At 50.0% G+C, this 139,766-nt stretch overlaps 5 protein-coding genes and 1 long non-coding RNA gene across 9 annotated transcripts; 2 read left to right on the forward strand and 4 right to left on the reverse strand.

The window, feature by feature from the left end:
* Nucleotides 1-1,341: 1,341 nt before the first annotated feature.
* On the reverse strand, nt 1,342-4,456 carry LOC122480121. The gene is made up of 2 exons (XR_006296514.1): nt 4,309-4,456; nt 1,342-2,090 (listed from the first exon to the last, which is right to left on the reverse strand). It is a non-coding gene; the product is annotated as an uncharacterized LOC122480121 (long non-coding RNA).
* Nucleotides 4,457-4,633: 177 nt separating this feature from the next.
* Nucleotides 4,634-40,009, forward strand: CEP85 (centrosomal protein 85). 3 transcript variants are annotated; one of them, XM_043574135.1, is made up of 14 exons: nt 4,634-4,809; nt 14,941-15,014; nt 18,029-18,181; nt 23,960-24,654; nt 25,485-25,618; nt 26,041-26,158; nt 27,256-27,441; nt 31,156-31,308; nt 31,535-31,686; nt 32,830-32,944; nt 34,058-34,108; nt 36,482-36,589; nt 37,715-37,940; nt 38,311-40,009. In XM_043574135.1, the coding sequence occupies exons 2-14, from the start codon at nt 14,960-14,962 to the stop codon at nt 38,469-38,471; spliced, it is 2,307 nt and encodes a 768-aa protein (XP_043430070.1). In that variant the 5' UTR covers nt 4,634-4,809; nt 14,941-14,959; the 3' UTR covers nt 38,472-40,009. The 3 variants fall into 3 exon arrangements, with proteins under 3 accessions (XP_043430070.1, XP_043430069.1, XP_043430071.1); XM_043574134.1 differs by lacking the exon at nt 4,634-4,809 and adding an exon at nt 10,131-10,262; XM_043574136.1 differs by lacking the exons at nt 4,634-4,809; nt 14,941-15,014; nt 18,029-18,181 and adding an exon at nt 23,416-23,641.
* Nucleotides 40,010-40,292: 283 nt separating this feature from the next.
* Nucleotides 40,293-42,721, forward strand: SH3BGRL3 (SH3 domain binding glutamate rich protein like 3). The gene is made up of 3 exons (XM_043574140.1): nt 40,293-41,385; nt 42,003-42,170; nt 42,291-42,721. Exons 1-3 carry the CDS (start codon nt 41,338-41,340, stop codon nt 42,354-42,356), a joined length of 282 nt encoding a protein of 93 aa, XP_043430075.1. The 5' UTR covers nt 40,293-41,337; the 3' UTR covers nt 42,357-42,721.
* A 695-nt stretch (nt 42,722-43,416) lies between these two features.
* UBXN11 (UBX domain protein 11) lies at nt 43,417-65,657 on the reverse strand. Of its 2 annotated transcripts, none has more exons than XM_043574139.1 (15): nt 65,580-65,657; nt 61,314-61,419; nt 60,502-60,530; nt 59,809-59,907; nt 56,139-56,239; nt 55,587-55,641; nt 55,037-55,113; nt 53,924-54,050; nt 46,866-47,080; nt 46,499-46,576; nt 45,457-45,511; nt 45,159-45,262; nt 43,905-43,978; nt 43,690-43,830; nt 43,417-43,604 (listed from the first exon to the last, which is right to left on the reverse strand). In XM_043574139.1, exons 2-15 carry the CDS (start codon nt 61,382-61,384, stop codon nt 43,445-43,447), a joined length of 1,386 nt encoding a protein of 461 aa, XP_043430074.1. In that variant the 5' UTR covers nt 61,385-61,419; nt 65,580-65,657; the 3' UTR covers nt 43,417-43,444. The 2 variants fall into 2 exon arrangements, with proteins under 2 accessions (XP_043430074.1, XP_043430073.1); XM_043574138.1 differs by having other exon boundaries at nt 45,394-45,511.
* Nucleotides 65,658-77,525: 11,868 nt separating this feature from the next.
* Nucleotides 77,526-105,137, reverse strand: CRYBG2 (crystallin beta-gamma domain containing 2). Its single transcript, XM_043574141.1, has 21 exons — nt 105,044-105,137; nt 102,757-103,481; nt 94,303-96,925; nt 93,821-93,868; nt 93,621-93,733; nt 93,326-93,455; nt 91,066-91,205; nt 89,874-90,000; nt 89,595-89,630; nt 89,108-89,244; nt 88,825-88,951; nt 88,402-88,541; nt 88,178-88,304; nt 87,910-87,942; nt 87,707-87,819; nt 83,769-83,898; nt 82,276-82,415; nt 81,800-81,923; nt 79,304-79,462; nt 77,826-77,985; nt 77,526-77,722 (listed from the first exon to the last, which is right to left on the reverse strand). Exons 3-21 carry the CDS (start codon nt 96,868-96,870, stop codon nt 77,634-77,636), a joined length of 4,641 nt encoding a protein of 1,546 aa, XP_043430076.1. The 5' UTR covers nt 96,871-96,925; nt 102,757-103,481; nt 105,044-105,137; the 3' UTR covers nt 77,526-77,633.
* Nucleotides 105,138-111,780: 6,643 nt separating this feature from the next.
* ZNF683 (zinc finger protein 683) lies at nt 111,781-126,239 on the reverse strand. Its single transcript, XM_043578479.1, has 4 exons — nt 126,161-126,239; nt 115,826-115,950; nt 114,959-115,163; nt 111,781-113,279 (listed from the first exon to the last, which is right to left on the reverse strand). The coding sequence occupies exons 1-4, from the start codon at nt 126,237-126,239 to the stop codon at nt 112,369-112,371; spliced, it is 1,320 nt and encodes a 439-aa protein (XP_043434414.1). The 3' UTR covers nt 111,781-112,368.
* Nucleotides 126,240-139,766: the final 13,527 nt, after the last annotated feature.

Here is a 139,766-nt window from a genome sequence, read left to right on the forward strand (position 1 = left end):
GATAATCCTGTGAAGCTCCCATTTTACGGATGAACAATCTAAGGCTCCGAGAAGTAGAGGGATTTTTCCCAAGTCACACAATTAGTTACTAACAGGGCTGGTTTGTGCTCCTAACTGCTCACTGATGCTGTCACCTCCTTTTTTTGGAAGAGATCTTACATAAAAGCCAAGTATAAAAACAGGAGAGCTCTGATTGAATAGGGGAGGAGGAAGGGTGACCTCTGCTAAACCAGCTCCCCAGTGTGTAGATGGGCTTCCTGTCCCTTCAAGGGAGGTTCTGGGGCTCCTGGGATCAGTTTGAAAACCAGAGTTTGTCCTAAAGGGATCATTTAGTTCTTCTCAGTGTCTACCATTATGTCTAGTTCTGCCACTCAGAGAGTCATGGGGTGTCTTGCTTAAGGTCATGGACAGAATTGGCAGTTTCAGTGTACGATAACGTAAGTCTACTGCTCTGCCCCCAGAACACTCTATCGGTGTTCTTTTTAATAAACTGCCTTGTTCATAGCAACAAAAAACATCATTTTGATTTTCTCAGAGAAAACAATAAAATACCAAAAAGATACCCAAATCTTGGGATAGGGACCAGGAGTTGGCAATTTTAACCACGGACTCCAGTGATTCCTTACCTATTTTCCAAGAGAAAATGCACACTGAAATTTAAGAACCACTGGCACAGAGGTTAAGAACATGGGCTCTGGGATCAGAGAGATGTTACATTCTGGCTCTGTTACTTGCTTTGGGCTAGTCTTTTAACTTTCTAATCCTCGGTTTGCTCTTCTGTAAAATAGGAACTAATAATAACCCTCCTCAGAGAGTTGTGGTCAGGTCCCAGTGCCTGACGTACAGCTCATGCTCAGTAAACTTGGCCCATTACTTTTAGTTCAATAAACAACTTGCAGCCAATGAAGATGGGAGGTGTTTCCCCTGGAGATCTGAAGGTAATGGGCGCCTCCCTGTTTCTTCCTAGACCAACCTTTATTCTCTGGAGATGCCTCTTCTGCAGGTTCACCCTGCCTTCATCAATACTGCCTCCACAATGCTCAGCTTCAGTCCAACCCTGAGGTCTTCCCGTGAGTTCTTTTCTGTCAACTGCCTCTTGGGCTGGGCTCTGCAAAGCTTCCTGAGTTCTCATTGCTACCTCTAATCCAGGCAAAAGGAGTCAATACTCTGAAGATGTTGGCCCCCTGTGCCCAACCACCAATCATAGGCACCTCTTAGATTGAAACTCAAAGCATTTGTGGAAGAAAGAAAATGCTCCAATGATGAGCACTGGGTGTGGTATGCAAGCGATGAACCATGGGAATCTACCCCAAAAACCAAGAGCACACTTCACACACTGTATATTAGCCAATTTGACAATAAATTATATTTTAATTAATTAAATGAAAGTACGTAATATAACAATATAAAGTCTAGGTTGAAATATATGAGATCACAAAACAAAAAAAAAGAAAGAAAATGCTCCCATGAACTAATGCATTATGGGTCCTTTATGTAAATTACCGTGAGGTAGGTTGGCTTGGATGGCTTCAATGGTCCTAGGCGGCCCCTCATTTTTCAGAAAGTCCAGGAGGAACGTTAGCAGATTTGCTCCTCCTGTCCCCTTATTTACTATGGCTACCAGTGTTCAGTGACCTTGGGTGCAAGTCAGAAGGTGAGTGACTGTCCCTCCGTCTGCAGTTTCATGGTGAGAGTCTCACTCTGGTCACTCTCCAGATATGCCACCATCCCTGTTCTGTGCACTGGGGATGTCATCATCATCCTGGGCATCTTCATGGACCCTCAGCTCTCATCGGTACTTGAGAACAGACCATTTCCTCTTGGCAAACGTCTCTATATGGTTTTCGGAGTCATAAGCATTGATCCAGACAGATTTGCCCCGGTGGCCAATGAGGCCTTTGCCAGATGATGATCTTCAGGACTGGTACTGTTAAGTCCATGTACCACTTTGTGAAGGAGCGGTGTCTGTCAGGCCACAGTACCTTCCTACCAATGCCATGCTAGCTCTTGGTCTGTGGCTTGTGCTGAGTGCGTTTGTTCCCATGAGCACAGATCCTGTCTCTTTCGTCTGTATCCTGGGTACGTAAACACTGGGAGAAAGTAAAGTACTGGGTGAATGTTTGTTGAATGAATGCAAGTATTGTCATTCCCATTTTGCAGATGAGTAAACTAGGGCACAAGGAGATTAAAGCCTGTCCAAGATTACAGCCAATAAATAACATTCATTCCTTTTACTTTTTCTTCAAGTATTAAGGGCCTACAATGATAGATGTAAAAAACCAAAACCAAAACTGACATTTCAAAGTGCTACACACTATGCAATATACCTGACATGCATTACATTTAATAGCTAATACTGACACAGCATTTACCCCATGCCAGGCATGTTCAAATTACTTCACATATATTAATTCCTTTAAGCCTCACAACACACTGTATGAGATAGTTGCATTTTTATTCCTATTTTATAGATGGAGAAACCGAGGCTCAGTTCACACAACTGGTAGACCTTTAACAGCTTGTGGTCAGAAGAACAAGCTGGGTCTCCTGACTTCTAGGTTGTATTTCATTAATATTAACAGATCTTCACAGAGCACAGTGAATCATTCATTAACTCACTGATTCCTGAAAATAGACCTAGGAAGTATTATTTCCCCCCGCTTTACAGATGAGGGGATTAGAGTGGGTTCAGAGAGTTGAAATTACCTGACCAAGGGCACACCGTTGGTCTATTCACACTTTAGAGTCCGGGTTCTGAAACACCACCAAATCTGTCCTAGCATGTAATTCTTCCTTTGTCAGGAGGAAATAGAACCTAGTGATTAAAGGGATGGGGGGGGGGGGGGGGGGCACAGCAGCCAGGCTGCTCCCTGAAGAAACTTGAGCAACCTAATTAACCTTTCTGAACCTCAGTTTCCTTATCTCCTTAAAAAGGAAAGGCTCTGTCAAGGTGGTACCTAGAATGGACTTATTGATGGTGAGCTTGAGCCCCAGAATAAAGACCATGGAGTAAAAAGACTAAATGGGCTTTGAGGAGTACAAGAGACAGAGATCAGACAGGTGACTCCCTAATGCCCAAAGGAGGTGGCATCTGTGTGGACAGGTAACTCAGTGGGTAAGTAATCTGCTGTCCCTTAGGCTTTTGCACTGGCTGGTTTCTCTTCCTAGAAACCCTCAACTCAGATACCCATAGGGAAAACTGTCATCTCCTTCAAGTCTTTGATAAAACGTTACCATTTCAAGGAAGCCTACTGGCCCATGTTATTTAAAATTGCAACTACTCTCCCCTCATCCATTCTAGATCAGTTTCTTTCTTCTGTGTATCACCTCCTAACTATATGCCATATTACATGAGATAATTTACTTTTTAAAAAATTAAATTATTTACTGTCTGTCTTCCCTTAACCACAAGAGACTAGGAGGTTTTGGTCTGTTTTTTTCACTCATGTTCCCTAATTCTCCCAAGGACCTAGGACCTAGAACAGAACCTGTATATAGTAAGAATTTCCTTCCACCATGGAGTCTATAGCACAGGCCGATCCAAATATTACTAGTTATAGTGAAGCGTTTACATTTAGGTTATTGTCACCTCAAAAAAGTCACCATGACAATAGCATGGACAGTTCAGACCATTGGCTCCTAATCCCTTAGCTCAGAATTTTCTGTCTATCAGAGGTTGCCACTAATCCCTACATTGCCATCAATAACTGAAGTTTCTTTTTTCAACTTGGAACAATTATTGCTAAATAAGTGATCACTGATAAACTATGCCCAGTCAAGCAAAAAATTATCGAAAGGAGAGAGCCTTAGAAAAACAAAACTAAGACAAAGAAAACTAAAAGATCATCTTTCCATGAATTACCCCTACCACACCATCAAAATAATAATAGTGAAGAGAAGGGAAGGAGAAGAAATAAAAAACATAGTAGGAATGAAAAGATGGAAAGAAAGAAAGAAAGGGAAGAAAGAAATGGAGGGAAGAAAGGAGTCGGAGGAAAGGGGAAGAGGCAAAAGTATATAAAGTATATAGGATTGATGTGAAGATGAAATCAAATAATGCACGTAAAGTTCTCAGTACGACACGCAGCGTTCACAAACAGCACAAGCGAAAAGGGGGAAATCAGTATTTGTCCGTCCACACCGCTGGCCCAAGCCAGGACTCCTAACAGTCAATGACTGCAGCCTCTTTCCACAGCTGCCCAGTCAGCAACCGGCTGCTAGGAGGCCTGCGGGCCAACGGGGCCTCTCTGCAGGTGACGCTGGCCTTCAACCTGTTCCACTTCGTGACCAGCGACACGTTCTACTTACGCAGCCGAGTGACCCTGTGTGACAAGCGGGAGGGACACCCCTGCCAGCCGGTGAGCTGGCAGCCCTGGGGGATCCTGGCAGTTTCCTTAGCCTACGCCTGGCGCCGGTGGAGGCGGCCCACTGGAGCCAGACACGTAGCAATACACCAATGCTGCCATCCTGGGGGCGGGACTAAGGCGGGGCCTGGAGGATGGCGGTGTTGGGGATTGGCCTATCCTGCCGGGGGCAGGAACCGGAGGCGGGGCTTGTGTTGCAAGGGACCAGTGGTTGACCTAAGGGGCGGGATTTGGGGGAACACACCTGGCTCCCCGGAGTCCCGCGCAAATGCCCGCCCTTGCTGGGGCGGGGAGGGACCTCGCTACCCTGAGGCTTGCTTGTCCCCCGCCGACCTGTAGGCAGAAGAGTTCGCCTGGGAGAAATCGAGCCTGGGAGATTCCGATGCAAGGGCGCCTGAAGACCGGCCGCTGGCTGGGTGGTGTTCGGAGCCCATCCGGATTAGCGGTAACTGGGTCATTTAGGGGCCTCTCTGACTCCTCTTGCAAAGCATCCCACTGACCTGCTCTGAGACCCCTCCTACCTTCATGTCCTCACACTCCTCTCTTAATCCAGGTCCATATCCTCCCCAAACCTATATCCTCTTCAGCTTCTCCTCTGCTCAGGAAGGGTCCCCTCTCCTCACGGATCATGTTCTCATTCAGTTTCTACTCCTCTCCTCCCACTCCCACCTTTCCCGCCACACCAGCTCACTCTTCTTGTAGTCTGTTTGTCCCTTGTGCCAGCCTACTTTTGTGTATCTTCCTTGCTGGTCTGGAACAGTCTCTCCTTTCATAACAGTCCTCCAAAACTCCGACCCTCATGGAAAAGCCTATCTTAGTAAGTCCGTTCTTATTAGAGGCAGAAGACTCATCATCACACCATTGTGAGGCCCTGCTTCAACAAAGGGTCAGCCCTCTTGCCCAATCTTGATGCAACAATGGGAATCCTGTCAGAATGTTTCCTGGAGTTCAATCTTTTTTTCTATGTGGTTTGAGTTCAATGCCTCCAGCAGCACGTGTTTGGCAGATTGGTACACAGGGATTGGTGTGAAATTCTGGCGGGTGCACCAGGGTCTGGGGGGGGGGGGGTGCACACTGGGTTCTGACTGGTGCTGGTCTTGGATCCTATCTCTGCTCATCTCTGTGTGACTTGGGAAAAGTCAGTTACCCTCTTAGAGTCTCAGATTCCTCAGCAGGACACAGCAGAGTTGTCGTTGTGGGTTGTTGGTACTTACAGTTAGAGCTTTACACTTCGTCAGAACCTGAGACTAGACAGAAATGACTTAGAGTAGGGGGTTAGGGTCAGGCAGGTAATAAGTGAGAGGAGATGAGTGGGGTCCACATTGAACTAGAGTATGTTACATCCCTGTACTCCATCTCTCACCCCCAAGGGAGGGACTGTCGGGACAGTGGGAAACCTTGGTTGAAAGAATGCATGAGTGGATTACTAAATAATTCCCCAAAGTGGAATATCTAAGCCTAAATCCACTGAACCCTGTTGGTAATCATTTGTTTCTTTCCTGCAGAAGCCTGGATGGCTGTCTTTATTCTGATGGTGATAGGCTTGATGCTGTGATAAAATCCTGCCGAGATATCTTCCCCAACTCTAGCCCTTGGCTTCTAGTTTTGTTGCCTGAAGTAAGGGTGGGGTAGAGGAAGATTTAGGGAGAGACGAGTAGTCTGTCCTCTAGTTAGGGAGACAAGATGAAACCCCAGTGTGTCCCAACTACCATCTGGTAAGGAATGTGGCTGCTGAGCCTCAAGCTGTGCTTCCTCATCCCACCATCCCTTCCCATCTCTGGAACTCTTCCAAGGACAGGATTGGGCTGCTCAATACGGTAGGGGACTGGGCAGGGAGTATAGCCAATAAACAACAAGGAATTTTCCTACTTTGACTCCTTTTCTGTGTAATCTGACTACAAAGCTTCAGCACTTCATGAGTGTGTGTAGTTGTGAGAAGTCACTTTATTCTCTATAGGCATCAGTGTTTGTGCTACTATCATGTATCCATTCAAAAATGGGTTGGAACCTACTATGCCCCAGTTCCTGTGGTAAGCCTACACAAGACACAGTTGTTAACCTTACAGAAAGGACAGCTGAGTGCAGGAAGTAGGTGGTGTGGACCAGGAGACAGGACAGGCTTAACAGGTTGGCAGAGTGGCACTTTTACAAAACCACAAGAAGGCCCTTGTGCCTCTTTTTTGTTTGTTTTGTTTTTGAAATACTTTTGATTGATATCTATGACCATTTTGGAAATCAATTTCTTGGGAAAGTATTTTGGTACAAACAATAAAAGTTAAATTTAACAGTCTTGGGGCTTCTGGGTGGCTCAGTCGATTGAGCATCCAACTCTTGATTTCGGCTCAGGTCATGATCTCATGGTTCATGAGATTGAGCCCTGCATTGGGCTCTGCGTGCTTGGGATTCTCTCTCCTCTCTCTCTGTCCCTCTTCCCCCTCACCTCTCAAAATAAATAAACTTAAAGAAAAAAAAGGATTCTCTCTTTTCCCTTCTGTCCCTCTCCCCCAATTGTGCTCCCTAAAAAAAAAAAAAAAAAAAAAAAGACGTTAAAAAAAGTCAAATTTAACAGTCTTAACATTTCATTTGCAAGAACTTTTCTTCTCATTTAATGCTTTAATAGCTCCTAAAAATTAAATCAGATGATCAGTCCATATTATCATTTTTAAAATTTTAATTAAAAAAAATTTTGAGAGAGGGTGTGTGTGCGAGCGAGGGAGAAGGGCAGAGAGAGAATCTTAAGCAGGCTGCATGGTCTGCATGGAGACCTATGTGGGGGCTTGATCCCATGACCCTGGGATCATTACCTAAGCCGAAATCAAGAGTCGGACACTCAACCAACTAAGCCGCCCAGGAACCCCTATATTATTTTAAGCACACCAAAGTCACACATTTTTTAAAAAATTTTTAATGTTTATTTATTTTTGACAGAGAAAGAGAGAGAGACAAGAGTGTGTGAGGGGAGGGGCAGAGAGAGGGAGACACGGCATCTGAAGAGGCTCTAGACTCTGAGCTGTCAGCACAGAACCAACATGGGGCTCAGACTCACCAACTATGAGAACATGACCTGAGCCAAAGTCAGCCCCTTAACTGACTGAGCTACCCAGGCACCCAAAAAGTCACACATTTATTAAATCAGCATGCAAGTAATTACATTTCATTGGGATTTCATATTCACTTTATAGGCCTGGAGTAGAGTATTTAAATAGACCTTTTGGTGAAGGCATTAACTTTTGCCCTTATTTAAAATATATCCTGAAGGTGGGGTGCCTGGGTGGCTTAGTCCATTGAGTGTCTGACTTGATTTTGGCTCAGGTCATGATCTATTGGTTCAACTCATGGGTTCGAGCCCCATATCGGGCTCTGTGTTGGCAGTGCAGAGCCTGCTTGGGATTCTCTCTCTCTCCCTCTCTCTGCCCCTCTCCTGCTCTCTCTCAAAATAAATAAACATTTTATATCTATATCTATATCTATATCTATATCCTGAAGGAAAAAGGCAAAATATTACTGATTGTGCTATGCTTAAATATCTCAAAAAAATAGAATGAAACAAAATTAAGTAAACAAAGAAGCTACTGAGCTTAAACTATATTTAGTTGACCAATGAAAGAAGCCTCTGTGCTGTGTAACAATAGATGCTTATAAAATAAGCCACTAGACAACACTAATGCATGTGAAAGCAGTATCTCTAATGATAGGATTACAACTAAGATGCAGTTAGTTTATGTTCTTATTTTCTTTGATTAAGCTGGGGTGGGATATATCTGGCCAACTCTTTTTTCACTCGGGTGATAATTCCAAATTTTATTAAATTTGCAGCAAGTCTTTTTTTTTTTTTTAATTTGTTTATTTTGAGAGAGAGAGAGAGAGAGAACAGGTGGGTGAGGGGCAGAGAGAGAGGGAGAGAGAATCCCAAGCAGGCCCCATACTGCCAGCACAGGGCCCCACATGGAGCCTGAACCCACAAACCATGAGATCATGATCCAAGCTGAAATTAAGAGTCAGACGCTCAACTGACTGAGCCACCCAGGAACGCCAGGTCTTTTAAAAATAATAAAGTAACTGAAGATTTAAGACTATCTCATATCTAAAAACTGATTGTGAATATTCTCTGAAATTAACATCTGATCTTTGTTAAGACATGAAGACTCATTCACATTTGAAAATTAGTAGTATGATAATGGAGTTACTTTTAAAATACAGATATCCAGGGTACCTGGCCAGCTTAGTCAAGGTGGAGCATTTGACTCTTGATCTCCAGGTTGTGAGTTTGAGCCCCCACATTGGGTGTAGAGATTCCTTAAAAATAAAATCTTTTTTTAAGTTTATTTTTTTTTATTTGAGAGAGAGAGAGAGCGAGAGCGAGCAAGTGAGGGAGGGGCAGACTGGGAACAGAGAGGAGAGAGAGAATTCAAGCAGGCTCCATACTGTCAGCACAGAGCCTGACCCTGGGCCTGGACCCACCAACCACGAGATCATGACCCAAGCTGAAATCAAGAGTCAGATGCTTACCCAGCTAAGCCACCCAGGCACCCCTAAAAAAAAAAAAAAAAAAAAAAAAAGGACAGATATCCATTGGAGAAAACTGCATAAATGCACTATGTGCCATTTGTAAATTTAAATCTCAGCACTTCCACTATGTTTCCAGTTAGCTTTGTCTTCCGTTCTCTGTATCGGCTCTTCAAATACTCTCCGTTCTTCTCAGTCCCCTATATGCCCGTTCCCTCCCTCTTCACAGATGTTTTCCACAAAAGAAACAAGCAATCAAGTAGAGGTTTCCACCACCCATTAGTCTATCTCCTACCCACCAGTCTACAAATTTATTCAGACACCTATCCTTACTATTTAAGAAAGGTTTCTGGTCCTAATTTAGAGAATATCCCCTAAATGCATCTATCACATCATACCCAGATTCATTATCCATTAAATCTGCTATTTTATGCCTCCTATATTGTTACCTTAAAATGTTATGAGACCAGGGTGGGGATAGAACTTTGGAGCACATCCCCAGAGTCCTAACTCTAGACTGAATTTGATCCAGTAATTAATTCTCTTTAAGTCTGGTTCTTCAAAGTTAAGAAATCCCAACCTTTTAATGCCTCTCCCTCCCAGGTCAGGTTTCCAGAAACCCGGAATTTGTCACTATCCTTTGGCTGATGGCTTTGTCCCTCCTTTTAACAATTCCCCGGTCTGATTCTGAAGTATACATTAACGCAAATGAACTTAGTTCTTTTCCTTGGGACGGAGTTTGGGTAGGGAGGCAAGATCGATCTGTTAGTTACTCTTCAACCTGAGTCCTGGTCACAGTCTTGACCACTGGCGACCCTAACCCAGCCCACGCCCTGCCCCAGCCACAGATGAGCCCTAACCCTGACGAGGCAGTGACCCAGGCCACACCCTAACTCCGGACCACCACCTGACCCTTTGCTTTATCTCAGGTGGGACCACTTATAGGTAGTGGGGAATGGGAAAAGGGTGGGACCGGTGGGGGGGGCAGGGGTTCCTGAAAGATTTTCCCTGGCATCCAGCTTCCTGATCCGCCCAAGCCCAGGAAACCACTTCAGCCCTGAGTCTGGAGGGCTCCGCCCACAGGCGAGACCTGGCTAGGGGCAGGGCAGAAGGTTCCGAAGGGCGGTGAGGTCATGCGCAGAGAGATCCGTCCGCTCCCGGCGCCGAGCGCAGCGTGCAGGGGCGGGACACCGGCGCGGCCCGACTCCTGATTGGCCCCAGGCGGGCAGAAGGGGGCGGGGGCGGGGCGGCGCGCGCTCTGAGGCGCGCGGCCTGGCGGGTGTGTAACGGCCGTTAGGCGAGCCGAGGGAGGGAACTGCTGCCTGCGGCTGACGTGGTGGCCGCAGTCGGCGTCCCAGGGTGAGGGATTTCGCCGCCCGCTTTCGGCCCCACGTAAGTCCTCCTCCCCTCGGGAGCCCTTGATGGGCTGACAGACCCCGCCCCACCTTGGGGAGCCCCGGAGGAGCCCTAGAAACACTCCTGACCTGCCTTCTTCGGGGGCCGCAGGAGAGCGAGGCGCATGCGCAGAGCCGCTAAGCCGTCCTCTATGGGTCTCTCACCCGCTGGGCTTCCTAAAATAATACCCCGCACACGCCCCCTCGCGACTCGCTCGCGTCCCCGCCCTCTTCGCCTGGCTTTCTCCATCCTTCACTCCACAGCAGTTGCTTTACCTTTGTAAAGGGTAGGCCCCGTGCCAGTCGCCGGCGGGACGGCGGGAAGCACGTTGGTTGCCTTCACGCGGCACGCAGTCCCGGGAGAAGAGGCGACATTGCTCGGGTGACGACTCGTTCGTTAGCACTCAGTGGTGTGGGCTGGTCAAGTACTCAGAGCGCTAAGCACCAGGCGCCGGTGTAGTTCGGGAGGGCAGGGAGCCCTCCATGAGGAAGCGAAGTTGGGGCTGAGACTTAAAGGGTGAGTAGAGAGTTATGGTTGGGGGACAGACAGCACTTGTGAAGGCGCCAGGCTAGAGTTTCTGAGCCGACTTTGCTCCCCACGGGATATTTGACGACGTCCGGAGACATTTGCAGCTCTACAGCTCGGGGATTGCTCCTGGCATCTAGAAGTCAAGGATGCCGCTAAACATCCACCTTACACAGGACAGTATCCCCCCCGCCCCCCCCCCCAACACTTATCTGACCGAAAATGTCAGGAGCATCCCGATTTCCTAACCCTGCTCGACGAGGAGGTTACAGCATGTTTGTTCAATAGAAGGTATCCAGCACTTCACGATAAAACAGGAGGATCAGAGCCCTGTTTGTCTTTTACGCCAGTATATTTCCAGCATCTGGCACAGAGCCAGGCGAATAGTAGGCACTCAGTAAATTTTGGTTGATGAATTGAATACTGTGTGCTGGGTCAGGAGGGTCGATAATACCAGGATGATTAAGATAACCATGCCTCATTACTTATCCAAAGTCCTTTTCTCAGGACTTTGTAAAGATAACTTCTTGGCAAGGATTTGGCTTCTATTTCTTTAGGTATGGTTTAATGAATGATCATGGTCATGACAGTGTGATGGTGTGAGATTTTTTTTTTTTTTAATGTATGTTTGTTTATTTTGAAAGACCTCATGCACAAGGGAGAGAGAATCCCAAGTAGGCTCTGCACTAACAGCACAGAGCCTGATGCGGGGCTTGATCCCACAAACCCGAGCCCATGATCTGAGCCCAATCAAGAGTTGGAGGCTCAACTGACTGAGCCACCCAGGCACCCTGATGGTGTGAGATTCTTACTGTGCTTGTGTCAGCTGTGTATCCTTTCAAATCCATTCCTGTCTTGATGTGGTTCTCAGCAGCTGTCAAGTGTGACATTCCACACTAAGATTATAATTCTTTAGGGAGAGAAATATGACAGTCAAAACCTAACTCTTGGGTAGCACCTTGGAAAAGTGAGCCTGTGTGGTGACCAGGGGCAAAGTGAAGAAATTGTATGAGCTGTCCCTGCTCCCAACTTCTTTGGGGCTTGCAGCTCTGGCTGGGTCTGAAGCAGAAACCCCCAACTCGTGGTGCCTTGGTAACTTCCTTTATTTCTTTTTGTCACACACAGAAAAATGCTAACTAGACTCCTTTAGCATTAGAGCACAGTCCTGGCTTTGAAGCCTCTTCTGGCTGTATGACCTTCACCTCTGTAAGCCTTCATTTTTTCATCCATGAAATGAGGGTAATACTAGTAATTGCCTCATAGGTTTGATGTGAGCATTGATAAGACATGATACTTATACAGTGTTTAGCACAGTGCTAGGTGGGTAGAAAGTACTGAATACATATTAAATTTGTTGGATGAATAAATAGTTTAAAGGGCTTTGAAGATAGAAACCATCAATGTTGAGTGCTTTTTTTTTTTTTTGTCTGCTTCCATTCACTCCTACCTTTCTTGGCTGTGTAATTGGTTATTTACATTACTTCTTGTATATTCATTTCTCTCACTTTTATTTCAGGAAATCTTTATCTCCTTCAAATGATCCTAAAAACGTCCACCAATAGCTCATCTACTTCTGAACTTAGTAGGAAAAAGTTAAGAATGATCTCTTCCATATTGTTTTGCTTCTTTTGGGAGTTCTTTTTTTTTATTGTAATTCACATACAATAAAATTCAATTTTACATGTGTACAATTCAGTGGTTTTAGTACATTCACAAGGTTGTGCAGCCATCACCATTATCAAATCTCAGGAGATTTTGATCACCCTGGAAAGAACCCCCATATCCATTAGCAGTCACTCCCTATTGCCCCTCCTCTTAGTCCTTGGCAACCACTAATCTATCTATGTGGATTTGCCAGTTCTGGACATTTCATATAAGTGGAATTTATCCATTCATCAGTTGATAGACATTTGAAGTTTTTTTCTTTTTGGCTGTTATAAATAATGCTGCTCTGAACATTCATATACAAGATTTTGTGTGAGCATGTTTTTTTTTTTCTCCTGAACATATACTTAGTAGTGGAATTGCTGAGTTATAGAGTAACTTTTAAAAAATATATATTTTATTAAAAATTTTAAATGTTTTTATTTATTTTGAGAGAGACAGAAACAGAGCATGAGCAGGGGAGGGTCAGACAGAGGGAGACAGAATCGAAGCAGGCTCCAAGCTCTGAGCTGTCAGCAGAGCCAACCGTGGGGCTCAAACTCGTGAACCATGATATCATGACCTGAGCTGAATTTGACACCTAACTGACTGAGCCACCCAAGTGCCCCTAGAGTAACTCTTTAATTGAGAGTTCTTTTGTCATCCTATCTTCAACTCTTCTGAATTTGCAAAGGTCTCAGAATCCTACTACCATTTTTGTTATACTTTAAAGAAATGAGTGAAGGAAAGGATTTTGATAGTGACCATTTGATATCACTACTAGGCAGATAATCTAATCCTTCTGTGTCACCATTAACACACTGAATGATAATAGCCGTATATGTTGAAGCTTTTACTGAACAATCTCTTACCCACTTTGTCAAGACCTGGGATTGCAGGGGATGGTACCATTAATGTAGATGCAGTGAATAAGTGAGGGTTTGGGTTGTTGTTACTAAGAGAAAACTATAGAGGTCAGTAAAGCATACTAGAGAAATCTGTACCCATATAGCCTTTGTTTTCCCTTCAGAGTTGAATTTCACCTCTTAAGAATTGTGATCTACTGACTGATTTTGTTCCAAACTCTTTGGGAGCTCTTATAAATTCAGTTTCTAAATTCATACTTTATCTTCCAGGGACCACAATGTACCTCTTTTTTATTGACATAAACTGACAAGTAATAATAATAAAAATGTAATTAAGCACTTAATATGTGTCAGGCACTGTTGTGAGTTAATTCTAAATGAATTAGCATGCATTAGGTTTTGTTTTTATCATTTTTATATGAAGGAACTGAAGCACATAGATATTAAGAAATTTCCCCAAGGTTACACAGCTAATTGAGAAGTCAGACTTCACATTCAGGCTGTCTGATCACACGTGCATACTCTGAACCACTTCCCTGTACTGCCATGCCTCTTAAATACTATTCAAAAATAAGATATTTCCTACTTTTAGTTACAGTTAATTAAAGCTTTTGTTTACACAGATAGTAATCAGACTTATGCTGAATTCTCACAGCCTAACATTAGAATAAATGTAAGTGTTTTAAGAAGTGGGGAAATGGGAAGAAAACCTCATGTTCCCAGCTGAGAATTGGAGTTATGCTTATGACCAAGAATTCTGTTTGTGAATCATATGACTAACTTTCATTACTGGAGGAATAGGAGAACTTAAGTTAATTGTAACTGAAGGTATAATACTCCGCTGGTAGTTTGGTTGTTTAGTTCTTTCTCCACTCCACTCCCCCATCCTATTTTCATGGCTAAGAAAATCCATGGCAAAGTTTGTTAATTAAAAGTAATATTAGGGGTGCCTGGGTGGCTCAGTCGGTTGAGCATCTGGCTCTTGACTTCAGCTCAGGTCATGATCTGACAGTTTGTGAGTTTGAGCCCCACATTGGGCTTTGTGCTGACAGTGCAGAGCCTGCTTGGGATTCTCTCTCTCTCCCTCTGTCTCTGCCCCTCCCTCCACTCATGTGTTCTGTTTCTCTCTCTCTCAAATAAATAAACTTAAAACAATAAATAAAAGTAATATTATTTTGGGGGTGCCTGGTGACTCTTGGTTTCAGCTCAGGTCATGATCTCATAGTTAGTGAGTTCAGGCCTCACCTCTGGCTCTGTGCTGGTGATGCAGAGCCTGCTTGGGATTCTTTCTGTCTCTCCCTTTCTCTGTACCCCTCCCCTGCTCATGCTCTCTCTCTCAAAATAAACATTTAAAAAATATATCATTTTTAATTTTTGCAGCAATTGAGGGGTTCTAGGATCATATAGGATCAGTATTGGGAATCTCTATTTGGTTCTAGGTTTTCTCTCCCTTAATTTAGGAAGAGAAGTAGGAAGGAGTATTAGGAGTTGCTTTGCCTTAAAAAATATCTTTAGGAGTAAAACAAGGGGAGGACCAAAGACTATTCTGTGTGGTTTTGGCAGTTTGGGTTGAATGGGAGTGAGTTATAGGGAATTAAAAGTAATAGAGAGATCTGACTGGTTATTCCTTCATTCTGCAGTTGGCTCAAATAACTATTGATGGCCATGCAGGAGAAATACCCAAGTGAGAGGATCTCTCATGTGACTTCACCAGGTGAGTAGTCAAAGTTTTCTGGGTTAAATTCTGACTTTTGCTCTGTTGTTCCATAACAAGTTTCCTTTAAAGGAAATATTCAGCAAACAAGCATTCACTGAAATGCTTGAAAAGAACAAAAATAACAGGAGGCTATATTCAATAGAAAAACAGTCCTCTCCAAGAGAACAACTGTTTATCTCGGGTCCTACATGGCTTCCAACAAGCCCACGTGATTGTTTGGGAGGGGAGGACACATGAAGGAACAGAATGATTTTGGAACATAGTTTCATTTGAAATCAGAAAAACACAGCATAAATTACTGTGTTCTATGTTGTCTTTGTAGTCCTGTGGGTGTGTCAGTCATCTGCTAGCCCACAAAGATTGGAATTCTTCTTGGATGCCTACAGTCTCAGTTATGTTGTCACTAGAGACTCAGGAATTTATCTTTAGAGTGGATTGACAAGATTTTGAAAGCTCAGCAGATATACTAAGTGGATATATTAAGTATATTAAACATATAAATATATGTATACACAATAAACATATTAAGTAGATACAGTATATTCAAGTAGGAAGTAGCATAGAAAAATAACTTTTTGAATCTGGGGTATTTATGAAGAAAAGGGTACATTTTATTCAGCTAAGGATATGCTTTATTTTATTTTTTTTAATCTTCATTCATTTTTGAGAGAGAGAGAGACAGAGGGTGAGCAGGGGAGGGACAGAGAGAAAGAGGAAGACACAGAATCTGAAGCAGGCTCCAGGCTCCGAGCTGTCAGCACAGTACCCGGTGTGGGGCTGGAACTCATGAAATGCAAGATCATGACCCAAGCCAAAGTCAGACACTTAACCGACTGAGCCACCCAGGTGCCCCAGGATATGCTTTATTTAACTTTAAAATCCCACAGTGCCTTACAGCAGACATTTGTTAGATATTTGTTGTATTCTCCTAGGCATGCTGCCTTGCAGAAATTATGCATTTTAAAAAGCATTTGTTGAATCAGTTCAAGATTCATTCAGCAAATATTTATTGATCATCTGCTATATGCCACACATTGTTTCAGGGCTGGATTGTACAATTTCTTATGACAATTATGTGTATAACACACAAGTTTTTGGGATGTAGCAATTTCTAACAAAACTCACTGCTCTTCTGATGGCTTTTGTCTTTAGTAATCTCTCATTCAGTTAATGATGGTCTTAATATTTTGATGAAGATGCTGGTGATAGGACATGTGACATAACACACAAAAAATTTTGCTTTCAAATTTTAATTTGGAAATAAGCATAAGCCTCTTTACCTATATCAAAATAAAATTTTATTTTAACAAATATCTCTTCTGAATTGATGTGTGGAGTGAGCAGATAGAAAAGTGGTACCCATAAAGAATGGAAGGTTAGTAGTAAAACAAGAAGTGATTTCCAGTAAGAGGCCAGGAAGATGGTAATAGAGGCTCTTAATCAGTTTTCCTTATTTCAAAGGGTCTGGCAAATTGTAAGCTAAGTAGAGAGAGAACGCCATATAAACTCATCAAGAAGTCAGATTACTTTCTTTCTAGTACTTAGTACAGATAGTAACACCAGCTAATCTTAGGCTGATCAGAAGCTCTGATTGTTGGGTATATCTTCTATGAAAGATTATTACTGATTACTGCATGTATATAAATTCTTTCAAATCAGGCAGTCCACTGTGACCCAAAGAATAAAAAGGTGTCCTTGGAGAAAGTTAGGGTGCCTTCAGTAGAAAGCAGAAGTGTAGCAAAATTAGAAGAAAGCGGGTGAAAAAGATGGGAGAAGCACTAAAACTGGAACAAGAGAGAGGGTGGTTTGTGTTGAGATATCATTTGCTTCCCACTAAATCAAAAAGTCTGTAGAACTTTATTTTCTGATTTCAACTCAAACTCTGACACTTTAAATGGATAAGTAGACACCATTTCCTCTTTGTCTGTTTACACTGATCATCAGATACGGTTTAGAAAATTAGTGGTTTTTTAACAATAAATACTAGCAAATTATTTATTGAATATTTTCTACTTACTGGCCTTTAAATAGCAAGCTAACAGAATTAAAAATATCTCATCAGTCTTGTTTTGTCTTACCCACTCGGAAATTTTAGTGGTTTCTTTGCATTGCACTCAAAGTCTTAAACTCTTCAGATTGACTTTCAAGACTTACCTTGATCTGGATTCACCCTGCCCACAGGGTATCCTTGTTCAGTCAAGCAATGATTTTCAACAACAGACTGGACTGCCTATTAACCTAGGGAACATTTGGAAGCATATGAGGTATTTTCAGGTTTCACAGTGATGGTGGGATGGGGTTAGGGCTGCTACTGGCTTTTAATAGTGACCAGGGATGCTAAGCCATCCTGCCACATATAGACTACACATTGAAGAATTGTCATGCTCAGAATGCCAAAAGCAACCCTGTAAGGGGAAAGAATGTGGATATTGGAATCTAAACAACCTGGGTTCAAATCTCAGCTCTATCCATTGTAAAATAGGGGTGATGATACTGTTCAGTAAGGAAGATGAGATCATGTTGATAAAGTGTTATGGCTTCTAGGTTTCAAAACATGGTAGTAGCTACTATTAAATAGTATTGTTTTCCATCCCAGTACTTCTGGGTTCTTGGTAAATCTTATTTCTGTCTGTGAACATTCTCAACTCTCATGCTATTTCTATTTAAAATTAACTAACTTAGGGGCACCTGGGTGGCTCATTTGGTTAAGCGTTTGACTGTTGATTTAGGCTCAGGTCATGATCTCAGGGTCATGACATTGAGCCCAGCACTGGGCTTCATGCTCAGCATGGAGATTCTCTCTCCCTCTCTCTCTGCTCCTCCCTTACTTGTACTCTCTCTCAAAAATAAAAAAATAAAATTAACTAACTCAGAGTAACTGAAATAGGTACAGGAGAGAGAAGGGTAGGGTGCTGCTATTTTTTCATAGGTTTAAGTGATTTATTTAAACAGTCTTGTGGGGGTTATATCAGCTGGTTCACACTAAAGGTGGGAAATGACACTTGTTTCAGGTTCCGGTGTAATTCAAAAGGGCAGTTCCCTGGGGACTGAATGGCAGACCCCAGTTATCTCAGAGGCTTTTCGGAGTCGCTTCAGCCGCTGTTCAAGTGTAGCTGACAGTGGGGACACAGCCATTGGCACATCATGCTCAGACATTGCAGAGGGTAAGTGTGAATTAATGTTTTGATTACCAATATGTGTTGTCATTTTCACATTGTGTTCCAGGTATATTGTCATTTCCAGAGTATTCATAACTCAGTCCCTTCAGCCAGGGAGTTTGCTTGATTTTTCTTACTCCCATGTTTCTTACAACTGGTCCTTTCCTCTCAATTTTTACTGTTTGTCCTATCTTAAACAACTTTCTAGTAGGTTTCTTGGCTTCAAGTGTTTCCCTCTACTGCCAGACTAATTTCTAAAAGCCTGATTTCATAGTTTTCCTTTCCTGTAAATTCTCAACTGCTTCTATTACTTGGAGGATAAAGTTCAGGAGCCTTGCTGAGTTCTGTGATCTGGCCTTATTCCACCCATTCAGACATATTTCTTAACTGTCACCAAGTATGGTGTTATTATGTTATGAAAAAGCACAGAACTTTTGTTGTTGTTATTTTTGGCTATCTGAACTCTTTCCTTTTTTTTTTTTTTTTTAAGATTTTATTTTTTACGTTATCTTCACACCCAGCATGGGCCTTGACCTCACAACACCAACTGAGATCAAGAGTTGTACACTCCACCTACTGAGCCAGACACATGTCCCTGAGAGCTTTCCTTCTTTAATCTGGGCCCATTCGTGCTGTTTCCACCTCCTCTTGCCCTTCCCAGCTATGCTGATCTTATATTTCAAAATCTAGTAAAGTGTATGATAAGACTTTTCTCATCCCTTCCACCCATTACTGATCTCCCTCTCTGCAATCTTGTATCTTTATTGTGCCTGCCATTTTGGGGGCACATAAATTAAGTAATAACTGCCAGACAGTACTTTACAAGAGTTTTTTCTTTTTAGTTTGTTTGTTTGTTTATTTAATCTGTATACCCTATGTAGGGCTCAGACTCAAAACCCCTAGCTCAAGAGTCACATGCTCTAGCAACTGAGCCAGCCAGGTGCCCCAAGAGTATTTTATTTTTGCATTTAGATAGTGAGTTCTTAGAGGGCAGAGGACCTCATAATAATAACTAAAAACTATTTATTAAATACTTTGTGATGGATACTATACTAAATTTTTTCTACATTTTTCATTAATGTCTTTAAGAACTCTATGAAATATTTTATTATTTCCATTTTACAGATGAGAAAAGCTGAATTTCAAAGTGTTTAGATGACTTGATTAAAGTCACAAAACTAGTCACTAGTATTTTATCAGATGTCACAGCCACTAGGATGGCTATAATCAAAAACATAATAACAAGTGTTGGTGAGAATCTAAAGAAATTGGAACCTCTATACAGTACTGGTGGGAATGTAAAATGTTATAGCTGCTTTGGAAAGCAGTTTGGCAGATCTTCAAAAAGGTAAACATGGAGTCACCCTATGACTCAACAGTTCCACTCCACCTACCCAAAAGAAATGAAAACACATTTCCACACATAATCTTGTTATAGGAATGTTCATAGCATTATACATAGTAGCCAAAAAAATGGAAACAACCCCAAATGTTTATTAACTGATGAATGGATGAGTAGAATGTAGTATATCCATATAATAGTACATTTTTCTGCAATAAAAAGAAATTAAGTACTAATACATGCTACAAAACGGATGAACTTTTAAAATATTTATGCTAAATAAAGCCAGACACAAAAGGCCACATATTGTATGACTCCATTTATGTGAAATGTCTAGAATAGGCCAATCTATAGAGACAGAAAATAACTTAGTGATTGCCCAAGGCTAGGGAAGTTAGGGGAAATGGAATGTGACTGCTAAAGGATAAGACGTTTCTTTTTGTGGTGATAAAATGTTCAATAATTGATTTTTGTGATGGTTATACACCACTGAATATAGTAAAAACCATTGACTTGTACACTTCAAGTGGATGAATTGAATGGATGTGAGTTATATTTCTGTTTTTTAAAATTTTTAAGTTTATTTATTTTGAGAAAAAGAGCGTGTGTGCCTATATGAGCAGGACAGAGAGAGAGGGAGAGAATCCCAAACAGACTGCACTCTGTCAGCATGGAATCCGATGCGGGCTCGATCCCAGGAACCATGAGATCATGACCTGAGCCAAAATCAAGAGTCGTACACTTAACTGATTTAGCCATCCACGCGCCCCTAGGTTTTGTCTACATGTGCAGTCACGAAACCTTTTTCATTTTGACTAAATAATCTTTTAAAAATCAAACAGTGGTCTAGATACTCTGCCTACTGAATTGACTGACTGTATTTAATTCAGTCACATCATTACACAGATTGTATGCTTTTTATTCCTTTGGGGGAAAAATATATATATTTCCTCTTGTGCATTCTTAAAAAAAATTTTTTTTTAATGTTTTAATTTATTTTTGAGACAGAGAGCGTGAGCAGGGGAGGGGCAGAGAGAGAGCAAGACAGAATCCGAAGCGGGCTCCAGGCTCTGAGCTGTCAGCACAGAGCCCGACACGGGGCTCAAACTCAGGAACCGCGAGATCATGGCCTGAGCCGAAGTCAGACGCTTAACTGACTGAGCCACCCAGGCACCCCAAAATTATAGTAGCCTTGATGTAGTGACCAAAGCCATTGGTCTAGAAGTTTGTTTGTTTTTGTTTTTTTTTTAAAGGATCCAAGGTGTCTTCTCTGCCAAAACAGTTTTGTACAATGGTCTTTATCTTAATTCTTGTTCATTTTGTTTATGAATCTAGCTTGGTTTTGTTTGGAGCCCAGTTGACAAGAACCCTTTTGACTGGTATAAAATATAGTTCATTGTTGCATCTTTTTTTTTCCATTGTTGCATCTTTTTTTTTTAAAATTTTTTTTTTTTCAACATTTATTTATTTTTGGGACAGAGAGATACAGAGCATGAATGGGGGAGGGGCAGAGAGAGAGGGAGACACAGAATCGGAAACAGGCTCCAGGCTCTGAGCCATTAGCCCAGAGCCCGACGCGGGGCTCGAACTCCCGGACCGCGAGATCGTGACCTGGCTGAAGTCGGACGCTTAACCGACTGCGCCACCCAGGCGCCCCTCCATTGTTGCATCTTTAAACTAAACAGGCTTGGTTTTGTTTCCACCCCTCATTAAGATGTTTTACCTTGAAGATTCTCAAGGGACTGGTAGAGATATATACTTGAGAACTCAGAGGCTTTCAGCTCTTTGCTAAAGACTGAAATAGTCTCTGGCTTAGTTCAGACTACCTTACTTCATAAACCAGTATGAGATATAGACAGAAATGATCAAGATTTAGCAATAGCTGAGGCATCTGGGTGGCTCAGTCCATTAAGTGTCTGACTCTTGATCTCAGCTCAGATCTTGATCTCTGGGTGGTGAGTTTAAGCCCCACATTGGGCTCTGCGCTGGGCATGAAGCCTACTTAAAAAAAAAAAAAAAAAAAAAGAGTTATAGGGAAATCTACCCCTTACCAAGAAAGCAGAGTTGTTAGAATTGGGGGAGAGAGGGTGGAGCAGGGCAGTGGGTATTGTTGAGAGATTTAGAAATATGAATACCCTTAAAGTGGCCAAAACCCAATGATTCTGAGAACTGTAGACTTTTCTCTCCAAAAAATCACATATCCTATACTTTAAATTTTGAAAGCCTTTGAAAATTGTAGAAGGTAAGTGGCCCTTTTGAAAATAAGTGTTGCTGTTTGTTTCAAAATACAAACCAGACTTAAGGTGTAACTTGACATTTAATACCAGTTTATCAGAATCACAGCAGATTCCTTACTATAAGTAGATAAACCTAATAGATAAGTGACAAGTGATGAAGATTTTACTTTATTCTTTTTATTTTTTTATTTTTTAAAAGTTTGTGTGTTTGTGTGCATGTGTGAGAGAGAGAGAGCACATATAAGTTGGGGAGGGGCAGAGAGGTTGAGAGAATTCCAAGGAGGCTCCACATCATCGGTGCAGAACCCAGCATGGGGCTTGATCTCACCATCGTGAGATCATGATCTGAGACGAAATCAAGAGTCAAACACTTAACCAACTGAGCGCCCCAAGATTTTCCTTTGTTCTTTTGTCTGTAGATGAAACACACTCCTAGAAAATTAGGAAAACCATATTCTCCTGGGTCATTTGGTACCTTTCTTTTTGGCTTTGGTTTTGGCATTACTACTTTGGGAGTTGTGGGCTCAAAACTGAATTTGGTGAGTCTTAAGAGTGAATGGTGCTGTAGATGAAGAATGGAAGGAGGTGTCGCAAAGTTCAGTGTAATAGCAGCCCCTCATATGCTGCAACCTCACTGTCTTCTGTTCCATAATTATACTTTGAGAGCAGAGACCCTTGGTGAGAGTGGATGTTATGATGTTGTTAACAGAGGATTTCAAGTTGGGAGCTTACTATCCTTGGAAGTTTTCATCACCACCAGTCTACCTTATCCTTGTTGACTATTCCTATGTTTATGTTATGGGACATCAAAAACTGTATCCTTTGCCTCTGAAATGTTCTTCTGTCTTGGTCCTGAGAGGCAGACACATTTATCAGAAATAACTGTTGTTGTTTTGATTTGGTTTTTGTTTTGTTTTAGTATGGCTTTTTATATCCCCAAGATCATCTGAGTATAAGAGATTAGATACTTTGCCTTATCCCATACATGATAAGGGATAATTTGGCATGTCCATGTTTTTAAAGAGCTGCTTACAAATGCATATCAGAAGATGGTAGCCAATCTATAGTAAGGTTATAGTATCTGTCCTCATTAGCTGAGTGTGTTCCGTGTTGGTTGATGGAAAGGAAAAAGAGAAATGAATTAAATTGGTAGTCCATTCTTCTCCATGGTAGATGTGCTTGGTTTGGAAATGAGTACTGGACATAGTTGAAAAACGAAGACATTTCTATTCCTTGTCCCCTTACTCAGTTTTTTCCTCGTGAAAGTAACAGGTATGTTTCCTAATATTACTGTCTTGTTGTTTGCTTGCAGTCCACTTCCTTGGCACATTAGTTCTGTGACCCTGTAATCTTTTTCAGAGTAGTACTTGAAAGTTGGAAATAATGTAGAAATGTGAACCTTTTGCAGCGGAGCTAATCAGAGAGTTGTCTCCCAAGACCAATCAAGAGCTAAAGGAAACATAAATCGAATCTAAAGGAAAAGTGAAAAGTCACAGTTAGATACAAACAAGGGGGAAGTGAAAGGCAAAATATAAAATAGAGGATTTCAGTGTGTACCCACTTGAGAGTGCTTACTGTGCTGGAGTGAAACCTGAGAGTTACTAAGAATAACTTCACATATCCAGGCAGTCAGGTCTGGTGCGTGGGAGAGAGAATAGAATCCTGATTCAGATGCTGTACTCCCTGTCCTGGATACAGAGCAGCACTATCCACTGTACCTTTTTCTTTGGATAGTTTAGATTCATTGCTTACCTTTGCTGGGAAGCTTTTGGAGGCCACAGAGGATTCTGGCAGCCCTCCCTTGGAAAGAATATTTTTATTGGATCGGATTATAGCTTGAGAGTTCCCCAACTCTCAGAAGAGTAAGACCTAATCCATTTCCCTTAAGTAAGTGATTTTTTTTTTTTTTAAGTTCAGTTTTAAGCTTTGTTTGTTGACTGGCAAGATTTTTTATTCATATACAAAGGACAGAGTGTAAGTTAAAAGTAAAGCTAATGTTGCCTTTGGTTGGTTTACCTTGTGAATGGCATTTGAGATCCTAGAATACATACTTCTAAGTTAGGCTGCCTTGTCTTTCTGCCTGATACTTGTGATAATAGTGTCCACTCTGCCTGGTCTCAGGACAGAGAATGTCTGGTGTGGCAGCCATACTCAAAAAAGTATGCTCCTTCAGTTTTGACTTACGGAAAACTATTCTCTTTGCAGATTTTTGTAGCTCAAGTAGCAGCCCTCCTTTCCAGCCCATCAAAAGCCACATAACCATTCCAACAGCCCATGTGATACCTTCTACTTTGGGGACCTCTCCTGCCAAGCCAAATTCTATACCTTCTGGACCCTCTTCCTCCAAACTCCCTTTATCAGGGCTGGCTGAAGGTGTGGGGATGACAAGAAATGGAGACCTTGGTGCAATGAAACGTTCTCCAGGCCTATCTAGAGATTTCATGTATCTCTGTGGTGCTACCGGAGAAAATGGAATTGAGCAGTCCTGGTTTCCAGCAGTGGGCCATGAAAGAGAAGAAGAGGTGAGGAAGTTTGATATTCCCAGTATGGAGTCTACCCTTAATCAGTCGGCGGTGATGGAGACATTTTATTCAGATCCCCACTACCAAGTCCACTTCCACAACCCAAGAGCCGACACAAACAAGGAGTTATACAAAGTGTTGCCTGAGACCAAGAAGGCACCGGGCAGTGGGGTGGTATGTGAGCGGAATGGACCTCACCCTAACAGCAGTGGAGTGCTCCCTTTGGGACTCCAGCCTGCTCCTGGCTTCTCCAAGCCTATACCCTCTCAGGTATGGCAGCCGAACCCTGACCCTTGGCATCCCCGTGAGCGATCTTGTGAGCTCAGCACGTGTCGACAGCAGCTGGAGTTGATCCGTTTACAGATGGAGCAAATGCAGGTAGAGACCCCTTTCCTTGGATTTCACAGGTTCTGTGCAGATCTTAGAACTATATAGGTTTTGTCCTATAAATTTCTATTCTAAAGAAAACATTTGTAAGAAAAAGAGAAGATGTTTGTAGATAGGAAGTGAAGGCTTGTGAATGCCATGTTGGTGGTCTAATTAAACACCATATAGGTCCTCCAGAGTAGAGGGTTACAGCAGAAGACCCCAAAAAGTATAACATTAACAATGATCATGTACTACATACTGTGTACCAGTCACTAGGGCAGGGACTTTCACATACAGAATCTTATTTAAATCTTGTAGCACTTTGATGAGGTAAATGTAAAAATTTTACCAAGTTCTTAGAATAAGTAATCTGTCCAGAGTCACAAAGCTGGTAAGTGGCAGAGCTAGGGTTTAAAACCCATCTCTAAACTCCTGTTTTCCTTCTATTATATCAATTTTGTGTTTAAAAAGATAAAAAAAAAAAAGGCCTTGTACTGCTTAAGAGTGGAAAGGAAAGGAAAGAAGCAGGATACATTCTCCTTTCCTGGTTGGTGAGGACATCTTAGCTCCTGGTTTGCCTCTCTTGCCAGATAATGAAAGATAAGTGACCTTTTCTTAGAACCTAGAGCCTTTCTGAGCAGGGAGTGTCCAGTTGGCAGAAGTCTCCCTGGCAGGTTCTTTCCAGTCATGCATCAGAGCTAAAATTATTTCATAAACACTGGGCCTTCTCAGGCTGAGCCAAAGTGAACCTTGACTAGAGACCCAGCTGGGTACTCCTCAGGTGTTTTCAGGTGCTTGTGGGTCAAGGTCAAGCCTCTCTGGGCCTGCTTGTCTTCCAGCTTCAGAATGGAGCCGTCTGCCACCATCCCGCTGCTTTTGCTCCTCCACTGCCCACATTAGAACCAGCACAATGGATCAGCATCTTGAACAGTAATGAACACCTTCTGAAGGAAAAGGAGCTCCTCATTGACAAGTAAGAGGGCAAGGGGTGCCCTAAGATCAGCCTCTGCTCTCCCAGCCCCCATTGATGGCACCTAATGAGGTCTTCCCAAGGATAGCACATCCCCCTCTGTTTGGGTCTACACCTTGCCTCTTGGTAGAGCTAGGTTGTTAAGCACCGAGTCCTTTATCTGACTAATGTGATAGGCCAATTGTGTGTCCTCGGGGGCTCTGGAAGTGCCTGTAGGGGGCAGCCAGTTTTTTGCAGCTGATCTTTCCTTATTTCCCAAGTTAGTTTTCTTATTTTCTCTTCTTCCTTCAGTAAAACAATACTGCCCGTAATGCAAGGCCTTTGTTTTATATGCTATGAATTGTACTCAACTAAGGAAGGTGGGGGCTCATATTGCAAGTAGGTTAGTGTCAGGACCCTGGACCTCATTCTGCTGGCTTTTGCAGGCAAAGGAAGCACATTTCTCAGCTGGAGCAGAAAGTACGAGAGAGTGAACTACAAGTCCACAGTGCCCTTTTGGGCCGCCCTGCCCCCTTCGGGGATGTCTGCTTGCTGAGGCTGCAGGTAAGCATTGGCAGCCAGAATGGTATTCTGATGGTCATAACTCAGTATCTTCCCTTTGCTTCGTACTGTTAGGTATCCAGGAGATAGAAAAGGGATCAAGTGATGTAAAATGTCCTTGCCCTCAAAGCAAGGACAAAGCAAAGCCCGCAAAGAGTAGACATCCTAATTATAAAGCATCCCCTGTTCTGCCTTTGTGGGGGCAGAAAAGATTTAAGGGTAAAATCAGGTATGCCTTGGTGTCAGGACATACTTGGGAGAAGAGGAAGGCAGAGCAAGGTACATAGTAAGGTTCTAGAGTTGGGTGATGTTCTAAGTCTTAATCTCCCAGCCTTTAGCCAAATGGAGGGGGAGGCAGAGGTAACAGGATTTACAGCCATTCTCATTTTTATTCTTCCATGTCTAGAAGCAGCTAAAGGAAGCCATGTTTTCACTAATGGCAATGGCTCCTAAAAAAAAAAATCTTGCTTTGTTGACTAAGCTTCTTCTGCAATATGAGCTTTTGAGTGATGGGTATTAGGCGGATTATAGTACTGGCTTTGCCACCTAGTGGACCTATTAAGATTGTGTTCTATGTTATGGCATCAGAATGTTAGAGTGAGAAGGGCCCTTATATAAAATCTAGTTCAGTCCTCTAATTTGCTGATGAAAATATTGAGGCTCAAGAAAGAGGAAGAATTTTTGCCTAAGGTCATGTAGAAAATAGAGGAGGACCAGGCCTTGAGCACAGGTCTTCTGAGATCTTATCCTGTGTTCCTTCCATTTTACTACTAGCACCTCAGGCGTTGCTTTAAGGCAGTGATTCTGAAATTTGAGTGTGCATCAGAATCACCTGGAGGGCTTGTTAAGACACAGATTATTGGGCCCTATCCCCAGAGTTTCTGAGTTGGTGGGCTGGGAGTTGGGCTCAAGAATTTGTATCTCTGACAAATTCCCAGGTGATGCTGAAGATGTTAGTCCTAGAACCACACAGTGAGAAGCACTACTTAAAGAAATTCTTAGAGAAAGATGATATTTGACCACAAAGAATACTGAGGATAAGTAAAGTACATGGGGCTGTAAGGGTAAGGAACAGTCACATATCAAGAATCTTTATGCAGGAATTGCAGCGAGAGAACACTTTCTTACGTGCGCAGTTTGCACAGAAGACAGAAGCCCTAAGCAAAGAAAAGATGGAGCTTGAAAAGAAACTCTCTGCTTCAGAAGTTGAAATCCAGCTCATCAGAGAATCACTCAAAGTGGCATTGCAGAAGCACTCAGAGGAGGGGAAGAAACAGGAAGAAAGGGTGAGCTAAGGAGCTGGTAGCTCTCTAATTCACAAAGGAGTTGGCAGTCAGCCCTCTCCTGTCAAACCCTAAGCTGTTTCTGGCCCCCATTCTTGGAACTAGGAGGAGCCAACTGGGTAAGATCTTACACTGACTTTTCATGCAGGACTGGTCTACTGGAAATGGCACCTCTCCTTTTTGCTTATCTCCACAAAAGTACCACAGACAAAGTCCCTCACTACCCCAGGTCGTGATAGGCCCCCAGCTGGCTTGGGTAGAAAACCAGCCTGGGCAGTCATACCAGATGGTACTGTTGCAAGTGTTTAAACACCTGTGGTAAATTTATATCATTCAGCCTGGTTTTTCCTTATTCTGCCTAAAAAGTAGAGAAGAATTCCATGTGTGCAGCCAGTTTGGGAATTTTTACATTTGTGCTAGTGCTCTTAGAATTGCCTTAGAGTGGGGCACCTGGGTGCCTAGCTCAGTTCGTTAAGCATCCATCTCTTGATTTCAGCTCAGGTCATGATCTCATGGTTCATGAGATCAAGCCCTGTGTTGTTGGGCTCTGTGCTGACAGCACAGAGCCAACTTGGGATTCATTCTCCCTCCCCCTCCCCCTCCCCCTTCCCCTCCCCCATCTCCTTCTCCCTCTCCCTCCCTCTCCCTGCCCCTCCCCTGCTTGTGTTCTCTCTGTGTCTCAAAATAAATAAACATTAAAAAACAAAACAAAGAATTGCCTTAGGCCAAGATTGGTCATCATAGAAGGAGCCAATTTAAAATCTTTGCTTCTGTTCACAGTTTGCTCTAATGCAGATGTTCTTGGGGGACCAGTTTAATAATGTTTAGTTCTGGTCCACTTGCATCAAAATCAACTAGATCAGTGCTTCTTAAACTTTAATGTGCCTAAGAATCACTGGGTGATCTTGTTTAAAATACAGATCCAGGGGCGCCTGGGTGGCTCAGTTGGTTGAGCGTCTGACTTCAGCTCAGGTCATGATCTCCCAGTCTGTGGGTTTGAGCCTCACTTCGGGCTCTGTGCTGACCGCTTGCTCAGAGCCTGGAGCCTGCTTCTGATTCTGTGTCTCCCTCTCTCTCTGTCCCTCCCCCGCTCATGCGCGCTCTCTCTCTCTCTCTCTCTCTCTCTCTGCCAAAAATAAATAAACATTAAAATTAAAAAAAATAAAAATAAAAATAAAATAAAATACAGATCCAGATTTAGTAATTCTGGGGTGGGGTGTGCCTAGGATCTTGCATTTTTAACAAGTTCCCAGGTGATGTTGGTGCCACTGGTATAGCAAGGACTTAGAGGCTTGTTAAAAAAAACTTTTAATCAAAATACGTGTATCCAAGTTGAAATAATAAAATACCAATATGTTTATAATAAATATTAGTAGCTCTGTGCCCAGCTCCACTCCACAAAGATTTCTACCCTTAACTCTTCTTTTCTCTATATTTCTGAGTATATTCCTGAGATTTTTGCTCGTTTTGTCTCATGGATGCAATATCTTCTCTCTCTGATAATACTGATTATAATTTTGGCATGTCTACATCTGCTTATAGTATTGTTTCTTGTTTTTTTCAGAACCTTTTATTTTGTTTTGGTGTCTTTCATGTCAGAGGCTTAGTGATCCTTGAATGAATGGGCACTTCTGTTTAAGAATGAAGTATTTAAAAATTGGATGGAAGCTCTAGCTTCGTGATAGTTGACTGGTGGAGTTCACTATAGGATGATCAGACTTGGACTACCTTCTCTCTCGAGGACCCTCAAATATTAGTATCTGAGTATCTTACCTCACTCTCTCCAGAAAAGAATCTTCAGCCTCCTGCCTAGTTGTGAGGCTAGGGACAGGAATGCTTTTGGCTTTTAGGATCTCAATACTGAGAAGGAGATTAGGCTTAGAGTCCCACAGTTCTCTATATAGATTTTTACTTATACTTCCTTACAACCCAGTGCTGCACGCTCTGCTGTGACTGATATCCTTGAGTCTGGAATCTCTCTGATTTCTCTGGAGAATAAATCTGCAGTCTCCTATTGGGGAAACTTAGGGTGAAAATGGTATCCAGCTAACCTGTATATAGACTTCCAATGAGTGCCCTATTTTTCAGATCTATGGCTGATACCTGCCTCAGATGTACCTGGTGCTTTGAGTTGAGAAGTTCTGGGAGGGTGTGAAGGGCACATTGTTCTCCAAATTGTCTGTAATGCCCACTGTGGTTATAACTCTTTGAGTAATTTATCCCCTGTCCACTTTCATCTTCTGTAAACACGTTGAAATCTCTCATACACTTTTATCTCTTCCTCTATTAGCTTTTTAAAATTAGTACTCTAATTTCCTTCCTGTCATTTGAGAGATGTTTTAGAAGAAGAGATAAAGGTCTTTGGGTAATCCACCACTTTTTTAAATTCAGAGTTGGTTATCAGCATTTTCAATAAGTTTCCCAGCTGAGTCTGATGCATATTAAAATGTGAGACTCACTGGTTTAGAGCTTGAAAGGGTAGAGATTATACCTGGGATAAAGCCTTTGGCTGATTTTCAGGGATCCACTCTTAGTACTTTCTTACCTTTGGATTAAATTAGGTCTGTGTCTCCTTTTGACATCAGTAGATATGCCTTACTTTTTCTCTACTTTCTCTAGCATCCTTTTTTCATAAGCCAAAGAAAAAACCATAATAGTGGAGAAAAAGTATACATTCAGCAAATCTTGGTTGAGTGCCCACTTTGTGCCAAGCACTGAGCTATGGCTTTTATGTGTGGGGGCTATAATAATAAGCAAAATGGACACAGCTCCTCCTTTCAAGAAGTTTACAGTCTCATTAGCCCTTCCAGATGATTGCTTAGCTTTAAATCACATGTTCTGTTCAGGGAAGAAAGCATTACCTATTTCACTGGAACAGACCAGACCACTATGAATAACAAAGATGCTCATATTGTTTGGCAAATCCTAAGAGTATAGAAGTTTTTTCCCAGAACCCCAGGACAAAAACCAGATGGATTCTTTATTACAGGCATACCTTGTTTTATTGTGCTTCACTTTATCGTGTGTCTCAAATACTGCATTTTTTACAAATTGAAGATTTGTGGCAACCCTGCCTTGATAAAAATCTTTTGGTGCCATTTTTCCAACAGCATTTGCTTATTTCATGTCTCTGTGTTATATTTTGGTAATTCTTGCAGTATTTCAAACTTTCTCATTATGATTATGTTTGTTTTAGTGACCTGTGATCTGTGATTAAGACTTGCTGAAAGCTCAGATGATGATCAGCATATTTTAGCAATAAAGTATATTTTAATTAAGACATGTACATTGTTTTTTAGACACAATGCTATTGCACACCTCATAGACTACAGTGTAGTGTAAACATAACTTTTATGTGAACTAGGAAACCAAAAAATTCATTTGACGTGTTTTATTGTGATACTCACTTTATTGCAGTGGTCTGGAACCAAACCTGCAGTGTCACCCAGGTATGCCTGTATGTAGAAGTGCTACCAGTTTTTAAAAACTCCCCAAGGAGCCCTTCTTCCCTACCCTTGATTGGAACGTTCAGGTGTGTTAACTCTGCAGTTTATGCCCTAATTTCAAATGGCAAAATTTGAACAGCTCCCTGTCTTCATTGTAGTAGAACGACATTTACAGCTCTAAGGGCAGAGACAATGGTCATTTCAGAAAAAAAGGTGATGTTCAGAGTCCTAGAGGAGTCAGTGGAGACAGATTCTTGACTTCTTTCCTTAGGTCAAGGGTCGTGATAAACATATCAATAATTTGAAAAAGAAATGTCAGAAGGAATCAGAGCAGAACCGGGAGAAGCAGCAGCGTATTGAGACCTTGGAGCGTTACCTGGCTGACCTGCCCACCCTGGAAGATCATCAGAAGCAGAGCCAGCAGGTAGCAGCAATGTCTGGGCATACCTGGGGCTAGCAAGGAGTGGCCAAGCAGGGGGACTTCCTCAGCCTCTGCTGTATGCAGTTACCCTGTGGCTTCCTAAAGGAAAAACCCAAAGGAGTCAAGTCCAGACTCACATCTGTCCAATTTGCAATTGGACTGCACATTTTTTTGAGATACGCAGTATTCCTTGGCTTATTGACCGTAAGTATGGGATCCTGTCTCTCAGCTTAAGGATTCTGAATTGAAGAGTACAGAGCTGCAGGAGAGAGTAACCGAGCTGGAGAGTTTGCTGGAGGAAACCCAGGCAGCCTGCAGAGAGAAGGAGAGTCAACTGGAAAGCCTGAGACAGAGAGGAGCAGAATTCTCCAGTAGACATAGGTAAATAAATACCCTTGTGTATTTGAGGAAAGGAGTGGAGAGTTAGGTCTATCCTACTTACTACCTGTGTGACTTAGAGCAAATCACTTTACTTTTCTCAGCTTTGTTTCTTTGGAATATGAATAATAGGATAGCTGCTTATGGGCAAGGAATAGGTCTTTGAGATGGAGAGTGGAGGGTGTAGTAGTGCAGTGGGGGTTTGTCATTATATCCTTTGGAAGGTCCAACCCAGTGCCTGGCATCATCATCATCATAATAATAATAATAATAATAATGGATAGTAATCCTTGAGTATGTATGTGTTGAGCGAAGGGAACTACTTTATATACTGGGAAATTAGTTAACTGTATATTTGCAAAAGCAGATCCTGATGTTAAGGGTGGAGGGTGGGGGGTGATCTACATTTTGAACCTTGTAAGCTAAAGGCTACTAGGAACATCTGTTTCTCTTCAGCCCTAGGGATTGTTCTCGATTGCCACAACAGGTTCTAAGAACAAAACAAGATGCCATAATGTACTCTCAGGGTATTTTGAGAGCCTCTTCCATATCAGTTGCAGTTTCTGAAAATGTGATGGCTGTGTTTCGACAGCCTCTTGGACCAAATCCAGTTTCTAATGGGATGGATTGGATTTCTCATCCCAAATTCAACCATAGTGACCCTGTTGTTTGTCTCAGCAGATGAGCCATAATGAAAGTGATTGTGGGGATCCATTGGAGGAGACCTTCGGTTGGAGTCAGAAGAGAGGTTGGGGTCAAAGTTGACCCTGCCCCAGACTATGTGTGCCAAGAAAAAAAGATTTTGTTTTCCAAAATTTCTACAGTATACATGTATGACTTTTATCATCTAAATACATGTGATGAGTGTTTATTTTTAAATATCAAAACAAATATAAAAGAGCATTGGGCAGGTAGAGAATTGGTGGAAGAGTGGATAGATGCTGGCCTCTAGGGAAGAGAACTAACATACGCTAGGCAACTTGTGTGTGGTACACCCTATGTTACAACAGACCTAACACGTTATCCCCAGATATGGCTTGGAAAGGCCTGAGTGTCTTACCCCAAACGTACAATAAATAATAGAATCAGGAGTCAAAGCCACATCTGCCTGACTTCAAAATTCTTAAAGAGGCCACTGTCTTTCAGCCTGCAAGATAAGCAGTGTGTGGAGGAGGCCAGTGGAGAAGGTCCAGCCCAACAGGGAGAAGGTCCAAAAGTGGAAATGGAGTCCTGGCAGAAAGAATGTGATTCCCTCCGAAAGGTGACTGAGTGTGTCCAGGCTGTAATAGAGGGCAGGCTGAGAAGGAAGAGAAGATTGTGTACTGAGAAGGAACCATGAATTTCTGGCCCTGGGCCACCTAAGATGCATTACCCAGAACTTCCCTCTCTTTTCTGAGAAGTCACCCCTGCATAATAAGTTTGCATTTTAGATATATATTCTTACAACAGGCAAGCAGAATTAGGAGAGGATATGCTTTTGAACATCCAAACTAGATGCTCCAAAATGGTACATTGATGCTTGGTGCACTTCATTCATGGCTTAGGCCCCACACAGAACCTCTTGCATTGGGGAGAGTTCTAACTGGCAAAGTGGCCCTAATTTAGCAGAGAAGAAAGAGTCCAAACCTATTAGTGAGACTGATAGGTAGGTTAAAAAAAAAAAAAAGACCCAGAGGGGCACCTGGGTGGCTCAGTTGTTTAAGTGTCCGACTCTTGATCTCAGTTCAGGTCATGATCTTTCAGCTCATCAGATTGAGCCCCGCTTGCGCTCTGTGCTGACAGCACAGAGCCTGCTTGGGATTCTCTCTCTATCCCCCCGCTCTCTGCCCCTCCCCTACTTGCTCTCTCAAAATAAATAAATATACCCCAGAAATGGTTCAGAGAATACCTGAGGTCTCAAAGGACAGGAAATGGCCTATTCGTGGTCTCTCCTTGAACAGCCTTGTGACCAAAGCTATAAATAATAGCATTCATCACAGCTCTGGATAGGCCAGACTTCATTAAACTGAATTTTTGGTCCTGTCCTCTACTAAAGAACTAAAATGTACACTGGTTATATATAAAGTTTATTCTACTGGCCCACAGTTATCCGAGTGAATTCCCCACTTCCTCCCAGTAGTGGTCATAGTCCACATTACATTCCTATTTAAACCTCTCTGTGAGTAGAGTGCAGAAGTGTGAAGCTAGCTAGCTAGGATAGGGAATCTGGGTTTTTTTCTGTAAGTAGAGCTAAATTGCTTTCACCCTGGTTTCACTATTGATTGGCTATAGCCACAGTGGCACTAATAGACCATAGATCCTGATGTAGCCTCTTGCCCTCTGACCTTACCATCAGCCTGTGCTTATAGCCTTCCTTGATAACTTTGCCTTTCAGATTGTGGAGAAGCAACAACAGAAGATGGATCAGCTGCGTTCACAAGTACAGGTGAGCTGGTGTCCTTATGACACGGTGAGCAGGACTTGATGGAATCTCTAGAATTCGGCCAACTCTATATTCTGTGTCATACAATTTGCTCAGTGTTAGGAGTATAGCAAGAATGAGACCCAATCAGTGCTTTTAGCCTACAGTCTTGTGGGGAAGAGGTTTTAGCACAGTATTATGAGAACAATGTCCTTGCTGCTTTGGGGGAGCACAGAAGAGTCAGTGAGAGCAGGGCAGGTTAAGGAAGGGTTTCTGGAGATCATGAGCCTGGAACAAGGAGGAAAAGTTAGCTAGGCAAAGAAGAGCTGAATACTTTGGTTTTAGAATTCCAGATAGAAGGAATAGCACACGGAGCGCTTGGGTGGCTCGTTCGGTTAAGAGTCCAACTCAGTTTTGGCTCAGGTCACGATCTCACAGTTCATGGGCTCAATCCCTACATCGGGCTCCATACTGACAGTGCGACTAGAATGTAATTTAGGTGTGAGGTAGTCAGATTTGCAACTCAGGCTTGAGTGTGGAAAGATTGGCACTTGGAGAGAAACAAGGCTGGAGGCTGGTGGATTATTGCAGAAATCCTGGTGAGAGATGATGAAGGAACCTGGCAGCATAGCAAGGAGAAGAAGCTGTGAGGGACAGATTCAAGTGAATTTTAAGAAGTGGAATTAAGAGGAATCAGTGACTGACAAGATGTAGGGGGTTAGAGAATAAGGAAAAACTAAAGACAACTCCTGGTTTCTATTTTGGGCCAGAGTAGGGAGGTGCCCTTAATTGGGTTCTCCAAAAAACCCTAGGTAAAGCAGGTGCACTCAGGTTCTCTTTGGACTCCAAAAGAGGTTTTCTCATCAAAACTGTGAAATGCACTCACTCTGAGAGCAGCTCAAAGCTGCAGTCCTGCCTTTGCCATCATGTAGGTTGGGCTACGTCTGTCTAGTTCCCCTATTTCAAGTCCTATAAGAAGATAGTCAAGCCTAGTGAGTGTTTATATCCGTTTAAAATCCCAGGTTCCTAGTAGAGCTTTTAATGTGTCTCAAATACATACCCTGAAACCCTCAGCTCTCAAAAAGGTTGAAAAAGCCCAACTTTTTTTTAATATATATATATTTTTTAAATATTTTATTTATATTTAAGAGAGAGTGTGTGAGTGGGAGAGGGACAGAGAGATGGAGAGAGAATCTGAAGCAGGTGCCAGGCTCTGAGTTGTCAGCACAGAGCCCAATGCAGGGTTCAAACTCACGAGCTGCAAGATCATGACCTGAGCCAAAGTAAGATGCTCAACCAACTGAGCCACCCAGGCGCCCCAAAAAAGTCCCACCTTTTACATTTACCCATGATGAAACTTCTCAGGCAAATTAAAATATCAGATGAATTTGCTGGAATCAAGTAGATTCAAAACTGTCACCTTGGGTATTTCATGGTGATGAGATGTTCTCCTTTGGCAGTTTTTTTATTAATACAAAATGGGAAAATTCAGAAAATTTTTAAATACTTTATTCAAATAAGTTTCAAAATTGGGGGAGGGGAGTTGGAATGAATAGAATGAGAGGCAAAAAATAACAAACATAAATACCTCCCTCTCCCTGACCCTGACCATCCCTACACACACACTCTCTCTCTCTCTCCCTCCCTCTCCCCCTCTCCCTCCTAACTAGATTAGGTGACTGTGGGAGCACTCCTACCCCTTATCTCTGTCAGAAGCATTTAATACACAGTATTCTCAAGGGCTTTGGCTGTGGGCTCCTCAAAGACTGGTATTGTTTGGTATTCTTTTCAGTATCCTCAGTGCCTGTCACAGTGTTCAGTAAGTACTGAACTCAACTGAATAGACATTTCTTGCCCTCAAGAAAGTTATGGAGAGGGGGGGAACCATGTGCACTGCCAACAAGTGTACTCATGAGCCATGATGGAAGTATGAGTAGCAGGGCAAGAGTAGGATTAATAGAATCTGATTTGCGGATTAAGGAAGGCTCAGGTGGGCCTTGAAGGTTTCCTGGGTTGTAGAGCAGAAGAGTAGCCTAGACAAAGGGGAAGGAGAGTGAGCAAGTTTGGAGCTGGAGCCTTTGGGAATGAAGGCTGTGCAGTCATTTGATGTGGCTGGAGTAGAGGCTGTGTGGAAGGTGAAAAGAGATGTGGCTAGAAAAGTAGGTAAGGGCCAGACTAGTCTGGAGTGCCCTGCTGAGGAGCTGACCTCTAGTTGGTCAGCAACTATAGGAGGGTTTCAAAGGGAAGTAGCAGATCAGGGCTTTTCTAAGATAATCTCTAAGCCATGTATGGGCGGGGTAGGGCTTTACTATATAGTCCAGGCCAGAGGTGACATGGTCTAAACCAGATTTGTTACTCCTCATATGCAATCCTACCACTCCTTGCCCTGGGATTCAGAGCCTAGAGCAGGAGGTGGCTCAGGAAGAAGGAGCAAGCCAGGCCCTGAAAGAGGAGGCCCAGCGGAGGGAGACAGCCCTGCAGCAGCTTCGCACAGCCGTGAAAGAGGTGAGCAGCAGCATCTGGGCCTCGTGGTACTGCCTCTACAAGCCTGATTTCTCAGTGTACCTTCCCCATCTCTACTCCCACAAGAGCCCTCATGTTTGAGAGGTCCCTGCTGAACAACTGTTTTTGACAGAAGAATGGAAAGGGATGCCGCATCATCCTTTCTGTTAAAGGTCGTAATCCCATCTTAGGCCATATTTACCCAGGAATGTGTTTTGGATGCAAGAAGTCAGTCTCTCTCCCTTTGTTTTCCTTTAGCCACAGGTTTGTGGGGTTGGGGAGGAAGGGTTCAAGAAGACTGAGAGCTCAGTGGTCCTCATGGAGTATACAGAGCTGTCAGCAAGGGGTGACCAGGTTCACTGACCTAGGAAGGAGTCTCTCAGAGCTGGGATTGTCACATGGCCCAGTGTACGTGAAAGGCTGGGACTGGAGGAAGAACTCTATTCAGTGTTTTTAAAACAGAATAGAGGGAGGGAGGGGAAAATGGGTTAAGCTGTTCAGGGAGAGAGAGAGAAGGAGACACAGACATACATGAATAGCTGGTCTTTGTAGAAAAGCCTGATTCTACTGAGGTGAAGGTGTAAAAATGCAAGCAGGGCACATTCCAGTGCTGTGTCCTCCAGGTTCCTAGCTCCCTCAGGCCCCCACCCAGTGGCCCCTAGCTGTATTGTTGTCTTTCTTGCCCCCTTTATTCCTCTGACACACTCTGATCAGGCTGGCTGGTGGCCACTTTTGTCAGGGTGGCAGGGAGAGATTGAAACCAGTGTCTCCTCAGATTTCACAGTTCACGTTAAGCCTCCTCTAATAGCCTGGTTAACAGAGTTGGCTGAGGGACTGCCTTCAGATAGAGTTCCGAGGGGCGGGAGTATCTTCTCTGGTTCCTGAACAGAAACCTGGAGGCTGATGACTCAGAGTCTGCTGGGGAAGACTCCAGTACTGGAACCCTATGGGCCTGACCTACCTGCAGGAGAACTTAGGCCCAGTTTTGGGAATAGGGGGAGTGCTAAGCCTGTTGGTAGTGGTGGAGAGGGGGCGATATCCCCTGTGACTCGTGTATTCACGTACATGTATAAATAGTCTGCCCTTCCCTGGGCTTGGGTTAATGTGTTTGCCCATCTGTCGGCTCAGCTTTCAGTACAGAACCAGGACCTGATCGAGAAGAATCTGACACTCCAGGAACACCTGCGTCAAGCCCAACCAGGGTCTCCATCTTCACCAGATACAGCCCAGCTGGCATTTGAACTGCACCAGGAGTTGGCCAGTTGCCTTCAAGATCTGCAGGCTGTCTGTAGCATTGTGACCCAGAGGGCCCAGGGCCATGACCCCAATCTCTCCCTGCTCCTGGGCATTCACTGTGAGTCCTCAGGCCAGTCTGGGACACAGGAGAGAGTGGCTTTCGTTCTTCTGTCACCCCCATCCAATTTTTCCATCCTTTGTGTGATCAAGGCTCTGTAGACCTGGTCACTGCCCCTGGGAGTTTATGTGTTTTGCAAAGTAGATACTCAGTAAATCTGTTTTGGAAACAGTCATCCTTATGGGTACTTGAATGCGGGACAAACAGAAAATGGCCCTTAGCAAGTTTTCAGCCCACTATCCCCATCTGCTTTTTTAAAAACATGTGTTTTAAGACCATGGGTCTCAAAGTACTGCGTATCCATACCACCCCCTCCATTGAAAGCATCTCCTGACTCACTAACATTCTCTTGAAATGCTCTTCTCCCCAGCTGCACAGCACCCAGGGATTCAACTAGATTTGCAGAAGCCAGATGTGATCAGGAGGAAACTAGAAGAGGTTCAACAGCTGCGCCGTGACATCGAGGACTTAAGGACCACCATGTCAGACAGATATGCCCAGGATATGGGAGAAAACTGTGTCACTCAGTGAGGAATGCTGGGGGTGGCATAGACTCCGTTCCCCCAGGGAAGATCTGGTCTGCTGAGAGCCCAGTCTTGCAGGTCCTGCCCTGACAATCTCTTGCCTCCTATTTGCTGCTATTCCCAGAGAGAAGGGATGGAGGGGGGTAAGAACCTGCATCTGGGGCCAAGGGCTGATTAAGGAACTGTGCCTGCCCTGCCCCACACTGGCTTTGCCTTGTTGGAGTGCATTTGTCCTGTCATACTGATTTACCCTTTGAGGGTGAGTTACTAATTAACTTTTGCAGGTTAACTGATAAGTCCTCACAGACTGTTCCCAGCCCCAGGCTGACGTCAAAGGTAAACAGGCTGCTCACTTCCCTTTTCCGTCCTCTGGATGGATCCACGTTCATTCCCACTCCATACTTTGGTCCTGCTGATGTCCACTGGAAAGGCTGAGTACCAGTCACAGTGGCCATGTGAGAATTCTCAGACCAGTCGGCTAGCCTGCCTGGGATCTAAGTTGGCTTTCGGGGTATTCTTTGGCCTGGTCCCACTGCTGCTTCCTCAGGACTCTTGTTCTCACAGATGCCTCAGGGTGATCTGTTTATTAGCAAAGCACCCACTAGAATTGGCCTAGGGATTGTATCCAGGTCTCCTTAATCTGAGCTGTCATGCCATTTTACAGGATACCCCATTCTCCAGCTGCTCTGTCCCATGGGGCCCTGGCCATGTGGTTAGCACAGCTCCCTTCTCCTTTGTTCTCAGGCCATCCAGGTAGCCCCCTTGTAAACTCTTCTCTTTGGTTCTGGGTTTGGGCAGGATTTTCCCTCATATTGCCACAGGGCAACTGTCAAGTTACTCACCTCCTCCTCCTGGGGCTGAGGCCAGAGCCCAGTCCTGATTTGTGCCTCTCTTTTGTTTAAGGGTAGGGTCCTTTCCTTTTATTGCTCTGGGGCCCCTTTGAAAGTTCAGAGTACCCGGTATAGCTTGGCTCTAAGTTCTAGCTTTCCGTATTTGCTGGGTTTTGTTTCTCTGGGGCCTTTGGGGACCCTGTGCTTTTTATTTTCTCTTGCCTCCTCATGTATGGAGCATCTCAGAACACAATTGTTTGTATCCGGTTGTTGGGCTGGCCCCAGGCCTCCTCTAGATCTGGAGCCAGGCCAAGCCAAGGCTTTGTAAGGGTATGGAGGAGCACTGAGCAGTTCAGAAGCCAGCCACTGAGTTTGTTGCTAAGCTTTGAGCTGTCAGAGAAGCATCCTGGACCTCATTCTTGGGTCTGAATGAGACTCGTTAAGTGTTTTTACAATTTTGTGTCTTATTTATGGAGTGATGTATCCCTTCCATTCAGAGCAGCCCCACCCAGCCATCCCCTCAGCCTCTGGGCTCCTTCCTGCCTCCTAAAAGCAGAGCTGCCTGGTTGGTCTCCACCCTGTGTTGGGAGCCCAGCCACCATGCTCACGGGTATTTTTCCTCAAAGTTTATAAGCAGTTATTTATATGAATCCTTGTTATGTCAACTGGTTTGTATTGCCTATTTTGATTACAAAATAAAATATTTAACAAACTCCTCAGTTTTCTATCACCATTATCACCATCCCTTACTCCACCCCTCATTTTGCCTTATTGGAACCAAGGCCCGGGTGTTTAGCCAAGTTCCCCAGACAGCAGCAAGGAGGGACCTTTGGCAGGTCCAGCCTCTCATCTGTGTTTCTACCACTTCCGCTCCTCTGGTGTTCTCTAAAGGGACAAATAAGATCTCTTCTGACACTACTTTCTATTGGGTGAAGCTGCCCTGAGTCATTGAGCAAGTCTGTCGTTGGAAAGAGTTTCAGTAAGTCTCTGAGAGGAAGTCTGCTTCTAGGTTGCTCTGAGGAAGTGGCTTCCCTGGAGCCAGGCAGGGCCCTGTTTGCCTCACGGAGCTAAGGTGGTCTTTCTGGGCTGCTATTTGAGCCCTGGGGTGGGGTGGGGGGCCTGTGAGGGCAGTCCTGGCCAACCCCAGACAGACAGCTGAGCCCAGTTTGGGCTGATGAGTCTCTCAACCCCCTGGACTTTTTCTGGGAGCAGGAGCAGCTTTAGAATGCCATCTGGGGTTGCAGTTGAGCTAGGGCCACCCTGAGACCCAGCTGTGGATCTTGAACAAGGGCGGGCCGGGCTCCCCGGAGTCCCGACCAACTGCTGCCTCCACCCGTTCTAGAGCTAGCAAACTCTTACCTTGGCCTCCATCTGGTGCCTTGAGGGTGTGGCCCTGTCTCCGGCCACCACCCTGCCTTGTCTAGACTTGCCTGAGTAGAGAGGAACTTGTGGGGAAATCTCCCAGCAGGGGCTGTCCCTGCTTTGGTGTGCCATGGGGTTAGCCATGTATGAGTGTCACCCGGGGACTGTGGGAAGGGGTCCCTTGGAGCAAGATTCCCTAGCCAAGGAACTGTAGGTTTCAAAACAGCCCAAGCCTTCAAAGCTCCAGCTGTGCCGTGCTATCGTGGCACTGAGGGTGGGTAGCTGGGTGCAGCAAACCCGGGCGACGCTGAAAAGGCCTTTGCCAAGCCGTCACCCAGGCCCTCCCTGGCCTTTCCGGCCACCAGCCCCCTCCTCCCACCTCACGCTGAACCCCAGATCAGGGAAGGCGCGGGAGGGGACGGCCTCGCGCAGCACTGGGGTCCTCGGCGCGCCCCGTCACTGAGGGGGAGGGGAGGGGGCAGCGGCGCGCGGGGCGGGGTCGCGCAGGCTCCGCCCCGGCCGCACGCCTGCCCGCGCCGCCCATTGGTCCTGAGAGCGGTGACTCGCGGGCAGAGCAGGAAGGAAACCGCTCCCGAGCGCGGCGGCGTCGTCTCCAGGCCGTGCGGCTGCCGCTACAGCCAGCCATCCGTCCGCTTGTCGGCTTGCCAGTCCACCCGCAGCATGAGCGGCCTGCGCGTCTACAGCACGTCGGTCACCGGCTCCCGCGAAGTGAGTGCACGCCCCGGGTGAAAGCTTGGGCGGCAGAGTCCGGGCGCTACGGCCCGGCGCCGGAGACCCGCCCCCAGGGCGGAGCGGGGGGCGAGAAGGTGCGGGGCTCGGCCTCCTGGGTCGAGTCCCAACGCGGGCCCCGAGTCTGTGCCTTGAACTCCTCCGTTGGGCATCCTGGATCCTTAGCAGCCCCAGGACGAGCTGCCCGCGCCCATCCCATCTCTCAGACACGCACTCTCTGCAACCCCCCTGCGACCCCGATCACGTCCTGATCGTGCTCTTCCTCTCCCCCACTTTGTGTGTACCTGGGCAGGGGTGGCCCCTTAACCTGCCTCCAAGGCCTGCCCTGCCTTCCCCTCGCTGAGTTCCTGGTTCTCTCCACTCTGAACTTTATCCCACTTCCCTTCGTTCTGACTCCCCTCCGCATGGTGGTCCCTCTTCTCATCCTGCCCCGCTGCAAACCTGACTCATCCTCCTAACTCCCTAGTGGCCAGAACCCTCGCCCAGGGTGTGGAGGGACACAAAAACTACTGGCCACAGTCCCTGTCTTTCTGCCCAGGTTTCCCCCGTAAATCCTCCAGCCTGCTCACTAACCCCTGCCCGCCCTCTACCCCCAGATCAAGTCCCAGCAGAGCGAGGTGACCCGCATCCTGGATGGGAAGCGCATCCAGTACCAGCTAGTGGACATCTCCCAGGACAACGCCCTGCGGGATGAGATGCGAGCCTTGGCGGGCAACCCCAAGGCCACCCCACCCCAGATTGTCAACGGGGACCAGTACTGTGGGGTATGAACCCCGGGGGTTGGGAGTGGGGAAGTGTAGGACTTCTGCTGACTCAAAAGTCAGTCAGACCAGGGACAAAACACCAGCACTCAGGTTGACCATCTCTCCCCTCCCCTTGCCTAGGACTATGAGCTTTTCGTGGAGGCTGTGGAACAAAACACACTGCAGGAGTTCCTGAAACTGGCCTGAGCCCACTGGACTCCATCACCACGTCCCCCCGCAGCCACCGCCGGCCATGAAGGACCTTGTGACCAACTCCCTGTCATTCCTAGCCTTCCGACCTTAGAATCTCTCCCCGCAACCCAAGCCCCCCTCCTCCCCCTCTCTAATTTAGCCCCCTCTTCTCCATTCAAAGGCAACATTCCTTACCCACTAGTCTCAGAAATTGTCTTAAGCAACAGCCCAAGTGCTGGCTGTTGTCAGCCAGGCCCTGAGGCTGCCACCCTGCCTGGCACTGGCTGATGGGCACCTTTGTGGGTTCCATTAGCCAGGGCTCTGCCAAAGGCCCCGCATTCCTTGTCCCCTAGAGACAATTAAATGTCCCATTCCACTGACACCGTGTCTGTTTGATATGGCCTGAGTCCTTGGTCTGAGCGAGGCTGGTAGATGGGATTGTCTGAGGCTGTGGTCCCACGGGCAGGTCGGTCGGGCCGTCTCCTGTGTGGCACCTCTGTGTATGATTGCGCACGTATGTGGGTGTATGTCTGGCATGTGCATAACTGTGTGGACCAGCGTTTCTCCAGTGTGGGTGGGTCACTTCCTGATTCACATGCATGTGATAGTGTCCTGACACGCCCGGCTTGGTGAGTGTAGCACATCTGTATGCCTGTCGGTAATGTGACCGCGCCATGTGGCTGCCTGCCTGGGTTCCAGCATCCTGGCTAAGTATGGGCGTGTCATGGAAGTGGGTTCCTGGCCGCAGTTCTGCCAGTTTGGGCACAGTGGCTTTGTGCAGAATGTTGGGGAAGTGGCCACATGTGCGTGTGGTTCTCTGTGTCTGTGCACAGGGACCTGCTCGCGGCACGCTTGCACATGAGGCCCTTCTGCACCAGCTGAGGCTGAGCTGGAGCCTGGATCTGCTTAGCCCTTCTGGGGAGAAAGGAACCTAGAGGACAAAGACCCAGCAGCTAGGCCCGCCAGCTGGAGCTCGAGTTACCGAGGGGCGGGTCTGCACCGCCCCTTCCCCCCAGCCCTCTCTGGCGCCCAGCTGGGCTGCCCCGCCAAGAGAGCCTTGTGTGCGCGGAGCAGCCAGTGTGGGAGCGGGCGCTTTATTTGGATCAGGGGCCAGGGCCTGGGGCAGGCGGTGGGGCCCGGCTAGCCCGAAGCAGCAGCGCTGCGTTGGGCACCAAGCCTGCGGCCTGCAGCGTGACCGTGTCGTCGTGGTAGACCGTGGGTGGGAATGTACTGATGATCTCGAAGGTCGTGGCGTCCACGGCTCTGGGGACCGGGCAGAACTGATCAGGCCGTGTCCTGGGACCAGAGACCCCCCTCCCCGTAGCTGCCGGCCCCACACCATGCCCACCTGGCCTGTGCAAGCAGGGTGCGCACATCGCCAACAGTGTCCTCGGGCCGCATCATCAGCAAGAAGGCCTGCTCGCCATTCTCAGACTTGATGCGCAGCATGGAGAGCAGGGGCGCCTGTGACTCGGGGGACTCCTGGCTCCTGTGGACCTAGAGGCCATCAGTGCCCCCTGGTGGCCCAACCCCAAGGTCCTCACTTCTTCACCATGCCCTCACCTCTCACGCTCAGCAGCCAAGGCTGGTGTCTCCACCACAATCTCCTGGATCCGGGCAGGCAATGGGCAGCAGTTCTGGAAGGCATCGATGAAAGAGGACAGAGCCCTGGGCTCTGCTAGAGTCACACCCTTCCCCCCAATCCTTAGAGGGGACTTCTTCCTTACCAGGGATGGATGAGACCAGTGAGCCAAAAGGGGAGGGGTGTTCTGTGTAAACTGGGGCCCAAGCAGGAGAAATGGAAGGGAAGCTTTGGAAGGCAACCCCATCATTCCCCTAAGAAGCCTTGAAGTCCCTCAGCATAGTGGGGGAGACAGAACCCCACACAATGACCAGCTTCCCAGGGGAAGCTTCCCAGGGGAAACCACCCCTGAGCAGTGACTAAGGATGAGGAGTCCATAGAAATGGAATGGGCACAGGGATGTTCCAGACAACATGGGCAGAGATCCCCTGGTCAGGGAAGGCTTCTCTGGAGGTGATATATTTGGGAAAGTGCCAGCAGTTCATGTGGCTAAAGCTGAGAATCAGGTTGGACTGGAAAAAAGAAAAGGTTAGAGGTGGGAAGAGGACCGACAAGGAGTGGTGGGCCTTGAGTGCCAGATAAGAGCTTGGCCTTACCCGAGAACCACTGAAGGGTTTCAACAGGGAAGGCCCAGATCCAACTTATGTTTTTACAGAAGCACAAGGACTGCTGGGGGAGGACAGTTGGCAAGGCAGGAGGGGAGGTGGCAGGCCAGTGAGAGGCCACTGCAGGTATCTGAGAGGGCTACTCTGGAGCCTCGACTAGCATGGCGGGCAGAGGGAACAGAGAGAAGACGTGGATTCTGGCAATGTGCGGTGAAGGAGGCAGCGTGGTGGGAAACAGGTTTGGTACCTTTCACGGGTGGAGACGGGAGGAGCCACGGGATGGGGAGTGAGGAAGGAGGAGGATGTTTCTGAGGGCCAGGAAGGGGTATCCAGGACTGAACTGGATAGTCTGGTCTGGACCTCGAGGGGGTGGCCTGGGCCCTGGGCTCACCCCTGGCCTAGACTCTGGCTCTCCCCTTCTTACAGCCGTACTGCCACGGAGACAGCCCATCTCTGGATGCAGCCCTCCCCAGACTGTTTTCAGGAGACAGTGGAACTGCCTTGAGAGCCTCATTTCTCCCTCCAGGCCCCCTTCAGCAGCCCTCGGGCCTGAGTCTCCAGACAAGCCACTGCTCTGGTAGGTTGGGCCAGGGAGCCCAAGATGGCTGGGGGAGCTAGGGCTGGCCTCACCTGCAGGGTGTCCCGGATGGGGCCCCGGATGTCAATCACCTCGCCTCGCCGGATCACAAACTTGGGGAGCCTGTTCAGAAACTTCTCAGCAGTCATCCTGGAGCCTGCAGGGAGTGCATTGGGAGCCTTGGCCTGGGGAGGGACTGGGAGTGACGGGTGATGGTGGAGGAGGCCACCTGGAGCCTGTCCCACACAGCGGCCCTGCCGCCTGGCTCGGCCTCAGGGCCAAGCTCACCTGGGGGCTCCATCCTGTCCACGGGCTTGCGAATCCTCTGCCAGCCCACCACGCGGCCCTCACCTGGGAACAGTTCCAGCCTATTCTCCGGGTAGACCTGATTGCGCAGATCACTGACCTGGCAAGAAGGAAGGGTGAAAGCGGTGGGCCTCGACCTTCAGCCCTGGGCTCCACCCCCACCCTTGCTCGCCCAGAGCACACCCTCCCACCCCCCCCACCCCCCCCCAGGAACAGGCTCGAGGGACGGTCTGGTGCAATCCCCATTTTACGGATGAAGAAACTGAGGCCCCAAGAGAGCTGCAGTTCATGCTGCTCTCACCTACCTGGGCTCAGCTCCTCCTGCAAGCACCCCTCGCCATGCCGGCTAGAGCCACTGTACTGCCATCCTCCCCAGACAGCCCCTCTCAGGAGCCAGCCAGGAAGCAAGGGACCAGGGTGTTAGGAGAGGGCAGAGCCCGCCTTGGAAAGCACTACCTCCAACACCTCCAGTCGTGACTCACACGGTTTTCCAAGCCCGGGGGGTGGTGGTGGCACACACGCCCTCGTGCACCCTTGCTGTGGCATGACGCACCGCCTTCCGGCTGCGGCTCAGGAGTTCCCCCCACTGCACCCCTCATCTCACCCCCGCCGGCAGGGGGATGGCTCATGCCGTGTCCTTCAGGCCCGCATTTGTCCCCACGGCACTGCCTTCCGTACCCATCAGATGGCTTCAGGAGCCCCTGGGGCAAGTCAGGCCACTTTTGCATGGAGTCTCAGGGACCCCAGGCTGTCAGGGTGTCCTGGGCGCTGGGGAGGGGCACTGGGCCGGGGCACTGGGCCTACAAGGCCGAAGGCTGTGCCTCCAGGGTGCCAGCAGGGGGCACTGCCTGCCGCTTAGCCACAGGCCGGTGCCCTTGCTAACCGGGCAACTGCAGCCCCTGCAGCCTCCCTGCCCTTCTTGGCCGGGCTTCAGGCTCACCCTCCTCCCCAGAGGTCATCAGAGACTGGGGTCCCCTTAGGTGGGGCAGTGGCTTCCCACCTCAGACCGGGTGATGCCTGAGGAAGCTGTTTGTCCCCACCCCCTCCCAAATCCCCACACAGGGTGGTTTGAGGAGCAGCCCATCACCTTAAAGGGGACCCCGTCAGGGTACAGTCGCTGGAGTTCTGAGGGGAAGAAGCCGTCCAGAATGTCTCGGAGGCAGCGCTGCGGCAGGGATCGGAAGAGTGAGGCCCGACTGGACCCATGCGGCACCTACCGCTCTGCTTCCTGTCCAGATGGCGGGCCCCGGGCCCCGGGCTTACCCAGTGGGTCACACTCTGCACATATTCAGGGCCCCAGGACTTGGGGGGGGGAGGGGTTGTTTCTGCAAGTTGCACGTGGGCTTGGGTACCTATGGGGGGGTGGGCTGGGCCCCCCACCGCCAACTAATGGTGAGCAAGGGGAGGGGGCAAGGACACCAGAGTGGCCTGTCTCCCCTCCCCACCCCTCCTACCTGTGTGGAGGGGTCATGGAAGGGCCGGAAGGGCCCATCGAACATCATGAGGCCATTCCGATAGAGCTTCAGTGGGATGGGCTCAAGGACATGGAGCCGTGCTCCCCCGGGCATTGGTGTCACCTGGGTGTCACCCTCTACCACCAGCTCACTGAGATCCTTCAGGCTGGCCAGGAGCCTGTCAAAGTCCACCTCGGGGGGCGCCAATGAGTCCCCTGGTAAAGAGGATAAACACCCATGAGGCTCTCTTCATGGCAGCTGTGTGCCCCAGCAGCTCTGGTTTCCATGGCCCCTTGCATGCTAAGCAGTGGCCTTCGCACCTCCTTAGGTGGCCACCTGGGGAGGAAGAAGGACAACTACCACTAGATAATAGCTGTCTTTTATTGAACACTCGCCGTATGCTAGAGGCTTAATGCCTGTAATGCCACTGTCCCTTCATACCAACCCTATGCTGTAGGGGCGACAATCACCCCCATTCTTCAGATGAGGAAACCGCAGGTCAGGGGTTAATGGCTGCCTAGGGATGCACGGAGGAAGTGGCAGGAGCAGGATCTGATCCCAGCTCTGCCCGTGTCAGGCACGGGGTCAGCCACTGAAAAGCGCGATGCCGAGCTCCCAGCTCTGGATGAAGTCTGTGTGGGTTCAAATCCCAGCTCTGCGGCTTCCACCTGTGTGACCTTGGTCAAGTCATTCAATGCTCTGCACGACAGCATTCTCTCCTAGAAGGCTATGATAGTGTCTGCCTCCCAGGATGGCTACCAAGGTCCAGGAAGATGGCCAAGTGAGGGCCAGCTTGGAGCAAGCACCCTGTCCAGCTGGTTACTGTTACCAACCCCACCTTGCACAAACGGACCTCAGGCCGATCCAGAGGCTATGACGCAGCAGTCATTGATCTCCATTTTACAAACATGAGGAAACAGGCCCACGGAGATAAAAAATGACTTGCCCCAGGTCACTTGGCAAATTAGAGGAGGAACTGACTCTAGAGTCTGCTTTTCCCACCCATCGGCACCATCCGGATGGGGAGCCTGGGGTAGGGACACGTGGCTACTGGGGGGGGATGTCAGGACAGCTGCTGGACAGAACAGATAGGGGACACACAACTATTTCCGGGGTCACACATCCCTTTGAGAAGCTGAAAGATGCTTTGGCCTCCTCTTCTGAAAAATGTGTTGTGCACACAGGGGTGCGTACGCTTCAGGGGGTGGTGGGGACAGCCACAACAGATGCCAGAGTGGAAAGGCTGGAGGGCAGGTGGGATGCTGGAGAGGGACAGGCCAGGGGCCTGTTCTTGGTCCTTAGTCCTTGACTGAGGGCCTTAGTCCCTAGTCGATCTGGCTCCCAATCTACTAGGGGTGTGACCCTACAAAACCTCAGTGACTTTCAGGGCCTTCTTGGACGCTATTTTCACCAGGACAGCCAGGCTGCGACAGGATGTGGGTCGGGACTCTGGGGACCGAATTCCTTTCCTCAGAGTGGTGCAATGGCTCTCTAGGTGTGGTGGCTGTGCGGAGGAAGTACAGATGTGGGTGGCTCTGTTTCCTGTTGCCTCTGTGGCTGCTGAAATGGTAGGCCCCAGCTGGACTTCCCCCTCCCCTACATCTCCTAGGTTGCAGGGGCTGCACCAGCCCCCCACCTCCTCCTGGGGTCCTCTAGAGTTCCTGAGATTCCCAAGAAAAACTCACAAGACATTCTGGGCATTCCTGGTATGACTCAGAACGATATCAAGCCACTATTTTCCTTTAACAACAAACTACATTCAGAACACATTGGTAAGCCTAAAAATAACGCGAAAGCTCATCTCATCGAACTCCTGTCCCCACCCCTGTACTCTTACAGGTGGAGATAGTGAGGCCCAGAAAAGTCAGATGACTTGGCCCACGGAGATCACATCAAGCGGACCCAGGACCACTCAGATACGCTGGGGCCAAGGCTTTTTCAGAGAGCTGACGGGCACGGGATGGTCGGCAGTGGAAAGGGCTGGTGGAAGCCCAGGGGAGGATGCCAAGAAGCAACTAGAGGGAAAAGAGTTTGCTGAGGAAAATAGTGCTGGAGGCTCTCGGCCAGTGGGGCTAAGGCATGGAGAAGTGAAAGCCAGGTGGGCTGGGCACGTATGGGGTGCAGCAGCCCAGGGGGAGACAAGGGGCCCAGGAGATAGAACCACAGCACCAGGCGGACCTGGGCTGAGAGAATAAGGCAGGAATCCTGGCATGGCCACCACGCGGCCAGTCGGGAGTACGCAACAAGAAGCCCGGCCTCTTGCCAGGTCACATGGGGTGAGGCAGGTCAGAGGTCTAATGAGGCATTTCCTCTCTCTCTCTTCCTTGGGATGGGACAGAATAGGAACCTCTATCCCGCCCGCCCACAAGATCCAGCAGGAGGAACGGACTGTAAGGACGACTCGGTGTTTACTTTGTGCCAAGCACCTAGAGGCAGCTGTTACCACTCCTGTTTTACAGGTGAGGAAACTAAACCTTGGAAAGCGACCTGCTCCCGCTCCTGCAGCTTTCAGGGCCCAGGTGACTCTAAGCTTCTGTTCTCGGTGCCTCATGCAGGCTGCCTCTGCTCCCTGGGGTCCCTTTCTCAGGAGGGGTGTGGTTCAGGGAGAGATCATCTCTGAGGCCTCAGACAACTTTGGGAGCCCGTGATTCTATTAAAAAGAGGAGTTAGGCATGGAGACCAAGATCAAGCTCCTTGGCTCAACTCCTGAGACCCTCGAAGCCCGAGTACCCCAGCCTCCCCTCGGCCTGTTCCCCCATCACTCTCTGGAGCCACGGTGCCAGGATTACTGCTTCCAAGCTGTGTGATCCCTGAGCAAGTGGGCCTAGCTCTTTGGGTCTTGGCTTCCTCTTCTATAAAATGATAATAAAAGTCCTCACTTCACAGGTGGCTCTGAGGCTCACAGGAAGTGCCTGGCAGATGGTGGCTGTTGTCACTAACACCACACCCTCTTGCTCATCACTGGCTCAGTGTGCTCACTCACCATGCCCTCTGAGATGCCTTGCCAGGAGCCCCTCCCCTGGAGACTAAGCCTCCCGAGTCCCTGGAGCCTGCGGGCCTTGGCACAGGCTGTTGTCCTTTTCCATTTGCTGGTCTTGCCAGCCACAATGGGCACTCCTTGAATGCAGACTAGAGCATCCAGCCCTAGTGGGTGCTCAGGAGGCACATTCTGGATCCATCCCTCCATCCCGCCAACATGTCCGGAGCGTCCAAGCTCTGCAAGGCCCTGAGAATCATGGGTATCCCCATACCCAGAGTCCTTCCCCCCTCAAGATCATACTTGAATGAAGGAGACGGGGTGACAGCAGGGACAATGGCACGTGGTAAGTGCCACCGTGGAGGCTGCGGAGCCCAGAGGAGGGCCAGACCCTGCCACTCTCAGCAGGTGAGTGGTGGGCCTGCCCTGGGCTGGCTCATCACCCCTGCAGGAAGGACACACGTGCTGCTGTGAATACCAACGTGGTGCCCCGGGGCCCCAGCAGGCCTGTCCCCACCACCTCCCCCAAAGGCTGAACCAGAAATAGACCCGCTATCTCCACACACCTGCAAGCCTGGCCCTGCTCTGGGGACCTGCATTCACTCTGCTCCTCAGGGGAACCAGTGGAAAGAAAACAGGGCCTCAGAGTCTGATCACTGCCAGGGGAGACCACAACCAATTCTCTGGCCCCCACGGTTGAGCATCATACTGCCTGTTCCCACCTCGTCCGTGCTCTGCACGGTCCTGGCATGCCTGACTGTCTAGGCCTGGGCACCCAGGCACCCCCACCAATATGTGCGTGGGCCCAAGCCCTTGCCCACAGGCCAAGCACCGTGCTGGGCACTCTGGGGCCTGAGAGGGGCCAAGCAGCCATGCTCGTGGTCACCGATCAGCCACCATGCAGCAGCCTGCAAGAACCCCCACGTGCATTGTGGCATTCGGTGCTCTCAGGGGCCCGGGCGTCACACACCATCTCCTCGCTCCACAGATGAGGACACGGACTCTGAGAGGTGAAGCAGTTTGCCCACACAGGTCCCCCACTCCTCAGCTGGAGCCTTTAACCCTGTCACCCCAATGCAGAGCCCCTTCCCACATGCTGGGCACAGTGCAGGTGGCACAGTCTTGGCCGCAGGCACTCGAGCAGGTACTCCATGAGGTTGGGTTTGAGCTAAGCTTCCAAAGAGGGGACAAAAGGGGACCAGGCACTTCGGGGGACACGGCACAGGCCTGACGGGGGGGCTGAGGGTGGGGAGGAGCCTAGCCTGCCTAGGGTCTAATCCAGGCCAGTTCCAGGGACTCAAGGGAGGCTCAGGGATGAGTGAAGACTGGAAACGGCACAGCTTCCGGGCAGAGGAGGGAAGAGGCTCCACCCAGGTGCAGGAGACTGGGGCTTGGGAGGAAGGGTGCTAGGGGACAGGCAGAGGCCGCAGGGGGAGCGGGGATGTAGGGGGATGGCAGGAAGTTGGCGGTGAAGGGTGGGAGAGTGAGCAGCTTCACAGGGGGCAGAGAAGGAGGAGGAGGAGCTCAGAGAAGACTGAGATGAGTGAGAGCAGGGAGCTCAGAGGGGACAAGGGGGAGTGAGGAGCTCTCAGCCCTGAGGCTCAACACCTGGCCATGGGTTGTGACCAGAGTAGGACTGTCCCTTTCATGTCTCCGCATACCCCAAAGCACCTGGCATCCTATTTAATGCTCAATTTACCCTTGGGGAGGGTGGGAAGGGGTGAATGATCCAGCCTGAGGCCAAGTCCTTGCAAGGCTTCCCCTGTGCTGGGTCCCCTTAAAGGGCAGTGGACTGCCCTCCCCAAGGCAGGAGTCCTGCCTCTAGACTGGTTGGCCCAATACAGATGCCCTGGGCCACCCTCAACCGGTCTGCTGCCTGGGGCCTGGGGGGAGTGGTATCCAACAGAGGGAGAGCCAGAGAAACGAGCCAGGGTATGGGGCCAGCAAAGGGCCGGTTTTGTGTACCCGAGGGCCCCGGGGGCAGAAGCAGCCTGGCACCTGGGGACAAAGCAGGGGAAGGAGAAGGAACGGACCAGGAGGAAAAGCTGCTGGAGATGAAAAGCATCTCGTTCATCTGGCAGAAGAGCTCAGTTGAGGCCCCTCCATGTTGAAGAATCAGGAAGCCAAAGGAAGGGGTGCTTGGGTGGCTCCGTCGGTTGAGTGTGTCTGACTCTTGATTTCAGCTATCATGATCTCAGTCGTGAGATCGAGCCCCATGTCAGGCTCTGCTCTGACAGTGTGGAGCCTGCTTGGGATTCCCTCTCTCTCTCTCTCTCTCTCTCTCTCTCTGCCCTTTCCCCATTCTGTCTCTCTCTCTCTCAAAATAAATAAATAAACATTTTAAAAATAAATAAAAAGAAAGCCAAAGGAAGAGGACACACAGATGGAGTTTTGGCAGAGGGTTTTCACAAGTTGCTTTGGCTGTGAGGCACTCAGCTTCAGAGCCGGCCTCTTGTGGGCATAAACAAACAACACAGAGCAGAGTGAAGTCAGCTCTGTTTCTGGTGGGAGAGGGTGGGAACCCACGGGGCCAGGTCTGGAAACCAGCTGGCTGGTCTGACCCCCAAAGGAGCAGCAAGGCCCCCACTGGCCAGGAGGAAGCCTGCCCTCCAGCCAGCAGGGACACGCGGGGGGCCCAGGGCATGGTGCTGGCAGGCCTCTGGCCCTGGACCCCAGAAACGCCCTTACAGCATCTGGCAGTCACCTTCCAGGGCTCGGCCTCTCACCGCAGGAGGGGGTGTCCCAGGGCCATCCCCAATTCCTCCTGTCAGCTCCCTAACGCACAATCACCAAGGGCATGGATTCCACGCCCTAAATCTCTGCCCTGCCCTTCCTCGCCCTGCCCGCCAGGATCACCCTTCCACAGGACATCATCTCATCGTCTGCCTGGATGACTGTACCTACCTCCTAAATAGGCTCTCAGCCTTAAGTCTTGCCCTCTTCACTCAACAGTCAGAGACTTAAGTGCCTCTGTTTTCCCATCTATAAAATGGAACAAGCCCTGGCCCACGTCAAAGCTATTCATGAAAATGCTTTGCAAGCTCCACTTCCGATGGGAAGTGACGTGTTTAGTAGAACAAAGCAGTGAGGGAGCTGTGCCCTAAGGTTTAGGGGGTCTGGCCAGGGCGCAGGCCTGAATGGGAGGCAGGACTCCCATGTTTTGCGTCTCACTCTTCACTCAGCAACAAGCCTGTCTTGAAACCAGGACACTATTGTCATCTTCCAAACACTCCCCTCGGGAGCTATGCTCATCAGTGCTTCCATGAGGCTGCCACTGCCATCTGACTGTGCAGAACAATAAAACCCCCTACTTGCTGGGCTGATGATATGCAAGGTCAGTGCTAGGTGCTCTGCGTCTAACCCACTGACTCCTTCCAACTCTGCGGGGAAGGGTACACCATCATTTATTGATGGGGGACTGGAGGCTCAGAGAACAGAAGTCACGTGCCCAAGCCACACCTGGAACGGGTGATGAAATGAAGAGAAAGGCCCCGGGCTGACTGACTCCGGAGCCTGGAGAAGTGTACCTTCTGGGCAATCACCTCCATGCTTTGAAGAGAATGGACCCGGGCTTTCTATGGCCCCGAATCTATGGGGTGCAGCCCTCTAGATATTAGCAGTCAAGTTAAAAATAAAGACTGGTGGAATCTCACGGAAACAGGTCCCTTTCAACGGTCTGGCTAGAAGTGAAGCTAATAAAGGAGGTCCAAAGAGGGGACTGAGCCCTGGGACTGAGGGGCAGCTTCCAAAGCAGAGAAATCGTTTTTGAAAATCTTCTGGATGGACGACATTTTGTAAACTACGGAGTGGAGCCTGAGACAAAGCCTGGGGTCTTGTGACATCTTGTATCTCAGGGTCCCTGGAGCCTTCGAAAGATGAGCCAGGAGAGAGTTGGAGGCAAGACCAGAGGAAGAAAGTGGTGGCGGGTTAGGTGGTCAGTGATGGAGGCTGAGGCCTTTCCTCCCAGTTCTTGTGTCAGGAGCACGAATGGCATGGTCTCTGGACAGCTACTGGCCCAAAGGAAGGTGTTGTTGGAGAATTCCCTTTGTAGGAGGGGCCAGGGGCAGACCCCCTACTCTACCTGGCTTCCAGAACTTCTTGGCTGTCATCCAGTCTGTGTTGCCATCCTCTGAGTCTGAGTTGTCTTCTGAGTCCTCCTGGTCCTCGGGCTCGCCCACCCACTGCAGCCCGTAGTCACTGAGGAACCGCTGTGCAGAGAAGGGAAAGGTCCCAGGGGGCACAGTCAGTTCAGCCCCTCGGGGAACAGGCAGCATCCGCCCAGGCCCCAGCCTCAGGCCTCGGCTCCCAGAGTCAACTGGGCAGAAGAGATGGGCCCCAGGGTCTTGGGAGCTTTCTGGCTGTGACCTTGGAAGCCACTTCACCTCCTAGAGCCTCGGGCTCTTCCTGGTAAAGCAGAGATGACAACACCTGGCCCATAAGCTTGTGAGGACCCAGGACGGTAATTCAGGCCGAGTGCTTAAAGCAGGGTCTGGCATGGAGGGCCGCACAAAAGGTGGCCCTGATGGCAGCGGGGCACCCCATGCATCTGGCCTGAGCGGAGGAGCGCCAGGGACACGGGCTGCACAGGACTGAGGACGCGGTGAGCCACACGCAGCCTCTCTAGGGCCAGGCCTCACGTCCCCTCCACCACAGGAAAACGTCTGACTTGTCTACACTTCCTGTCACTGCTTCCTCAGCTCCTTCTCTCCTGAACCCACTCTACCCAGCCCCTTTCTCCACAACTGACTGGAACTGTGTGGGTGCGGCCACCAACAGCCTGCCTGGTGCCAAACCCAGCGGCCCTCTTCCGTCTTCATCTCTTGCAACACACATCACCCCTTCTCGGTTTCACATTCCCAGCCGTCTTCGCTTAGACATCTTGCCTCACTCAACACGAACTCATCCCCAACGGTCACGACTCCGGGTCCCCCCCCCCCCCAGCCTCCTAAACCTCTGCGCCTGCGCCTCCGGGTCTCAGTCAGTGGCAGCCCCTCCACCCGGGCCTCAGCCACGACCCTGAGAGGCCCGCGAGCGCCACCCGCAAAGCAGACTCGAATCCCTCCTCTCTGCCCCAGCTCCTCAGGTTAGTCCCGAGGAGGGAAACACGGGGCAGGGCCCCACGTGGGATATATGGGAGGGAGACCCAGACAGGCGGGCTCCCAGCCAGGTCCTGAGGGGCAGGTGCCTCTCTTACCTCCATCTCCCCAACCTGCCGCTGCAGCTGCAAGCACGTGGTCTCCAGCTGCTTCTGCCGCTGCAGGGTGACCTTGCCTTCAGGGAAAGATCAGGAAGGGCTCTGCCGCCCCAGCAAGGAGGCTGCCAGACCACCTCTGGCCTCGCCCGGCGTTCTGCCCTGAGGGTCATCTGGAGAGGCTGCCCCTTGAGAACTCGAGGGGTCCCCTGAAAACTCTCCCCCTGACCTTGAGGCGGGGATGCCTGGACCGACTCTCAGGAGACCGCCAGCCACCCCTCTCAGCCCCCCGACCCGGGGGCTCCTGAGGGCACCATGTTCCCCGACATGGCACACCCTATGCTCGGGGCTGGGCTATGTCTGCATTCGGGGGGACCCGGTCCCACATAGGAGGGCACTGCCCTGAGTGCGTCATTGCCTCTCTCCGGGCTCAGCTGTCCAGGCCTCACCATAGGACTCAGCTTGATGCTCTTGGAGCCCTGACGTCCAGGAGCCACCGGCCCAAGGGAGGTGCCCCAGGAAGGCTGACCAGCCCACCGGGAGTGCCCCTTACCCTGGTGCTCCCGGAGGGTCTGCAACATTTCCTCCAGGGCCCGTATCTTCCGATCCTACAGCAACAAGACAAGGGGGAGCAGGCAGGCCTGGGGGTTCCCAGAGCACAAGAGAACCCATCTTCCAGATGGGAAGACCCAAACTTTTTGCCTCTGTGGGGCACCGGGGAGTTGAAAGACCCTGCCCCTGCCATCCTTTGGCACAGCCGCTGCTCCTATGCCTCCGATATCCTTGTGGTTCCACTGAAATGGGGATAGGCGTGGAGTGTGCCCAAGCGGCCCAGCGCTCAGCGGTCACTGCTGCCACGTGGTCCAAGGCTAGTGGCCTTACTCAGCTGTAGAGAAGCCCCTTAGCTTCTCTGCTCAGCTCCCGGGGACCCAGATCAGCCCCAGGCCATACCTGGCCCTTGAACTGGGAAGTTCAGTGGAAGAGATGGTTCTAGAACCCACCCACCCTGGCCTACTGTGGCAGTGAACTCACTGGCCTCCCCAGCCTGGGCGCCTCCACCCCTCAGACCAGACCCTGGGCCTACCCCCACCGCTGGGGGTCCCACCTTGGACAGCAGCTCATCAGCCTGAGCCTTCACTTGCTGTTCCAGGTCCCGCAACTTCCTCGACAGGGTGGCCACCAGCTCCGAGTCATGGAATACAGGGACTACCAAACAGACAAAGTCCTAGAGCTGAGGCTGAAGTGTGGGGGTCCAGTGGAGGGGGGACAGGGGTCCGCAGAAGCAGAAAGAAGGGTGATACTAACAGCTGCCACTTAGATAATAGGGACTGTCCTAAATACTTCACACATATCAGCTCATGCTGTCCTCACAATGTGCCCCTGAGGAAATGAACTGCTTTAGGAAAACTGAGGCAGAGGTGCAGTGAGGTGTCCAAGGAGTATGAGTGAGTCCTGTACCACACAGGTCACATGACCAGTGAAGCATTTTCAGAAAGTCACCCTCAATCAAATGAAGCGCCTACACCTTGCCACCCCCACCCCCACCCCCCATTTACAGGAACACAGCGGAGAGAGGAGCAAGTCGGCCCCAATGACAAACAAGTACACAGACCCGCATGGCCTGGCTCCTCACAGAGTCCGTGTCACTTTTTCAAAAGGCAAGGACTCTGTTCCACAGAAGTGTAACAGTCAAATGCAGTGCACGGCCCTGACCAGAACCTAGATCAGGAAAAACAATAGCTATGCGCTACTTCGGAACTCGGGAGATCTGAGCGCAGAAGCGGTGCTCCACAGCAGTCCTGAGTCCTCCGCATTCTTGGGTGCGGTCCCGGTCCCGGGGTCACGTGAGTCCTTATTTGTAGGAGATGCATGCTGAAGTTTTTAGAGGTGAAATGTCATGATATCTGAAGTTGATTTCTAAGCGGTTCCTCAAAAAAAGACATTTACATTCGTACATATGTGTATATGGACAGAGAGAAAGCAAATTAGTGGCCAAATATCACCAACTGTGGCATCTAGATAACAGACATTTATATGGGTGTGTACTGTACCATTATTTTAATTGCTTTGTAGGCTGCAAGTTCTTCAAAATTAGAAATTTGGGGAAAGAAGACAAGATGGCACAAAAACAGACACTCAGATCAACGGAACAGAATAGAAAACCCAGAAATGGACCCACACATGTATGGCCAACTACTCTTTGACAAAGCAGGAAAGAATATCCTTGCTGAAGACAGTCTCTTCAGCAAGTGGTGCTGGGAAAACCGGACAGCAACATGCAGAAAAATGAACCTGGACCATTTTCTCACACCATACACAAAAATAAACTCAAAATGGATGAAAGACCTCAATGTAAGACAGGAAGCCATCAAAATCCTCGAGGAGAAAGCAGGCAAAAACCTCTTTGACCTCGGCCGCAGCAACTTCTTACCCCACACATCTCCGGAGGCAAGGGAAACAAAAGCAAAAGTGAACTACTGGGACCTCATCAAAATAAAAAGCTTCTGCAACAGCGAAGGAAACAGCCAGCAAAACTAAAAGGCAACCGACAGAATGGGAGAAGATATTTACATACAACAACATATCAGATAAAGGTTAGTATTCTATAAAGAACTTATCAAACTCAACATCCAAAAAACAAATAATCCAGTGAAGAAATGGGCAAAAGACACGAATAGACATTTCTCCAAAGAAGACATCCAGATGGCCAACCGACACACGAAAAAATGCTCAGCATCACTCATCATCAGGGGAATACAAATCAAAACCACAATGAGATACCACCTCACACCTGTCAGAATGGCTAACATGAACAACTCAGGCAACAACAGATGTTGGCGAGGATGCGGAGAGAGAGGATCTCTTTTGCATTGTTGGTGGGAATGCAAACTGGTGCAGCCATTCTGAAAAATAGTATGGAGGTTCCTTAAAAAATTAAAAATAGAACTACCCTACAACCCAGCAATTGCACTACTAGGTATTTATCCAAGGGAGACAGGTATGCTGTTTCGAAGGGACACATGTACCCCAAAGTTTATAGCAGCACTATCAGCAATAGCCAAAGTATGGAAAGAGCCCAAATGTCCATCGATGGATGAATGGATAAAGAAGATGTGGTGTGTATATATATACAATGGAGTATTACTCGGCAATCAAAGAGAATGAAATCTTGCCATTCGCAACTACGTGGATGGAACTGGAGGGTATTATGCTAAGCGAAATTAGAGAAAGACAAATATATGACTTCAAGCATATGAGGACTTTAAGACACAGAACAGATGAATACAAGGGAAGGGAAGCAAAACTAATATAAAAACAGGGAGGGGGACAAAACATAAGAGACTCTTAAGTATGGAGAACAAACAGAGGGTTACTAGAGGGGTCCTGGGAGGCGGTACAGGCTAAATGGGGAAGGGGCATTAAGGAATCTACTCCTGAAATCATTGTTGTACTATATGCTGACTAACTTGGAAGTAAATTAAAAGAAAGAAAGAAAGAAAGAAAGAAAGAAAGAAAGAAAGAAAGAAAGAAAGAAAGAAAAGAGAACAGAAAAGAAAAGAAAAGAAAAGAAGGAAAACAAGAGAGACACACGGGAAGGAATGGGTCCTCTCCTTCCCCTGCGCGCTGCCCTGTATGTGAAGCAGGAACCGCATTTGTCACCATCCAGCCACATGGGCTAACATGTCAAGGATGGCTCAGTGGAAAGATGGAGAAACCTGTTCAAGGATGTCTTCGAGTCAATGGATTAACAACCCTGGAGCTGCTTCCTGGACTTCTTGGTGGGCAGGACAAGTCCTCCTCAATGTTCAGAAGAGTTTTCTCTGACTTGTAGTCAAGGCTTTGTAACGGATATATAGACCTCTGGGCCCGGTCAGCACAGACAGCACTGATGAGCTCCCAAGGCGGAGCGGGGAGAGAGAGGAGAACCCAGGGGAGGAGCGTTGCACTGAAAAGCTGGGAGGAAAAGAAGAAGCTAGCAAAGAGAGGAAAAGAGCCTGGGAGGCAGAAAGAAATCTGAGAGAGCAGTGTCATGGCAGCTAAGAGCCCAGGGCGATCAGAGGAGGGCACGGTGCCCGGTGGCCGATGTGGAATGCTGCTGTGCACAGAAGCCAGACAGGCAGGCAAGTCCTTGACTGTGACCTTGGTGGGGACAAATGCCAGCTGAGAGTGGGGTGGGGAGCAAGTGCCAGGGGAGAGGCAGAGAGCGCGCAGGATGGCTCCTCAAGGAGCCCTGGTTGTTGCGATTACTAATGAAAGTGTCCCCGGCTGGGACGCAGGAGATCCCGACTTTGTGTCTGAATGGTTGTGGGGCCAGGTGCTTCTGGTCTCCTTTTCCACCTCAGTTCCCTGTCCTATAACAAGGAGGGGTGTTTGGTGCAGGACTGCCTCCCACCTCACAGAGGAAGTGGAGGCAGAGAGACAGGAGGTTGCTTATCCAAGATATCACAGCTAGTAGAACATTCTGACCTCACGCCCAGCTCCTCCAGGCCCACAGCAAACTCCGACCCTGCCCGCCCATGCCTCCCCTGTGCCCAGGCCCATTCCATTCTCCCTCCTCCAGGATGCTTCCCTGTGAGCCCCATCTGGGCACCTCTGGGGTCAGTGTCACCACAGCCCTTGGGAGACAGTGCAAGCCAGGTAAGGAGGGCAGCCTGGGAACTGTGGGCTCACCCAGAACAGGCAAGAGTAGGTCCATGAGTCTCTGGGCCTCGCCCCTTCTCTGAGGCCCTCTCCTGCTGCTGGGGACCCAGACCTGTTTAGGCCTCAGTTCTCACCTTGCCTACTCACAGGAGCACCTATACCTCCATAGCAGGAAGGGACAGAGATCCTTTCTTCTGAGCCACGTCCGTCATTCAGCATATCTACCTCGTCTTCTGCAGAGAGATGCCCAGGTCACTGTTCTGGGGCTGAGCCCCGGAGGAAACTGCGGCCTTGGGCTCTGGCCAGGATGAAGCAGCCTGTACTCTGTACCCCCAGGTATATGCGGATAGAACACGTGGGACATCAGGGAGCAAGGATCCAACGAGAACAGGCTTCTTCTTGCAGTTCTCCCAGCCTGGCTCTGGAGGGGACCCGAGTGGCCAATGCCAGCAGCACGGTGGAGGCAAGAATGGGGTTGGGATGCAAAGGTCTGAGCCTGCAGCGAGGATGGGTCAGCAAAGCAAGGACGGGGCTTCAGGGAGAAAAGGCTGTAATGGGCTAGAGGAGGCTGTCAGGAGGAGGACGGGGCTCAAACCCCACCAGCCAACCCCACAGCGAGTGGAGGGCTTCAAATGTTAGCAATGACACCTCTGCTAAGGCTGTGGGGCCTTCTGATCAGAGAGCTGCCAGGACGCCCTGTCCTCGGGGGCTGGGGGAGCCACAGGGAGCAGTGCAGCAATTGCTCTCTTTCTCTCCATCTGCACAACCCCAGGAAGACCCAGCAGGTGGGAGGTGAGGGGGACACACAGGGCAGACCCCACACTTACCATCTCCGTAGATTTTTATCCCTCGCCTCCTGGGAACCCGGGCAGGAAGGAGAAGGAAGACAGACAAGTTAGGAATGTCATCAGGGGAGTGGCTCTGGGCACCAGATCCCCAGCCGAGCCTAAAGGAGAGGGAGGCTGGGCCTCTGCCTCCCGGGGCCGTCCCCTCCCCGAATCCCATCCTTGGCACTGGGACAAGCCGAGGGACAGGCTTTGAGGTGTCCCCTCCTCCCAACGGAGAAGGGAGGGGAAGGGCTGAGGGGCAGAGGCTTGGGTGGAAGACAAGAGATCCCAGGCCCAGGAGCCCAGCCCCAGCTCTGTTCTGAAATGGCTTTGGGACCCCAGGCCTGTCGCTTAACCGCTCTGGATCTCCTTGGCCTTCAAATGACTCAAAGCGGTATTCAGAAGAGAAAGGAGAGAGGTAAAGAAAATGCTTCGAAAGGATGAAAGTGCTGGACAGATGTAAAGAACTCCCTTTGCCGAGAGACCCCCCCCTCCCCCCGTGGCCGGGCCGGAGAAGTGGTACCATCAATGCTTGCAGACTAACATGGGGGCTGCACCTCTCCCACCTGGCCCATACCTACCACAGGGCCCAGGCCAGTGTTTGCTCAGACGTGATGAAGGAGTTAACATTTTTTGAGAAAGATAAAGGGGTCAGGGAAAGCTATGTGACTCCTCCTTGTTTTCCCTGAGACACTAGGAGCCACTCTCCTAGTCCACTGGGGGACGGGGGTGGGGGCGGGGGGGGGTGGGTAGTGGCAAGAGGAGGCAGGGGCATGAACACAAAGACACCCCCCGTGAGGCTGGCTCCTTACCCTGGATTCACAGGCTCTGACTCCAGGGGGACTCTTCGGGTCTTGCCAAGGGAGGCCAAAGGCGAGCTCATAGTTCTGCTTCTAGATTTTAGCTGTCAGGAACTCCCTGAGAAGAAAGAAGGAAGTCAGTCCTTGGGGACAGAGGGGACCCAGGGCTTCGGGACCAGGGAAACGTCCTCTTCCTGGCCCCTTGTCCCAGGAGGGAGCCTTGTCCAGGGAGCAGCACCCCTCACTTCTTCCCACTCCCCTGAAGAGGTTTCTGGAGGCAGCTTTGCCTCAGGCCCCCTGTGCTGGATGTCTGCCCGATCCTCTGGATATCCTGCTCTCTGCTCGGATCCTGGAGGCCCCGGGCCTGGCTGGGAAAGGGCGACGGGGGAGGGGTGGGGTACAGAGATGGGCTGGAAGCCTGGGACTCTCCCAACTTAGAGCCGGGGCATAAGACTACCCAGAAGGCCCGGAGTTTCTGTCTATCGATCAAGGAGCTGGTTGACACAAAGCCCAAATGTCCCCTCCCTTCCCACAAGAACCCAGGTATCACTCTGATTCTCAGAGCCACAGAGGGGCAACCCAAGGGCATAACGCGGCCAAGGCACTCTTTGTGGAAGGGAGGTCAAGGGCCCAGGCTCTGCCATCCACCAGAATAACCCGTGCCTTGGCTTCCTTGGTATAAAGTGGGGTTGGTGGTAGTACCAACCAGGCAGGGTTATCAAGGGGACTCAGGGAAAACTTACATAAGGCACGGAGCCCAGTGCCACACTGAAAGGAAACACTTAAAAATGTGAACTGTGGGGGCGCCTGGCCGGCTCAGTTGGTGGAGCCTGCAACTCTTGATCTCGGGATTGTGAGTTGAAGCCCGACGTTGGGTGTAAAGATTACTTAAAAATAAAAAAAAACTTAAAAAAATTTTAAAGAACATTTATTTATTTTTGGGAGACAGAGAGACAGAGCGCAAGTAGGGGAGGGGCAGAGAGAGAGGGAGACGCAGAATCGGAAGCAGGCTCCAGGCTCCGAGCCTGATGGGCTCGAACCCACAAAGCACGGGATCATGACCTGGGCCGAAGTCGGACGCTTAACCGACTGAGCCACCCAGGCGCCCCTAAAAAAAAAATCTTTAAAAAAATAAATAAGCTAAAATAAAATCTTAAATTTTTTTTTTTTTTTAAATGTGAACTGTGGCTGCTGTGACGTTTGTTACTAGACAACGGGGGCACTCACACATGCTCATTTCCCTTCCTCCCTCTTTCCCTTCCTTCCCTCTTCCTTCTGGAAAGATGAATGCACATCAAGGATGGAATTAAAGACCACTACTCTATTCAATGAATTAAGTATATTATGTGGCTAGTATCTAGAAATCCTAGAACCAAAGGACCGCTATCAGGGCTTGAATCAAGTCTTTTTAGGACAAATCCAAGGCAGTTCCACTTTGAAAATGTGTGGCACTGGCTTCCACTGGTGCCCCTGAAGCCTCCCAGCAAGGGGACTGGTACCAGCTGGAGATGGCCTTCTGGAGTTTGGGACTCATGCCCCAGGCCCAGAGTTTCCTCACCCCCATCATCCAGCCTTCCAAATCTGCCCCTAGCCTGCCCCAGTCCCTGCCGGCTCATCCAGGCATCCTCATGGTTTTTGTGGCCAAGTGTGATGGCCCTCGTGGTCCCCTGTGCCAGCCTCCAGCCAGAGGGCTCTTCTTAAACACAAAGCTGCCATGCCGCTTCCCTGCTAAAAGCTCCCAATGGCTCCTTCTCATCAGAGGAAAGAAATTCAAAATTCCATAACACAGGTGATCGGGTCCCCGCCCGGGTCTCCTGACCTCACTCCCCCATCTCTCCTCTGCCCCCCCGCCCCCACACTTGAGCCAGCCCAGCCTCCAATGCACCAGGCCTTTACACACATGGCTCCCCTGGCCTGGAACCCCTTCCTGGAATGTGGTCCCCACTCCTAAGTGCACCCTTCCCTTGGTTGGGCTCTTTTTTTTTTTTTTTTAATTGTTTTTGTCTGTTTTGTTATATTCTAAGTTTTTATTTTCAAATTACAGATTCACAGGAAACTAGGAAAATAGTACAGAGGGGATTTGTGTGCCCTTCACCCAGTGGCTCCCAGCAGTGACATTTTACATTAGTATAGTGTGTATCCTACCCTGTTCTGCTATTTCACCCAGGTAACCACTAATGCAGTCAAGATAACTACTCCATCACCACAAAGATTCCATTTCCATAACGATCTCCCTCATGTCAGCCGCTTGCTAGTCACACCCACACTCCTCCCTCTACCATCCCCAACCCCTGGCAACCACTACTGTTTTCTTACTTCAAGAATGTTCCATAAATGGAATCATACAGGACTGACCTTAAAAAAAAAAAAAAAAAAAAGAGCTTTATTGAGATCTAATTCACATACTTAACCCTTTCAAAGTGTATAAGTCAGTGGTTTGTAGTATATTCTTAGATTTGTGAAACCATCACCACAATCAATTTTTAGAACGTTTTTATCGTGCTAACAGGCGATGTTCCTTTTGTGGCTAACACTGCCCTCCACAAACTTTCATCAAACCCGATCATTCCCCCTTCTCCAAATTTTCATCACCATAACGACCCTTCAAAAGAAACTGGTTAAAAAAAAAAAAAAAGACAGAAATTAACAAGTGTCAGTGAGGAGGTGGGGAAATTGGAACCTTAGCTGGAACGTAAAATGGTGCAGTGGCTGTGGAAAATGGTCTGGCAGCTCCTTAAAAGGCTGAACAGTTACCTACCTGGCTCAGCAATTCTGCTCCCAGGGGTGTACCCAAGAGAAATGAAAACTTACGTCCACACAAAAACTTGTATACATGTTCATAGCAGCATTATTCATAACATTCAAAAAATGGGAACAACCCAAATGTTCATCAACCAATGAATGGATAAAGAAATCTGGTACATCCTTACTATGGAGTATTCTCGGCAATAAAAAGAAATGAATCCCATGTTGCCACATGAATGAACCTTGAAAACATTATGCTAAAGGAAAGATGTCAATCACAAAATACCACATGTTATGACCCCACTGATATAAAATGTTCAGAATGGACAATCTGGAGACACGAAGTAGATTAGTTGACTAGGGCTGGGCGCAGCAGGTGGGGGTGGGGGTGGGGGGGTTAATGGGAGTAATTGCTAAAAAGGGTACAGAGTTTCTTTTTAGACTGATGAAAATGTTCTAAATTGTGGTGATGGTTGCCCAACTCTCATGAATATCCTAAAAACTACTGAAATTTACATTTCAAAGGCGTGAAATACATAGCATGGGAATTATGTCTCAACAAAGCTATCACAGAAAAAAAGGGATCTGGTCCCCAAACCAAACCCAACATCTTCCCTCAAAATAAGCTCCTCCCACTTCTCCCTTCTTAATGGGGCCACATCATCCAACCACAAAATTTTCCTCTCCTTCTTTCTCTCTTAATCCCATCAATTACCATATCTTGTGGGTTAAGCTGCAGTGTCTCTCACAGAGCTCCTCCTTTCCATGCCTACTTTGGTCATCCTAGTGGGGCCCTCACTGCCCTTCCTTGGGGCTATCACAACGGAGGCCACCTGACTTCCCTGATTCCTGTCTCACTCCAGGCCAATCCAACACACTGTCTCCAGATTAATTTTCCCATGGGTTATAAGGGACCCCTGAGGGTGACGGCTGCCTCTCCCTATAGTCTGGGGACTCCTCAGCGCAGGACTCCGTCTCCTCCTCCCTCAGACCGCGGGTGGGCCGGAGGATAGAGCCACGTCTACTCCCCTCACGAGGGGGCTTCCAGGGGCTGTGACCTCCCCCTCAGTCTGGAGGCTCCTAAAGGTTGGACTGTCTCCCCTTCAGACCGGGGCTTTGAGAGGAAAGCTGTGTCCCATGCCCCTACATCTTTGGGACCCAAGTCAGGGTTGTGCTTGACTAGTAACGTCCTTCGTCACACGTACTCAGCCTATTGGCACCCCCGACCCCAGGCCCCAGTGCTCTCCAGCGCCGACAGGACCCGGCCGCCTGCACGCCTTCAAGTCCTCTGTCTCCAGCTGGAAGCGCTCACGACGCGACTTCTGTCACGACCTAACCCTTCCCTGGGAGCTGCGTCGCCTCCTCCCGCCTCCTCGGGAAGCCACGGTCGGCGAGGACTCGAAGCCGCTCCCATGACGCGGGAGGCTGCTGGGCAACCCGGCCGCGGGGCTCGCGGGTCCTCGGGCTCTCGGAGCGAGGACCCCAGCCTGCGTGGGAGACTCCGGAGCCGCAAAGGTTTGAGCAAAGACTCACCCCGCAGGGCCACCGAGCCGTCCCGCGGCGCCGCCATCTTGTTGTCACGCGGTTTCCCAGGCGACCGGGGCCCGTGCGCTTCTCATTGGCTAATTCGAGAGTACCGCCGCCTGTGCTCGGATTCTATTGGCCCACGAGTCTGAACTCTTCGCGGAATGCTGCAAATCCCAGAATCCACCACTGTGAGGGGACTCGGGAGTCTGGAGAAATGGAGGGTTTCTTTATTCCCTCCCCCCGCGAAAGTGGGGAGACTCACGAAGCCGCCGAAACCTGAATGTGTAATCGGACAATGCAACCGTTTTTGCTAAGTTGATTTTTGGGGGAGATTATCCCGCTGAGTCTGTTTCCCCATCTGATCCGTACAGTACATCGCGGGGGCTTTTTTGAGCATGAATTGAAATGATGCAAGTACTTAATAAATGTTTCCTAAATCTGAATTTCTCTGCTCACTTCTTAACCAGATGGCGCCTTACAGGGATGCTCAAATCCTTGTTCCTTTGTGTAAAAGTTCAGGTGAGACTCCCTTTGCCTTTGGATAAGACATTGACTTTGAGTGAGACAATTCTCCCCAGCTTCATCTTAAAAAGTAAGATGTTAGGTTAGATCAGCTAGAGAACATGGACTCTAGTCTCAGGAGTCCAGGTGTCTGACTTGTGTGTCCTTGGGCAAGTTATGCACCTTAGTTTCTTCATCTGTAAAATGGGGATAATACCCTCCCCCCCAGGGTTGCCCTGAGGAGCAAAGGAAATAACGTATTCACAGTACCTATCACAACACCCATTCAAAGTAAGTTTTCAAAAACATTTCCTGCTTTTAACTATCTTTATCATTGCCTCTCAACCTTTCAGCTGCGGTGGTCTAAAAACCTCTGACTCCTACTCTCAGGCACCCACTTCCTTATGCCTGGACTCAACCACCAAAACTGTCTCTCTGCATATTTCAGACTGCACTTTGTAATATTTTCCATTTGACTACTGAATTCAGGGGAGGGGCAGCAACTTGAGGGGTTCCTTACCCATCCATTGGAGTGAGAGGCAACTACGAATTAATGTGTGTCTTCCAAGTGCCAGATGCCAACATTATGAGGTTTACTGATGAGAAAACAGGCTCGGGAAAGGAAAGTGATTTGTTCGGGACTATGCAGGTGATCGGTAAAAGTGGATTCAAACCCAGAACTGTCTGCCTCCAAAATCTGTGCTCTTTCTAGAAGCTGCCACTTTGGTAAAACAGGCAGGCAAAGATAAGCCAAGGTGCTGGTGGTCCAGGCCCACTGCCAAGGTAGGGATTCAGGTGGAAGGTGTGACTGGAAGTCGGAGGTGGGAGAGCTCTCTTCCCATTGAGCTGCTCCCAGAAATTTCTCTGAGGCTTGAGGTATAGGAGTTGAGAAACTTTGAGGTCATCCTGGGCCAAGTGTTTTTGGGGGGTTGGGGCCATGGTCAGGGGATTAGCAACTTTATACTGTCACCTCGCTTACATTCATTCTTCTCTTGAAGGTAAGCAAGGACCAAAGCATGGGGAAGTCAGGGGGAAGGGGTTCTGGCCTCATGAGACTGCTGTGGTCTGTCTACTGCCTCCCACCTCAACAAGACTGGGGAGCATGAACTGGCATTTACCCTGGCATCAGGATTTACCACATAACTCCCTCCTACCCAGAGCCTGAAGCCCAGCCTGAGATCCTGGAACAGCAGACACTCAGCAAATATCTCTTTCTTGTGAGAGAGGTGGGAGCCCTCTGCTCCACTAGGCCAGTTTATTAGTCTTTTAAAAAACATTTATTGCAACAAGTAAGAGCCTTATTATAAAACAAGTATACATTTCACATAGAAACTTGCAAATAATTATAGCCATCATTTATCGAGGATATATTATAGGCCAGCATAACTTATCAAGTCTATAAAGCTGAGCTCTGTCACTTGCTAGCTGGCTGTTCCTGCTCAAGCTACTTCACTGAACCTCAGTTTCCATATCTGTAAAATAGAGATACTAACAGAACCCACCTCATAGGATTCTTGTGCAAATGAAATCTCATACCATTGTCACATTCCTGATTTTAAAAAGGTGCTTTCTAGGGGCGCCTGGGTGGCGCAGTCGGTTAGGTGTCCGACTTCAGCCAGGTCACGATCTCGCGGTCCGTGAGTTTGAGCCCCGCGTCAGGCTCTGGGCTGATGGCTCGGAGCCTGGAGCCTGCTTCCAATGCTGTGTCTCCCTCTCTCTCTGCCCCTCCCCCGTTCATGCTCTGTTTCTCTCTGTCCCAAAAATGAATAAAAAACGTTGAAAAAAAATTTTTTTAAATAAAAAAATAAAAAGGTGCTTTCTAGAAACAAAGTTAGGAAAACAAAACAAGAGAGTCTAAGCTCACCTCATAGTTATTTTTTGGACTTAGAATTCACTATCCCTCACCTTGGATGGTTCTGGAAATCTTTCTGAGGTCTCCAGGCTCATATAAGACTTAGGTGTGGGAGGATATTGGAGGCCATTCTGTCTGGCTTCCAAGGATTCCCTCTGGACTTCTGGGGTGGGGGCCACTCGGCCTCTTCTTCATTCCGTCCCGGGGTGGGTGTTCACTATTTGACAACAGTGGACAGATCCTGGACTGACAGGAGGGAGGCCCAGAACAAGGTTGTCTCTGGGCCTATTTTCCCACCTGTAAGACGAGGAAGTAGACTCCACCCAGACTTGGCATTAGATGGTCGTGGAAGTCTCTCTTCTTGAGAATGGACAGAGTCCTCTTTGCTTTTAGATCATTTCCTGAAAGACCCTTATCAATTATGACTCCTTTGGGGTTAAAGAGTTTATTGGGTCCTAGCAGCTGAGGAGGGAAAAGTAAATAATAAAGGAGAGAGAAGTCCTCCGAGTCCATACATTCCTTCTGAATAAAACCCTGGCCATCTCTCCCACCTTCCCCTCTCCCCCACCCATATCAAGGCTGCCTTGAGTCAAGCACCCACCATCTCTAGTTTAGCCTGGCGTTTAAAGGGCCTTCAGATTATGAGTTCTGCCCTCCACCCTTCTCAGTGTTCCAGAAACTATCATGCTCTGTCCTGTGTTCAATGAGAACATATACTTTTGCCTTTTTCCCCTGGGAAAACCCACCTTGATCTTTCAAGAACTAGCTCCAGTGTCCCCTCCTCCATGAATACCCCCATTCCTCCCAACCAGAATCACACTGTGCATTCTAACAGTCCTGCTGCTGTTACAGCATTTCCTGTTCAGTTTTGTGATTATTACGGTATTTGTCTCCCTCTATGAAGTCCTCACCTGAAGGGACCCTCACTCATTCATCTTGCCTGCCACACGGTAGGTGTCAATAAATTGCCTGAGATGGATGGATAGGCAGATGGGTGGATGGATGGGCGGATTGAGGAAGATTTACCTTAGAGTGCTCTGTGGTGTTATTGGATCACACCCCTCTCTCAGTGGGGATGAAGGATGCAGGACAGACCATATTGTAATATGTGCTGCAACCCCCTCCCTCTTCCTCCCAAGGCTCAGACTCCAGTGATGGGTAGTTGAGAGCTCCTCCCACTTCCCTCCGGACCCCCCTCCCCCCTGGGGCCTCAAGACTCCTGCTCCCTCCCTTTCCTGGCTTTCTCCCAGGGGTCTCCACTCTCAGTTCTTTTTTCTTTCTTTTTAGCCAGGGTTAGAGGCCCCTAAGGCCCACTCAGGTTTTTCTAAGGCTTGCAACATGAGGCTTAAAACCACAGAAGGGAAGTGAAAGGGGTTTTCTTTTACTACCTGCCATGCAAATACGGCACAAAATAGACAAAGGAAGGGCGAGTGGGTGAGGCTATGGCTGGGCTTGAGTCAACCACTGAGTCCTCTAGGAGGGAGAGGGGCGGGAAATCAAGACTTAAACAGTAACTTCTGGGGAAGCCCCAGAGGTTACATACATGGCGGTGGTATTCAAGTTCAAATGGGGTTGGCTCCACCATTTGCCACGTTGTACAGGTCACTTAATATCTAAGTCTCAGTTTCTTCATCAGAAAATGGGGATATTTATAAAAACCTATTGTAGAGCCCCACTGAAAGAATACAGTAAGAGAATGCGTAAAGAATAGAGCACCAGTGCACCTGGGTGGCTCAGTCGGTTAAGTGCCAGACTTCAGCTCAGGTCATGATCTCGTGGTTCGTGGGTTCAAGCCCCACTTCAGGCTCTGTGCTGACAGCTCAGAGCCTGGAGCCTGCTTCGAATTCTTTATCTACCCCTCTCTGCACCCCTCCCCCACTCAAGCTCGCGTGCTCGCTCTCTCTCAAAAATAAATAAACATTACAAATAAAAATTAAAAAAAAAAATAGAACAGAGCACAATCTAAGCAGTTTTGTGATTTATCTCATTCTCCACCCCATGCTGGAACTTCATGGCCATCCCCACCCGGAACCCCTTCTGCTACAGTTTTAGTCACCTGCTTGTCCCTCAACTAGCCCTCCTCCCATCCATCCTAGATTGATACTGTGAAAATTAATAAAGGGAAGCCTCATTAAAATGGGTCGGGAGGCCAGAAGGGGGAGCTCTCATGCCATCTCACTCAAGGCCAATTCCAGGAAGAATTGTCAATTATGGACCCCAACAGAAGAATTGTCAATATGAAAGAACCATGAATTATAGGCCTCAACAGGAAGAGATGTACATTGCATCTCCTACAAGAAGTCAACTACCCCAAGCAACTCAGCCAATGAGAAACTGTCATCAGCTTGATCTCATGCTTTTCTCTATTGGACTTTTGTTCAAAACAACTCTACCCAACTTCCTCCTTCTTCATAAAATAACATTTCTCTCCTTTGCTTGTTGGACTAGCCTATGGTATTTTCTGTAGGTTGCTTGTCCTAAACTGTAATTCTCTAGTATCCCAAATAAACCCATTTTTGCTAGTAGAATAACTGATAGTTTTATTTCAAGGTTGACATTACTTGGTGTCAGAAGTGGGATCCAGAGATGACCCTATCCCCTCCCCACCCCACCCCACCGCCCCAACAACTCTGAGGCTGGTGAGCAAACAGTGCTAGTACCTACCAGGACCATTGAGCTCACTGCTTTCTCACTGACACTGGAGCTTGCAGGTAACTCTCTGTTGGATTTCAAGCTCCACTCATTATTGTGTTTTAAGCTCTCTAGGATTTATTCAGGATCTGTTTTAAGGATTTTGTCCTTTCTTAGAGTACTTGTTTGGCTTTTGGTTTGACTGCTTTTTGAAACTATTCCCATTGGAACTAGACTGTTTAGGATATATATTTTTTCCCCTCTAGAAAAACCTGTATCAAATGAGATCCCAGGAATCAAAATGCTTTGAGAATGTGTCCCTCCTTTCTGGAACACCAGCTGGTTTTATGTTTAAAAACTTCAGTCCCTTTTCATGTGCATTTCTAACTAAATGGATCACTTAACCAAAAGTAATATAGAACATGAATGCTCATTATGGGGAACTTTCAATGTCTTCAAACTTACTTTTCTCAAAACTGAATTGAACAACCGTGGATCTAAAATTGTCAAAACTGAATGGGATGCCTCTTTTGATGTTTTAAAGCTTCCAAATGTTATCAGGAATCTAAAATCACCTCTCTGCAAAATACAATTTGTAGACCGAGGCAAAAAATTAAAGACAAAGGGCTTATGAGGCCTCTCTTTTCCCTCTCCCCTTTTCTTGGTTTCCAGACACATGACCCCTTTAAAGTCAAGTCATCTGAGGATTTAAAAAATAATAATAAAAAGAAAGTCTTCTGAGGATTCAATTACCCCCAAAAGTCTTCTGTTCCCTGGATGAAGGCTAAATTGTGAGCCGTAGTTAAAGAGTTTCCTATGAAACTGACTGAAGACCCTCACAGGATTGTTGAAGAATTACTAGCTATTCAAATTCACCAGACCAGTTTCTCAGATTTGTTGGCGAGGACCAGGCCAAACCTTGCCTGATGGGAACATCATGAACAGGATTTTAAAAAACAAGCCCCTAACTCATGGCAAAATGCTGGAACACTTGCCAAAAAGTTCAACCGAGCAATTGCAACAGTTTTTCCTAAACCTGTCATGGGAACAAAATTCAGGCTTGCACACAAAAATCCGATGAACCTGTTCATGACTGTTATAATTAACTTCAGATTGTTTCCAAAGAAAATTCTGGTCTTCCTTTAGATGTTAGATTCTCTTGGGGAGACCTTCAAATTTATTAATGGGCTAAGCCAGGATCTTTCTCTTTTTTTTTTTTTTCAATGTTTATTTATTTTTGGGACAGAGAGAGACAGAGCATGAACGGGGGAGGGGCAGAGAGAGAGGGAGACACAGAATCGGAAACAGGCTCCAGGCTCCGAGCCATCAGCCCAGAGCCTGATGCGGGGCTCGAACTCCCGGACTGCGAGATCGTGACCTGGATGAAGTCGGACGCTTAACCGACTGCGCCACCCAGGTGCCCCAGGATCTTTCTCTTTTAGTTAAAAGGACCAGGATGGAATGGGAAACTATGTCTACTCCAGATTTCACTGAGTTGGCAAACCACCTCACTTGTACCCTAGATGAGTCACCTAAAAGAAAGACCATTAAGGGGCGCCTGGGTGGCTCAGTTGGTTAAGCGTCCAACTTCAGCTCAGGTCATGATCTCACAGCTCATGAGTTCGAGCCCCACACAATTGTGCCTCCACCCTCAGGGCCAGTTGAATATGGCACTAATAAACCTCAACTGGCAAAGATTGTAGAAACCCTCCAAATACCTTGGCCTGACACATTGCCATTGTTCCTTCTAAATCTCAGACCCACCCCCTGGATAGTCACAGGACATCCAATGCACTTGGCCCCTGCCTCCTTTGACCCACATTTAATAGAAGGAAATATACCTCAATATTGCAAAGGCCTAATTGCTTCCATTAAAAGTAACCACACTTCGGTAGGGGGCGCTTGGGTGGCCCAGTCGATTAAGGATCTGACTTTGGCTCAGGTCATGATCTCACAGTTCGTGAGCCCAGCATCAGGCCCTCCGCTGTCAGCATGGAGCCCACTTTGAATCCTCTGTCCCCCTCTCTTTCTGCACCTTCCCCACTCACTCTCTCAAAAGCAAATAGACATTTAAAACACACGCACACACACTGAGGGACGCCTGGGTGGCTCAGTTAAGTGTCTGGCTTTGGCTCAGGTCATGACCTCACGGTTTGTGAGTTCAAGCCCCGCATCGGGCTCTGTGCTGACAGCTCAGAGCCTGGAGCCTGCTTCGGATTCTGTGTCTCCCCCTCTCTCTGCCCCTGCTCTGTCTCTCTCAATAATAAATAAACGTTAAAAAAAATTAAAACAAAAAACACATTTGAAGTTTTGCTGTTTTGCAAAAAGTTCACCAACTGGAGCTTTATGTTCACACCTGCACTGTATCTTTGCAAATGCACTCAGTTAATTCTTTCAATGGGCTCTTGCAGAGTATTCACTGTTCTGCTTTTGTGGCCAAGTTAAGCAGGCATTTCCAGGAGGTATACGGGACTCGGGGTTTTGCCTCCACAGGGAGAACTTTTCTCCCCTAAGTTGGAATACGTGCCAAATTTTCAGTTGGCTACTTTCAGAGCAAGGGTCCTCCTGGTTTGGAACGACCATACGATTTGGAATTGTAGTGTTACCTTTTTTTTTTTTTAAGTTTATTTCTTTTGAGAGAGAGAGAGAGAGTGTGTGTGTGCGCGCGTGTGTGTGTGTGTGTGCATGAGTGGAGGAGGGGCAGAGGGGGAGAGAGAGAGAGAGAGAGGGGATCCCAAACAGGCTCTGTCAGCACAGAGCTCAATGTGGGGCTTGAACTAATGAACCGTGAGATCATGACCTGAGCTGAAATCAAGAGTTGGATGCTTAACTGACTAAGCCACCCAGGCACCCCTGTCGTGTTACTTTTGATTCTATACTTGTTGCCTGTCAAACCTTTGTAAAATAATGTACCCAATAAAGAGATGATCTCCAATACTACATCCTTGATAACTATGGACTCTAGCTGGGAAGTGCCTGAGAATTCTCCTGATTCCCCTCCTTCTCACTCAGATGTGAGTTTCCAGCCTGTACAATTGCCCTCGGATTGGGACATGACACCCAGGAAAGGCACTTCCTGGCACTGAGGGACAAAAGGCCACTGAACTAGGAAAACCTGACTCTTGATCAGGGATGCTTTTCAAGAAAGTTCTTGATCAGAAGAAGGAAATGTGGAAATAAAAGGAAACCTCAGTAAAATGGAGTCAAAGAGGCTAGAAGGGGGAGCTCTCCTGCCATACCACTCAACCTCAATGACAGAAAGAACTGTCAGTGTACAGACCCCAACAGGAAAAACTGTACACGGCAAACTCCTAAAAGAAACTGACTACCCAGCAACTCAGCCAATGAGAAATCATCACGACTCTGGACTTGCAGGCACTTTTGTTCAAAACAACCCCTCCCAACTTCCTCCTCCTTCTGTTTTAAATAAAGTTTCTCTCTTTTGCTTGGTTTTTTGGTGTCGCTTGCTTATCCCAAATTGCAATTCTCTGCTCTTCCTGAATAAACCCATTTTTGCTGATCAAAGAAATGTTTTAAGGTCGACAGTACAAACAACCGATCTGCTATTTTCTGTATCCAAATTACAAAATTCTAGGTCTTAAATCCGCTCCCCTCCCCTGCTCCGGTCTTAATTACATTGCATTTAATCCCTGGCAGCTCTTGTGTTAAAAGTCAGAGAGGGACAGTTTCTGGCCCAGGGTCTCAGGGTTGATAGGCGATTAAACCAAGATTCCGTGCCCACTCTGCATGACTCCAGGCCCAGAGCCCTGCTTAACTGTCTCCGCAGCTGCTGCATTGTTTTGCCCACCTCCGTCCCCAGACTGGCCTCGGTCCCCATCCAGAACCCACCATCTACAGGGGGCCTTAAGAATCTAGGGCCTGGTGTACTCAATCCTGAATTCTGTAAAAAGGAAGCAGCACCCCCACCCCTGGGCCCTCCTTCTTCCCGCTTCTACCCCGCCTCCCCTGCCTCCTGGTTCAAAAGCAGCCAAGCCAAGCCGCCTGCAGACAACCCTGCCTTCATCTCTAAAAGCTGCTACCAAGAGAGCCACCAAGATTCCCCCAAGATGAAGGGCTTCCTCTTCCTCCTACTCACCATCAGTCTCCTGGTTATGATTCAGGTAAGAACAGACCCTGGGAGCCCCTGGCACCACCGCCCAGGATTCTCCAGACCTGCCTGGCATGGGAGGGAGGAAACACAGGCTTCCCGGCACTGAGCCTTCTTGCATGGGAACACAGGCTCCAGCAGGGGAACCGAGGACTCAGGGGCCTGGTCCCAGCATTCCAGCCCTTCTGGCTGGGGTCAGACTGCTTGAGGTCTGTCTCTGGGCAGCATCCTGGACCTGAGGCTGGGGAGCATTCACAGGGCACCAGGCACACTGAGGCACGCAAGGGGGTGTTGTGGGATAAGGACTGAAGCATCTCTGAGTGAGGAAGGCATCAATCCGCGGGGAGCTGGGGAAGTGGCCCTGTTGGGAAGGGGCCAAGACACGTTCAGGTGGAGCCAGATCTGGTCGTGGAGATAGCAGGGATCCCCCCAGGGAGAGAAGCCAGTGTGTCTGGGAATGCAAAGAAGAAGGAAATCTCCTGCTCCAGAAACAGCCGCAGACTCAGACTCAGCTGCTATTCCAGGAGGCAGCTTTCACAGTATCCCATGTGCCCTGAGGGCACTAGTCCCGGTAGGAGACCAGAGCCATCAAGTTCTTGATCAAGAACAGCTTGATCAAGCATCAAGAACAGCTTGATCACCATCAAAAAGAGCTTCATCTCCATCAAGAGCAGCTTTAGTTGCAGCCTGATCAAGCACTGAGAACAGTTTGATCAACCATCTGGTGCTTTCCTCCAGCAAGAGGTCACACATTCCCCACCTCCGCACCCACCCAACCGTTGCCAGGTACCTTCTCCCCGCCCGGCCGTGTGACACAGGACCTCAAGACTATATGATGGGCTCATTCAGAAGACCAGGAAACAGGCTCAGAGTCTCAGACCCTAGCCCAGCTGGTCAGATCAGGGGCCCAGACCACAGGTTCCCATCCCCCATGCCCTGGAGGAGCTGGTGGCTTAGCGGAGGTGAAAGGAAGGTCCCGTGGTAAGGGGAGGAGGAACCCCCTTTCACCTTGGCTGTGTCATGGCAGGAAGCAACCAACTGTCCTTGCAGGGCCTTGCGGCAGAAGTCGTGGTCATGAGGGACAGAATTGAGAACTATGGTATCAGGGTGGGGGAACTAGGTCTGTAGATAACATGAGCTTTGCAAGTGCCCCGAGCTCGTCCTACTTCTTTTGCAGATACAGACCGGAGTCCTGGGAAACACCACCACCGCCGCCACCACCACCAAGAAACCCAAGAGTGCGACCCCGCCCCTCAGCAGCCTGAGCGGCGGCAGTGTCCTTCTCTTCCTGGCCAACATCCTCGTCCAGTTCTTCTACCTCAGCTGAGGTGACATGCCTCAGCCCTAGCCCCGTGCCCCCTGAGACCATCGCTCGGCTGCCACCATCTCTAGCAAGAGAAGCTCCTCCCACCCAGCCCCCGGGAGGGGTTGGTGCCAGAGATGACCAGGTTGTGGGAATTGACAGGTAGTGCCTCGGAGGCACGACCAACACCAGGAGGTACTGATGTGCAGGGGGCAAGTACCACCCAGCTGGAGGTCAATAAAGTTGTCCTGTACTTGGAGTGGGGTCCCGTGTGTGGTCACTGGACGTCACTGGGCCCCAAGAGCCAGGTTGGCGGTAGCACCAAGGACCTTCCCATGCAGGGGAAGGAGGAGAGGTAGCACCAGAGGGCGCTGACCCCAGCGTTCCTGCCTCAAAGTCCCAGTGCCTTGGCCTCTCCCCTTAGGAACCCTGCGCAGGGACATGGCCCAGAGCCTGCCACCCTCACCAACCTCTTTAATTGCACCTGCTTCACCCATCCCTGGGTGTTTGGGCACGATGGTCCCAGAGGAAGCCCCAACCCCATCCCTGGACGTCCCCAGCGGCAAGGGCTCAGCCCCACAGTCACCCTCCTGTCCTCACCGGATACTGGACGTTGGTCCAGCAGGGGTGCTGAGAAGGATGAAGAGGAGGCCGCCCACTTCCTCCCCGCCGACCCCAGGCCGGGAAGGCAGGAAGGACGCACAACTGCTCTAACCACTTCTACCCTCCTGGGTCTGCGGTGGTGGTACTGGGAGCTATGAGGAGGGAAGGGAGACCCAGAGAAGCCCCCAAGGGCCTTGACCGTCTCTGCCTCTTCCTAGAAGACCTTGGCCAAGGGACCGGGAAGTGCTGGCTCAGTTGGGTGATGGAGGGGGCTGTTCTTCTAGGTCCTGCCATCTCTGGGCTGGGTTAAGAACTCAGACCCCCTGTCCTAGCTTCTTTGACTGAGAGGCCAGACCTCTAGGCCTTGAGACCGGAGTGGGGGGAAATTAAGAGGAGTGCTGGTGGGCAAGGCGAATGTTGTGTCTCCCACTCACTTCCCCTGCCTGGCCCACTGTGACCCCATCACACTGTCTGCCTCCCTAGAACACTCTCCCTGTACCACCCCCTAGCCTGGCTGACTCCTTCCCATTCTCCACACCTCAGGAAGGAGCATCCCTTCCTCCGAGCGGCCTGCCCTGTGCCCCTAAGTGGTTCAGGTTCCTCCCCGGTGCATCCTTCTACTTCCGTTCTTATCCCTCAGTGTATCACCCTACCTGTCAAAATCTGCCACTGGACTGTGAGTTCTCTGAGGGCTTGGCTCGTGTTTGTGCCCCACAGCTCAGCGCCAGACTGGACTCAGGGCAGGCTCTTGGAACCCATCAACTGAGGGGGGATAGACAGCTTTAAAGACCACACTCACAGTTAGTCTGGGCCCAGGGCTCCCTCTGGTGGCAGAGGGAGACCTTACACCTGAGCCCTAGAACCTGAGCTGGGAGGAAAGTAGGGGGAGCACCGGGCAAAGAAGGCAGGTGAACAATTCCGCACCCCAGCCCCAAATATCGAGGTGCACAAAGATGAGGATACTTGGGAGCATATTAGAAAATAGCTTATGTTACAACGACAAAAAACCTATAAAAACATTTCATCCCAGGGAAAGCCTCCAGGGCTGGAAGGTGGGGGTGGTCAGAGCACATGGACTGTCCAGATCTGGGACGCCCGGTCCTTGGCCACCTCCCACAGCACTGCGTGGTCCCGGTCATAGCCCCGGCCGCCTGTGGGAAGGGGTAAGAGATGGGGAAGATGGTCAGAGATTGCTGAGGACTCCACTGCCCACAGCCGCCTCAGGTGCCTTCTCCCGCACACGAGCCCCCTTACCCTTCACATCCAGGATCCGGCCTTCGAACATCTCGCTGCAGATGTGGCCCGATTCGCTGATGCTCCACGTCTGGCGGGGCAGGCGGCTCTCAGCCCACAGTACCACCTTGGAGCCCGTGCTGGGGGGCCCAATCACCTGCAGGCTCATGGTAGGGGCCACCTGAGGCCCCAGCAGGTGATCAGGCACTGTTCCTCCCCACAGGGTCTCCTCCAGCCCGACACCCTTGACACGCCCAGCTTTGAATCCTGGCTCTCGTGGACTGTGACCCTGGGCCAATCTCTTAATTCTTCTGAGTTTTGTTTTCCTTGGGGATGGGAATCCCTGAGTGCTGGCTGTTGTGAGGGTTCGGTGTGAAAGACCATCAAAGGTCTGGAAAAATAGTAGCTCGTCCAGGAAGACTTTCATGGCTGACTCCCAACGCACAGGATTTAACATCGGACAAGCTCTCACGCACTAATTGACTGTGCGACTTTCAGCTTGTTACTTAACTTCTCTGTGCTCTAGTTTCCTCACCTATGAAATGGAGAGTAAGTAAAAGACGAAACCCCTTCGATGGCCTACAAAGGTGCGCACCGCCGTAACCTTCCCTCCCGAGAGCCTTTCCACTTGTTGCTGCCTCTGCCTGGAACACTCTTCCTTTGCACATCTACACAGATGGCTCCCGCAAATGCCACCCTCTGGGGGAGAGTCGGCCTTGTCACAGCTACCGGTACTCCCTAGTCTCCTCTAGTTACTTTTTTCTCCTGCGCTTCGCATCACCTAAGGCACAGAGATATTTGACTCATTTAAATTGTCTCTGTCTCTCCCCTCCTACGATGTAGGCTTCGGGAGGGCAGGAGTCATTTCTGTCTTCTCACTGCTGTATTCCCGGCCCCTAGAACAGGGCCTAGCACATAGTAGGTGCTCGGGAGATGTTTGTCGAGTGAATCTATCATCATTATTATTATTGTTTAATGTTTATTTATTCTTGAGAGAGACACAGAGAGAGAGAGAGAGAGAGCGAGCGTGCGCACAAGTGGGGGAGGGGCAGAGAGAGAGGGAGACACAGAATCCGAAGCAGGCTCCAGGCTCTGAGCTGTCGGCACAGAGCCCGATGCGGGGCTCGAACTCACGAGCCGTGAGATCGTGACCTGAGCCGAAGTCGGAGGCTTAACCGACTGAGCCACCCAGGCGCCCCATGAATCTGTCATTACTAATAGGACCCAAGTTCTCCCCAGGATATCAGAGCTGGCAGGTCCCTTAGAAGGGTCTGGTTCAACAGATGGGGAACCGAGGCCCAGAGAAGAGCCCGAACTGCCCAGGGAAGCGGCGCCTGCATCCTCTACCTGCCCAGGGTCCTGGCATCTGTGTGTATCTCTCTATCTCTCTGGCCCAAGGGCAGGTCCTGCTTCTGACAGGCAGGCTGGCATTTCCCCTGGAAATGGGCCTTTGAGTGCCTGAGGCTCTGGGGTCCCTGTCCCCGCCCCTCAACTCGTACCTGGTTCTTGAGCAGCCCGTCCTCATAGTACCAGATGAAGCTGCCTCCCTCTTGGGGCTGGGAGACCACCACACGGCCCGCCTTCATGTCCTCCACATGGTCCGGCATGGCCAGGAATCCCCTCAGTGCGGTATTCCAGAGGCGGAAATAAGCCCGGCGCTGGTGAGCAGGGGAGGCTGAGTGAGGGACCCCTGGGCAGGGATGCTCCCACCTGGGCCCCCGACACCCTCAACTCTGGACCCGCCAGGATCCCAAGCTCCCAAGCCCTCCTCCATGCCCTGAACCCTTCCTGGGCCCTGCTTCTAAGCCACCCTTTCTTTCACACCCATGCACCGGGGGGCACATCCGTGGTGCACACCCACGGCCACACGGCTCCGCGTCCACAAACACCCACAGCCGTGTGCAGAGGGACGCACTGGCAGCAACACCCAAGGTCCACACGGTGGCACAGAAGTTTGTGGCAGATACAAACACACGGATACACACAGCCGTGCAAACACGCTTCCTAAGTGATGTGCAGGCCCCTCCCCCGGCCTACCCCACACCCCATGTTTGCTAAAAGGATGGATGTATGCAGGAATACAGACACACACACTCACACACACACACACACACGTCCATGCTGAAGAAGTACCGTGGTGGGGAGAGCATCCAGCTGTCACACATCAGACCAGGCTCTGCCACAAATCGGCCGGCGGCCTTGAATAGTGGTGATGGTAATAACAGAAGAATCATACCTAACGTGTGTGGAATGCCTACCCACTCAAGTACCATCCTGCGGGCTTTATAAACACTGTCTGTCTTTAGTCCTCCGGAAAATTCCATCATATATATCATCCTCATTTTATTTTATTTTTAAAAATTTAATGTTTTATTTATTCTTGAGAGAGAGAGAGAGACACAGAGCATGAGCGAGGGAGGGGCAGAGAGAGAGGGAGACACAGAATCCGAAGCAGGCTCCAGGCTCTGAGCTGTCAGCACAGAGCCCGACACGGGGCTTGAACTCACAAGTGGTGAGATCATGACCTGAGCCGAAATCAGACGCTTAACCGACTAAGCCACCCAGGCACCCCCTCATTTTATTTTATTCAACAGATTTTATTTTTTTAGTTTTTTTGGTAAGTAATCTCTACACCCAACATGGGGCTCAAACTCACGACCCTGAGATCAAGAGTCATGTGCTCTACCGGGGCGCCTCGGTGGCGCAGTCGGTTAAGCGTCCGACTTCAGCCAGGTCACGATCTCGCGGTCCAGGAGTTCGAGCCCCGCGTCGGGCTCTGGGCTGAGGGCTCGGAGCCTGGAGCCTGTTTCCGATTCTGTGTCTCCCTCTCTCTCTGCCCCTCCCCCGTTCATGCTCTGTCTCTCTCTGTCCCCAAAATAAATAAACGTTGGAAAAAAAAAAAAAAGAGTCATGTGCTCTACCAACTGAGCCAGCCAGGCACCCTTATGTTATCCCTCTTTTAAAGATGAAGAAATTGAGGGGCGCCTGGGCAGCTCAGTTGGTTAAGCATCCGACTTCGGCTCAGGTCATGATCTCACAGTTCATGAGTTTAATCCTCGCGTCGGGCTCTGTGCTGACAGCTCAGAGCCTGGAGCCTGCTTCAGATTCTGTGTCTCCCTCTCTCCCTGCCCCTCCCCTGCTTGCACTCTGTCTCTCTCTTTCTCAAAAATAAATAAACATTAAGAAATTCTTTTTTAACATTTAAAGATGAGGACAGTGAGGTCCATGGAGGTACAGTACTTGCCCAAGATTACAGAGCGAATCCTTGTTCCCTTCTGTGGACCTTTATTTCCCCAACTGTAAATGTGAGGGCCGGAGATAACCTCCAAGGTTTCTTCTAGAAATGATGCCCTAAGAGTGTGAATACAAGGGCCACACAAATACCCTCATACTGTCTCAACAGTGTCACAAAAACAGGCACGTGTGGTCATATACACACCTCACACCCAACCGTGTCACCTGCGAAGCACAGACACGTGGATACAAATGATATCACGGCCACAGAAATATCCTCAGACAGGCATGTGTGCGCGCCCACACACACACACACACACACACACACATACACCACGGCCATGCCTCCACCTCAATGCACATGCACATAAATGGGAAACAGGTCCAGACACGTGCTCACAGACGGAGAAACTCAGGAGTGGATAGTGTCTCCCAGAGTGAGGCCTGCTTATTATTGCTGATTGGTACATGAGATGATTTTTAACCCTAAGTGGATGAACTTATTGCTAAAAATTCAACGGTACTGTGTTTATTATCATGTCAAGTAAAGAAAAATCATACATACACATCAAACCCATGATTTTATGGTTATCAGCCCTTAGGATAAGGACAAAGTGTAAAAAACAAGTGAGTTGGTTTAGAGAAAAGTGTTAAGTAGATAATGGTTCAAGAGGAATGACAACGTGGCAAAACTGTGACAAAAATACACAAAGGCTGAGTTTGGGAAATATGGGAAACACACAACCTGACACGCTACCCACCTGCTTGATGGGGTAGAGGGAACCCACCCTCTGCGTCCCGCTGTAAGTCAGCCAGTTGGTGATCTCACAGCTGCCCATCAGCCACTGGCGTCCCCGGAAGTCACTGTGCTCACACAGCACCCAGCTGGGTTCAGCAGGTGCCAGAGATGCAGAGAGGAAGACAGACAGACACACAGACAGAGGAGGAGGCACAGATGAGAGAACATTCTCCGTCTCCTTTTCTCTCATGCTGAGACTTCTCTGCCTGGTGTTAGGGTCCCGAGGAAGGAGAGGGAGGCTGGGAAGTGGCAGTTTGCAGAGCAGAGGAGGGTCCTGGAGAACCTGGGCTGGGGTCCAAGACCCTCCTTAGCCTGAACCTTTCCCTCCCTCCTGGATGGGGGCGGGGAGTGGAGGGGAGGTGGGAAGGGGCAAGAGGCCAGAGACCCAGCCCTCGCTCCCTAGCAGCCCCCGCCCTTATGCCCCCCCAACACACTCACACGCCCCCCCTGATCCGCACGGACAGCACGTGGTTGTTGAAGCCCTCGGCTTGCAGGCTGCGGACCTCCCTGTCCAGCTCGATCTCCTTCCCTTCAAAACACTCCAGTCCATACAGAAAAATGGAGGGCTCTGAAAAGTGCTGGGGCCAGGGGTATGGAGAAGGGGTGAGGCTGAGAGAGCCCCGGCGCCAGACTCAGCCCCCAATTCCAGATACTCCGATTCCCAGATCAGTATTTCAGGCCCTCTTCCCTCCTGAGGTCTGCCTCACAGGGTCCTGGGCTCCTGGACACCCCCAGCTGGGTGTCCCCCAGATTCTCAGATGCAGCATGTACCAGACTGGGCCCCCTACTGTCCCCTCAAACCTCCCCCTAGTGCCAGCCCATGGTACTTCTAAGAACAGTAATAATAATAATAATAATAATAATAATAATATGGGTAATTATAGCAGTTCTCACGTATTTGGGGCTTACCACACACCAGATTCTGTGCTAAGTGTTTTACCTGACCTCGTTATAACTTCTCGACAACCTTATAAGGTAGGTGCTCTTATTATCCCTGCTTAACAGAGGGGAAACTGAGTCTGGAGGAGATTAAACCACTTGCTCAAATCCCTCGAGCTGGGCTTCAGAATCCGGTCTGTCTGCGTTCAGAGCCCAGCACATAGTTGTAAAGCTTGGACTCAGCAGCTGGGCTGCCTCTGGGAGAACCTGGCTCTGCTTGTTACCAGCTGTGTGACCTGGGGCAAGTCGCATGACCTCTCTGTGCCTCAGTTTCACATGTGGAAAAGGGAGCGGATGGTAGTAACAAACCTCTTCGGGCTTTGGTGAGGACTAAACATCTTAGTGCATGGAAGCCTTTGAAACACTGCCCAGAGCCTGGTAGGGGCTCAGTGGTCAGCTGTCTGCTGTGCTCTAACAGTGGGCCCACCCGGTCCTATAGACTCTGACTCCTTAACATGGCCTGTGTCATGTCCCTCCGTCTCCTCCCTGGTGCAGGACATCATCGTTTATTCTGGCTTACTGTAGCAGCAACCCCACTGCCTTGTCCCACCCTTCTGTCCTCCACCGCGCAGCAGAGATGGCTCTCTGTTCCACTCCTTCCTGCACAGAAGCCCCACCTCAGCAGTCTGGCTGCCGTCCCCTGCCCACCCCAGAGGCGCTAGTCCCTACTGTCCCCATACCACCTCTACATCTGGACACACCACTCTGCATTGTAATCTTTATGTCAGTGTGGTCATGGGTTCCTTGACATCAGGGCTGTGTCTGGTTTGTGTCAGTGTCCCCAAGACCTGTCACAGTGGGTGCTCAATAAATCTCTAGTAAGTGGAACTGACTTTGAAGCCATGGGGTCAGGGGAAGCTGGGGTCGTTCTGAGGAAGACTGGATTCAAGCCCCAGCAGCCGAGCCGACAGTGAGGACAGACTCGGCGCCCACACTCCCCCAGCAGCATCCCCTGCCTCAGTGGTTGCCCGGAACCGGACAAGGGTACTCACCAGGGGTACCTTCTGGAGAGAGCCCAGGACTCCGGAGGCTAGGCAGCCCATGGCCGTGAGAGTGGGAAACTCGCCCTCGGAGAGAATGTGCTGGTCACCTTCAAAGTTCTTCTCATCAAACAGGATCCAGCTAGGGAAGGGGAAGAGTAGGAGGGCATAAGTAGGTATTTGAGCCTGCCCTGTCCTGTGCTTGGCCTTCCCAGACCCTCTGAGATGCAGCAGAGTGGATGCAGACTTGATTGTGACCACCCCCCCCCGCCACCCCTCGTCTATGGGAGGTCAAGGATGAACAGGCCCTGAGCAGCAGAGACTGAGGTCAAGACTTAAGAACTGACTGGATGAAATCCTGCTGCCCCTATGGAGGGAAATTTGGCAACATCGAGCAGAACTCTATTCACAATTACTCGCAATCCCATTTCGTGGAATCTCAAAACCTCCTTCAAAAACATGAAATGGCACACGCACAAGCCTTTTCATACAGCACTGTCTGCAAGGACAAAGAGTGGAAGCAGCCCGAGTGTCCATCAGTGGCGGATTGTTGAATCAACTAAGAGTGTCGAGGATAATAATACAGCAGTAAAAAAGGAATGAGAAAGAGCTCTTAAGGGGATGTAAAGTGATCTCCAAACTGTTAGGGAAAAAAGGTGCAGAACAGCGTTTATAGTCTGCTTCTCTTAAAAAAAAAAAAATTGAGGGGCGCCTGGGTGGCGCAGTCGGTTAAGCGTCCGACTTCAGCCAGGTCACGATCTCGCGGTCCGGGAGTTCGAGCCCCGCGTCGGGCTCTGGGCTGATGGCTCAGAGCCTGCAGCCTGCTTCCGATTCTGTGTCTCCCTCTCTCTCTGCCCCTCCCCCGTTCATGCTCTGTCTGTCTCTGTCCCAAAAATAAATAAACGTTGAAAAAAAAAAATTAAAAAAAAAAAGAAAATGAGGGAGAAGGGCAACAAATATACTTGGCTTCTATAGTTAGATGCAAATTTATGTAAGAGAGTATATTTGCTTATATTTTCATAAAAAAAACCCCAATAGATGAATTAACTAAACACTAAAAAGAAAAAGAAAAAGATTACCTATGGGGAAGGAGGGGGGGAAAGATCGCAGGGATAGAGATAGATCTTATTGACTGACTTGGCTTTGGAACTGTTCTGGACTGAATGTCTCTCCAAAATTCACATGTTGAAGCCCTAACCTCAAAAACGATGGCCTTTGGAAGGTTCACATGAGGTCAGGAGGGTGGCGCCCCATGATGGGAACAGTGTCCCTATAAGAGGAGGAAGTGCTGTCTCCACTAGGTGAGGACACAGGAAGAAGGCTGCTATCTACCAGCCAGGAAGCAAGCCCTCACAGGAGAGCCAAATGAACCTGCACCTTGACTTTGAACTTCCCAGCCTCCAGAACTGTGATAAAACAAATTCCTGTTGTTCAAACACACCCCCCACCCCCGGTCTATGATATTTTGTTAGCAGCCCAAGCTAAGACAGGGATATTGTAAATGCTTTATGTAATGCAAAAACAATTAGGGGTGCCTGGGTGGCTCAGTCGGTTGAACTTCTGACTCTTGGTTTCAGCTCAGGTGATGATCCCAGGGTCATGGGATCGAGCCCCATGTCGGCTCCACACTGAGCATGGAGCCTGCTTAAAATACTCTCTCTCTCTCTCTCTCTCTCTCTCTCTCTCTCTCTCTCTCTCTTCCTGTGCCCCTCTCCCCCACTTGTGCATGCTCTCTCTCTAAAAAAATAAATAAAAATGAAAAGTATTCTTAAAAATTTAAATAAATTAAATAAAACAAATGAACCTAACTGTATATCAGGTTGGTGGCATAACCACACACACACACAAGTATTATTTCAAATGTCTTAAAAATGATATTTTGAACTGTTCATACCAAAAGGGATTTTAGTGAATGTCCCGAGGACAAAAAGAACCACGGAGAAGCCTCAAACAGCATTCACTGCTTTATGCTGTTAGTAGTAATTTAGTATTATAGTTTTGAAACACCCAGCTTCCATCTAAATACCATTGGAATCAGAGTCCCTTGGTACATAACTGATTCCAAGTTTAGGGGAAAAATGTACAAAGTGATCCTAGAGCATCTTATTGTACCAGAAAAACAAGGAAATCACAAAAAAACTATTGGAGTCATCTCAGAAGCAGGCAACCTGAAGGGGCTCCCATTTGCCAAAGATAGAATGATTAGAGCACAGAAATGCACTAAGACATTTCAATTGCATATAAATCCATGCATTCGTAACAACACTTAAAAAACAATACTTCCGGGGCGCCTGGGTGGCGCAGTCGGTTAAGCGTCCGACTTCAGCCAGGTCACGATCTCGCGGTCCGGGAGTTCGAGCCCCGCGTCGGGCTCTGGGCTGATGGCTCAGAGCCTGGAGCCTGTTTCTGATTCTGTCTCTCCCTCTCTCTCTGCCCCTCCCCCATTCATGCTCTGTCTCTCTCTGTCCCCAAAATAAATAAACGTTGAAAAAAAAATTAAAAAAAAAAAAAAAACTTCATTACTCAGCTCTCGAGGTTGCTAGGGCACCAACCAGTTCAGAAATTATCCTGAAAATTGATCAAGAGAATTGATCCTTGGAAAAGGAGCAAACTGCCTTTTTTGTATAAAGTATTTCAGGTAAGCAAATAGTTGAAAAGGAAAGTTCTTTTTTATGGAAGTATTCCAGATAACATCTATAGAAGGAATACCCCAAATCTTAAAACCATCATTTTGCAACCTCTAAAGAATTAGTGAGTCTAGGCAAATATCATCAGTGGATGCTAAAACCATTAGGTGAGAGATAAATTGCAGATCTTATAATGTAGGCATCTTGATATCATTAAAGGTGGGACAGCCAGACCTGTGCATGAGGTAATGTAGTAAGAAGTACAGGGTACCACCTACATAGATTTCTTGCCCAGAAAACACCCTGAATCTCATCAAGCCTTCAGATCTACCAGTTTACAGGAAATATGGGGCACAAAGGGAAAAAAAAGACACCACAAGGAAGCAATGAGCCAAATACAGAAGATGGGAAACTTACAGGGCAAATTACTGGGTTTCTTTAAACAAACAAATGGTATAAAACAAAGGGAAGGAAGGAGAACTACTATAAATTAAAGACCAATTGACCAAAAGCAATGTGTGGACCTTGTTTGGATTCTGAGAAAAACAAACCAATTTCACAAAGGCATTTTTTGAGACAATGGGAGAAATTTGAACATAGACTGGGTACTAGGTAATATTAACAAGTTATTTATTTTAGAAGATGTGATAATAAACTGTGGCTATGCGGGTTGGGAGGGTTTCTTTCTTATTAGAGATATATGTTGAAGTATTTACCTGTGAAACTTTATGTTTAGTTGGGGATTTTTTTTTTTTGGTCTATTTATTTGTTTTGAGAGAGAGAGAGAGAGAGAGAGCACAAGCAAGGAAAGGGCAGAGAGAGGGAGAGGATCTCAAGCAGGCTCGGAGCTGACAGCCCAGTGCCCAGAGCCCGATGAGGGGCTCGAACACACAAACCGTGAGATCATGACCTGAGCTGAAACCAAGAGTTGGATGGTTAACCAACTGAGCCACCCAGGCGCCCCAAGGGTTGGGGATTTTAAATCCTCCACTAAAAAGGAAAGAAAAGAAAAGAAAAGAAAAGAAAAGAAAAGAAAAGAAAAGAAAAGAAAAGAAAAGAAAAGAAAAGAAAAGAAAAGGCAGAGAGATACATGAAACAAGATTGGGGTTCTTTATATTATACCATCAGGTTTTAGGTTTTCCATTAAAACTTTATTTTACTTTGTTTGTGTTAAGATTGAATGCTTCGGGACAAAATAGCTAATCTCAAGGAAGCCCCAGGAAAGAAATCATTTGAAAGACCTTCCTGCAGCCCAGATCTCCAAGCTGAGTTAAGCACTTCTGGGCAGGTGCGCCCCACTTCCCACCTCCCCCACGTCCTCACCTGCCGCCGTGGACACGGCAGGACTGGGGCTGGAAGGAGGCAGGCAGAGAGGTCTGGTCATCTTCGAAGGAGATGTGGTCGCCCAGGAAGTTGGGGCCGGAGAAAAACTGAATCTGGAGGTAGAGACAGAAAGAGATGAGAATGGAGGGCGATGCAGTGGGAGAGAATGGGGAAAAGGAGACAGACCCCCACAGGCTCCTTACCTTTGAGACAAAGTGCAGATTGTGCTCCCCGACCTGCAGGGAGGGCCCAAAGTTTCGAGACTCAAGGAGAGTGCCAGACTCTAGCCTCAGTTTCCCTACCCTTTCCACGGCACTCCCGCTTCTCAGGCAGGCATTAGCTCCGCCCCTTCCCAGAGGCCCCGCCCCACGCGCGCCGAGCCGGCTTCTTCCAGTTCCGCCCCCACCGCGGGGGCACCTCCCAGGCACTAAGCCCCTCCCCCATGGCCCCGCCCCCACCGCCGGCACGCACCTGCAGGACTGGCTGCAGCGAGGCGAGGGCGCTGTTGCCCGCTCCCCAGTCATCGCAGTTGCGGTACACGCCCTTCTCCAGGACGTACTGCTCCCCGGAGAAGCCCACCTTCTCATAGGCCACCCACCTGCAGGAAGGACGGGGCGCGGGTCAGCAGGGCGAAACCGGCTCCTCCGCTGGAGCCGCTCCAGACCCGCCTAGCTCCCGGAGCCAGGGTCACTCACACGCCGCTGAGCACGTGGATGGCCTGCGTGTGGGGGCCGTGTCGCGCCAGCTCCACGTCCGGCAATGCCTCGCTCACCTCCACGCCGTGCCCTTCGAAGTCCATGGCCTCAAACAGCACCACGGCCGGGTTCCCGAAGTCCTGGGCCCCAGGGATAGTCAGGTTTCTCCTGCCCACCCACGGAAACCCCAAGGAGTGCCCAGGCCCCGCGGACGCAGCCCACCAGGGGACTTTGGAATGAGGCGATCAGTGAGTGTGGCCCGGGGAAAGGCAGCAGGCCGGAGAGAAGCTAGACCTCAGGGAACACTTCCAGCTGCTCTGGAGAACAGGGAAAGAGAGCACAAACTCTTCGCTCAACAGATTGTACTGGGGGGAGTCCGCCTGTACCCACAGGCAGAGGGATGGCCCAGTTGCTCCTGCTTACCGTCCGGATGACCCTCAGGGAGGTCAGCACCTCGTCATAGCCTCCCCAGTGTGACCAATCAGGATATTCCCCTTCCTCCAGCAGATACTGGTGGCCCCGGAAGCCTGCTTTCTGGTAGCCCACCCAGCTGGGAAAAGGCAGAGGCAGACAGACAGGGTCAGGGAAGGACCTCGGGTGGGTAAGACAGCTACCCCCACCCCTAGGCAGCCCGGGGCATTCCCCATCTCTGAGGGTAGAGGCCAGAAGGGAGGATGAAGTAGAAGGAAAGGTTCTGAGTCCTCACCAGCCCCCAAGAACTCGCAGGGACCCCACGGAGGCCAGGTGGGGGCTCTGGCTGTCCTCTGGCTGCTGAAGGTTGTAGATGTCTCTGCTTACTTCCCAGCTCTGGCCCTGAAAGCCTGTGGCCTCATAAACCACAACCTGGCAGAAAGGGTGGTGGGAGGGTTGTGGGGAGGCATCTGGACCCAAATACACTCAGCCAGCCCAGATGGCTCTGCCCAGCCTCAGCCCAGAGCTAAGTCCTCCTACTCTCTCACTGAGCTCCATTCCCTTAGGTAACTCCTGCCTCTTCTCTGACCTCTGACCTGGTCCTTACACATCAGAAGCCATTTCCCAGTGAGCTCATAGGATTCCACCCTTCCAGACCCAGCTTCTCAGCTTCTGTTTCCCAGCACTCTCCTCTCCTGTCTTCCACTTCAGCCTATGAGAGCCATACAAATACACACAACCCACCCAAAGGCCCTCCTTGACCCTGCAGCCCAGACTCTTACCTTGGGCTCCCCTGGCTTCTCCACATTTGGGCAGCCCTGCAGAGGAGACAGAGCTGAGACACCAGCCCAGAGATAGAGGAAGACAGATGGGGCTGGTGACTCAGGAATTACTTGATCCTGAGACCCCCCCTAAAAATGGCCAACCCCGTGACTTCCCTCTCCCCCATCCCTTGGGTTAATTCCCCCTGTCCTCAGCCCCCGTTCCCAGAAGCAGCTCCCAGGCCCTGCTTCTTCCCCCAGGCTCCAGGACAAGGTAACTTGGGACCACCTGCCCCTTACCAATCTCATGGGCTTTAAGGAGCCCACACTGGGGTCTGATGTACCCCAGGCCTCCGAGGTGGGGTATTCTCCAGGCTCCAGGATGTAGGGAGTGCCTTCAAAGAAGGGTTTAGGGTACAGCAGCCACCTGGTGGGGGGGGAGGCAGAGAGGCGGCTGTATCCCAGATACCCAGGGACACAGACTGGTGGATGGGGGGAAGGCTTAGAGGGAAGAAGTTTTCGGAGAAGAGGCCCCCCAGCAAGGGGATGCTGGGGGATATTTCAGGCCCCCATAATCTTTTTTTTTAATTTTTTTAAATGTTGATTTATTTTTGAAAGAGAGAGACAGAGACAGAGCACGGTGGAGGGGAGGGGCAGAGACAGACAGAAACACAGAATCTGAAGCAGGCTCTAGGCTCCAAGCTGTCAGCACAGAGCCCGAAGCAGGGCTCAAACTCATGGACCAAGAGATCATGGCCTGAGCCGAAGTCAGACGCTTAACCGACTGAGCCACCCAGGCACCCCAGGCCCCCATAATCTCTTGCAGTAACCACTCCATCAGTCCCCCTTCCTCTGGCCTGGCACTCTCTAATTTCATGCAGCAGCTGGAGAGTTCTCTCCTGCACACATACCCACTTAGGGACCCCAAGTAGTTCCCCGTTAGCCCACAATACAGCCCAGATGCACAGAGGCCCTTTGATCTGTCTCCCTGCCTTCTTCCTGGGCCTCACATCTCCCCACTTGCTGCCTTCTTGGGCCAGCCTGAACTTTCGAGGCTTAGATCTCTCACCTCTGGGCCTTGGCGGGTGTTGTTCCCTCTGCTAGATATACTCTTCCCCATTCAATTAACAAATATTTTAGAGGCATCAACCCTGTGCTGGCCTCTGCTTCAGGCATCAGGGATACAGCAGTGAACAAAATATACAAAAGCCCTTCGTGCCCTGCTCTCACTGTGCTGAGATTCTTCTGGGGCCAATTCACCCCAGCTGAGGTGCTTCCTCCTCCAAGAAGGCTTCTCTGACTTCAGGTGCTCTTCTCTGGTTTGGTGCTTTTCTATGCTCCCCCATCCCAGAACTCTGCCACTGTCTTCTTACTCGACTGTTGCCTCCAGTAGACTAAGCACTTCTTGAGGGCAAGAGCTGTGTCCTATCACCTCTATGTCCCCAGCACAATGAATGCCAAATGAAGGGATTCCAGAATAGCCCAGACTCACAGTCCTGCAGAGACAGTGGCAGATGCCACCTGCAGGGGCCTCTCCAGGCCCTGGGGGTCCTCCAAGGCATCCGTTAGCTTCACTTGCTCCCCCTCGAGGCTCTCTTCAGAGTACAAGATGATCTCTGGGGTAATGTAGTCCTGCAGAAGGAGAGAGGTGGAAAAGGAAGAGTGAAACAGAACCCCTCAGAGACTACCTCCCCACCAGTATCTGCTTCCTCAAGTCTGTCCAGCCCAGGCCCCAGGGAACTTCTGGGAAACCTCTGTGGCCATCTCCGCAGAAGCCAGGAGGGTGACTGGGGTGTTCTCTGCAAGGTCGGCCACACAAGCCTGAGACCAAAGCCCTTTCTTTGGCGCTGGGCCTTTGGTACCGGTTACCAAAGTTCCCAGCAAGAGCCTGCCAATTGCCATGCCCCGGATAGCCTGATTTCCAGCCCAGTTGAGAGACGAACTGGATGGACAGCCACTTCCTGAGGCCTAACTTTGACTCTTCCTCTGTATACAATTCCCGCCCTTGTCCAGACTGGCTTCTACCCACATCTTATCCTAGGCAGCAGCGGATCCTATCTGCATTCTGGGTGTTTCTTCCCCACTAGGATCGTTTTCATTCCCTCACTCCTCATCAAACGCTTAGGAAGCATCTACTGAGGGCAGGGGACGATGCTAAGGGCGTGCCCTACCCCATCCCACTTGGCCCTCCCAACGGGAGTTATGACTCCATTCACAGGCTAGGAAAGTGAGGCTCAGTGAAGTTGAGCGGCCTGCCCGAGGGCACAAAGCCTGTGCGTAGCAGGGCAAAGAACAGAGCAATGTAGTTTTTGTTCTCTGTTGCAACCAGCACCTCCCACGTGCCTGGAACACACTAGGCACCCAATCAATGCTGAACGAATGACATGAAACTAGGTCCACCTGACTTCAAAGCCCTTGGTTTTTTTCTCCCGTACCTCGTTACCTCCTACATGAAGATGAATTTATTGTGAGAAGCTCACAATAAATTGTCCACAAACACTTGGGTGTTTCTGGAGAGGCTTTCAAAACTATTCCCCCTTCGCATAGCTGGGCCACTGCCCTAGTTAAGACTCGTCAGCTCTCGCCCTCTCTTACCAGGAGGATTGCAACAGCTCTGTCTTAGGGTTATTTGTACTTTCATTAAAAAAAAAAAAAAAAAAAAAAAAAAATCTGATCGGCCTTGCTTTCAGAGCTATTGCTTTCTCTTCTGTGTCTCCCTGGTGGTCAAGATGGTGTTACCCAGCTTAATTTTGGTAGTTTGTAAATTTGGGTTATGAAAACGGTATTTTTCCCCCACTTTACGGATATGAAACTAGAATATTGACTATGCCTTTTCATTTTTTTTTTCATTTTTTTTAACGTTTATTTATTTTTTAAATTTTTTTTTCAACGTTTTTTATTTATTTTTGGGACAGAGAGAGACAGAGCATGAACGGGGGAGGGTCAGAGAGAGGGAGACATAGAATCTGAAACAGGCTCCAGGCTCTGAGCTGTCAGCACAGAGCCCGACGCGGGGCTTGAACTCACTGACCGCGAGATCATGACCTGAGCCGAAGTCGGCCGCTTAACCAACTGAGCCACCCAGGCACCCCTTGACTATGCCTTTTCAAACCACACACCTCTCCCTCAAAATTCAGAGGGGCCCCTCACCTGGAAATCACAGCCCTGCCTCATGTTCCCGGCTCAGGGATTTCTCCTCCCGGCAGCCAGAGAGATGGTTATAAATCCCTAATCTGCTTATATGGCTTTCCTGCTTCAAACCCAACCCTCATACGCTCATGTGCATGAGTCCTGCAGGGCAGAGGGCAGAGGGCAGGTCTCCTCCTCCAACCCACTGCCTGGCACGGTGCCTGGCACACAGCAAACTACTAAGCAGCATCAGTGAGCAAATGAATGAACAGACGCCTGTGGCACCCTAAGTCTGCATGTGGGCCTGAAATCCTGGGCCCTGGGTGGTGGGCCAGCACCCACAGACCCTTCCCCCCATTTCTGTTGCTCTAACCGAACCTTCTCCAATGCCAGCTCAGACTTCCCCAGGCTGCTTTCCGAAGCTGGGGCTTGGCCTCTGCCTGCCCCTCCCCAAGCCAGGCTGTGCACCCCAAAACCTCTTTCTTCCCCAGGTGGCTTGGAGGTCAAGAAGCTAGAGGCGACTACCTATAGACAACTCCAGGCACCTGCGGCTGTCCCCTTCCTCAGGAGCTGGGGCCTGGGGAAGGCAGGGCAACATCTGACCCCCGCTCCCAGCCACTCACCCGGACAACCCGCCTCAGGGAGCCAATGCCTTGCTTGCTCCATGCTGGCGACAGGGCTCCTAGTTCCAAATCTCCTTCCGGCAGGACCAGCTTCCGGCCCCGGAACTCTGGTTCTTCGTATAGCACCCAACTGTGGGCACAGAGACCCAGGGTCAGTGATGGGGAGAGGACGTACCCACAAGGCGGGGTGGCTGAAAGGGGTTTCTGCCAGGTTGGCCTGGGCACATCTCACTGCCCCGGCATCCCCCAGGTCCACAAGCAGCCCCCCAGCCCCGCCCTGGCAGTCTGCACTCACCAGCCTCGAACCACCCTCACGGAGGCCATGCTGGCCCAGCCGGAGGTGTCGGCAACGTCTTGCCAGACCTCCTTGCTGCTGCCTTGGCAGCCAGGCTCTGAGAAGAGGATCATCTGGAGAAGACACAGAGGAAATCCTCAGGCCCTGTCCCTAGGTCCTTGCTTCCGGCTGCCCCCCACCACCCCACGTGCCCACCCTACCTTTCCAGGCCTGGTGTTCCGCTTGCCCTGGGTCTTCAATGCTGGGCTCTGGCATGGAGGTGATAAAAAGTCTTACGGAGTTGCCTCCTTACCGCCTCCCCACAACCTGCCATTCCGAGGATCCCACATATTCCCTGTTGGCCTCCACTCCCAAGGAGCTGGCCTGCAGAGGATGTCACCAACCTCCAGGGACCTTGTCACCCCATCCCAGGGGTGGGTGCCTCTTGCTCCCCTTCCCCAGCTTCCAAGAGATCAGGGCCACTAAGCCCTTTGGACTTCACAGTGCAAACCTTCTGCTGTGTGAATAGGGCAACTGAGGCCCAGAAAGAATTGGCTTGTGTAAGGTCACACTGAACTAGACATCAGACCCAATCCTCTGGCTTCTCGGCACTCTGTTCCCAGCACCATGGTCCTCATACCATCCAGACCCTGCCCCAGGCGAGGCCAGGCACCCTCCCTTGCTCACCCAAGGCCTCACTCACCCACTCCTCCAGGGGCCGGGCACATGCAGGTTTCTCTGGCAGTGGCCTTTCACTGCAGAGCAGAGGCAGCTGTCCTGGCACCTTCCTGAGCCCTGGTGCCACGTGGGGTGGCAGAGCAGACAGTTTTGTGCCCAGTGGTTCCAAGGTGGGGGCCTCCTGGGTGCCAGGCACCCGACCGCCAAAGAGAAGGCTGCCTCCAAGACGGGAAATGGGCCTGTTCCCCGCCTGCCACTCGGGCCCCAGCTCTGGGTGGGGGCCCTTGGCATCTGCTACGTGCTTCTTCATCATCTCCAGAGGAGAACTAGAGGCCTGGGGGGACCTGGCAGGGCGAGAGGCCCAGGAGGAGCTGGGCCTGGAGCTCTCCTGCCTACGCTGGAGCTTCTCATCATCGCTTAAGTAAGGATTCTCTGGTTCTTCCTCCTCTTCTTCCTCCTCCTCCTCTTTCTCTTCTCGTGTGGGCACCTCTTGGGGGCCGGGTCCCAGCACGCATGGGCCAGGCTGGTCCTCCTCGATGGCGGGCAACGTGGCGTACATGGCCAGGTAGGAGGAGCGGGGGGCTCGTGGCAGCCGGTGAGTACGGAGGATCTCCGGGGGCTCCATGCTCCGCAAAGTATCCAGAAAAATCTCCAGGTCAGCAGCCAGGGCCACCTCCTCCTCCTTGGCTGTCTCTGGGAGCATCTTGCCCTCAATGGAGTCAGGGACAAGCTGCGACTCTAGACTGGCCTCTGCCCCCATCAGTACTGGGGCAGGAAGGCCTCCCGGGCTGGGGGACAACTTGCCCACGGAGGAGGGGGCAGGGAGAACAGCAGTGTCCTGGACAATCACTTTCTGGGTGGAAAACGGAGCAGCAGAAGCACCAGGACCCTGGACAGCCTCCTTTTGGGTTGGAGATGAGATGGGGCTCACTGCAGAGCCGCCAACAACCTCACCCTGCTGGGGGGGGAGGAGAGTGGAAGCAGTCAGGCCTCGAACAGCCTCATCCTTGATGAGAGGAGCAAGGCCGCCTTCTATACTCTGGACAGCCTCTTTTTGGGAGCTAGGGCTGCCTTCTGGGGCCTGGACAACCTTGGCTGGCTTGGGGGATGAGGTGACGGGAGCACTGCGACCCTGCACAACCTCTTTCTGGGCGGAGGGTGGGTCAGCCAGAACACCAGGGCCCTGTGCTCTCTCTTTCTGGGTAAAGGAGAAAATAGTGACATCTTCAGAGTCCTGAACAAACTTATTCCTTGGGGGGGACGAAGCAGAAAGCCCTCCTGAGCTGGGGACAGCCTTCCTCCTTGTAGAAGATGGAGCAAGAGGCTGTCCAGGGACTGTAACAACAACCTCGGTCTTCACCGCGGGCGGGATGGTGACAGCAGAGGGATCTGTGAGTCCTTCCCTCTTTACAGAGGGCAGCGCCTGGGGTCCCCTGGGCTTGCCACTGAGCTGGGTCCTGGGGTGAGTAGGCACCACAGGCTGCTCTGGAGGATGGACTGGGCCCAGGGAGGGGGGATGGGCCTGGTGTCTGGGAGAGGAAGGTAATGGTGCATGGTCCTGAGAAGTCTGGAGAGGGAGCTGGGTGGAGCGGGGGGCTCCCTGCACCCTGGGGACCTCAGAGGCTCTGGCCTCTGGGGCTCTGCTCTGGTCTTGGTCTGGGTGAGCGGCAGGGACGTCCAGGTTCTGAGGTGGGTGTACATCCTCTGGGACGTGTGCAGGGGCCAGAGCAGATCTGTCCTTTGGCTCTGCCATCCCCATGTCAGGCAGCTGCCCCAAGGCTGCCCCCACCGTGCTGCCCAGACCCGGGCTCCTTGGCACAACAGCCGTGGGCCTGGGAAGCCGGCTGGCAGGTAGGCTACGCTCGCCAGGCACAAGGCTACTGATCAGCTCCCGGGCTTGACTGCGGCTAGGTGAGCCCTCAGCTTGGGGGCTCACCACCACTGCCCGTGCGACGCGAGCAACATTGCGGCCCCGTGGCAGGGCCTCGCCCGAGAGCACTGGCCCCACAGTCACAGAGCTGTTCACCCGTCGCTCCACATGCCCTCCCACCACCACGGTGGTCTGCACAGTGCGTGTCACTCGCCGTTCCTCGAGGCTCCGGGGGCTCCCGCTGATGAGACTTACACCCGGGTGGGGGCTTGGCTCGCGGGGCCCAGGCAGGGGCACCAAAATCTCAGTCCTGGCCACGGCTCCCCGGCTTGCTGGCTCAGTCCTGGGCTCCTGGGGACTGCCATCGCCCTGGCCTACGGCCTCCTTCAGCCTTCCCACTGGCCTTTTCTCCTTGGGGGCTAGTATGTACTTCTTGGAAAAGATGGGCCCATGGCTCTGGAAGCTCCTGGAGTCAGCCTCATCCCGGGGTCCCTGGCAATTTATCGTTGTTTCTTCCCGTGCTGCAAAACCATTGACTTCCTCTCGGCCGTGGCTGTACTCAAGCGTCTCCTCCGGGGGAGCTTCTATCCGGGCCCCCGACACCAGGGACACCTTGTGAAAACGGTGTCTCATCTCTTCCTGGGCAGGGGGCCGCCGCCACATCAGCGTGGCACTCACCACTGGAGCCTCAGCCTGAGCTGGGGGCCCACCTGCCTCCTCCATGTTGGGCCCCAGCAACCTGTCCTGAGGCGTCCTTGGCTCACTGTAGTCCAGCTGCCTGCAGATGGTGCCAGGAAGAAGAGAGACAGAGTCAGGGGGTGGTGAGAGTGATTCTCGGCAGGACAGAGGCACCACCCCTGCCGAGCCCGAGCTCAGTAACCCCAGGCAAGTCATTTGACTTTTTGGGTCTTTGTTTCTTCATCTGTAAAATGGGCGTGATACTCCCAGCTCTCCCACTATCTCCCCACTTTCAGATGGTCCCCAATGCCAGGGGTTCTTCAAGGGGTGAACTTGAGGCCTGAGCCTAAAGGAGAGAGAAGGGAGACAGCAAAAAAGCATATGGGGCAGACTCACTGGTCTATGGAAGGGGCTGCAACTCTGCCCAAGGAGCCCTGGGTCTAGTCCACTAGAAAACCAGGCAACTGTTCTGACCCTGTTCCTGACCATTATAAGGGAAGGGAAGGAAAGGTGGGCTGTGACCTCAGGCAAAGCTGAGCTTCCCCTGACCCTATCGCTTACTAGCCGGATGATCTTGGGCCGGCCGCTTCTCCCCTTCGAGCTTCAGTGTCCCCAGCCACAAAACTGGAACGGTAAGGATATGTTTCATAGTTATTGTCCGGCTCCAGTAAGAGAAAAAGAATGAAAAGTCGCTTAAAAATGAAACCACTGGGGCACCTGGGTGGCTCGGTCAGCTAAGCGTCTGACTTCAGCTCTGGTCACGATCTCGTGGCTCGTGCGTTCGAGCCCTGCATTGGGCTCTGCACTGACAGCGCGGAGCCTGCTTTGGATCCTCTGTCTTCCTCTCTCTCTGCCCCTCCCCAGCTCTCTCTTTCTCTCTCAAAAATAAGTAAACATTAAAAAATAAAAAGGAAACCACTGGCGCATAGATTTCCCACAGTCGCCTCGGAGAACCGTGACCAAATGTTAGCAGGTGTGCACACGCGTGTACCGGCAAGAGCATGTTGGTGATAGCTGTCCGAGCCTAAGTGCACATCTGAGTGCATCTGTGGGCCTGAACGAAGCCCAGCAGGACACAGCACTTTGGATTTGAATGTATTTTCCCTCAATTTTCTCCTCTGGGATTATTTGTGCAGATGAAGAAACTGAGGGTCAGAGAAGAGGAGCGGCAGGCCGAGGGTGACAGAGATGCCGAGTCGCCAGGCTGTGGTTAGAAATCACGTCTGAGGGGCGCCTGGGTGGCTCAGTCGGTTGAGCGGCCGACTTCGGCTCAGGTCATGATTTCGCGGTCCGTGAGTTCCAGCCCCGTGTCGGGCTCTGTGCTGCCAGCTCAGAGCCTGGAGCCTGTTTCAGATTCTGTGTCTCCCTCTCTCTGACCCTCCCCCATTCATGCTCTGTCTCTCTGTCTCAAAAATAAATAAACGTTAAAAAAAATTTTTTTTTTTAAAGAAATCACGTCTGAGTCCGTGTCCAGACAGCCTCCTCCTGTCCCCTAGGCCAAGGCTCTGAGCATATCCCGCTATTCCTGTGAGCCTCTTCAGTAGACACATCTCAAATTCCGATCTTGAGAGCCGGCGCCTGGGTCTTACTTTGTTTTCTGACACTCCCTCGATCTCTCTGGGTCTCCATTACCTCCTTTACTGGATAGGGGGTCATAATACCAACTGCCCAAGAAGAAGACCTCTGTTTTCTAGAAACTCTCAGGTGAATCTCTCTGGTTTAATAGGAATAGTAATAATAGCGGCACCTGGGTGGCTCAGGTGGTTAAGCATCCGACTTCGGCTCAGGTCATGATCTCACGGTTCGTGGGTTCGAGCCCCGCGTCGGGCTCTGTGGTGACAGCTCAGAGCCTGGAGCTTGCTTTGGATTCTGTCTCCCTCTCTCTCTGCTATCTCCTCCCATTTCTTCTCCTGCTCTGTCTCTCTCTCTCTCTCAAAAATAAATAAACATTAAAAAGAATGGTAATAGTAATAATAACAGCCATGTGTTGAGGGCTTACTCTGGGCCAGGCTTGCTAGCTGCTTTATGTTCATTGTCCTACTGAATCTTCAAAAGAATCTCATGCATTTGATGCCTCAAAGAATGACTTATAAACAAACATTCCCATTTTGCAGAAGAGGACAAAAAAAGGCTCATGGAGGTTAAGAAACTCGCCCAGACTCTGCGCTGTCAGCGCAGAACCTGCTTGAGATTCTCCCTCTCTCTCTGCGCCTCCCCTGCTTGCACTCTCTCTGTCTTTCTCAAAAAGAAAAAAGAAAAGAAACTTGCCCAGAATCACACAGTGGCAGAGGCAAGACTGAACCCCAACTCTATATGCTTAACCACCAAACCAAACTCCTTAATGTAATTATCTGGTGAACGGAGACCCTGGTTTGGGGGTTTACTTTTTTTGTTGTTTTATTAAATTTTTTAAACATGTATTCATTTTTGAGAGAGAGACAGAGAGCATGAATGGGAAAGGGGCAGAGAGAGAGGGAAACACAGAATCCGAAGCAGGCTCCAGGCCCTGAGCTGTCAGCACAGAGCCCGTGGGCTCGAATTCACGGACCGCGAGATCATGACCTGAGCCGAAGAAGTTCGAGGCTCAACGCTCAACTGACTGAGCCACCCAGGCGCCCCTGGAGGTTTACTTTTAAAGGGAACCACAGTAGTCCTGGAGGGACCACCCAGCCCCCACCCCAACTTCCAAGCTGCACTGACCAAGACAGTCTTATTGTCAGATCTCAAGGACCCAAGAGGTCAGGCCTTTCATCCTTAGCCTCAGGGCCAGCCTATCTTTAAGGCCACTCCTCCTATCCACGAGGCAGCCCCTGGGGGCCATTATAAGAGAAGCTAAGGCCAGAAATGCACCTATGCCCCCAACTTCCCTCCCCCATTTCTATCTTCTTTCCTCCTGAGAGCCTGGTGGAACCCAGAACTTTGATCCTGCTCTGTGGCCCTCACAGTGACTCAGGTTTTATGAGGAGCAGAGATGAAAGGGGTTGAGGCCCAGGGAAGCCTGCTTGACTCCAGAACCATGGAAGCTATGAGTGGCCCTGGAACAGCCTTGTGAATGGGAAAGGTAGGGGGCTGGCATGAATCCCCAATCCTTTCCTCAGACCAGAATTCCTGAGAGCAGGACACAACCAGATGCCTGAGGCCCTAGATCACAGCCCTTGGCTGAGGCCCTGGCCTCCTCCTGTCCTCACTAAGGGGTCCCTTTTCTTCCATCAGAACCCTGTCTGCTTGCTGGGACTCCTGACAAGGAGCTCAGCTTTTCGCTGAGCCCCCCACTGAGTCTCCTCTTAATTTCTGAAAAAATAGTAAGTACGATTTCAGTGAGATTCCCTACCCCCGAGGGCATTGATAGTAAGTGGCAGAGCCTGGGTTTTAAGTCATTGATCGATTGATTGATTCATTCATTCATTCATTCATTCATTCATCCAATGCTAACAGTTTTAGGTGATGTGCTAGGCCCTGCTTTTTTGTACCCAGAAGTGGTATCCTAGGAGTCCAGGGATCAAAGAATTCGATTTAAAAACAGGAACCACATTTGGAAGGCCCCATTGGTTTTGGCAAAGCAACAGAAGAGCTTCAAAGGAAGCCACTGGTCATCAGATCAAATACTGTAAATGACCTGCCAGCAAGTAGGATTCCACGCCTTTCTCAAGCCAGCCCAGCCCGTGAGCAACACCCCTGCCAGTCACTCATTCCATAAACATGTGCTCATCGCCTTCTGCCTGCACATTTCTAGGATACAGAGGTCACCATTTGACAGTTGACCTGTCCCATCCCTGGACAGTCATGACTGCTAAAGTGTTCTTCAAACTCTGCTGGAAATCTGCCTGCCCATAGCTGCCCCCTTTCATCCTTGCTCTGAAGACACCCCCCGATGACCCAGGATGCCCTTTCTAGGCTAGCAGAAGTCCTCATTCCCACACCCATCTCTTTTTCAGGGGCCCAGACCAACATGGGCCTGTTGGCAGGGTGACTGTGACCTCCAAGCGAGGTGTGTGGGGCAGGAAAAGGGAGAGGCTGAGGAGGGGGTGGGGGGAGTGTGGGAAAGAGCCTCGTCTAACCCAACAAGTCCTGGATTCTCCCCGCTTACCTGTGAGTCACCCCCAAACTAGGCCAAACCAGTCCACAGGCCCACAGGCCCACAAACACACGCTGCGTCACACAGGCACACACTGACACACAGTCACTAGCACGGACCCACCGAGTCACACAGGCACAAAGACAGACCAGGATGCTTACACGGACCCACACGGTCAGACACAGAGTCAGAGTTACAGACACTCAGAGACACAGCGGACATGCAGGTCACACACGCACGGAAACACACAGACACAATGAAACACGCGCCTGTTCACAAGACACACAGGCCACTCACAGCCGTCCCCCTCCTCCTCCTCGTGAAATCTGCCTGCACTTGAACACGGACACACACATGGACGCACACGTATCTTACACATTCCCACTTACAGCCCCAACTGTGTCGCGCCTCCCCCCTGCCCCAATATCTGCCAATCCTGGCCCAGATATGCTTCCCCAGAAAGGGGACCTAGAAGGAGGCTACCCCTGGAGGTCTGCTTCCTGCTTCTGCACCTGAGCCTTAGCCTCTGGTCAGAGTCTGTCATTAGCTACCTAGTCCCCAAATAGCCAGGGAGTGGCAGATAGAGCCCAGGTCCCCTCAGCTGAACCTACTGCTTCTTCCTTCTCCTCTCCGAGGCCTGCCTCCGCTGCCTACCTTCCCTCTCTCTGCAGCCCTTCTCTCCCAGCTGGGGCACCGGAGCAGGTCTCTGAGCAAGCCTGGGTCCACCTCTTCCTCTTCCTTGCCACAGGACGAGGTACCCCAACTCCTGCCCAGGGGCCCGGGCATTCCTGCTGCTACCAAATCCACCTCCGCGAGGTCCCTGTAAACCCTCTACGGCAACCGCATTCGACCCTCTGCTGTCTGCACAGGACCAGCGAAGCCTCCGGGAGAGGCAGGATAAAGCAGTGGTTAGAGCACAGGCATCCAGGTTCAAATATCTGACCCCTTTGCTTTCTAGTTGACTTTGGGCAAGTGATGTAACCTCTCTGAGCCTTAGTGTCCCTATCGTAATGGGGGCGGTGAGCAACTTTAGTCCAACTTCATGGGGCTATTTGAGGACTGAAACGAATTATGCTTAGAAAACAAGCCACAAATAATAGCCACCACCATCATCACTAGGAACTTTTCAGAGCCCGGTTTGAGGCCTGGCGGCCCTAGAGATGTCACCCCCTCCTCAGTGAGTTTGAGGGGACCCACCCTTCTAGCTCTGGGCCTACCAGGCAGATTTAGGAGAGTCATTTCAATACAAATAAAAACCAAGGCTTGGGAGCCTTGCGCTGTTCCTATGGTAGCCACCCCAGAGCCAGGTAGGGTAATTATGCTGCGACCGAGGCGTTAGTAACAAGCATCCCTACTATTTGGACAGACCAACTCCTGGAGTTCAAAGCATGTCCTGTGTCCACCTCCTCCTTCCTCACCTCCAGCTACCAAATCTACTCAACAACTCAAGGCCCAGAGAGGTTAAGCAGCTTGCCCCCGGACACCCAGCGCTTAGGCTGGGTGCCCATTCGCAGGCTGGGTCTGAGGTCTCCTGGACAGCACCAGGGAGTGAGTGGTGGGTGTTGCTGAGAAGGTGACCCTCCCCCATCCCTTCTCTGACAGGCTATCCCCCTCCTCGGGTGGACAGAGGAAGAGAGCGGCAGTCCAGTCGTTCCTGGAGGCAGCCTGTGGGTGAGGGGAGGGAGAGGAGGGCAGAGCTGGGGTCGGGAGGAGATGGTAGAGTCAGCTCATGCTCAGGGAGCTGAATGAATGAGCCTTGAATTGGAAAAGCCCAGAGACCAGAGACCCGAGAGCGGGACAGCCAGGCCGGTTTCCCCTCCTGTTGTCGCCCCGTGTGGGGAATGACCTGTACTCACCGTCTGTGTGGGGATCTAGGTGTCCAGTGGGCCCGGAGCTCCTGCCGCTGGGCTGTGATCTCCCGATGCGGTGGGGCTCTCGGCCGGGGTTCCTGGGGCAGGTCTGTCAGGCACCCCGTGATGGGGCGGGGCCCCTGGGGAGGCTCCCGCCAGCCCCTGGATTCCTCAGGGCCGCAGGGGTGGAGAGCTGGTTGGGCCGGTTTAGGCTCCTCGTGCTCCTCCCCAGGTGCCTGCCCATGGCCCTGTAGGGTGATAGTGATGCGGTAGCGGGTCCTCCTGGCAGAGGGACTCCGGGGCAGGGTCTGGGCTGGATCTGGCAGCGCCGGCCCTGCTGGCACAGGCTCGCCCTTTGCCCCCTGGGCCGTGGGGAAGGATGCTGGGCGGGGCAACAGGTCTTCCAGGCGGCCGTGTGGCTCAGGCCTCAGAGGAACGTCTGGAGCAGTGTAGGGGGGTTGCAGGCAAGCGCAGCCTGAGGTTCCTTGTTCCAAACACCCAGGAGCAGCAGCGGGCACGAGGGCCAAGTCTCGAGCAGTCTCTGCTGCCAGCGCCAGGCTCTCCGGTCCCACGGGGGCACAGTTGGCCAGGTCAGAAGCACTGCCCACAGCTGGCCTCTGTAGGCGCCCCAGGGGTTGAGTGGGTCCCCCTGAGCTGTGTCGTCTCTTCCAAAGCCAGGAACCACGGCTCCCTGCCCGAAGGTCCCATTCTGAGCAGCTCTGGGATTGGGCCTGGGGGAAAGCAGAGACAGGGGTCCGGCGACAGCACTTTCCCCTGTCCCCCCAAGCGCCTCTGAACACCCTTGACTGCCCTCCTTGGCACAGGAGAAGCTGAGCAGAGCTGCCGTAAGGCCCGTGAGAACTAGACAAAAGGGCAGAGCTCTGGGAAGGCCCACGGCATTTAACTCACCCCCTCCCATTCTACATATGAGGAAAGTGAGGCCCAGAGAGGACACTGACTTGACTAAAGTCACTCAGTGAGGGCCCAACTCTCAGGCCGACTGCTGCCTTCCCAGGCATCCACAGGCCTCTGGCCCTGTGGCACCAGCTGCTCTGGGGATTAGGGGCTGCATGGGCATGCGTGCTACAAGTGCCTGTGGCCTCTGCCTGCTTCGGGCTTCCAGACAGCTCGCAGCCCCCTCCCCAGTACCCTCACAGCCTGAGATTTCCAAACACACTGGGCGCAGAGGTGCACCTGAGCCGTGGGGGAGCCAGGGAAGGGGGTTCCCCCGAAAGTGGGGCAAACCTAACCTCCATCTGCTGTCTTCCTCTGGGGCCCAGCTGGGCCGTGGGAATGAGAAGACAGGGCCAGGGATCCCAGATCCATATGGACACTGCTCCCCAAACCACCAATTTTCAGGGACAGGCTTGTGTCCTTGGCAACAGAGGAGCCACGTCTGCGGTCAAAATTCCTCCTAGCAGCGGCCCTTGATCCCAAATACCTCAATTTACTCATCTATGAAATAGATTCAGTCTCTCTTTCCTCAGGGGCTAAACACCTCAAGAGGGGACAGTGGTTAATGTAGGGGCCTGCGGCGAGGCAACCCGGGCTCAGATCCCAGCTCTGGTACTTCCTGGCACGCTCTCAGTGTCCCCGTGTGTAAAATGGGTGTGATAATAACAGTACCTGCTTCCTGGGAGTGCTGTGAAGACTGTAGGAGATAAGCCGTGCAAGGTAACCGGCACATAATGAGTACTCAATTAAATGCTAGTTATTACTAATGGCATTCAGGACCACAGACACATGGCTGCTTGAGCCACTTCCAGAGAAGGCTATTTGCTTCTCTAAAGGGAGGACACCCCGTCACTGTTCAAGCCATGGCTCGGGTCCCCACTGAAGATGGGGATACTGTGGCCAGAGGGTTAAACCACTGGCCCAGCTTTACCCCCTGGGGAGCCATGCCAGGAAGGCGGGGGGCCAAAGATGAGACAAGGTCAAGCTAGAGGAGGGAGGGTGGAGAAGGGGGTCCTGGGAATAGGCACTGGCCCTCAGCGCCTCCCCAGAGGGCCTGAGCATTACGAAGCTTATGCTTCCAGAACAGCTAGTGCCTCATGCTGGATGTTTTACATGTTTACTTTCTTTCTCACAACACCTCTGAGCTGCATTATTGTCCCCATTTTGCAGATAGGGAAACTGAAGTTCAGAGGTGGGGGAGGGGGGACATCTACTCAGGGTCACACAGTGAATCAGTGGCAGAGGGAGGATGAGAGAACTCCGGGTTCTCAGGGCCTGCCCAGCTCCTCCCCAAGCTTCTGGCCCTCCTCCTCTCCCACCCCTTCGGATTCTTTCTTACCTTGAGGCTGACATTGCTGGTGCTGCCCAGGCCCTGGGCCAGGTCAGGGCAGCTCTGGCCACCCCAGGGCCTAGGAAGGAAGCAAAGGGAAGGGAGTGAAGTGGCTTCCTCCTCTCCCACCCCTAGACTAGAACTTGGGGTCCTTCCCCACTTCTCTCGGGGCACACAGGCAGGCCGAGCTCCTGAAACCTTGCGAGTGGGGCAAGGTCTATGCAGCAGCCTCCTCTCTGCTCCCTCCCCCAGCTGTGTACCCCCAAAGAGAGAGGAAGAGACAAGGATAAGCTTGAGGCAAAAATGAGGACTAGGTCTGTAGCAGGGTCAGAATATAGAAGCAGGACAGCACCTCAATAATTCAAAAGCTTGCCATTTGTGGAGGCCCTCCCCATGCCATGCCGGGCTTAGCCTTAGGTATGGTGCTCATATGATCTTCTTCGAGCCTCACAATAATCCTAGAAGGTGGATATTATGCCCATAGTTTTTCAGTAAGGAAACTGAAGTCCAGAAAGGTGAAGTGACTTGCCTGGAGTCACACAGCTAGTGACCCTTGGAGTTAAGACACTAGGACCGTCCCACTCCAAAAGCTGGTTAGACATCACAGCGCTAATGGGGGCAAGGTGGGGAAGTGCCTTGACTGCCTCCTCCATGCACCTTGCGCCCAACTCCAGGCAATCAGCAGGGATCAGAGGCCTGTGCCTTAGTGCCGGAGTCCTATTCCCACGTCTGGTGAGAACCAACTCCAAGTGCATGCATGGGATGTATCATCGCACTGGCCCACGAGCATGTGCAGTCCCTCCCCTGTCCTCCCAACCCCTGACTCACCTGCATGCCAACCCTGCCTCCTCTCAAGTGGGGAAAGGGAGGGGCAGTGCCACCTGGGCCTATAGGGCAGGTTCCTGCCATACAGGGTAATGGGAGAGGGTGTGTCTTCCAAGTGGGGGCGGGCAGAGCAGTGTCAGGGTGTGGGTACTCCCCCCCTCCCCCCCAGGGCATCCAGGCTTCCAGGCTTTCAGGGTGGCTAGGCCCTCCCCTCCCCTCTCTCTTTGGTGTGGAAGAACAGTACAACCCCTCCTCTCACTCTGCCCCCATCACACTCCCACCCCTCCCAGAGGGGCCAAAGACAGCTCTGTCATGATAAGATCAGAACAAATTGCTGGATAACTCCGTAGATACACAATACCCCGTGCCTGAGAGCGCATTCCTAGCTCTTTTCAGATTCCACTGTGAGCTGCTGGGATCCTCGTCACTGTCCTCCCTCCCAGCCATTCAGCTTGGCCGTCCAGAGCCTTTTTCCTTTCACTTAGACATTAGCCACCAGTGAATGGGCTCAGAGAGGAAGCAATTTGTTCAAGGTGACAAGCCCAGTGGCACCTAGGGTTAGGATGAGGCTCTGGCCCCCTGGCTTTGCAGTCCTGAAATCTCTCTAGCACATCCAGGGCTTTCAGGACGTAGGCTCTGGAGTCAGGCCGCTTAAGCCTGTAACCAGGCTCGGCCACTTCCCAGCTGTGTGACTGGGCAGGTGACTTCACCTCTCTGAACCTCCATTTCTATATCTGAATCACACGAAATACCTGCCTCGTAAGAGCTGCTGTGAGGATTAAACGAGATAATCCAGGTAGGGCATGAAAGGCAAATAAAGTTTATTGTTATTACAGTCTGGGACGACAGGGGAAATCCTTTCTGTGGCACATAAGGGCAAATGCAGTGCAGTTGGAGGCAATTCAGGTTACCTGTCCTGCTCATGACAAAGGGAACGAAGACCAGAGGTACACTGGCCTGTGATGTGAGTATCAAAGTCCACAGGGGCGGGGAGCTACCGCATTTGCCTTTAAACTGCGTCAGGAGAGGAAATCACTGTCTGCAGGCCGCCTATCGCGTTCACGGAATTGCAAAAGTTGTTTTAAAGTTTTAAAAGAGCACAGATACTTTTATAAAGATCGTTTGCACATTCACGTATCCAAAATCTTAGTACACTGACACGTATATTTTTACGCTCCGAGACACTCATACATGCTTATTTGAACATCCACTACGCGCTCACTCACTCACACACGCGCGCGCACGCGCACACACACACACACACACACACACACACACGCACACACACATCCCTAGGGCCAAGGGGAGCCCCTGCGGCCCTCCTCCATCCCCCTCACCTATCCCGAGCTCTGGCCTCCTCCGGGGTCCTCTTCCCCCTGCGCTTCCTCCCGAGCCCTAGCCCTGCCAAGCGGCGGGCCAGGCGTGCCCCCAGGCCCCCGTGCCGCTCGGCCATGGCAAAGGCAAAGCCCCGGGCTTCGGGACACCAGACCGCTCCGGAGCCACGGGGGCCACCCGGATCCGCTTATTTGCAGGGAAACGCCTTCCCCGGCCCGCCCCCCGGAGCAAACAGCGGCCCCGCCCGCACTCGGGACGGGCGGGGGACTGACCCAGATGCTACCCTTGGCGCAGGGCACTGGGTGCGCGGCGCAGGGCACGGGGTGCGCTCCGCAGAGGCCGCCCCCAACCCGGGCCGCTCCGCCAGAGCCTCGCCCACCCCCGCCCAGGCCATGCTCTCAGTCAGGTCCGCGCTACTTCTTTAGGCCTGGGGAGGCGCCAGGGGTACACCGGGTGCTGGCAGCCCCCATGCTGGCCTTGCACGAGGTGGGCGGGGAAAGAGGAACCTAGGTCCTGCGGGGGTCGAGAGGCAGGGAGAAACGAGAGGTCTCTCCCCGCCCCCGAGAAGGAGGGGCTAGAACGCAGGGGCGGGATCAAGACCGGTGTGGGCTTGGTCTTGCGGAGTGGGTGGGGCCTAGCCCGAGGGGTTGGCATCTGGCGCAGAGCCAAAGAGGTGACGAGGTGGGCTTAAACTCGGACCTCGATTACTGCGGGGAAGGCCAAAGCCCACCCCGCCATTGCCCTGACAAGAGGGGCTCCCCATAAGAGTTTTCTCTTGCGCTCCTGGGGAGCCTACAACACAGGGTGAATCTTGCCCAGTCCCTGGTGGGGAAGCCGCTCTCAAACCCACAGGGGTGCGAATGGAGGCCCCCTGCTGGAAGTTGGCCAGTTATTACTGGGATTTTTTTTTAGTTTATTTAATTTATTTTCTTGATTTATATCCAAGTTAGTTAGCATATAGATCAACAATGATTTCAGGAGTAGATTCCTTAATGCCCCTCACCCATTTAGCCCATCCCCCCTCCCACAACCCCTCCAGTAGCCCTCTGTTTGTTCTCCATATTTAAGAGTCTCTTAAGTTTTGTCCCCCTCCCTGTTTCTATATTATTTTTGCTTCCCTTCCCTTATGCTCATCTGTTTTGTATCTTAAAGTCCTCATATGAGTGAAGTCATATGATATTTGTCTTTCTCTGACTAATTTCGCTTAGCCTGATACCCTCCAGTTCCATCCACGTAGTTGCAAATGGCAAGATTTCATTCTTTCTCATCGCTGAGTAATACTACATTGTATATAGAAACCACATCTTCTTCATCCATTCATCAGCCAATGGACATTTGGGCTCTTTCCACACTTTGGCTATTGTCGATAGTGCTGCTATAAACATTGGGGTGCACGTGCCCCTTCAAAACAGCACACCTGTATCCCTTGGTAAATACCTCGTAGTGCAATTGCTGGGTCCTAAGGAAGTTCTATTTTTAATTTTTTGAGGAACCTCCATATTGTTTTCCAGAGTGGCTGCACCCGTTTGCATTCCCATATTACTGTTTAATAACAGCTATTGGTATTTTCTTATAGTTTATTTATTTTGAGAGAGAGAGAGAGAGAGCACCCTCACATGAGTGGGGGGGGGGAGGGCACAGGGGGAGAGGGGGAGAGAATCCCAAGCAGGCTCTGTACTGGATCTCACAAATCATGAGATCATGACCTGAGTCCAAATCAAGAGTCGGTGGATTCTTAGCCACTGAGTCACCCAGGCACCCCAATAATAGCTACTGTTTATTGTGATTAATAATCTTGCTTCTCAGGCAGTGCCCTTTCCCTACCTGTTGCTAACTCCCAAGTCGGGGAGCAGAAGAGCTTGCACATCTGAGGGCATCCTCTGGGACCGCAGAGAGAAAGGTCATCAGGAGGGTCCTAGCTCCTCAGGCTCTCTTTGCCAGTTCTTCCCTCCTTATACTCCTTGTGGAGCCTCTACCTCTTCCCTGAGCTCGCACCTCCTTAGCCCTTTGCCCTCTTTGGTGGCTGCTCCTGGCACACAGGGGGATATCTTGCTTCCGGGTCATGAGTAGACATCGACATCCTTGTGTTCTTGTCCCTCCTCCCCACAGGGGGCTCAGCTCCTAGCAGGTGCAGAGGGAGGAGCTCACCCCGCCCCCTGACCGTGGCAGGGAATACCAGCTAAGGAGGCACAGTGGCTTCTTACGAACTGTGAGACAAGAAGGTGGTGGGAAGCAGCAGACATGCATCTGGGCAGGTGCTGGAACATCTGTTCAGGAAAAAGAGCAATGTGCCCGGTGCGTGGCAGCATAGTCTGCACCGTGCAGAGTCCTGGAAGGCCGAACTACCCACTGGCGAGCTGAGATTGGAGGGCCTCGTCCCAGACCGGGAGCAGGAGATGGCTGCCTGCCCCACCCCAGGGGAGAGCATCACAGAATCTCCGTGGCTGTGTCCCCTGACCTGGTGGATTGCGAAGTCTGACCAATACACAGTGGCTTCCCCCGCCACTGTTGAAGCTCAGGAGGCCTCGACTTGCCGTAGAGAAAAATCCTTTAGTCGCTCTGCCCTGCCCCCTCCCCAGGACAGTCCTGGCACCAGGGCTCAGGCTGGCTGCCCTTACTTGCCCCAGATGCCGAGGACCTCTTGACCTTTTCTGAATCCCAGCCCAGCTGCCTCTCTGATGACACCCCCACAAGACCTAGGGCTTCCTGGTGCCATCGGGCAAAGCAGGCAAGAGACGCCAGGGGCAGGTGGGTGTGAGCTAGGCCGCAGGGCCGGCGGGCGTGCAGCCGCTGGTGCAGCTTCAGGTGAACATGCCGGGTGAAGCGACTTGGGCAGGCACTGCACCCGAAGGGCCGGGCCCCTGAGTGCATCCGCAGGTGGGTCTTGAGGTTGCTGGAGCTGCTGAAGCGCTTGTGGCACATCTGGTGGGAAGGGGCGCTGGTGTCAGCTCTGCCCACCTGGCTGGCTCAGGAGCTCTGCTCCCCTCCCCACCTTGGACCCCCCCCACCATCCCCCCTCTATAATGCAGGCCCGGAAGCTTTCCCCTGATGATTTCTCCCTGGGACCCACAGCGTCTGGCCCATTGGAGCCAGGCAGACCTGGGTTAGTATCCTGGTTCTTACTCCCTGTGTGACCTCGCATAGGTGATTTCTGTCTGAGCCTTGGTTTCCTTATTGGTAACACGTTACTATAAACACCTAGCCTCACAGGGATGATGGACTGAACGAGATAATCACATAGGACCCTCGTGCGTGGGTCTACAGCTTTAGCGGGCATAATTAACATTTACTGGGAGCTGCGGCATGCCAGGAGTTGGTCTCACACGGTCTTCCCCAGGACCCTGGAGAAGCATGACTAAGTACCAATATAGCTCCCATATTTCAGCGAGAGAGCGAGGCTCAGAGGAGGCGAGCCACTAGCCAAAGATCACACAACAAGCTGGAGGCAGAGCTGGAATTGGAACCCCAAGTCGCCCAGACTTAGAACCTCTATATTTCTTTCACGACTGCCTCTGTAAAACAGGGGAAGCATTCCTGCTGTTCTGACTTCCCAAGGGCTGTGGTGAGTTTCAGAGAGAGGGAGCTAACACCAAGCTTGTGTTACCCGTAGTGCGTACTTTCACACACTGGGCCTTTTACTTCTGCAGCAGCCCTGGGAAGCAGGTAATAGGTATTCACTCCCCAGCACCCCCAACTTTGTTATTCTCCTCCCATAGGCCTTCATCTCTATTCCTCACGCCAGGCCCAGGGAGTGAGCTCCCGTATCACATTCTGGCCCTTCCAGGCTGACTCGGGTCATTTTCACCTCCCTCCACCTCCCCCCCACACCTGCACCCTTGCCTCCAGTCCTGTCTCCACCTGCTCAGGAGGACTGGGGAATAGAGGCTACAGGTGCCATCCCTCCGGGGCCCTGGGACTACTCACCAGCCCCCAGGAGTACAGGGGAGGGGAAGTAGGGTCTCACCAGGCACTCGTGGGGCCGCTCCCCGGTATGCACCAACTGGTGCTTCTGCAGGTGGGCGAGCTGAGTGAAGCGCTTCTGGCACAGGGCACACTGGAATGGGCGCTCCCCGCTGTGCACACGCAGATGGACCTGAGCCAGGTGTGGGACAAATGTTGCCAACTGCCCAGACCCCTCCGGCAGGGTCTGGGATCCTGTCCCAATCTCTCCCCACATCCCCACGGGACCCCTATTTAGCCCTGAGGCTTCTCAAGGCCCCTCTTGCCTTTCCCCAGGATATCCTCACTCTTTCTGCTGCCCTGCAGGAGGGGACATGACAGTGGTCAGAAGGCTAGGTAAGGCAGTGCGACTCAAAGTGTGGTCCACAGACCAGCAGCATCAGCACCATCTGGGAGCATGTTAAAGATGCACGTTCTCATTAACTAACTAACAAACAAACAAACAAACAAACAAATAATGAGGTGCCCGGGTGGCTCATTTGGTTAAGCCTCTGACTCTTGATCTTGGCTCAGGTCATGATCTCCCGGTTCGTGAGATCGAGCCCCGTGTCAGGCTCTGTGCTGACAGTGTGGATCCTGCTTGGGATTCTCTCTCTGGCTCTCTCTCTGCCCCTTCCCCACTCGTGCTCTCTCTCCCTTGTGTTCTCTCTCTCACAAAATAAAATTTTTAAAAAATGCAGATTTTCAGGCCCTGCCCCAGGCCAGCTGACTGAAGATCCCTGGGGCTGGGACCTAGGAATCTGCATGTTTCCTAGCTCCCCGGGTGGTTTGAGGCTCATTAAAGTTTAAGCACCCATGCCCTGGGGACCCGGAAGCGTCCCTCCTCAACAACCATAGTATTTCCTCAACTTCAGTGCCGCCAACATGTGCGTAGATCCCCATCTCTGCTGACACACAGAGGTGTGCCCATGGGGTCCCCTCTGGGCGATGTGGATGATGGTCCCAACGGCACTGTGCTGCTTCATGGGGTCCCATGTGAAAAAAGCTGGTTGTCAGGTGGGTGGCCTGGGCTCACTAAAATTTATGCCCCCACCAGACCTTCAAACAAATAAACAAGAAGAGGCTTAACTGGGGATCCAGAAAGGGCTTTGCCCTAGATGTTGAGAGGCTAATATCAAGGCCTAACTTCACCATTAAATCGAAGTAACTTTGGGCAAGACTTTCCCTCAGTTTCCCCATGTTTGAGTGCAGTGGACGCTCTCACAGACTATCTCTTAGAGTGGAGAGGACTTTTGGCGGCCATTTTGTCGTCTCCTCTCCACAAACATGACACCGAGAGGCCAAAGGAAGCATCCCAGGTCACAGCCTAGAGGCTGCCCAGGAGTTGCTCTGGCTTCAAGGCCCTTGATTCTGGAAGCAGGATAGCATGGGGTCGTTGAAGGATGCCGAGGGGAGGGGAGCAGCGGAGCCCAAGACGCAGATACCTTGAGGTTGGAGAGCTGCCCGAAGTTCTTGCCGCACACATTGCACTCGTATAGGATTTTGCCATTCTCTTTCTTCAGTGGGTAAGGCAGCGCTGCGGTGCCTGTCCGGGAGCCCAGTGGGGTCCGCCTCGCTGGAGCCGCCCTGCCAGCACTCTTTTGCCCTGAGGAGTAGGTCCTGGCAGTTCCAGGGCCCGGATTCCAGGCCTGGAAAGGCTGGATCTGGCCAGAGGCTTGGGAGGCCCCTGGGTAAGGATACAGGGTCTCCCTCTGGGCCGTGGGGGGCCCAGGCTCATTGACACTCATCAGCAAGCTGGGCATAGCCATGATGGGGTGGGAGGGATCTGGGGGCCGCATGAAGAGGCGGGGGCATCGGACAGAAGGTAGGGCCCCATAGGTAAGCAGGTAAGGAGGAGGCAGAAGTGGATATGCAGGACAGAAGGGATGAAGGCAGAATGGGAGCTCTTTGGAGATGGGAGTGGGCAGCAGGCAGGACAGACAGGAGCAGAAAGCTAAGGGGATGGGGCTCCTTCTGTTCTGCCAGGGGGGTGGGCAAGAGCTGCTGTGGGGACAGAAGGATGGGCAGCAGGCCCCCTCTCCAGCTCTTTCCCATTGGCTTCCCCTCTGGTCCCTGCTCGCAGAGTGCTTGGCCGTGAGTTTCTCGCCATCAGTGGAGCCTGCATGCAGCCCTGGTGGCTGGAGCGCTGAGCGGGAAAAGGAAGACAGTGGTCAGGGCCCCACTGCCTGGGGGAAAGCTCTGCTCCCCATCTAACCTGCCCTGCTCAGGCTGGGAAATCGCCGTAGCCTTGCAAGCCTGTTGGGTGACTTGGGCAGGCATTTCCCCTCCCTGGGCCTTCCTGGTCTGCACTTGGACTTGCCAACAAAAGGACCTAGTATGTCTGTGGTGCTCAACCATTTGAGGGAGAGAAGATGATCAGGAAGCCTACTAGAGGGGCGCTTGGGTGGCTCAGTCGGTTAAGCGTCTGACTTTGGCTGGGGTCATGATCTCAGTTCATGCGTTTGAGCTCCGTGTCGGGCTCTGCACTGACAGCCCAGAGCCTGGAGCCTGCTTGGGATTCTGTGTCTCCCTCTCTCTCTGCCCCCCCCCCACCTTCTGTCTCTGTCTCTCACAAATGAATAAACATTAAAAACAAAAAAGAACCTTATTAGACATCCAAGTGGAGAAGCCAAGTAGGTAGTTGGATGAATTGGTTTGGAATTTGGTTTGTTGTTTGTTTATCTGTTTGGTTTGGAGTTTATAAAAGAGAGGTCCAAGCTGAAGACATAAATCTGGGTGCCAGGGACCCCGAGGAGACCGCATAAGGACGACCCTTGAACTGCTGTGTCCAAAACGGTAGCCACTTGACTCATGTGATGACGTTTCAACTACTTAAAATAAGTACAATAAGAATTCGGTTCTTCATTCACACGAGCCACGTTTAAAAGGCTCCGTAGGTACGGTCGTAAACAGCACAAGTACGGATCATTTCCTTTCTGGCAGGAAAGAAGTAGCTGTCAAACAGCACTACTCCCCTCCGTAAAGTGAACAGGAGAGGCGGGAAAGAAGAGAAGAGGTGAGACTAAAGGGTGGGGGAGGGGACAGAAGAAGGCTTTGGACTGACTTATGGAGCATGGGGATATTTAGGAGGTAGGCAGAGAAGAGCGAGGAAGGGAGACTGAGGCACGACAGCCAGGGAGGCGGGAGACAAGGTGGGAGACATAGAAGGTGAAATACTGAAAAGAAAAAAGGTCACAAAGTAGATGTCTGCTTGGATCCTCATTTATTCGCTCAGCCAACTTCGCTGACCTGTCGTTTCACTCTGTGCTCTGTGCTGGGGAAATAAGGGACCGGGCAGCACAGTCTGCCCTCCAGGAGGTTACAGTTGTGTGATGAAATGGTGCGTTACAGTGCAGCAAATCTAGAACATAGGTATAGTGACATCCTACTCCCATGGAAGAAGAAACTGGCCTCGGTGATGTGCCCAAGGTCACAGAGCCGGGAAGGGCAGGACCAGGACTCTATCCTCAGCTCTCTGGCTCCCGGTCAGTGCTCCTATCTCATAATGAAGACCCCTTTAGCTCAAACATTCTAGGCACAGGGCGCCATCCTCAGTCCCAGGACTCGGACTACCCCTACTCCAGGTCCCATGCTCATGCCTGAGAAAGCCACTGCCCATCCACCTCCTCTGGCTCAGGTGTCACCCTGAAAGCCCCGCCCCGCCCCAGGCCAGGACTCCAGGCCAGAATATGGAAGTAAAGCGTGCCTGAGGCTCCGTCCTCACCAGTGACACTGGGTCCCCTCCCTCTCCTGTCCTGAAATCTAAGAGTCCGTCCTCTCCCACCCGCTGCCTCCTTCACGGTGCAGCCCTCTGCCCTGGCTTACTTGTGCTCAAGGTGTCGCTTCTGAGACCTCGTGGGGCCATGCCCAGCGATGCCGGCTGCAGGGCACACAGGTATAGGTCCAGGCCCTGGGGACAGGTCAGCAAGGCAGACTTGGCTGGCGCCAGCGGCAAGGGGCACAGCCAGCTGGCACAAGATGAGCCATGGGCATCCACAGTGTCAGGAAGTGGCCTGCGAGCTGAGGAGACCTGGCAGACAGGGGGCAAGGGACTTGGGGGTGGGAGACAGGGACACCTGTGTTCCCAGGATGGTCCCGGCTCCAGTTTGGTTTCCAAAAGAGGAGAAGCTAAGACCCACCCTGTATCATGTCTGTCACTCAAACGGCTTCCCCATCCCTCCTTTGAAGATTTCCCCAAAGACTTTTGTACCCACCCCAGTACTGCCCTCCTCCTATCCTCTACAACCCCTCCCCTGGCCCTGGTCTCTCTCCCTTCCTTCCTTCCTGACCCTTTTGGCCCCACTGTGTCTCAGACCATCTACTGTGTTTTGAATGGAGCCTAGATGAACTTGGAGAAAATCCTCATCAAAGACTGTAAACCCCACAAGATGGCCCTGAGCTTCCCTCCCGCTAAGGCCCAGGTCGTGGTCATACAGCCAAGCCTCCTGCAGGCGCTATGCTATCCCTTCTCACACCCCACAGGAAAGGTCTGGCCCCTGGGGCATGGGAGAGGGTCTCTGGCACCCCCAGGGCACATCTCCATGATGTACCAGGCGGGGTAGGAGTGCTCAGGACCAGGGGCCAGTGGGAATCTGGTCCCTTCAGATTTCCCCCTCCCCCCCACTTCATCCTAATGTCCTCTCCCTTTGTAAGCAGGCTGCCCTCAAAGATTGGGCTGGGATCCCTCCTTACCTGGTTGCCTTGGCAGAGCTGGAAGTCCGGGCTGGAGGACAGGGAGCTCCCTGTACTCCCCAGAGGCTGAGTCTTGTGGCAACAACCCATTTCTGGAGCAGACTCCCCCTTCATGCCCCTACTACCTGATGGGAAGACAGGTCAGTCACAGGTGAGCAGTGAAGGACCGCCACACAGGAGCCTGGCTTCTAGAGCTGGCCGTTCCACTACGCCACCGTGTGACTTGGAGTCACTGCCCCTCCTGGCCTCAGTTTCCCTATCTGCAAAACACGAGGGTTGGACAGGCTGATGTCCAAGGACTCAGTACTGACATTTAGAAGCCAATGATGCTTTCTTCGTAGGTGCAGGGAGAAGATCGAATGGAGACAATCAGAGGTGAGGAGCTGAGCTGGCCTTATGCTCATCCCTGGGGAAGAGGACGGAGAGGAAGATCCTCATGGAAGGTACTTCTGAGTGAACTCAGAGATCATCGACACAGCTTTTCTGGGCAGTAGAGGAAGCCCTAGGGTCCTGCTGCCCAGACTACCCAGGCTCAGCTCCCTCACCAGGGACAGTCTGAGAAAGCAGGCCAAGAGTCCCCTGGGTCCCCTGACTGGCCTGACAGGAAGATTCTCTGCTCGCTCAGCTGTTCGCTTCTCTGGCTTCTTTTCACTGAAGGCCACACAGCACAGGGACCACCTCGGCTCAGCAAGTGTCCCAAGGCTCATTCCCCTTCTCCTCAGTGGCCACACTTCCCTCCTCCTCTAGTGCTCCTCGGACGCGGACCCTAGCACGTTCACTCGAGTGTCTCAGCCTGCCAAAGCACGGTCTCCTTTTTCCCTTCCCTTACTCCTCCCGACCCTGCCCAGCAGAGGCTTTTCACCTGCCTGTGTGAGCCTCTTCACCTGGTTCTGCAGAAGTTCCCTCTGAGGGATGCAGGGAGGTGGGCAGGCGGGCAGCTGCTGCCTGTGGTTGAGGCCCCAGTGAGTGTGACAGGAAGGTGCTTCATTTGAAGTTGCCACAAGTAGGAAGAAGGGGGCAGGCGGGGGCGGGGGGGCTGTGAGACCTGATGAGAGGGACCCACCCACCAGCCTTTACCTACCTGTGACAACTCTACGGGACAATGTGCTGATTTGGGACCACTACAAACTGGGGTTCTGGAATATCAGTGTGTGGAGCTGGGGCGAGTGGGGTGGGGCTATGTGAGGCCAAGAGGGACACGGCAAGGCTCAACGGCTGAAGCTGGGGTCCTTCTGGAGACAGGGGCCTGGCCAAGATGGAACCGGGCAGTGATGATGACAGGGAGGACAGTGATGGTGGTGCAGGGACAGGGACAGTTATAGACAGACCAGAGCAGGCAACACGGAAGGATATGGAGTGGAGCAGAGAAGAGAAGGAATCTGATCTCACGGAGCAGAGGCCTCGGAGGCAGCAAATACACCTTCTTCTTTCTCGTCCCATCTCTGATCTGCCTATCCTGAGAAATCCTTTCTCTCATCCCGATACTGAGCCGAGGCCCCAACAGGGGTAAGAGGTGATTCAGTGGCATAGCGAAATGCATATAAGGAATGGCTAGATATCAAAAGAGAAGCTCCATTGGTTAGGAAGCAGTTTTTTAGGCCAAGCAGTTTCATTATTTCTGAGAGCAAGAAAAAGCACACATTTCTAGAGACTCAAATTCTGCCCAGTTGGTGGATCCGTATCACACAATGTCTGGCCCCGTGTGACACAGGCCCAACCTCTCATCAGACTCCACCCAGCCATTCCATCGAGGTGGCCTGGAGCACACAGGGACATCTTGGACACTCCACCACGAGCAGGGGCATATGACCGGTGTTTCTCTGCCAGCCCAGCCCCTGGCTGGTGACCACCTCCACCATGGCCTCCATCACTTCCCATCAGAATTATTTGCCCACATAATGACCCCTATGTGCCTGTGAGTGTCTCAGGGACAGGAACCACTGTCTACTCATTTTTATTTCCAGTGCAGACATTTGTTGCGTTTCTTGGATGCTCAGAATGTGGAATTTCCCCCCCCCCCCACATGCATCTGGAGGGAGGCAGAATGCACCTCCCACTATAAAAGCCAAGATGGCCACACACTTGATTCCGACCTCCCCGAACCCAGCACGGGATACAGGCACATGACATGGACTGGGCCAACTGGATGCCCCCAACCAGACTGGATCAGAAACCAGGGGCCCTAAAGAGGCAGGTAAGTATAGACTCCACCCTGCACATCATGCCACGTCGGCTTCCAGGGCAACAGAGGAAAGAAAGGGGTTCAGAGGGTGTTGCAGAATCCTCTCTGAGCTGGGTCCTGCGGGGGGCGGGGGGGGGTGGGTCTCAGCTTCTCCTGATCCAGCCCATTCTCCAAGTCTGGCTCTACGGCATTTCCAGACATTCTGTGAGCTTCCCCATATCTTTTAAAGGAATTGCTTTTTTTCAACCCTCCTGGAATGGTTTCTGTAGCTTAACCCGAGAATCTCCATAACATACGCCCAGAACAAAAGATGAGCAACAGCGTTCAGGCTGGAATTCTGAGCCTTCAGGATCTGAGTAGTCAGCTACCTGTACAAAGAGCTTCCTGCCTTTCTCAGCTGCCCTCTCACTATCCTTCAGATTGGTGAAGGAGCTCCTCCCCGGTGCTGCTTGTAGCCTTGATCCACCCAAACTGCATGCCCCAAAAGCTGGAGCCCTCCCAGCCTCCAAGGCCACAAGCCTGCCTTCCCACGCAGCCTTGTTGGAATCACAGGGGAGCCCGGGCCTGGCTAGGCACCCACAGAAAACCCCAGTCTCATCTCCGAGGAGGAGTCACCCTGCAGGAAGGCTTCTATCTTCCACCTGCTAACGCCACCCACCCCGGCATCACACTCTTGCTCCCAACTCTCAGAAAAGTCTGTAAACCTCTTGATTCGAAACAAAAAGGGAAGTAGACTTGGAGATTTCTGACTTTCTGGTCCCTGAAAGGCCTGGCTAGGAATGTCCTGGGAGGTGGGCTGAGGACATAGGGCCTCGAGTTCCCACCCAAAACAGCCTCCACCTGCCAACCCCTTCCTTGTTCTCATCTTCTGGGCCCTGCCAGGTCTTCTGTCCTGTCAGCCTCCAAGTCCACCGTGATGTCATTAGCCTAACTGTGATGTCACCATGTTTCACATCCCTGTGGGGTAGCTCAGGCATAGAACTACAGCCTCTTAGCCAGGGAACCTGTGCAGATACCTGGACCCAGATGAGAGACCCAGGCCAAGGCAAGTCCTCAGTGACCACAGGGGGGCTTGGGAAGTGCTTGTGGATGGGAGAGAGGATTCGGAGCCTTCAGGGATAAGCGGGGGGCACCAGAGAGGCCTTTGACAAGAGCTGGAGGGCTGGACAAGGGTCTTCAGGCTCCTGGCTCATGGACGCTTACTTTCTTCTTCGTTCTGTTAATTACAAACTAAAACATACTAGCGGTAAACATTTCAAACAGCAGAGAACAAAAAGACAAAAAAAAAAAAAAAAAATGGAAGCTCCCTTCCTTCACAATTTCCTAGGGACCAATGTGAATTTTTTGGTGTTTCGCCCCTGACATTTACATATGAACCTACAAACGAGTAAGTGAACTTTTTAACTTTGTTTTTATACAACCTAGTTTATAAGATACATATACTTTTCTGTAGCTCTTTCCACCCAACAATCTGCTGTGACCATCATTTCATGCAGAACAAACACATCTGCCTCCTGCTTTTTCCTGATTGCATAGTGTTCCACAGCAGGGTTGGACAAACTGGCATTCCTGTAGTGTGGACTCCTCAATTCTTCCCTCTTCCACACAAGGCTGGAAAAGACCTCGTATGGAAGTAGTATGCAGAGTGATTAAGAACACTAGCTGGGGGGGCGCCTGGGTGGCGCAGTCGGTTAAGCGTCCGACTTCAGCCAGGTCACGATCTCACGGTCCGTGAGTTCGAGCCCCGCGTCGGGCTCTGGGCCGATGGCTCGGAGCCTGGAGCCTGTTTCCGATTCTGTGTCTCCCTCTCTCTCTGCCCCTCCCCCGTTCATGCTCTGTCTCTCTCTGTCCCAAAAATAAATAAACGTTGAAAAAAAAAAATTTAAAAAAAAAAAAAAAAAAAAGAACACTAGCTGGGACTTAATCCCAGCTCTGTGACCGTACGGTAAGTCACTTAACCTCTCTGTGCCTCTTTCCTTATCTGTCAAATGAGGATAATAATAGTACTTGCTTCACAATGTTCTTTTGAAAATTCCTCCAGTTGATTCACCTAAAGCTCTTAGGCCAGTGCCTGGCCCAAAGCAAGCACTTGACAAATGTGGATTAATGTTAACATTGTACATCAATCTTTGCCTAGTTAGGCAAGCAAGTTAGGCAGCTTCCTAATAGTGTTAAAATTGTGATGAATGTTCCTGGCTCACTTTGGAAAGACCAGAATTTGAGCAGCACACTTGCTTGGAAAGATTAACTACATTCTGTTTTATTGCTTTATTCATCCGCCCCTAGTTGGAGACCATCGTGCTCACCCAATACTGTCCTGTCCCCACGCCAGTCCACACTCCACAATAATTATAGTTTTCGGCATTTGGGCGCTCACCATGTGCCAGGAACCCTGCAGAGCACTTTGACATGTCTTGCTTAACTCAGTCAGCACAGTGACCCTCCGAGATGGGTACTATTATTCCTGTTTTACAGGCAGGAAAACTGAAACTCAGAGAAAGAGAGTGACTGGCTGCAGATCACAAGACCCAAGTTGGGACTGCAATGTCCCAGGGAGGAAGGGGGAGCCCAAGAAAGGATTGTTGGAGGGGCACTTTGAAGAGGTAAAAAGAGCCACAAACGTGGAACAGTAGAGTCTGGATTCCCTTCAGGACTATGAGAACTCTGTCTCGGGCACTGGACTACTTGCTGGGAATACAGCCTGTGGGAATACGACCTAGACCTTGGAAATTCACAGTTCAGTTATCAGAAGGCTTGCTGGTTGCTGCTGAAATAGAAAGCGGGATACAATTCTCAGGACTTACTATTATTAGAATAGGCACCCTCTACTTTGGGAAGCAAAGCACAGCCAGGGGTGTCGAGCTGACTTGTTCAGTAAGAGGGAGAAACAATGGGCCCACAGGCAAAAGCCCTACTTCCTCTTTGAAAACCTCAAAAACTTCTCCAGTCCATCACCATGGCCACCTCCAAACGTTTGGCCAGCGGGCTGAACTCCTGGCTGGCCCAGTGCATGGGTCCTGGAGCTCTGTTGCATGGATAGTTTGAAGGACACCAGGTGTGCAATCCAGGTCAGGAGGAGACCTGGGACCATCACTGGTTCAGAAGTTAAGCAGCTATGTGCGATGTCACTCCGAGGACAGAGTAAAGGGTGGGGACCTCCATGCTCTCACCTCCCTCTGCTCTGTGGTTGACACCTTCCTCCTTCTGCCTGACACCCACTTATCTCATCTCCCTGGACAGTCTGTCAGATGCAATGAGTTCGTTTTGGCTTCACACCCCAGGGCGGGGAGATCCTGAGATAGGGCGCACCAGCTTTCACATCTGCAGAAGGGGCCTCAAATTCTTGCATCTTCTCCTGCATCGACCCATGACCTCCCGGTCCTGAGGACAAAATTAAGAGATGTCTTCAAGCGACACCTGAGTCATTCCACCCATCCTCTCATCTCACCCTTTCCAAGTGGATAGGTGACACACTGGATTCAAATCCAGTAGGACCGATACACTCTTAACTGCCATGCAACGCTACAGAGCATGCACGTGGATGTCCTTGGCACCCCGAGAATGACTAATGTCTTTATCCAACTCTCGATCTCGTTTTTGTGAGTTTGAGCCCAACATTGGGCATAGAGATTACAAAAAAACTATGTATAATAAAAGACAAGTGTTGGCAACGATGTAGAGAAATCAGATGCTCTGCCAACTGAGCCAGCCAGGTGCCCTTTATTATCTATTTTTAAAACTTACCACCATCCAGGGTGCCTGGATGGCTCAGTCGGTTGGGCATCAGGCTGTTGATTTTGGCTCTGGTCATGATCTCATGGTTTGTAGGATCGAACCCGTGTCAGGCTCTGCACTGGTGGTGCAGACCCTACTTGGGACTCTCTCTCTCTCTCTCTCTCTCTCTCTCCCTCTCTCTGCCCCTTTCCCACTCATGTTCTCCCTCTCTCTCTCTCTTAAAATCAATAAATAAACATTTTTAAAAAATTACAACCATCCTAGTGCTGCTATGAACATGTGTATCCAGGTGCTTGTTTGAATACCTGTTTTCAGTTCTTCTGGGTATATACCTAGGAGTAGAATTTCTGCGTCATATGGTAATTCTTTATTCAACTCTTTGAGGAACCACCAAACTGTTTTCCACAGCAGCCGCACCATTCTGCAGTCCCACCAACAATGTATGAGTGTTCCAATTTCATTACAACTTTACCAACATTTATTTTACTTAAAAAAAAAAAAGTAAAACCACACTTTCCTTTGAAGCACAAAAGTTTTTAATTTTAGGGGCGCCTGGGTAGCTCAGTCAGTTAAGCGTCCAACTCTTGCTTTCGGCTCAGGTCATGATCTCACAGCTTGTGAGATCAAACCCTGTGTTGGGCTCTGCACTGTTAGCGCAGAGCCTGCTTCAGATTCTCTCTCTCCCTCTCTCTCTGCCTGTCCCCCACTCGCATGCTGTCTCAAAATAAGTAAATAAACTTAAAAAAAATAAATTATTGTGTTTAAAGTGTGAAAAGACAACCCACAGAACGGGAAAACATATTTTCAAACCATATACCTAATAAGGAATTTGTATCCAGAATATAGAAACAACCTTTACAATTCAATAAGAAAGGAAAAATAGCCCAACTAAAAATGGGCAAAAGTGTTCATTCAGACATTTCTCCAAGGAAGATGTATAAATGGCCAGTAAGCACGTAGAGAAATGTTCAACATCGTATGTCGTTAGGGCAAAGCAAATCAAAGCCACAATGAATCACTGTTTCACTCCCATTAGAATGATTGTAATTTTAAATGTATATATATATATATAATATTTTTTATATATTATACATAAAATAAGGGACACCCAGCTGGCTACATCGGTAGAGCATTCAACTCTTGATCTCAGGATCATGAGTTTGAGCCTCACACTGGGTATAGAGATTATATGCATGTATAATAAAAGACAAATGTTGGCTCAAAGTGGAGAAATCAGAATCCTTACACATTGCTGGTGGTGGGAATGCAAAATGGTGCAGCCACTGTGGAAAATAGTTTGGTGTCATTCAAAAAGTTAAACAGAGAGTTCCCATATGACCCAGCAGTTCTACTTAGACATATATACCTAAGAGAATTGAAAACATATGTGCATACAAAAACTTGCACACAAAGTTCATAGCAGCATTAGTTTTTTAGTTTTTTAGTTTTTGTTTGGCTTTTTTCTTTTGAGAGAGTGCCCAACGTGAGGCTCAATCTCCACCCCTCCCCACAGCATTTGTTGTAAAGCTAAGAAGTGAAAACAACCCAAATGTCCATCAATTGATGAACGGATATGGTGCCTCGGTGGTTCAGTTGGTTAAACCTCCCACTCTTGATTTCAGCTCAGATCATGATCTCACGATCGGTGAGACTGAGCCTCATGTGGGGCTCTGCACTGGGCATGGAGCCTACTTAAGATTCTATCTCTCTCCCCCTCTGCCCCTCCCTGCTCTCGAGAGTTCATGCACTCTCTCTTTCAAAAAAAAAAAATTGATGAACGGATAAACAAAATGTTGTATACTCATACAATGGAATATTCTTCATCCATGAAAAGAAATAAAGTACTTACACATGCTACAATATGAACACTGAAACATTATGTTAAGTGAAAGAAAGAGGTCAGTCACAAAGGTGACATATGATTCCACTCATGTAAAATGTCCAGAACAGGCAAATCTATGGAAAGACCGAAAGTAGATTAGTGATTGCTTAGAGCAGGCAGTTTGGGGAGCAAATGAGGAAGGTCTACTTTTACTGATGATGTTCTAAAATAAATCATGGCTGTTGCACAACTCTCTCTAAAAACCACGGAATTATACACTTTTTAAAGTCTATTTAGAGAGAGAGCACACTCACATGAGTGGGGGAGGGGCAGAGAGAGAGGGAGGGAGAATCTCAAGCAAGCCCCACACTGTCATCACAGAACCTGAAGCAGGGCTCGATGCCACAAACTGTGAGGCCATGACCTGAGCTGAAACTAAGTCAGATGCTCAACCGACTGAGCCACCCAGGTACCCCTGAATTGTACACGTTAAATGGATGAATCGCATAATATATGTTTTATATCTTAAAACTGTTAAGAAAAAGAGAGAAAAATGAGGGTATTCTTGTTTTCCTGACACCGGGATGCCTTCCTGGAGTTTCCCATAAACGCCTCCTGCAGGGATGGCAGCTCCAAGAAATGAGTCCTCAGTGAAGTCTCTATTAAAACCTATATGTCAGCATCCCCACACCATCATCGTAAGGCTATGTGGGCAAGAGCAGACCCTGGGCAGAATAATTCAATGCACAGACTCTGCCCCGGCAGAAATGGTGGTGGAAATGGTGGCGCGGCCTCTGTAGCCCTTGCTTCCTCCTGGCGTGCCTTCCTGTACTGTGCAGGTGGACACAGGTGGAACGTGGGAAAAAAAAAAAAAAAAAGAACTACATTTTCCAGACTCCCTTGCAGCTTGGACTCTGGGTGTAAATACGGTTCTGTTAATTTAGATACATTTGAATAAAACTTGGAGGGTGAAAATGAAGAGGTCAAAGGCACTAAGTCAGCCATTTTTGCAAGAGTGTCCTCACAGGATCCTTTCCGGCCCAGGATCAAGGTTTGAAGCATCTTTTTTTTTTTTTTTTCCTGGTATGGATCCCAATCAGTTTATGTTGAATGAATAAATGAGGCAGACAAGGAGGAGGATGGGTTCTAGGCAAAGGCTTGGAGGCAGGAGACGGTTTGGCTCCTCTGGGTTTCTGTATCCCTTACTCTTCTTTCAAGGGACACAATAACCCCTTCTAGGGCTTGACCCCTTACAAATGCTTTTATGCCCCTTGTAGCCTGTTAATCTTCCAACAGCCCAGTGAGGTGAACAAGGCACTATTATACCTGCCAATGGGGAAACTGGTCTTTGGAGAGGGAAAGTGATTTTCCCATGGTTCCATGGCAAACTTGGTGGCCTTGCTGAGAGAACTTAGGTGTCCCAGCTCTCAGGTTTGGCTCTAACTTGCCTCCCTGCTGCAGGGAGAGAACCCAGAATCTTCCTCATTGGGCTGTAGAAACCATGAGGTTGAGAAGCCATACAAAATAATGGTGATAATAATAATGAAGAGGAGAAGAATTGGAACTTTTCTGTTGTTATGATAGATTTCTTTTAGTGAGTGAAGGGCTAGACATCTATTCCCTCATTCATTCCTCACCACAACCCTATGGGGTGGCTATTCTTCCTCCAATTTTACAGTTAAGAAACTGAGCTCAGAAAGGCTCATTAACTTGTCTAGGATCACACAGCCAATAAGTAGCAGAAATGAATCACAAACCAAATCTGTTAAGATTTTTACCATCTTTGCTCATTGTACAAAGATCAAGGGAGGTAGGACCACTGAGATGCAGTGTTCATGCTTAGGACTAGGAGAACCTCTGAGCTCTGGGCAGGAGGCACTTCCAAGGCCAGACAGATTCCTCTGGGCACCAGAGGCAAGAGTCTTGGAGGAAAGCCCATGGTCCCGACTCCTGCTGCCATAGCTGTGTCACAACAAACAGTTACAGATGCCAGGTAGGTGCCTAGAGCAGCCAGGATGCAAATGTAACCCAAACACCCAGGCTTTACCAGGCTTGAGAGTAAATGAGGCCATGTTAAAAGAAATGACTTAAATTTCATTCCAACCCAACCTTGAAGCCTCCCTCGGTCATTTCTCCTTGAGGGTGTTCAATATTTTGGTGAATAGCCCAAGGCCCCAGAGTCAACCAGACTACATTCAAATCCCACCTTTGCCACTCTAGCTTGCACCTTGAGCAAGTTCTGTAACATGCCTTAGCTTCAGTTTCCTTAAGTACAAAATAGGACTGGTAACAGATCCAAGTCTTGGGTGTTGTTATGAGGGTTGTAGCAGGCCGTGCATGGAAAGTCCTAACCCAGCACCTTGCCCAGAGAAGAAGCTGGATGAATGGGAGCTGTTAGGAGGATTATTTCTGGGAAGTTTGGGGGATGGTCTTGTGGGCTCCCAGGCATGCCACCTGAGGAATGCCACCATCTATGTCCATGGGAAGCCGAGGACACTGTTTCCTGAGGCTCCCCAAGCACTGAACCACCAAGTCATACCTACCATACCAAAGCCATGTTCTGCCTTCAGTAATGGGAAGGATATCCCCCACATACCTGGGTCCCGCTCTGTCAGCAAAGGGTAGGAGAGCTGACACCGGCACTGCTTGCTGTCTGACACATCAGAGTCCCTCATGGTAGCAGCTCCTTCAACTCTGACAAGTGGGCTTGCTGGCCTATCGGACCCAGTGGCTGTGGCTCAGTGTCTTGGCCATTTCATCATCCTGGGGGCAGGCCTTGTACACAATGACTTCCTGGATCCATTCCAGCCCACAATGTCTGAACCTCAGTAGACTCCACACCTTCTGGCCACCAAAATCTCCTGGTCTGGGTAGAAAAGAACACCATAAGGGGTAATGATGAAGAGCTTTAAGAGATAGAGAAAAGTTTTGAGGGAATATAGAGCAGGGAGCTTTACTTCTGCCCACCCATGGCTGAGAAGGCCATCTCACTGTGCCACTGATGACTCAATGCTTCAGCGCCTTCCCAGACCCCCTGGTTCTGTCTGTGAGCTAGTCTGATGGAGCCCCTGGCCAGCCCACTAAGTATACATGACCTCGCTTCATCTTGCTGAAGCGGTATCATCTCTATTCCACAGACAAGCAAATAAGGCTCAGAGATTTTAAATGATTGGCCCAAGGGTACATAACAAACAAGGATTTGAACCCAGGCCTAATGTCAGAGCCTATACTCTAAGAATCAGTGTTTTTTAAAGAACTAAATGAGGGGTGCTGAGGTGCTTCAGTCGGTTAAGTGTCCAACCCTTGATCCCAGCTCAGGTCTTGATCTCAAGGTCGTGAGTTCAAGCTCAGCATTGGGCTCATGCTGGGCATGAAGCCTACTCAAAGAAATAATAAAATAAACTTTAGGGCGCCTGGGTGGCTCAGTAGTTAAGTATCTGACTTCAGCTCAGATCATGACCTCACATTCCAGAGTTCAAGTCCCACATCAGGTGAGCATGAGCCCTGCTTCGGGTAAAAAAAAAAAACAAGACCCCCACTTTATGTGAGCCCCGCTTCTCTCTCTCTTTCCCTCTCTCTCTCTCTCTACCCCTTGTTCACTTGTGCCCTCTCTCTCTCTCTCTCTTTCTCAAAAATAAATAAATAAATAAATAAATAAATAATCTAAATGAACAACTTGTGAAAACACTTTGGAAAGCATAGGAGAAAAATTTAAAGACACCATTTATAGTAAAAATCTTTTGAGTTAACTCAAAAATGTTTTCGACACCTTGATCAAAACCCCCAAGGGTTATCGCCTCTAGATCTGGTCATTCTTAACACATCAAAGGAAACCAATGAGGTCAACACAAGGTGCCTGACAAAACGGAGGGTCCTCTTTTCTGCATGGGATGGGCAGGCACCGATCCTGGAAGACTGCAGATGATGGCAGGGCCAGTCTCTGCTCTGCCCTCGGCCAGAAGAAGCTGTCTAACGCCCATTGTCCTGAGCAGCATCAGGAACTGAGAGGGTACATATGTTCCAGGTGGGTTTGGGCCAACTCTTCACAAACTCATTTCCCACAGAACACTCATAAAGTGAGAATATATTAGAATACTGCCAGGAGGTCATGACCTCCAGATTAAAGGAGATATCCCAGCCTCTCACAAAGCAACAGAGGCGTCACAAATTAACTGCTACAAGAAATGATCAAAAATTGATTCCTATTTAGAGTAGACAACAAGCATTGAGTATCCCAGCCACTGAAACTGTAAGAAAAGTTGCAGGACACAGTGAAATTATGAAATATCTTTCTCTTTTAATGTTTATTTTGGAAAGAGCGAGAGTCCGAGGGCAGGGGAGGAGCAAAGAGAGAGGGAGACACAGAATCCGAAACAGGCTCCAGGCTCTGAGCCTGTCGTGGGGCTCGAACTCACGAAATGGTGAGATCATGACCTGAGCCAAAGTCAGATGCCCAACCGACTAAGCCACCCAGGCGCCCTGAATTATGAAATATCTTAAACGCGATTCAGTGTGTGGTTGGTGGATGCATTAAATACAAAAGTGGGGAAATATCTGCTGGACTGAAACAATGCATTTCCTCCTTGGGGAATAGCTTGTGGAGCTTGTAGGAAGGTGTTAGTTCAGGCCCCTCTGGAAGCAGATGTCAAGAGACGGTTAGATGTGGGATAGATTTATTGGGGAAAACACTAGTGAGGGAAAATGGGCAAGGAACCAGATGAAGCTGGGAGGCCTGGGCAGAAGACTGGGCATGGAGGACAGAGGAAGGAATGAAGGTTGGGCAGGAAAAGTCTTAGACCGTGATACAATTCTAAGAAAGTTTCAGCAGAGCCAAGGGGGAGTTTTCAATTCAAAATTGCCCATCAGAGGGACTCCCTCATCTCCCAAGATGGCCCTGCCTTTCAGTCCTTGCCTGCCTAGTCACTGCCTGGGGGCAAGCCATGGGAAGCATGGCCTCAGAGAGAATGTGGTGAGGGATTTATGCCATTAACAGTTGGGGCATGCACAATGCTTGGGCATAACGTACCATTTATTAAAGGCAATGATTATGTCACAGCAAGGCCAATCATAGAAATGTGTTTAGCTTTTATGAGGCATATTCTTTTCCAATAAATTTTAAAAGAAAAAACATCACTAGCCTTGATTGTGCTTTCAAATACTCCACGAAGGGGCACCTGGGTGGTTCAGTCGCTTGAGCATCCAGCTTTGGCTCCAGTTATGATCTCACAGTTCAAGTGCCGTGTCGGGCTCTCTGCTGTCAGCCCGGAGCCCACTTTGGATCCTCTGCCCTTCTCTCTCTGCCTCTCCCCGGCTCATGCTCGCTCTTGAAAACAAATAAACATTTTTTAAAAAATAGAAAACGACATGAAGTCTCAAAAAACATTTTGGAACGTTCTGAATTCCATGGGTTCCTAGCCAAGGGACAACTGGGATTGTGGACAGAAGGTACAGGACAGAGTGGGAAATCTGCGTTCTAGCATAATATTGTCACTGGCTTGTTCCGGGAGCTTCTTCAAGTCATTGGTTTCTACACCTTAAAATGGGTTCAAACAAGAGAAGCTCATACCTGTCTCTGGGGACCTGCTGTTCAGGGCCCCTTAGAGACAAACTCCCAGGCAGAGGACTTCATGGCAATGTAACTGCTTTTGTGGCACCAGGGCCTACTGGTTCTGCACTTTCCACCTTGGGCGTGCCAAGCAGGGACCTCGCCCCCCCCCCACCATCCTCTGCCTGTGGCCTTCCTGAGCAGACTGACTCCACTTCTGTGCTTCTGGTTCCCCCCTGTCAGCTGTCAGAGCACTTGTGGATGCTAGAAGGTGACGTGGCTTTGGAAAGGGGGCTGTGGTAGACAGGGGTAAGGTGTCACCTTCCAAAATAACCCTTGGCTACTTTGAAGCAGACTCAGCACCACCCTGTTTCCAGGAAACCCCCAGAGGCTGAGTGAAGGAGGGCCTTTGTTGTTGTTGTTGTTGTGGTGGGTTTTTTTTTTTTTTTTAATTTATTTCTTTTAGGTGGAGATGGGGATCAAAATTTATTTTTTCTTCATACATTATACAAATTGACCCAGAATGATTCTTCAAAAAGCCCATCCTTTTCCCATGCGTCATTTTTTTTCTGTCACAAATTAGGGAAGCAATCTCACAAACCAGGTGATCATGACCTGAGCGGAAACCAAGAGTCAGATACCTAACCAACTGAGCTACCCGGGCGCCCCTCCCCAGTCATCTTTTGTTGTAATGATTATTCTTTGGAGACTCAAGAAGGACCCATGGGTACAAAAATTCCTAAAGCTTAGCATGTTTAAACTGTTTTCCAAGGAGGGGGTTTTTAAGAAATGTAGCCTGGTGCAAGATCACAAGGCCTTCTGGACAGATGGGGCACAAGCCGAGGGTCTGAAGGCCCAATCAGATTTGGAGGGGGATCTGGGAGCAGAATGAGGAGGAGGGGGACAAGGTTAGTGGTGAGAAGGTCAGGGTGTAAGATCCCCAGGAGCAGAGTCTGTGTCTCCCCCATCTAACTAGGGGTTCCTAGGTAGTCATGTCCTGGTCTCCCCTTGAGATGTATCTTGCATTGAGTCAGGAGTTTCATGCGGAGCCTCCGAAACGCAGCCTTGTCCACTCATCTCCCCAAGTCTCGTGCAAAGCTTCTTCCCATCTCCCAGAAGTCTGCCTCCATCAGTGCCCTCCACCCTGTCCTGTGCTACAGGTCCAGCCTTGCCACGCTCCTTCTGGCTGCCACCTGTAGCTTTCTCTGGACTTTACTACCCATCTTAGCCCTTCTTCCTCGCACACTTAGCCTAGTTCAGTTCTGCTTGTTCGGCCACAAGCCTTCCTGCCTCTGAAAGGGGCAGAGGCCTCCAGCCAACCAGTGACTCCTGGCAATAGCTCTAACTCTGTGCATATACAAACAGTCCACAAAACAGACCACATGCAGTAAACACGAACAGTGGTCCCCACTGCCTGCTGCGTACCAGGCACGATGCTCACACTACAGCTCATTCCTTCAAGCTCCTTGTGTGCACTGGCCCTTGCTCGGTTTGCTAGGTGCCAGAGGCACCACAGTCAAAAGCATACAATGATCCTTGCCTTCTTAAAAATTTTTTTTAATCTTTATTATTTTTGAGAGAGAGAGAGAGAGAGAGAGAGAGAGACAGAGTGAGAGCAGAGGAGGAACAGAGAGAGAGGGAGACACAGAATCTGAAGCAGGCTCTAGGCTCTGAGCCATCAGCACAGAGCCCGATGCGGGGCTCAAACCCACGAACCGTGAGATCATGACCTGAGCCGAAGTCGGACACTCAACCGACTGAGCCACCCAGGTGCCCCTGATCCTTGCCTTCTTAGAGTTGACGTCCTCACCACAACTCTGGGGGCTAGGCATTATTGTTTCCGTTTCATATTACCTAAGATCACAAAACCACTAAGCAAGATTGATGTTCATGCTCAGCTCTTTTTTTTTTTTTTTAATGTTTATTTATTTTGGGGACAGAGAGAGACACAGCATGAGCAGGGAAGGGGCAGAGAGAGAGGGAGACACAGAATGTGAAGCAAGCTCCAGGCTCTGAGCTGTCAGCACAGAGCCCGACGCGGGGCTCGAACTCACGAACTGTGAGATCGGGACCTGAGCCGAAGTCGGATGCTTAACCGACTGAGCCACACAGGCGCCCCAATGCTCAGCTCTTTTTTAAGGTCAAGGCTCTTTAAGAAATTCGGGATGTTGGGTTCTACAAACACAATGCCCTAGACAAATAGGAGTACAGCTCCCGCTTATCATTCTCAGTTTGTAAAAACACGTGGCTCCTTGAAGAGACGGCTGATCTCAGTGCTGGGCTGGGAAAGCGCAGGTCAGCCTGGAACGGATAAAAGTGCCAGAAAGCAAGAGAGTGCTCCAAGAAAGATGAGGACCCAGGCAGGACCCAGGAAACAGTTTGAAGGGGTTCCCGCTGGCCCAACCGAGGACAATGTAAACATCAAAATAAATGATAGAATGGATTCTAGCCCGTTGAAAAGTGGGAATCCATGGGTCCATTCTGATATCAATAAATGAGTAAGCAAATGGCGAAGGCAAACCTCTTCTAATAAATGCAGAGATAATGTAATTAGAAAATCACCATTTGATAACCATCACCATTTGATAAAAACTGATTTAGCATCCAACCAACGGATGCTAAAACTATGGGGTGAAAGGTTGGAGAAACAGGATATTTATGTCATCTCAGCATATGTCCCTAAAAAATCCCTGTAGGGAAAATATAGTCACTGTGCAGTGGAGAAGCCTGACACTTCAACCAACCAATTCAACCTCAACACATAATGGTTCAAATAAATATCATTTCCTTCTTGGCCTCATGTACTGAGAGAGGAGTATCTTTTCTGTGATGTGCCTGCCCAGAATGCAAAACTTGAATCTCATCATCGAGAGACAGTAGACCAACCCATATGGAAGGATACTTAACAAAATAACTGGCCTATTATTTTTTTAAATGTCAGGTCATGGGGCCCCTGGGTGGCTCTGTCAGTTGAGCGTCAGACTCGATTTCGGCTCAGGTCGTGATCTCACGGTTCATGGGTCTGAGTCCCATGTCTGGCTCTGTGCTGACGGTGCCGAGAATGGAGCCTGCTTGGGATTCTTTCCCTCTCCCTCTCTGCCCCTCTCTCACTCATGCACTCTCTCTCTCTCTCTCTAAAAGAAAGAAAGAAAATGTGGAGAAACAATAAAAGACTTATTCCAGATTAAAGAGATAGGGATGTGAGAATTTAATGGAATGAGTAATCCTGGATTGATTCTAGACAAGAAAAGACATTATTAGAACTTTGGTAGAACAATTGCTTTTGTTCAAGTAAGGTCAAGTAGATTGTATTATATCATGCTGACTTTGATAACTGTATTATGATTATGTTTGAGCATATCTTTGCATTTTTAAGAAACACGGTCTGATGTTTTTAGGGATAAAGGGAAAAGGTTAGCAATTCGCTCTGAAATAGTTAAGTGTGATAGAGGAAATAGGAGAGGAGAGAATAATAATAAACGAGGTAGATTTCTAACATTTGGATAATCTGGGTAAGGGGACACAGGAATTCATTTATTCTTCTTGCAACTTTTCTATAAGCCTGAGATGATCTCAAATTAGAAAGTTATCACATCTGGCCATCAATTATCTCATCGGCAATTCATGTGCAACTTGAAAAAGTCCCATGACATCCTTATTTTGCAAATGTGGGTACAGGGTTTAGAGAACTGAGAGTACTTGCTCAGGCTGTTAAATTACTGGGTGAAGCAGGATTTGAACCCAGATGGGGCGCTGGGGTGACTCAGTTGGCATCTGACTCTTGATCTCACCTCAGGTCATGATCTCAAGTTTGTGAGATTAAGCCCCGAGTCGGGCTCTTCACTGACAGCACAGAAGCAGCTTGGGATTCTCTCTCTCTCCTCTCTCTCTCTGCCTCTCTCCTGCTTGCATGCTTTCTCTCTCTCTCTCTCTCTCTCTTTCTCTCTTTCTCTCTCTCTCAAAATAAATAAGTAAACTAAAATTAAAAAAAGGATTTGAACCCAGATCTCCAAGCTTCAGATCCAGGAATCTTCCATGTGGGTCTGAAGGGTCAGTATCATCCAGTGCCTAATGGGGATGCATCCCTTGCTCAGAGTCTCTATCTGTCCTAAGAAATCACACCATTCAAAACATTCTCACCTCCCTCCCCCTACCCCATCTCAAAATACCTAAGCATCTCCAGTGGAATGGGCCCTATTTGTCCGCAGCACCGCTGGGGAAGTGGGTCTACAGAGATGCCCCTGACGCAAGCCTAACACACACCAGTGAAACAGACATCAAAGCCAACAAGGCCCCTTAGAGCTGCTGGGTGGGTCAACAACACGATGCAGGAATGAACTAATGAATGAGCGGATGGCAGCACTCCCACAGACTCTCACTGTAGCCTAAAGACCTTGGATAGTTCGAGATGTCTCCTCTTCAGGAGGGGCTGGTTAGCGGCAGTCTGGCACTCTGTACCCCTCAACATGCTTCCCCCCAGGAGCCAAGGGGCGGCTCTATCCCCTTAGCATTCTCCTTACCCATGAGCTGTCTGCCCAGGGAGTGTGGACCACAGAGCAAAGGGAGAGGGAGGGGCCAGGGGCCAGTTAAGATCTGGCGCCAGAAGATGGGGCTCTGGAGTCCCACTCAGGCAGATCCAGGGGTACTGGACCTGGAGCTTTTATAATTTAGGAGGTCCTCTTTAACCAAAGGAAAACTAGATTATAAACATAAAATGTATACCCCTAGAGAATGTTTATTTAGAACGAGAAAAGAAGGCATGATAAATCACATCTTTCGAAAGCTGAAAAATACCACAAATCTCATTAAACATATTTGTATGAATTAACTGCCTGGCACACCTCTATACTACTTTTCAACAGAGTCACTGCTGGTATGCCCCCTTTCAAATTCCCAGCTGTGATTAAAATATCTCATTTGGGCACGTTTCATGAAAATATGTGAGCACATGACTTCACTGCCCCACAGCCGCGGGAGGGGCCCTGAGCTTAAACCTACTTCTAAATCTACTAAATCTACTGAAACTAAATCTACTGTTGCACTCCTGGACAAAAAAAAGTTTTGAGCTTAGGAAGGGGATAACGGGAATTCTCCCTTCCAAGCTTGGTCGCTCTAGAAAGGCCCTAGCGACCTGCTGACTTTCGCGCCTCCCTTTCTCAAAAAAAAAAAAAAAAAGCAATTATCAAGAGAACTGAGCCTAGGAAAGCCCAGGGCTCCCGCTGTGCATGTTCCACAATACAAAGGGTTAAAGCTCTGACCAAAGCTGAATGCAGCCACCATGAAGGCCTCTTTCCTTCCCTCTGAAGGGGTCCTGATCTCTCCTGCTTCAGGGTCTTTGCACATTGTTCTCTACCCCCAACACACCCATCTAAACCTCTTTTCCACATCGTCAGCTGGCCAAGATTTAGGAATCTGCTAAGTCTCAGTTTAAAAGTCAGTTTTGCAGGAAGTCTGTCCTGATCCCCTTTCCCTTAAATTAAATCTCTGTAATTATTTATTCACTGTAATTCTATCCTGCTAGCACCGCAAAGAATGGGTCTTTGTCTGTCTGGTTCGTACTTGCATTTTTGCAGTCCAGTGGCGTTGTGTCCGGTGCACAGTGCCTGGCACACAGGGGGCTCAATACTTTGGAATGAATGAAGGAGCAAAGAACTTGGTTCTGTTGGGTGAATAAAGGGGAAATATGGAGACAGAGCGCCCCCTGCTGGACACCAGAGCACGAGGGAAGGAGGACTTCCTCTTAGTTGGGAAGAATGATGAGGTGGTAAATTTCTCACCGCAGTAGTCTTGGGGATCCCAACCTCATTTATGACTCCTACCAATTTATGCCTTCTCACTTCTATAAGTTCCACCCCAACTCTCCTTCCAGCCTTTAGAGAACAGTCTAAGCCTTGCACCCATCCTCCCCCACACTGCAGAACACCTCACCCTCCTCCCAGCTCCATAGCGGATCTCTGATCCTCCCCACAATTAATATCCGTTCCCCCCCTCCGGACCTTTAGCTTTGAATAAGAATAGGCCCAGATTCTTCCATCGATCCTCTTTCCTCCTCCTTAATCAATCAATCAGAAGTGATTGGCTGGAGAATTGGGCTGGATGTGGGGAAGAAATGGTGGGCAAGGATCATGGAAAGTTGGGAGGGGCTGAGGCTGGGGTGGGTGAGTGTGTTTCTGAAACAGGATCCTGTTAATGTTAGAGACAGGAAAGCGGATTCGCTCTTGGGGAGAAGAAGGGGATGAGAAAAAACCTGGTATGAGATATTTAGAAAATGGTGAATAAAGAATTCCTGTCTACTGCTTTGGCTGAAAAAGCGTAAAACATCTCCAGATTATACAGCACAATCTGGGGGGTGGGGGGCAACCACAGGAGATTCAGCTAAGAGAGATGTAGGGTTTCTGTGAGGGAGGGATAGAGCTCAACAAACAGGATGGAGGCCCAACCAAGAGATTGGGTTCGGGGAGGAGGGTCAGAGCTCAGTGCTAGGGATATGTTGGGGGGGGGACAGAGAGAGCAGGAGTTAATCTTGGGGGAAAGGGTGGGTGTCAAGAAGAGATAGAAGTAACTCCCTGGTGGGGAGGAGAGCTGGCCATACCTATGTCTCCCTGTGATGTTTCCCATTCCTGGCCCCTCCCCCAGCAGGGCCCTGAGTGGGGCTGGGGAAGAGTGACAGTTACTTAATGACCCTGAGTCCTGCTAGCTCTTCTGAACAGCCTGTGGTCACTGGAGGGCTAAAGGGGGCTGAAGCCAATGTCCCAGGTTATTGATCTCTGGACCCAAAGGTCAGCATCAGGGGCAGAGGGAGTGGTGTTGCCACAGTGGGGCCTCGAGGGACCCCACAACGTGGGGCTGTGCTGCACAGCCTGGTTTTCACGTCTGTATCCTTGGCTCCCCATGACCTGCTCCTCCCCACAACACATACATTCCCCCTCCATCCTGTCTGGTCTGAAACTTCTGCTTGTGAGACATCTCAGAATAAACTCTTGGTGTCTGGACTTTTGAGCAGCTAGAGAGCATAAAAGCAGGGACTTGGGTAGAATTATTTGCTACTACTCTCACCCTGAAGACAAAGCCCTGTGAGTCCATGAACTCACTGATGAGCTCTGAGAAAGCACCAGCCTGGTGGTCAGGAAGGACAGCGCAATTTACTGTGTGGCCTTAGGCAAGCCTCTTAACCTCTATGGTTTTCTTTTCTTCTTCTTCTTCTTCTTCATGATTTTCTTATATACAAAATGAAGGAGTTGAATCAGATGAGCTCTGAACTTTCTTCCAGATAAACAATCTAAGATTCTAAGGAATTAAGTGGGGACAGGGGCTAACAGCAAGGGTTAAGGGTAAGAATTAGGTTTGGTTCAGAAGATGGTAAAAAGAATTCTTGGACTTAGAAATAAAACCTGGATTCTACTTTTGGCCATTATTATTCATGCAACCCTGAGCAAGTCATTCATTTGTTCATTCAACAAACAGTCGTTTTAATTCATTTAAAAAAAATTTTTTTTCAACGTTTATTTATTTTGGGGACAGAGAGAGACAGAGCATGAACAGGGGAGGGGCAGAGAGAGAGGGAGACACAGAATCGGAAACAGGCTCCAGGCTCTGAGCCATCAGCCCAGAGCCTGACGCGGGGCTCGAACTCACGGACCGCGAGATCGTGACCTGGCTGAAGTCGGACGCCCAACCGACTGCGCCACCCAGGCGCCCCTTATTTCATTTTTTTTATGTTTGTTTTTGAGAGGTAGAGAGAGGCAGAGCATGAGTGGGGGAGGAGCAGAGAGAGAGAGAGAGAGAGAGAGAGAGAATCTGAAGCGGGCTCCAGGCTCCGAGCTGTCAGCACAGAACCCGATGGGGGACTCCATCAGATCATGACCTGAACTGAAGTCAGTTGCTTAACTGACTGAGCCACCCAGGCACGCCCCCCAATTCAATGAACATTTAATTTAACAAACTATTACTCTTTTCCAAGCTTTGTGTTGTGTGCTGGGCACACAATGAACAAGACAGACATAGTCTCTGACTTCATGATGTTACATTCTAGCAGCGAACGGGAAAGACAAATAACCAAATATAATAAAGTGGGGGAAATACTCTGTTGTCGAAATATAGGGTACCATAAGAACAAGTGAAGAGGTGGTAGGGGGGTGAGTAGGTGGAGGCAAAGAAATCCTTGAAGGAAGTGACACCTATGTTGGAGCCTAAAGAATGAGTAAGTAAGGGAAAAGTGAAGTAAGGGAAATGGTGGTTTGGACGGAGGGGTAAGCATTGAAAAACACCAGGAAGAAAGGGAGAGCAAGGGTATGGAGGCCCTGGAAAGCTAACTGATAGGAGTGAGGAGTATACGTTTGGAGGTAAGTCTGGTATTGAGGGTAGAGACCAGCCTCGCCTGCAAAATTGAGATAACTACATGACTATCTTGCCCCCTTCCTTTTGTAGCAACCTTGTTCTCCAGGGTCTAGTAAGACAAGGCATGGGAAAACACTTTGCCGTTGCAAAAGCATTGTATAAAGTGATGCACAGAAAGTGGGAAAAGATTGTGGATCAGTGAGGAACACGCTGGGTAAATCTGGCATTAGCTTCCAGAGGAATAGTGGGAAACCAACCAAAATTCAGGCGTTGAGCCTCTAACAAATTTGCCCAAGGTCACACAACTGGGAAGGGGTGATCCCGTAGTTTGAACAGAAAGCTTGACTGTAGAGTCTGCAGAAGAGGATGGGGACTTGTCCTAAAGACAAGTGGTTAAAGGCTATAAAGATCAGCTTCAATTCAATAGAAGAAAGAACTTTCTAACAGTCCAAACTACCAGGGGATGGGCAAGGTTTCCAGACACTGTAAGATCCATGTTGCTGGAGGTTTGCAATTTGAGTCTAGAAATCTGGGGTCTGGGAGGGCAATGGCTGATCTGCAAGGTCCCTTTTGGCTTGAGAATCTTGGAATCAAGGACCCATTCTCTGTGCTCCATACTCTGTCCTTTAATAGAACAGCAGTGGGGGCATCAGAACCTCAAATTCTGGATTGGTGTCTATGAAGTATGGTGCAGACTCAGATGTCATCAGAGGTTGTGGCATCAGGCAGACCTGGGTGGGTACTTACTGTTAGAGTTACCCTGGACAAATTGTTCAATTTCTGAATCTCTGTTTCCGAATCTTGAAAATGGAGATGATAATTCCCACAGCATGGAGTTGTTGAGGGATTATATGAGCTAATGTAGGATCTTGACAGAGTGTCTGGAACATGGTAAACGTTCATACATATTAGCTATTATTTTTTGTGGTTACTTGCTGGGACAATTTGAGGAAGTTATTCAAATAGTTTGAGCTCCAGTCTTCTCTTCTGTTAAATGGGGGGATGACACTTCCTCACAGGGTGGCTGGAGGGGGCTATGCCCAGAACTTAGCAGAAGTTAACAAATGTTATTTTCTTCCTTACTCCAAAGGGAGGAAAGTCAAAGACACTTAGACACCTTTTGCCCTATTCTCATTCTGTAATTATCACAAATGCAGGAAGAGACCTTAGAGATCATAAATTTACTCTCCTATTTGATATATGAGGAAACAGGCCCAGAGGAGATTTGCTCAAGGCCGGTCAGTGAATTAGTGATAAAACCCAGAACTTTCTTACCATACCATTCCATCTCTCTTACTGACAAAATCTTGAATGAATGTGTGATTGAAGATCGAATGGAAGGAGGGCAGGTCTCTCTGTCTGTCTTCACAGGGACATAGAGGACTTGCAATGTGGTAACCAAGCTTTGTAGTTGTTCCCCAAACAAGCTGTTCACCAATCGTCCTGGCTTTCATTTTTGCTGTGCCTTTCCTCTGGAACGCACTGCCCTCCTTGGCTTTCAACTCCTTAGACGAGGTCCAATGCAATGGCACCTTCCCTGTGAAGCTTTCCATAACCTATCACATGAGTTAGCTTTCGTCGTTTCCATAGTGCATCATACATGCTTCTACTACACATCCCAGCTACAATCTGATGGGACATAAATCTTTGATATCTGTCCTTTCTAATAGTTTTCTCCCCGCTAAACAACCAGGGAAACCAACTTTCAGAAATGAATCCTGAATTTGAACACTCTTTCCTTGATTGAAAGGGTGATACTAGGAAACCTGGGTTTCTAGTTCTTGTTATTAACTAGTTAAGGGACCTTGAGCAAGTCACTTAGATTTTAGGTCTTGTTTCCACATTTACAAAATGGATGGGAGGAAGACAAAGTCTGAATATACTAATCTCTAAGTCTCCTCCAATGTACGTCACTGAATCTGAACTTGGATTCCGGAGTCAACCTACCTACCAGGGTTTGAATCCTGACTCTATCACTTACTCCGTGAGCTTTACCAGGTCACTTAAAGTAACCCTTCAGTGCTCAGCTTCACCTTAAAACTTTTTAAAAATTATTTCTTTATTTTGAGAGAGCGAGAGAGAGTGAGCAGGGAGGGCCAGAGAGGAAGGGAGAGACAATCTCAAATAGGCTCTGCACTGTCAGCATAGAGCCTGACATGGGGCTCAAACTCACGAACGGTGACATCATGTCCTGAGCTGAAATCAAGAATTGGACACTTAATTGACTGAGCCACCCAGGAGCTCCTCAGCTTCATCTTTAAATGGGAACAATGACCATGCTTATTTTTATAAATTTGGTGTGAGGATTAAATGAGATAAT

This window comes from Prionailurus bengalensis, chromosome C1 (genome assembly GCF_016509475.1).
Source record: "Prionailurus bengalensis isolate Pbe53 chromosome C1, Fcat_Pben_1.1_paternal_pri, whole genome shotgun sequence".
In the NCBI taxonomy this organism is placed as follows: domain Eukaryota; kingdom Metazoa; phylum Chordata; class Mammalia; order Carnivora; family Felidae; genus Prionailurus; species Prionailurus bengalensis.

Bases quoted from the DNA above. Each gene is read 5' to 3' on its own strand.
- ZNF683 (XM_043578479.1), bottom strand. From the start codon at position 126,239: ATGAGGGACTCTGATGTGTCAGACAGCAAGCAGTGCCGGTGTCAGCTC. The intron at 115,951-126,160 runs GTATGTGGGGGA...TCTTCCCATCAG, and splicing joins GCTGACAGAGCGGGACCCAG to GTAGTAGGGGCATGAAGGGG. The intron at 115,164-115,825 runs GTAAGGAGGGAT...CCTGTCTGCCAG, and splicing joins AGCTCTGCCAAGGCAACCAG to GTCTCCTCAGCTCGCAGGCC.
- CEP85 (XM_043574135.1), top strand. From the start codon at position 14,960: ATGGCCATGCAGGAGAAATACCCAAGTGAGAGGATCTCTCATGTGACT. The intron at 27,442-31,155 runs GTGAGCTAAGGA...TTCTTTCCTTAG, and splicing joins GGAAGAAACAGGAAGAAAGG to GTCAAGGGTCGTGATAAACA. The intron at 31,687-32,829 runs GTAAATAAATAC...ACTGTCTTTCAG, and splicing joins GAATTCTCCAGTAGACATAG to CCTGCAAGATAAGCAGTGTG.
- CRYBG2 (XM_043574141.1), bottom strand. From the start codon at position 96,870: ATGGAGGAGGCAGGTGGGCCCCCAGCTCAGGCTGAGGCTCCAGTGGTG. The intron at 88,305-88,401 runs GTGAGTGACCCT...TCCTTCCTGCAG, and splicing joins ATCCACGTGCTCAGCGGCGT to GTGGGTGGCCTATGAGAAGG. The intron at 82,416-83,768 runs GTGAGTACCCTT...CCCTGGCCCCAG, and splicing joins CTCTCCAGAAGGTACCCCTG to CACTTTTCAGAGCCCTCCAT.
- UBXN11 (XM_043574138.1), bottom strand. From the start codon at position 61,384: ATGAGCTCGCCTTTGGCCTCCCTTGGCAAGACCCGAAGAGTCCCCCTG. The intron at 59,908-60,501 runs GTAAGTGTGGGG...ATCTCTCTGCAG, and splicing joins GATAAAAATCTACGGAGATG to AAGACGAGGTAGATATGCTG. The intron at 45,512-46,498 runs GTGATGGGCTGC...CCTTCTTGCCAG, and splicing joins CTGACGGGGTCCCCTTTAAG to GTCAGTGATCTGCGCAATCA.
- SH3BGRL3 (XM_043574140.1), top strand. From the start codon at position 41,338: ATGAGCGGCCTGCGCGTCTACAGCACGTCGGTCACCGGCTCCCGCGAA. The intron at 41,386-42,002 runs GTGAGTGCACGC...CTCTACCCCCAG, and splicing joins CGGTCACCGGCTCCCGCGAA to ATCAAGTCCCAGCAGAGCGA. The intron at 42,171-42,290 runs GTATGAACCCCG...CCCCTTGCCTAG, and splicing joins ACGGGGACCAGTACTGTGGG to GACTATGAGCTTTTCGTGGA.